General features: G+C 41.7%; 4 protein-coding genes across 5 annotated transcripts; 2 read left to right on the top strand and 2 right to left on the bottom strand.

The window, feature by feature from the left end:
* Positions 1-27419: 27419 nt before the first annotated feature.
* On the bottom strand, positions 27420-30590 carry LOC128974833 (protein NYNRIN-like). Its single transcript, XM_054391567.1, has one exon. It carries the CDS (start codon positions 30588-30590, stop codon positions 27420-27422), a length of 3171 nt encoding a protein of 1056 aa, XP_054247542.1.
* A 6802-nt stretch (positions 30591-37392) lies between these two features.
* On the top strand, positions 37393-83535 carry CC2D2A (coiled-coil and C2 domain containing 2A). Its single transcript, XM_054391566.1, has 37 exons — positions 37393-37405; positions 37749-38285; positions 40394-40482; positions 40986-41087; positions 41621-41629; positions 42728-42817; positions 44239-44412; positions 44586-44739; positions 46125-46261; positions 47028-47159; positions 49153-49362; positions 49704-49810; positions 53116-53256; positions 53681-53837; positions 54345-54574; positions 55467-55644; positions 56804-56960; positions 61221-61368; positions 62048-62186; positions 62959-63162; positions 65984-66076; positions 66860-66951; positions 68646-68813; positions 70221-70326; positions 71669-71778; positions 71896-71992; positions 73184-73282; positions 73947-74123; positions 75937-75957; positions 76990-77193; positions 77646-77735; positions 78487-78600; positions 78871-79005; positions 80351-80473; positions 81057-81115; positions 81619-81796; positions 82760-83535. The coding sequence occupies exons 1-37, from the start codon at positions 37393-37395 to the stop codon at positions 82946-82948; spliced, it is 5163 nt and encodes a 1720-aa protein (XP_054247541.1). The 3' UTR covers positions 82949-83535.
* Positions 83536-84466: 931 nt separating this feature from the next.
* FBXL5 (F-box and leucine rich repeat protein 5) lies at positions 84467-117882 on the bottom strand. Of its 2 annotated transcripts, none has more exons than XM_054391392.1 (11): positions 117763-117882; positions 105609-105824; positions 103746-103841; positions 102783-102966; positions 100345-100527; positions 97739-97864; positions 96294-96442; positions 96013-96095; positions 93619-94341; positions 90936-91084; positions 84467-84892 (listed from the first exon to the last, which is right to left on the bottom strand). In XM_054391392.1, exons 1-11 carry the CDS (start codon positions 117844-117846, stop codon positions 84816-84818), a joined length of 2070 nt encoding a protein of 689 aa, XP_054247367.1. In that variant the 5' UTR covers positions 117847-117882; the 3' UTR covers positions 84467-84815. The 2 variants fall into 2 exon arrangements, with proteins under 2 accessions (XP_054247367.1, XP_054247365.1); XM_054391390.1 differs by having other exon boundaries at positions 105609-105773; positions 117763-117860.
* A 4254-nt stretch (positions 117883-122136) lies between these two features.
* On the top strand, positions 122137-136752 carry BST1 (bone marrow stromal cell antigen 1). The gene is made up of 9 exons (XM_054391668.1): positions 122137-122306; positions 128158-128287; positions 129306-129441; positions 129994-130076; positions 130706-130782; positions 131930-132022; positions 133009-133095; positions 133631-133690; positions 136638-136752. Exons 1-9 carry the CDS (start codon positions 122137-122139, stop codon positions 136750-136752), a joined length of 951 nt encoding a protein of 316 aa, XP_054247643.1.
* Positions 136753-144179: the final 7427 nt, after the last annotated feature.

Raw genomic sequence — 144179 nt, 5'->3', positions numbered from 1 at the left:
TGTTAGCCCCCAATGCTTTTATTTGTCTCTGTGCGGCTTGTAAAGCAGCTTTTTTCCACATGCTTATACATGGCTGTAACTGGTGACAGGAAAGAGCTAGCCCAGAATTGCAACCTCTATTTAGTCTCTCTCCTCAAAAGAGCTAAAACCCCAAATCCATAAGAGTTAAAACCCCAAACCCGTAACACCTAACCCCTAACCCTAACCCCTAACCCCAACGCTAACCCCTAACCCATAACACCTAAACCCTAACCCTAACCCCAACCCTAACCCTAACCCTTATCCCTTACCCTAACCCTAACCCTAACCCTAACCCGAACCAGAACCCTAACCCTAACCCTAACCCTAAACCCTAACACTAACCCTAACCCTAACCCTAAACCCGAACCCTAAACTGGAACCCTAACCCTAAACCCTAACCCGAACCGTAACGCTAACCCTAACCCTAACCCGATCCCGAACCCTAACCCTAACCCTAACCCGAACCCGAACCCTAACCCTAACCCTAACCCGAACCCTAACCCTAACACTAACCCTAACCCGAACCCTAACCCTAACCCGAACCCGAACCCGAACCCTAACCCTAACCCTAAGCCGAAACCTAACCCGAACCCTAACCCTAACCCCAACCCTAACCCTAACCCTAACCCTAACCCTAACCCGAACCCGAACCCTAACCCTAACCCCAACCCGAACCCGAACCCGAACCCTAACCCTAACCCAAACCCTAACCCTAACCCGAACCCTAACCCTAACCCTAACCCTAAGCCGAACCCTAACCCGAACCCTAACCCTAACCCTAACCCTAACCCTAACCCTAACCCTAACCCTAACCCTAACCCTAACCCGAACCCTAACCCTAACCCTAACCCTAAACCTAACCCTAACCCTAACCCGAACCCTAACCCTAACCCAAACCCTAACCCTAACCCAAACCCAAACCCAACAACTACACCAACTAACCCTATCCCTAAAAAAATCCAACTAAAAATTTCCCAGAATACCCTGCAGACACCCCCAGATGCCTCTATAGGCCTCCCAATTCCCCTTGATACCCCCAGACCCACCTTACATGCCAACAGTCCCCTTGAAGAGGGGCAGCAACACTGACCAGTTATAGGGCTTCTCTCACCCCTGTGTGTTGGGAGCGGCTCAGCTGGCCTCTATTCAGAGGTTTTACCATTCGGAATATTAAAAAAATTAAAATAGTGGATTTTCCTTTGTGTGTGTTGTGGGCTTTTTTATTTACAGATACACATTTTATATTTCTGTTTCAAAATCCCATGTGGCTCCACTTAGGATTTGCTTTTATATTCTAGAAGCTTTTCTACATAGTAGAGGAAATATGGTGGGGGTCAACCCAAAGCCTTTTTTCATACAAATTAATACCATCCTGTCATATCCAGATAAACCAGACAGCTTTGTCTCTGCTGGAACACTTCATGCTCATACTTAAAGTTTTCCAGGGGTTTTAATCCCCTCCAAGAATGTTCCAGGCATTTCAAACTTTCAGGGCTGTAAACAGCCTTTTGGGGAGGCTGCCCCCATCCCTCACTCACCTGCTCCTCTGCTGCATCCTCACCCACCCCCACATGGCATCACAGAATGAAAGACATAGACAGCACTAGGAGCACTGGGAGGGACAGGAAGAACACAGGGGCCGTACTGCGAGCACTGGGAGGGCCTGAGTGTCACTAGGTATTACTGGGAGCACTTGAGTGGGATTTTGCAATTACTGAGATCACTGTGATTCTGGGAGGGCACTGGGAGCACTGGGAGGGACTGGGAGGACACTAGAGCCATACTGGGAGCACTGGGACAGGGGGTCACTGGGTATTACTGAGAGCACTGGGAGGACACTAGGGTCTTAGTCAGAGCAATATTTGAGATACTGAGAGCACTGGGAGGACACTGGGACCATATTGGGAACACTAGGAGGGACTGTGAGGGCACGTAGTATTACTAGGAAAGACTGGTGGGTATTAAGGTCACACTGTGAGCACTGGGAGGCATTGGATGTTACTGGGAGCACTGATGGGTCTGGAAGGGCACTGGAAAGAGGATTTGGGCTTTAATGGGAGCACCGGGAGAACTGGGAGGTCAATGGGTGTTACTGAGAGCCCTGGAAAGGGATTTTGGAATTACTTGTAGCACTGGGAGAGACTGGTAGGCATTGGGGTCACACTGTGAGCACTGGGAGGCATTGGGTGTTACTGGGAGCACTGGAAGAAATTGAGAGGATATTGGGTATTACTGGGAGGACTGGTGGGTCTGGGAAGGCACTGGAAAGGGGGTCTAGGCTTTAATGGGAGCACTAGGACCAACTGGGAGGCCACTGGGTGTTACTGGGAGCCCTGAAAAAGGATTTTAGAATTACTGGGAGCCCTAGAAGAGACAGGGGGGTGGGGAGGGGGATATTTTGGTGACACTGTGAGCACTAGGAGGACACTGGGTACACACTGGGTATTACTGGGAGCAGTGGGAGACACTGGGCAGCACTTGGTGTTACTGGGAGCACCGGGAAGAGAGTTTGTTAGAGTCTACACTTGACAGAAACTTCAGCTACTAGGGAAAAGCTTTAGCTGAACAATTTCCTTTTCAGCCTTTCCTTTCTGACTGACAGAGGTCAAACCCTACCTGGAGCCCACACAAGCCGAGCCCACACAAGGGAGGCTGCAGGGCAGAGCTGCACTATCAGTGGCATCCACATTGAGGGAGGGCACTGAGAGCACTAGGAAGGGAATTTGTAGTTACTGGGAGCACTGGGAGGGACAGGAAGAACAGAGGGGCCATACTGGGAGCACTAGGAGGGCTTGGAGTCACTGGGTATTACTGGGAGCACTTGAATGGGGTTTTGCAGGTCCTGGGAGCACTGTGCTTCTTAGGAGGGCAGTGGGAACACTGTGAGGAACTGGGAGGATGCTAGGGCCATACTGGGAGCACTGGGAGAGGAGGTCACTGGGTATTACTGTCAGCACTGAAACCTTTTGGGGCAGTGAGACTGTGAAGACAGTGGGGCCACACTGGGAGAGGCTAGGATGACACAGGAATCCTGGAAGAACTGGGAAAAGAATCTGGATGTTCCTTAGAGCACTGGCAAGGACTGGGAGGACACTGGGACCATATTGGGAGCACTAGGAGGGCCTGGGAGGACACAGAGTGGTACTAGGAGTGCTTGGGGGAGATTTTGGAGTTACTGGGAGCGTTGGTGGGTCTGGAAGGGCACCGAGAAAGGGATCTGGGTTTCACTGGGAGCACCAGCTGGATTGGGGAGGTCACTTGGTGTTACTGGGAGCCTTGGAAAGGGATTTTGCTATTACTGGGAACACTGGGAGAGACTGGGGGGCACTGGGGTCACACTGTGAGCGCTGGGGGGCTTAGGAGAAAACTCAGTGGTACTGGGAGCAGAGCCCTCCAGACCCCTCTAGACCGCTGCTCACCAACACCAAAACCCACCCCACCCCTCACTGCTGCCGCTTGCCCGCTGGCCACCGCCTGCCTCTGCTTGCCCCCACCTGCCGCTACCGCTTCTCGCCACCCCAACCTCTGCCCCTCCCCTACCCCCTACCATGGATCCAGATGGCCCCGGCTCCGGGTGATTGAAGCCCAACAAACAGGAACCAGGACTTCCATCCCCTGTATAGATAACCTTTGACTTTCTGTGAAATATTGCCATCCCCTGTCATCTTTAGATAGATAACCTTTGTACAGTGTGGCAGTTTAGGCTGGGTGCCCCCTGCCACTGCTGCATGAGATACACCTCTGGTGTCCTGGGTGCCCGCCCAATAGGGGTGAACACAGGAAACGGCTTATTTCTACCCATAAATCCTGTGCCCTATAAAGCCATCTGCAGAGTCCTTCTCTTCCTCTTTCTTCCCTCTCTGCTCCCATGGGAGATGTCCTCTCTTATCGGGTAATGCCGGGGGAGTATCCTCAAGGCCTCTTAGGCCTGTCTAGGCCTAATGCCAGGAGAAGAATGGAGGGGCGGTCAGTCTCAGACCTGGCCAGCCTGAGACTTGCCTAGCAGTGGGAGGGGGAAGAAAGAGCCCTGGGGGTTTGGGTAGACCCTCAGGTGGGAGGAAGGGAGGATTGGGAAGCTTTTGGGAATTCTGTGAGGGGTTCTGTATGCTTTAGGATGTTCTTTTCCACTATGCTTTTTAGTTTGTAGTTCTCTGTAGCTTCACCAATTGCTTTTTCCATTTAAAATTTCCATCACTCTCCAATCCGTTTGTGTGAGTGTCATTCTTTTGTCCCTTTCGGGGCAAGAGAGGATCTGTCTGGCCTCAAACCAGCACATATAGACAGCAGGAAACAGGGTTGCCTGTGTAAACCTCAACATCCCTCTGTTATTTTCACATTGATATATTTCCGAATAAGATAAGAAGCATGGACTATATAAGTTTGTACTGAAATCACTTTCGATACACAGGTCTTTTGGAGAGATCCTACCTGTGTCCAGCGCTGTAATAAAGGCATAATACAAGAAACTTACTGAGTTTCATGGCCTTCTCTAGATCATTTTGGCGACCGCGGCAGGACACCTCTGTTTGGCTGCGGGACCTGTTGAGGAACAGGACCTCTCAGGGCGCCCCCGAGAGATTCTCGAGTAGAGCTCCTCTACTCACCAGATCACCGCAGGAACAGACAAGACTGCTGACGGAGAGAAGGTATGCTTTTATTAAAAGAGGAGGGGTTGTATCCGTAAGTCGCAGAGGGACGCCCTGCGCGGGAGAGGAGCATTTATTGCCACCCCTAGGGAAAAGAGCTCTTAGGTTGGACCAGGGGGTCCAAAGGGACTTAAAATATTGTTTATATTTTAAGTATACAGGTTGGAACCAGGGGGGTTCCTAAAGGGACTTAAAATATTGTTTATATTTTAAGTATACAGGTTGGAACCAGGGGGTTCCTAAAGGGACTTAAAATATTGTTTATATTTTAAGTGTACCAGTTGGAACCAGGGGGGTTCCTAAAGGACTTAAAGTATTATAAACACTGTTTATAATTTGAGTGTGTGGTTGAGTGTGTGTGACTGAGACGTAGAAAATCTACGAAGCGAGAGGGAGTCCCAATCTGCGGTTCCGTTTCTCCGCGAGGAGGACGGCCAGAGAGGGACAAAGCGAATGAGCGAATAGGAGTGTGGCCAATAATTGTATGTTTGGGACCGGTCATTTTGTCATAATTGTATTTGTTGTGTGTTGCAAAAAGCCAGTACTGTGCTGTATTGTGTAGAATGTGGGGGAGACAAAGTAGTGAGATCCCACACAGGATCTAAGGGCCATAAATAAAATCACGAGGGACATTCATCCGGTAGGAGCAAACCCATACACTCTCTTAACTCGATTGAGGACAGAGTTAGAATGGTTTACCGTCCTGGACTTAAAAGATGCTTTTTTCTGCCTACCTCTGGCCCCTGAAAGTCAGTCACTGTTTGCTTTTGAATGGGAGAATCCAGAAACTAACCGAAAATGCCAGCTGACCTGGACAGTGTTGCCCCAGGGATTTAAAAACAGCCCCACTATTTTTGGAAATCAACTGGCAAAAGAATTGGAGAAGTGGGATCAGCCAGAAGGAGACGGAGTCCTACTACAGTATGTAGATGACATCTTGATAGCAACTTGAACCACAGAAGAATGTGAAAAGTGGACTGTGAGTATGTTAAATTTTCTGGGACTTAATGGGTATCGAGTCTCCCCACAAAAGGCCCAAATAGTCCAGCAGCAAGTAACTTACTTGGGATACGAACTGACTGTGGGACGAGTACTGGGCCCTGAAAGGAAGGAAGCCATATGCTCCATTCCACTTCCCAACACCCGAGAAGAACTCCGAACCTTCTTGGGAATGACAGGCTGGTGTAGGTTGTGGATTCATAATTACGGCCTGTTTGTCAAACCTCTTTATGAATTATTGAGGAAGGCTGACAGGGCTCTGCAATGGAACGGAGAAGCTAAACAAGCCTTCCACACTTTAAAAAGGGAACTGATGAGGGCACCAGCACTAGGCCTACCTGATGTCACTAAGCCCTTTTTGTTATATTCCCATGAAAGTCAGGGAATAGCACTTGGGGTCCTCGCACAAACTTTAGGACCCCATCGAAGAGCAGTGCCATACCTCTCCAAACAACTGGATGAAGTAAGCAAAGGATGGCCAGGATGCCTGAGGGCTGTGGCTGCAGTCGCAGTCAACATTCAGGAATACCGCAAATTCACAATGGGACAGAAAATCACAGTCCTGGTATCACATGCTGTCTCTGCTGTGCTGGAAGCTAAAGGGGGACACTGGTTGTCTCCACAACGATTCCTTAAATACCAGGCTATATTAGTGGAGCAGGATGATGTGGAGATCAAAGTCACTAATGTTGTCAATCCAGCCTCTTTCCTCCAGGGAAGTAATGGAGAATCAGTAATCCATGATTGTTTGGAAACAATCGAGGCCACTTATTCCAGCAGACCTGACCTGAAGGAAGAACCCCTGGAGATGGCAGATCATAACTGGTATACTGATGGAAGCAGTTTTGTGATCCAGGGAGAAAGAAAGGCTGGGTATGCTGTAACTACAGAAGAAGAAGTGATTGAGGCAGAAGCACTACCAGGTAACACTTCTGCCCAAAAGGCGGAAATAATTGCTCTAACTAGAGCCTTAGAGCTCTCCCAAGGAAAAAGAGCAAACATATGGACAGACTCCAAGTATGCCTTTGGAGTAGTGCATGGCCATGGAGCCATCTGGAAAGAGAGAGGACTATTGTCAACCCAAGGAAAAGGCATTAAGCATGCAGAAGAAATACTGAGGTTATCGGAAGCAGTACAGAAGCCAAGCAAAGTAGCTATAATGCACTGCAGAGCACACCAAAAGGGAAACACTGGTCAAGAAAAGAGGTAACCGGATGGCAGGCAAAACAGCTAAAACAGTGGCCAGGGAGGGAAAAGAGGTGGCAGAATTTGTTTTGGTCCCGGATGGTAAACTGACAATTGAGCAAAAGGAACCAGAGCCTGTGTATAACACAGAAGATCAGAAATTAATTAAGGACCTTTTAGGCACTAGGGTAGAGAAAGGATGGGCTAGGACACCGGATGGGAAATTAGTCATACCTACTAACCTCCTTTGGGCATTTGTTCAGATGGAACATGGAAAAACTCACTGGGGAGCTGAAGCTCTGTATCGAAAGTTGGTTCAGGAGTGCACAGCACGAAAACTGTACACCACTGTGTGTGAGTGTGAGCTGAAATTCCCCCCCCACCGACAATAACCAGGCTAGCCCAGTCTGGAAGCAAATGAAAAGCTGTATTTACAAGCAGAGTCTAAAATCTACGATGAAATGCAATGAATATGTACAAATATACAACATTCACAACATTTACAAATATATACAATCAACAGAAAAGCACAACCGATCTCCCTTTGCTTCCCCCCAAAGGGGACCCTTCCCAAAGGGGCCTCCCTCTCCCAGGAGCTTCCCCCCCAGACCCCCCTTGGACAGAAAGCAGAGTTAGTTAGAGCAAAAAGTTGTTAACTTAGCTGCCAAGGTCAGTGTGTATTATCTTCAGCCAGAAGAGAAGAAGAAGAAAACAGCAGCCAGACAGCCCAGCAATTGCCCCGACTGCAGAACGCAGAATGTGCAGAGTGCCCCACTTTGTTTTGGGTAATAGTTCTTAAACATTTCTATCTATCCAATGGAAGTGTTTAGAACAATCAGTATTTTGCTTTCTTACATCCAATAGTGACTTATTTACACTCTTTCACTTTCTCTGTTTAGAACTTTGCAAGGAAAAATTAAAAAGACAGTTTCAAACCATCACAAACTGTAGAGCAGGTAACTCGACAATGTGAAGTATGTCTTAGGGCCAACCCCAAGGTGGTGAAAGAAGTCAAGCTGGGACAGATTAGTAGAGGAAATTATCCAGGACAACAGTGGCAAATTGATTTCACTGAACTTCCAAGAAAGGGGGGATATAGATATCTTTTGGTACTTACTGACACCTTCTCTGGTTGGCCAGAAGCATTTCCCTGTCGCACAAACAAAGCTCGGGAGGTTACCAAAATAATGTTACAAGAAATAATACCCCGGTTTGGGGTGCCTGCTACTATTTCCTCAGATAGAGGATCACATTTTGTGGCCAAGGTAGTACAACAAATAAGTAAAATCTTAGGAATTGATTGGCAACTCCACACTCCTTACAATCCACGCTCAAGTGGACAGGTGGAGAAAATGAACCATTTAATTAAGAATCAGATAATAAAAATTGGACAGGAGGCAAAACTCCCTTGGCCGCAAGCATTACCAATTGCCCTGCTGCGAATTCGAACTAAGCAAAGGACTAAGGAGAGGTTAAGTCCATTTGAAATTCTATTTGGAAGACCCTATGTGGTGGGAACAATGAATCCTTCTGAACCAGGGCAGTTCAGAGAAGAAATGTTGAATAGGTATGTTCAACAGATTTATAAGAATTTAAACATGATTAACAAACAAGTGATTGGAACCAATGTGAGGGGACTAGACAAACCAGTTCATGATGTAGAACCTGGAGATTATGTCTATGTTAGATCTCTTTCAGAAAATCCCCTGGAACCCAAGTGGACAGGACCATATCAAGTGTTGCTGATATCCTTCACAGCTATCAAAATCAGAGAGCAAGCTGCTTGGATACATCACACGCGAGTAAAGAAGGCAAAAGGCAGCCCTTGGAAAGCAGAAGAGCTGGGAGATTTGAAGTTGAGAATAACTCGTCAATAATGTTTACTTATCTGCTGTTACTTAAAATAGTAATAGTGGTAGCGTGGGATAATAATTTGTATGTACAAGTAATGAGAAATATAACTTTAGGGTTTAAGCTAGAGTCATGTTGGTTATGTACTACTCTCCCAACTGATCAATTAGAAGTGCCACTTTATGGAATACCTCATAAGAATTGGACATTTGAAGTTAAAGTAGGGAAAGATTTTTCAGATCTTACATGCCAATACGGAATGGGGAACGGAGAAAAGGGACCTAAATATGAACTTTTACCTTGGGATGAGAAACAAGAAATTAAAGCATATGCAAGATGTACTGACAGAAATATTACCAGATTCCCATTTGGGAATAGGCATTTTTTAAAAATCTTTGAGTTACCAAGTTGCATAAATACTACTAAAATAGGAAAATTTAGAGAACTCAAGAGGAGGCTAAAACAGTATTATGATTTTAAAAAGCAATCATATTTGAATCAGTGTAAGATGGCTCCAGGTTGGTGGTGGCTGTGTGGAGATGGATATGCACGAAAGAGCTTGCCAGAGAACTGGGAAGGACATTGTGTAGGGGGACAATTGATCCCACAGTATACAATACATAATGAAATAACTACAGGGATTGTAAGAAGTCCCTGGAGAAGGGTAAAAAGAGTACTGAACCCACTAATAGAGAGACCGACGGGATTCCATAGTTTTGTCAGATGGCTGATTCCTATGATAGGAGTGAGTGAATTAGAAAAGGCTATAGTGAATATCTCAGCCAGTATGGAGATTGCCCTTGCAGCAACTGAGGATGCCATTCGTGCAGAGCAGAAGGAAATAGAGAGTCTGCATAAAATTACAGGACAGTTTAAATACGCTCTGGATATTTTATTTGCCAAAGAAGGAGGACTATGCACAATAGTGAATGATAGTTGTTGCACATATGTAAATGAGGAAAAGAAGATAGAAATGGACTTGCATAAAATATGGGAACAAAGTAAGGTATTCCATGAAGTGAGCAGGGATGATATATCATACGGATTTTCAAACCTCTGGGAGAAGTTAACCTCGTGGATGCCCAACATTTTCTGGCTTAAACAATTATTAGTAGGAATTGTAATGATTATCATATTAATAGTATTAATAGTAGTCTTGATTAAGGTAATTATGTGTATTGGAAAGAGTGATGTGAAATCATATGAGAGGTATAAAAATGATAAACTTAGGCATGAGTTGGAAACTGGAAATTATTTTAAGAAAATATAGTATAGGAATATACTATTGGATGGTAGAAAGGGGGGAAATGATTGAAGAAAAGAAGGAAAAGCCCAACAAACAGGAACCAGGACTTCCATCCCCTGTATAGATAACCTTTGACATTCTGTGAAATATGGCCATCCCCTGTCATCTTTAGATAGATAACCTTTGTATAGACAGGAGGAAACAGGGTTGCCTGTGTAAACCTCAACATCCCTCTGTTATTTTCACATTGATATATTTCCGAATAAGATAAGAAACATGGACTATATAAGTTTGTACTGAAATCTCTTTTGATACACAGGTCTTTTGGAGAGATCCTACCTGTGTCCAGCGCTGTAATAAAGGCATAATACAAGACACTTACTGAGTTTCCTGTCCTCTAAATCACGGGAGCCTGCCGACAGCTCCAGGAACCCACCCAGAAGCAGGACCAGGGTGCAGTCCTGTAGCTACCACACAAGAACCCCAGAGAGCAGCAGAGGCTGGCACTGATGTGATGCACAGCATGGAGGGCAGAGGTCACCGGGATCCTGGTGGTCAGGACAGGCTGGCACGCGCCATGCTGCTGAAGGCAGAGCCGTCCAGATGAGGGTAGAGGTGACGTGATGGGGGCGCAGCAGACCTGGTGAGAGCTGGCGCCATCATGGTGAGGGCCGACGCCATCTTAGGGGCCCCAAACTCATTTTACATGTCCCCTGACCCCCTTTGTCACCCTTTAAACCCCTTTAGATGCCCCCAGCTCGCCTTCAGATGCTGGAGGAGACGTGGCTGGGGGATCCTGAGGCTGCAGGGACTCCGAAAACCAGAGTGAGACCTCCCCAAATCCAGGAGCACCCCAAAACCTGGAACCCCACAGAGACCCCTAACCCTGACACCCCACCACCTCCTCCTCCAGGACCCTGCAGACACCCTCCCCGCAAGCCTCCCAGGGTTCCTCCAGAGGCTCCCAGACACTTCTAGATATCCCCAAACCCTTCAGATGCCTCCAAATTCCCCTTTGATAGCCTCAGACCCACTTGATATAACAGCAGACCCCCTTAACAGACCCCCAGCACTCAGCAGTTCCGGGGCTTCTGCCCCTGTGCCCGGGTAGCAGCTCAGCTGGGCTCCCTTCAGAACTTTTCCCATTCAAATAAAAAAACCTGCACCACAAACACACACACGCCGCGCTGGGGAGGGCGGCAGCGCCACGCTGGGGAGGGTGGCCACCGCAGAAACGCTTCTGAATCTTGATTTTTACCCACTAAAAGGGAGACGTTCCCAAGCGAACACAGATCTTATTTGCAGAGTGCCCCTCGTAAATGCAGTTCTGCATGTCACCAGCACCATTTGCTCTGCATTACACATGATCTAATGCGATGTCTTTCTTAACAAGCCAAAGCTGGTACAAAGTCTGAGTGGCACAAAGCAGCCCCATTCAGTTCAAGCAGTGCTGCAGTTTCACCTTGGTTAAAGAGCTGCCACCTCCATTCATGGCTTAGCTTGACACGTGGTACCTGTATTCAGTCCTAGAATTTACGATACTGAACACAAGTTTCTCTTCTGGGAAATCATGGGAACTGGAGACTAAACATTCCATGGACAGCATTTCAGTGCAATCCACTGACACAGCACAGAGAAAGGACCCCAGAGCTTCAACCCAGTCAGTGACTTTTTATTTTTAAACAAACCCATCACTGCCATCCTGTCTGCACAAAAAGATGTTTTGATCCACAAACCAAAGCCCAGTAGAATGATTTTTGTTAGTTCTTAGTGCTCCTCTGTATTAGTCAAGAGTTCCAGTGGTCCTTCTGACCCTCAGGGTCTGGAGAACAGCAGCTGAGAGCCTGGGGTTGTTTATCTGGAGGAGCCTGAGGGGAGACCCCATTGCTCTCTCCAGCTCCCTGCAAGGAGGCTGGAGCCAGGGGCAGGTTGGTCTCTTCGCCCTTGTAACAAGGGAGAGGAGGAAAGTGGCTCAAGCTGCACGAGGGGAGGCTCAGGTTGAACATCAGAAAAATCTTCTTCCCTGAAAGGGTTCTCAAAGCCTGGCACAGACTGCCAAGGGAGGTGGTTGAATCCCCATCCCTGGAGGTGGTTCCAAGAGGCAGAGAGGTGGTGCTGAGGGAAACAGTTCAGCACCAGACCAGACAAGTTAAAAAATGGTTGGACAGGGTGGTCTTACAGCTCATGTCCAACAAAAAGAGTTCGATGACTGTAGGGCCTGAGAGCTAAGTGCCCCTGGCTTAGCATTTACCAGTTTTTCATGGTAAAATGAAGACTTGACAGAGGATTTTAAAATTTTGCTGAATAAAAGCCCCAGACATTGGCCTGGCTACCCTGAAGTATATAAATGAGCTCAGTAAATGGCAAAAGGTTGTTGGCTTTTCCTACCTGCTGCTACCAAGGCTCACCTCAGAATCTGTACCTTGCTGTTATCATGAGGTCATCCATGTTTTCAGTCAACTTTACTGATAAATTCACTGTACAGTACACAGTTCTAGCCATAAATTCTCCTCGAGCCATTCCCATTACAAAAATAAGAGCTCTGCAGTGAAAAACAGACACTACACACACAGTGAAGCTTCTGTAAAACCCTAAAGTAATCAGGTCAGGGGAATGAAGGGGAGACATATCTAATGTGAAGAATAAAAGCAGATAAAGTAAGTCTTTTTTTACAGAAATAAACACTAATCAAGCATTACTTTGTAATAAAGCAACCTTAAACACCTGCCACAGACTAACAACCCTTCTCTGCTGTACAGCTTGAGGCTGGATTTGAAAGGCAAAGTCAGCCATGAAACTGCAGTCAGCATTAAATTGCTGTAAATGCCTCTGAGATCAGTCTATGGCTGAACAGACACTTCTGAAGAGAGTAACTTCATCACCTGAACCCCACAGTTCTCCTAAGTTTGCAACAACAAAACGAAGAACACAGTGGTGCCCTTGAGGGGTCACCAGTTTGCAAGCTCCAGTAGAAATGCGAAACTCAAATTATAGAAGCACTGGCAAAGTTTTACAGAAGTATTGTGTGTGTGATGAGCTAAAATGTTCCCTAAAGAATTCCCCGCCTGTGTGTTTAGGAGGGTTACAAATGGTAAAGAACGTCCTCAAAAGATTCTTAAGCTTAGAAACAAGCCAGGATGCTCTAGCAAGACAAGTAGCTGTTTCTCCATTACCAAAACACAATGTCAAGCTTTGGAGAGTTTGATTTGTTCGAGTCTGTTCTCTCACCTGCATTGCTTGTCGCATGGACTAACTGAAAACTAGTATTTACTGTCTCTGCTAAATGCTCCTTTCCCACCACTTGTACTTTTTTTTCCCCTCTTAGAAGTGTTATGGCATCACCTAGGAGTAACAGAACAAAAATTCTTCTCTCCCTCAAAAGAGGTTGACAAGGAACACAAATTCACCCTTATACATGTCGTGAGTTCACCCCGACTCCAGGAAAGCTGTGCTGAGTCACAGCAAGTTGTGTTTTAAACTGACACAGTAGGAGCTGCATGGTGATTCTTTATTTTTGCATTAGAGCAAATGACAATCAACTTAGATCAAATAATGGCTTATTTCAGAATGGGAGTTCAGCTCATTTTGCCAGGCCAGTTAAACAGACAAAACACTCATCTGTTTGCAGAATGTTCTACAGTTTGCTCACTCTGAGCGAGCTGTACATGCGAAAAACATGTGAATGAGCTGGACAAGAGATTATACACATCAGTTCTAGGTACCTGCTCCCTTGACAAAGGGTGCCAAGAGAACAGGCTGCCACGAAGTCAGAGATCCAGACCCTGAACTACAGGTGGGTCACCTTGCCGCAACGCAACTAAGAGGCTTTGCTGCATCCTTCAAATAAAAGGAGGGGCAAGCCGAGCTCCCACCCCACTCAAGGAGTCCAAGGAGACTGCTCTGTTACTGCCCAGAGCCTCCAGAGTCTCTTTCCCAGGGTGCCTTTCCCGTGTCCTATTCTCCAGCCCGACACTGCTCCTCTTCTCGCTGTCTCTTGCCTCGCAGTTCCACAGCAGGCCTCCTCTTCCTTCTGTGCCAGATGCTGCCAAGGAAGGCGGACACAGTTAGGCCTCAGTAGTGCCAATTCCTCCCCACCCGAGGGAAAGAGGGATCCCTACAGCCTCGCAGGGAGCTCCCCAAGGGCACCACCTGGCCAGTTGCCCACCCGCAGACACCCCCAGCTTGGCAAAGTCTTCCAACTTCAGCGTGACTCACCCATGCGGCACACTTCCGGTGGGGACTGGAGACGGGCACACTGGGCAAATGGAGCTGGGCATGCAAAGCAGTGGTCAGAGAGGCTGCACAACCCTGCTTACAGGGGGCTGGAGCCCCAGCTGGCATTGCAAAACGCCCGAGATGCCAAGGGCACTGACCGGGCCCTGACTTACAGGGCAGCCCTGGTCCCAAAGGCCCACGGAGGCTCCTTCTCTCCACTTCAGGGGCATCTTGACTCACACCCCGCTAATGGGGTGGGCACCCCACACAGGCTGCCGGCTGAGCGCAAAGGCACTCAGACCCCGATCCCGCTTACAGGCGGGTCGACACCCAGGGAGTTGAGAGCTTGGCCCGGCCCCACAGCTACAGGAAGAAGACTCAGCAGCCAGGCATGGAGCTTCACGGCCAAAGGCCGGGGGTGTTGTGTCCCCAGCCCCGAAGACGGGGTGGGGGGAAAGTAAAAAACACTAAGCTAAGCCCCACACACTCCCTGGCCCCATGCCTCTGAAAGGCTGGGGCCAGACCTACCCCCCCGATTACAGGGGGCGTCCCTCCTTGAACCTCCCACCAGACACTGGCCACACACAGCCCTGCCTACAGGGCGGTGGCACTCGGCCCGGCACTCCCAAAAAACCCCATGGAGAGCCACAGGCTCTGGCCTGCGCCCGACTTACGGGCCGGCCCTCCTGGCTGCAGCACACCACCATCTCTTCAGGAGCCCAGGGACTGACCTCAAGCCTCTAAGGGCCAGGGAAGGTTTGTTCCTGTTAGCTGCCTAAAGCAGTCTCCCCAGCCCTGCTTACAGGGATCTTGGGCTGCTGCTGGGGACAGAGAGGGACAGAAAGGGACAGAGGGCTCCACAACTCTTCACACAGGCCCTGAGTACAGGGCTGTTAAACTGACAGGGTGCCAAGAGAACAGGCTGCCATGAAGGCAGAGACCCAGGCCCTGAACTACAGGTGGGTCACCTTGCCACAACACAACTAAGTGGCTTTGCTGTGTCCTTCAAATAAAAGGAGGGGCAAGCCGAGCTCCCACCCCACTCGAGGCCCCCAAGGAGACTGACATGTTTACTGCCCAGAGCTCCTCTTTCCCTCCTAGGAATCCTAAGCTAAGCTGCAGCATTTTCAAAGGGACCTAAAGGACAAGCAGACTCAGGCACACAGAGACAAGAGGGGCCACACACACAGCCCTTCCCAGGAGAGGGAGCAAGCTCTGGGCAGCCACTGGTGGGGCAGCCATCCTTACCCCGGAGCAGGAGAGCAGACTGTCAGACTTGGCCCCGCCAGGGATGGATGGAGGCAGAGGGGCCTTCACAGGTGGCCAAGGGGCAAATGTTGTGACACACCCCGAGTACAGGGGTTCACGCTGGCCAGGCCGCCAGCAGCCAAAAAACTGCCGGGGATGTTTAAAGGGCCCTCCCCTGCTTACAGGGGGGGCTGGTGTGATGGTTTGAAACTGTCTTTTTAATTTTTCCTTGCAAAGTTCAGAACAAAGTGAAAGAAGGTAAATAAGTCACTATTGGGTGTAAGAAAGCAAAATAACGATTGTTCTAAACACTTCCATTGGATAGATAGAAATGTTTAAGAACTATTACCCAAAACAAAGTAGGCACTCTGCACATTCTGCGTTCGGCAGTGGGGGCAGTTGCTGGGCTGTCTGGCTGCTGTTTCTTCTTCTCTTCTGGCTGAAGATAACACACTGACCTTGGCAGCTAAGTTAACAACTTTCTGCTTAACTAACTCTGCTTCTCTGTCCAGGGGGGTCTGGGGGGAAGCTCCTGGGAGAGAGGAGGCCCCTTTGGGAGGGTCCCCTTGGGGGGAAGCAAAGGGAGATCGGTTGTGCTTTTTCTGTTGATTGTATATATTTGTGAATGTTGTGAATTTTGTATATTTGTACATATTCATTGCATTTCATTGTAGATTTTAGACTCTGCTTGTAAATACAGCTTTTCATTTGCTTCCAGACTGAGCTAGCCTGGTTATTGTTGGTGGGGGGGGAATTTCAGCTCACACCGACACACTTTTTATTTTTGGCGCCCAACGTGGGGCTCGATTGCTTGTGATTTATTTCTGCTCAGATTAGGAAGCAAAATGAAGCTGTTTTGGATTCTGAGTCATTCTATTTCATCTATTATCAGTGTGATTGTCTACAGATGGGCCGTTTCTTGCATGATAGACAAGATTGTGAGATATGTGGCATATAAGTCATTTCTTTGGGTTAAGAACAAGTTACTGAATGTTGGTGAATTCTGTTGTGGTCTTATTGGGCTAAGAAGCTATGGTAACTCAACTATGGATCTGCTAGCAGACACATATGAGTTTGTTACTCCTCTTACAACTACAGAGGGTCTTTGGAACCAGTGGTACCCTAGATATCTTGTGCTAGCCTTAATCTTAATTTTGTTGCTTCTTGGAATAATCATATGGCTACTGATAGCACTGTGTCAAGAAAGACATAAGGCTACTTGCTCTTCCAACTCTGCTGTGAATGTGAAAACCAAGCCAGTAAATTTGGTGGCCACTGTAACCAGAAAGCGTAAAGGAGCTGCAGGAGGAGATGCAGATGCTGCAGGAGATGGTGCAGATGGAGATGAGGGTCCTTCTACTCAGGGTCCCTCTGTTAAGAAAGATCCTTCTGATGAGGAAGAGAGGGTTAGCCTTAAAACTCTGGTAGACCTCTTGAGACCCCACATGGATGATGGAGATGTAGGTCAGGATGTAGACCCTGGTAGATTAGCAACTGCTGGCAGTGCCTCTGAACTCAAGGAAATTCAACGGAGGATTACAACAGGATTATGGGGACAGCGACCTCAGGATGATGATGATGATGATGATGGAGGATGACATACAGTCAGCTAATGCACCCAGACAGGAAATTAGACATGTGAGGAAGGATTACATCAGAGGAGATAATGAGCCAGTCCTGTCTTGGCTAGCCAGGTGTTTTGATATGGGAGCCCCAGCATTGGTGGTAGGCGACAAGTCGGCCTCTCAGTTGGGGATGCTCTCAAAGGATACAGGCATAGACAGGCACCTAGGCAAGTGCATTGGTAAAGTTTCTCTGTGGGCACGCCTCCTACTGGCAGTCTCGCTGAGGTACCCCAGCAGAGATGATTTACCATGGAACCCTAAGCCTTGGACCACAATAGCTGAGGGAATCAAGCGTCTGAGAGAGTTTGCTGTGAGAGAAGTAATGTATGGAGATCATAAGACTCTGAATCCTGATGAAATTCCTGTTGGAACAGGCCTTGCCAAAAAGCTCATTAAGCTTGCTCCTCCTAATTATGCTACTATTCTGGCAAGCAGGATTGTGGCAAGAAATTATGGTGGAGTGCCTCCCACTGTTGGCCATTTCACTGACCAAATGAGGCAATTGGAGGATAGTCTTGCACGTACTTCTTTGGTTTCAGCCATTGAAACTTTGTCTGGAAAGATGGAGAATTGCATGAAAGAGCTGAAGGAGGAACTTAAAACCTCCATATCCAACTTGATGAAGGGGGATGATTCTGATTCCTCTTCCTCCAGATGGATACAAGTTTCAGCTGTTAGGAACAGACGTGCTCCAAGAAGGCCATTCCAAATAGGTCAAACCAAAACAGACAGCAGAGGCAATCACGTGGCAGTATCTGGATAACTCTGCGTGATCAGTTTGGTGAGAACATGAACAGATGGGATGGTCAACCAACTTCTGATCTTTTCAAGAGGTTACAGGAGCTGCAGAGGGGCAGATCCCGAGGTAGCAATACCAGGAGGGTAGCTGTCGCTTCCTCAGTTTCCCAGAACAACTCTGATAGCTCCAACAGTGATCCTAATTCTGGTGCTGGACATTGTGCCAGCTGTACATGTGGAGGTAATCCCCACCATTAGGGGTGCCCTGCCTTCCGCCAGGGGGAGGTAAGGGATAATGGAGATAACAGAATCTATTGGGATGTGTACATCCAGTGGCCTGGCACTTCAAAATTTCAGAAGTACAGGGCCTTGGTTGACACAGGAGCTCAGTGCACCATAATACCATCAAATTATCAAGGGGGAGAATCTATAACTATTCAGGGAGTCACTGGTGGATCTCAAGAGTTGTTTAAGATAGAGGTTGACATAAGTTTAACTGGGAAGCAGTGGAAGAAACATACTATTGTAACAGGTCCTAATGCACCTTGTATTTTGGGAATTGACTTTCTGAGAGAAGGGCGTTTTAAAGACCCTAAGGGTTACAAATGGGCTTTTGGAATAGCAACTGTAGAAATTGATGGAGGAAAATTGAAGTTGTCCATTAGACCTGAGCTTTCAGATGAATCTGCAGTTGTGGGACAACATGAGATAGAGGATGTAAAGCTGCCGGTTGCTTCTCAAACTGTGCATCACAGACAATACAGAACCAACCGTGACTCTTTGGTGCCCATGCAAAACTTGATTCGTCAGTTGGAGAGTCAGAAGGTCATCAGCAAAACTCATTCACCTTTCAACAGTCCAATCTGGCCTGTGAGAAAGCAGAATGGAGAGTGGCGTCTGACAGTTGATTTCCGTGCCTTGAATGAAGTAACTCCACCCATGAGTGCAGCTGTACCAGACATGATGGAACTCCAATATGAGCTGGAATCCAAGCAGGCCAAATGGTATGCTACCATAGACATTGCTAATGCTTTCTTCTCTATTCCCATAGCAGAGGAATGCAGGCCTCAGTTTGCTTTCACCTGGAGAGGCATTCAGTACACATTCAATCGTTTGCCCCAGGGGTGGATTCACAGTTCAACCATCTGCCATGCAGTGATCCATGATGCTTTGGAGAAAGGTGGAGCTCCAGAACACATTCAGTTCATCGATGACATCATCGTCTGGGGTGAGACTGCTGAAGAAGTCTTCGAGAAAGGTAACAAAATCATTGACATTCTCTTGCAAGCCGGTTTCGCTATCAAGCGAGACAAGGTGAAAGGACCTGCCAGAGAAATCCAGTTTCTGGGAGTGCAGTGGCAAGATGGTCGCCGTCACATCCCAATGGATGTGATAAACAGAGTCTCCACCATGGCAAATCCCATCAACAAGAAAGAAACTCTGCGTTTCTTAGGCATAGTGGGATTTTGGAGACTGCACATTCCTGGATACAGTCAGATTGTGAAACCTCTCTATGATGTGACTCGAAAGAGAAACAGTTTCCAATGGGGTCCTGAGCAACAAGCAGCCTTTGACCAGATAAAGCAAGAGGTAGTCCAAGCAATGGGTCTGGGACCTGTCCGAGCTGGTCCAGACATTAAGAACATTCTGTACACAGCCGCGAGTGACAATGGTCCAACCTGGTGCTTATGACAAAGAGCTCCAGGGGAGACACGAGGACGTCCTCTTGGTTTCTGGAGTCGTAGCTACAGAGGCTCAGAGGCAAACTACACTCCAACAGAGAAAGAGATTTTAGCTGCTTATGAAGGAGTGAAAGCTGCTTCTGAAGTGATCGGAACTGAGTCACAACTTCTTCTAGCTCCTAGATTGCCAGTTCTGAATTGGATGTTCAAAGGCAAAGGTTCTTCACCACATCATGCAACAGATGCTACCTGGTCTAAGTGGATGGCTCTGATAACACAGAGAGCTCGAATGGGAAATCTCGAAAGGCCTGGTTTGGTGGAGGTGATCACAAACTGGCCAGAAGGCACAAGCTGTGCTAAACCTCCAGAGGAGAGAGTAACTCGTGCTGAGGAAGCTCCTCCTTACAGTGATCTGTCTGATGATGAAAAGAGATATGCTTTGTTCACAGACGGTTCCTGTCGTCTTGTTGGGAACAAGCGGGGATGGAAATCTGCAGTGTGGAGTCCAACGCGCAGAGTTGCAGAAGCGAGAGATGGAGAAGGAGAATCCAGTCAATTCGCAGAGGTAAAAGCTGTCCAGCTAGCTCTTAACATAGCTGAACGTGAGAGATGGCCAAAGCTTTATCTCTACACCAACTCGTGGATGGTAGCCAATGCCTTGTGGGGTTGGCTGAAAGACTGGAAGAAGAATGGCTGGCAGAGGAAAGGAAAGCCAATCTGGGCTGCAGATCTGTGGCAAGACATTGCTGCTCGCATCGAGAGAATCCCAGTGAAAGTGAGACACATGGATGCTCACATTCCTAAGAGCAAAGCTACTGAAGAACAACAACACAACCATCAGGCAGATCTAGCTGCAAGAGTTTCCCAGGTGGACACAAACTCTGATCCTGATCCTGATCTTGACTGGAAACACCGAGGTGAGCTGTTCTTAGCTCGGTGGGCCCATGACTCGTCAGGACATCAAGGCAGAGATGCAACCTACCGATGGGCTCGTGACAGATCCATTGACATTTCCATGGATGCTATCACACAAGTCATCCATGACTGTGACATTTGTGCTGCTATTAAGCAGGCAAAGCGGATCAAGCCCTTGTGGTATGGTGACCGATGGTCCAAGTACAAGTATGGTGAAGCCTGGCAGATTGACTACATCACTCTACCTCGTTCTCGATCTGGTAAGCAGTATGTGCTGACTATGGTAGAGGCGAGCACTGGATGGCTGGAAACTTATCCAGTTCCTCATGCAACTGCACGTAACACCATTCTTGGTCTGGAGAGACAAATCCTGTGGAGACACGGAACTCCAGAGAGGATTGAGTCAGACAACGGAACTCATTTCAAGAACAATCTTGTAAAAAACTGGGCCAAAGAGCACGGCATTGAGTGGATATTCCACATTCCCTACTATGCACCAGCTGCAGGGAAGATCGAACGCTACAACGGTTTGCTGAAAACCACTCTCAAAGCCATGGGGGGTGGATCTTTGAAAAACTGGGAGAAACATTTAGCACAAGCAACCTGGTTGGTGAATAGTAGAGGTTCAGTGAATCGAGCTGGACCTGCCCAATCAGATTTGTTGCGAAAGGAGGAAGGTGATAGAGTTCCTGTTATCAGAGAAAAGAATCTGTTAGGCAAAACTGTTTGGGTATTTTCTCCTTCAGGAGAGGCCAAACCTGTCCGAGGGGTGGTTTCTGCTGAAGGTCCTGGTCACACCTATTGGGTGATGCAAGAAAATGGTGAAATTCAGTGTATTCCACAAAGAAATCTAACTTTGGCTGAGAGAGGTTAAATTCAGAGTATTGCGCAGATACAGCATTGTGCCCAAGAGGAGAGTCCATGAGATCTACGGTGCACGAACCCTGAGAGCCCTGAGTCACCTGAGAGTCCCTGCTCCTTTCTTCGCTCCATCTGTGAGGAAACAAGCTGTTTGCTGTTTTTTCCTGTGATTTGACTCTTTTGAATCATCTACATCTGAGATAGCCGGAATGGACTATGATCTTTATTCACCTAGTGTTGTAGATATTATTTTAGGTTAGATAAATGATAGTAGCAGCCAATGGAATTGTTTAGAAGGGGTGGACTGTGATGGTTTGAAACTGTCTTTTTAATTTTTCCTTGCAAAGTTCAGAACAGAGAAAGTGAAAGAATGTAAATAAGTCACTATTGGGTGTAAGAAAGCAAAATAACGATTGTTCTAAACACTTCCATTGGATAGATAGAAATGTTTAAGAACTATTACCCAAAACAAAGTAGGCACTCTGCACATTCTGCGTTCGGCAGTGGGGGCAGTTGCTGGGCTGTCTGGCTGCTGTTTCTTCTTCTCTTCTGGCTGAAGATAACACGTACTGACCTTGGCAGCTAAGTTAACAACTTTCTGCTCTAACTAAACTCTGCTTCTCTGTCCAGGGGGGTTTGGGGGGAAGCTCCTGGGAGAGAGAGAGGCCCCTTTGGGAAGGGTCCCCTTGGGGGGAAGCAAAGGGAGATCGGTTGTGCTTTTTCTATTGATTGTATATATCTGTGAATGTTGTGAATGTTGTATATTTGTACATATTCATTGCATTTCATCGTAGATTTTAGACTCTGCTTGTAAATACAGCCTTCATTTGCTTCCAGACTGAGCTAGCCTGGTTATTGTTGGGGGGGGGGGGAATTTCAGCTCACACCAACACAGCTGGGGTCCAGGCTGCTCCGTTCTCCCACCACGGGTGTGGAGACACCACCTGGAACCCTCTTTACAGGATCTGCAGTCTCCAGGCAGCCACAGGAGCAACGTGGCAAAAGGCCAACCACGCCAAAAGCAAAGACCAAGCCCTGCTTACAGGGAGGTCACCCAGCATAAAGCCAGTCAGGGCACCCTAACAGTGCTGGCAAACACCTTGTGTTACCACAGCCAAATTGAGAGGGAGGTCTCTTTGCCCAGGGCGCCTTTCCCATGTCCTGTTCTCCAGCCCGATGCTGTTCCTCTTCTCGCCATCTCTTGCCTCGCAGTTTCACAGCAGGCCTCCTCTTCCTTCTGTGCCAGCTGCTGCCAAGGAAGGCAGACACAGTTAGGCCTCAGTAGCGCCAATTCCTCCCCGCCCTAGGGAAAGAGGGAGAATTCCCCCTAAATCATTAATTTATCTTTTCTGTTCAAAATAGAATTTCTCTCCTTGTATTATCTCAGCTTTTAAACATTTTCATCCTCTGCTCTACAGATTTTCTTTGCAATTCCAGGCATAATGTTCCCTCTGCTGACCCCAAGCCACCTTATTTTTTCCCATCCAAAACATAACCTTTTTCCCCTCCATCTTTCCTGAGCTCTTCCTTCCCATTTCATCGCTCTCCATCCTAAATAAGCTCTGATTTTCTCTCTAAAATCTTCATTTTGGTCCTCTACACATTACCTTTGCCTTTCACTTCAGCATCTTGTCTCATAGGTATTTACCTTAGGTCTTTCCTCCCATGTGTCTCTTTTATGTACTCTTGTTTACCTCAGGTTTTCCAACTGAAATTTTCACCTTCTCCCCTATAGATTACCTCAGTTTTCCCTTCTGTATCAGCTTTCCCCTGCCTCAGCTTTTCCCTCAAAAATCTTTTGGTTTATCCCTTGTAAAAACAAAATCTTCCCTCCAAAATATCACCTTTGTGTCCTCTTATTTATGTCAGGTTTTCCTGCAGTTTTGTTTCTTCCCCAGAGATCTGCTCAGCTTTTTCCTCCAAAATGTCACTTCTCTGTTCCTATATCTCTGTTTTCCCTCCAAAACATTTGTTCTATATTAAAAAAACAAACAAACAAACAAACACAACCAAAAAAAAAAGTTTTAAGCTATACAGGACAGTACCTCAGATTTTAATAAAACAGAAATTTCCCCCCAGTTGATTCACCTCCCCCCGGATCAAGCTCCCCTTGTACCCTCACAAATCCCGCCAAAACCCCCGAGGTGTCTGCCCAGTCTTCTTGCAGCCCCAGGTCTGTCCTAGGACAACCCTCCAAGACCACCAAATTCAGCGGGGCTACAGGCTGCGCTTCAGCCCTCCCCCCCCGGCACAGCCGGGATCTCTGTCCTTTCCCATTCCCGCTCCCACAGCTCTTGAGGAGCGTGGGGCGGAGGCAGAGGCGCGTGCCGCCCCTTCTGGCGGGAAGAGCGGAGCGGCGGCGCCGGGACCCTCAGGGCGCTCACAGCACCCCCCGCACTGTGACGCTCAGATGCCTCCGCCACCCCTGAGGTTATTAAAAACAATATAGATGTGCATACGTTCTAAGGTATATGTGAAAGTACCTAAGGTATTTATTTTAAAAACTCCCCTTTAAGTTGCTTCAGCTCTGCCCCCATCCAAGCTCACTCTGCTTCCCCTCACGCACCTCAGCCGTTTTCCCTCACGAATCCGCCAGAAGCCCCGAGGTGCCCGCCCAGCTCTCTAACAGCCCCAGCTCTGCCCCCGCACGACTTCAAGAGCCACCCTCGCAGCCCACCCCGTTCAGCGGGGCTTCAGCCCACCCTCCCCGCCACAGCCAGGCATCTCCGGCCGTTCCAGTTCCCGCACGGACACCGCCTGAGGAGCCTGCGGCAAGGAAGGGAGCGGCGCGCGACGGCCTCTGTGGCGCGGCAGGGCGGGAAGGCAGCCGCGCCGGGACCCTCAGGGCGCTCACAGCCCCCGTCCCCACTGCAACGCCTGGTGTGGCGCTCAGAGACATCCCCCCACTCCCCACTACCATTGATGTTCTTCTATTAAAAAACAACACAAATATGTGCACCTTCAAAGCCATGGATGAGAGCACCTCGAGATATTTACTGAAAAAATTCCCCTTTTCAGTTGCTTCAGCTCTCCCCCGATCAAGGTCCCACTCACGCACCTCGGCGTTCCCCTCACGAATCCGCCGAAACCCCCGCGGTGCCTGCCCAGCTCTCTAGCAGCCCCAACTCTGTCCCCGCACGACTTCGAGAACCACTCTCGCAGCCCACCCAATTTACCGGCGCCTCAGCCTCGGATTCAGCCTTCCCGCCAGAGCCGACCAGCATCTGTCCCTTTGAATTTCCTCAGGGACGCCCTGGGGGCGGGGCGGGGCGGAGAGGTAAGCGGCGCGTGCCGCCCCTTGAGGGGGAGGTGAGACGGCCCCGCCCAGCACCTCCGCCCCTCACACACTCCTCCGCCTCCCCGGTGTAACGCTCAGACCCTTCAGCCACCCCTAATGTTCATTCTATTGATTATGTCTATAGCAATGTATGTTTTAAGCTATATAGGAGAGTACCTCAGATTTTAATTACAAAAAAGAAAAACAACCCCCAAACCTCTACGCTTGTTCTGGTTTCCCCGATCAAGCTCTCCCTGTTCCTTCTCACACACCTGGGCTCTTTCCTCTCACGGATCTGCCAAACCCTTTCTGAGGCGCCGCCAGATCTCTAACCGCCAGAGCTCCGCCACAGATGCCCTTCAAGAGCGACTTTCGAAGCCCACCGAGTTCAGCGGCGCCTCAGGCTGGGGTTAGTCCCCGCCAGAGCCGGGCGCCTCTGGCCGTTCCAATTCCCGCGCCGACGCCCTGTGAGGAGACCGGGGCGAGCGCTGGCCCCTCGAGGCGCGGAGGAGGTGAGGGGGCTTCACCCAGCACCTCACTCACAGACTCCTCCTCCGCGCCTGGTGTGACCCTCACAGACCCTTCAACCACCCCTACTGCTCACTCTGATAAATATATCTACATCTATATAGGTTCCAAGCTATATAGGAGAGTACCTCCGATTCTGATGTAAACAAAACAAGAAAAAAAAAAGTCCCTCTAAGCCGCTTCAGGTCTGCCCGGATCAAGTTCCCCTGTTTCCACTCCTAGCACTGGGCTCTTCTCCCTCACGTATCTGCTACAACCCCTCTGAGGTGCCTGCCAGATACCTAACCGCCAGAGCTCTGCCCCAGGATCACCACCAGATGATCCGCGGCCTCAGGCTGGGGTTAGCTCTCCGGGCAGAGCCGGGCACCTCTGGCGGTTCCAGTTCTCACACCCGCACCTCCCGAGGCCAGACGTTTCACATCTACATCTCTCCTTAATCAAGAGTGAGACAAGCTCCTGTCTGTACTCCTGAATATCTGATTGATATTCAGGAATCACTCCTCTGAATCGTACACATGCCAAGAAGAGTCTGTGCCTCTCCTCTGCTTACAGAAGTAAGATTTAAGTCAGATAATTCAGCAAAGTTAGGTACTTCACGTTAGGAGTGACTATCTTTATTGTATTCCAGTCTGAAAGAACCATGCTCGACTCTGCAAAGATATATTGATTTAGAGAAGGACATGAAACTCAGTAAGTTTCTTGTATTATGCTTTTATTACAGCGCTGGACACAGGTAGGATCTCTCCAAAAGACCTGTGTGTTGAAAGAGATTTCAGTACAAACTTATATAGTCCATGTTTCTTATCTTATTCGGAAATATATCAATGTGAAAATAACAGAGGGATGTTGAGGTTTACACAGGCAACCCTGTTTCCTCCTGTCTATACAAAGGTTATCTATCTAAAGATGACAGGGGATGGCCATATTTCACAGAATGTCAAAGGTTATCTATACAGGGGGTTTCCTCCTGTCTATACAAAGGTTATCTATCTAAAGATGACAGGGGATGGCCATATTTCACAGAATGTCAAAGGTTATCTATACAGGGGATGGAAGTCCTGGTTCCTGTTTGTTGGGCTTTTCCTTCTTTTCTTCAATCATTTCCCCCCTTTCTACCATCCAATAGTATATTCCTATACTATATTTTCTTAAAATAATTTCCAGTTTCCAACTCATGCCTAAGTTTATCATTTTTATACCTCTCATATGATTTCACATCACTCTTTCCAATACACATAATTACCTTAATCAAGACTACTATTAATACTATTAATATGATAATCATTACAATTCCTACTAATAATTGTTTAAGCCAAAAAATGTTGGGCATCCACGAGGTTAACTTCTCCCAGAGGTTTGAAAATCCGTATGATATATCATCCCTGCTCACTTCATGGAATACCTTACTTTGTTCCCATATTTTATGCAAGTCCATTTCTATCTTCTTTTCCTCATTTACATATGTGCAACAACTATCATTCACTATTGTGCATAGTCCTCCTTCTTTGGCAAATAAAATATCCAGAGCGTATTTAAACTGTCCTGTAATTTTATGCAGACTCTCTATTTCCTTCTGCTCTGCACGAATGGCATCCTCAGTTGCTGCAAGGGCAATCTCCATACTGGCTGAGATATTCACTATAGCCTTTTCTAATTCACTCACTCCTATCATAGGAATCAGCCATCTGACAAAACTATGGAATCCCGTCGGTCTCTCTATTAGTGGGTTCAGTACTCTTTTTACCCTTCTCCAGGGACTTCTTACAATCCCTGTAGTTATTTCATTATGTATTGTATACTGTGGGATCAATTGTCCCCCTACACAATGTCCTTCCCAGTTCTCTGGCAAGCTCTTTCGTGCATATCCATCTCCACACAGCCACCACCAACCTGGAGCCATCTTACACTGATTCAAATATGATTGCTTTTTAAAATCATAATACTGTTTTAGCCTCCTCTTGAGTTCTCTAAATTTTCCTATTTTAGTAGTATTTATGCAACTTGGTAACTCAAAGATTTTTAAAAAATGCCTATTCCCAAATGGGAATCTGGTAATATTTCTGTCAGTACATCTTGCATATGCTTTAATTTCTTGTTTCTCATCCCAAGGTAAAAGTTCATATTTAGGTCCCTTTTCTCCGTTCCCCATTCCGTATTGGCATGTAAGATCTGAAAAATCTTTCCCTACTTTAACTTCAAATGTCCAATTCTTATGAGGTATTCCATAAAGTGGCACTTCTAATTGATCAGTTGGGAGAGTAGTACATAACCAACATGACTCTAGCTTAAACCCTAAAGTTATATTTCTCATTACTTGTACATACAAATTATTATCCCACGCTACCACTATTACTATTTTAAGTAACAGCAGATAAGTAAACATTATTGACGAGTTATTCTCAACTTCAAATCTCCCAGCTCTTCTGCTTTCCAAGGGCTGCCTTTTGCCTTCTTTACTCGCGTGTGATGTATCCAAGCAGCTTGCTCTCTGATTTTGATAGCTGTGAAGGATATCAGCAACACTTGATATGGTCCTGTCCACTTGGGTTCCAGGGGATTTTCTGAAAGAGATCTAACATAGACATAATCTCCAGGTTCTACATCATGAACTGGTTTGTCTAGTCCCCTCACATTGGTTCCAATCACTTGTTTGTTAATCATGTTTAAATTCTTATAAATCTGTTGAACATACCTATTCAACATTTCTTCTCTGAACTGCCCTGGTTCAGAAGGATTCATTGTTCCCACCACATAGGGTCTTCCAAATAGAATTTCAAATGGACTTAACCTCTCCTTAGTCCTTTGCTTAGTTCGAATTCGCAGCAGGGCAATTGGTAATGCTTGCGGCCAAGGGAGTTTTGCCTCCTGTCCAATTTTTATTATCTGATTCTTAATTAAATGGTTCATTTTCTCCACCTGTCCACTTGAGCGTGGATTGTAAGGAGTGTGGAGTTGCCAATCAATTCCTAAGATTTTACTTATTTGTTGTACTACCTTGGCCACAAAATGTGATCCTCTATCTGAGGAAATAGTAGCAGGCACCCCAAACCGGGGTATTATTTCTTGTAACATTATTTTGGTAACCTCCCGAGCTTTGTTTGTGCGACAGGGAAATGCTTCTGGCCAACCAGAGAAGGTGTCAGTAAGTACCAAAAGATATCTATATCCCCCCTTTCTTGGAAGTTCAGTGAAATCAATTTGCCACTGTTGTCCTGGATAATTTCCTCTACTAATCTGTCCAAGCTTGACTTCTTTCGCCACCTTGGGGTTGGCCCTAAGACATACTTCACATTGTCGAGTTACCTGCTCTACAGTTGTGTACAATTTTCGTGCTATGCACTCCTGAACCAATTTTCGATACAGAGCTTCAGCTCCCCAGTGAGTTTTTCCATGTTCCATCTGAACAAATGCCCAAAGGAGGTTACTAGGTATGACTAATTTCCCATCCGGTGTCCTAGCCCATCCTTTCTCTATCCTAGTCCCTAAAAGATCCTTAATTAATTTCTGATCTTCTGTGTTATACACAGGCTCTGGTTCCTTTTGCTCAATTGTCAGTTTACCATCTGGGACCAAAACAAATTCTGCCACCTCTTTCCCCTCCCTGGCTACTGTTTTAGCCGTTTTGTCTGCCAACCGGTTACCTCTTTCTTGACCACTGTTTCCCTTTTGGTGTGCTCTGCAGTGCATTATAGCCACTTTGCTTGGTTTCTGTACTGCTTCCAATAACCTCAATATTTCTTCTGCATGCTTAATGCCTTTTCCTTGGGTTGACAATAGTCCTCTCTCCTTCCAGATGGCTCCATGGGCATGCACTACTCCAAAGGCATACTTGGAGTCTGTCCATATGTTTGCCCTTTTTCCTTGAGAGAGCTCCAAGGCTCTAGTCAGAGCAATTATTTCCGCCTTTTGGGCAGAAGTGTTACCTGGTAGTGCTTCTGCCTCAATCACCTCTTCTTCTGTAGTTATAGCATACCCAGCCTTTCTTTCTCCCTGGATCACAAAACTGCTTCCATCAGTATACCAGTTATGATCTGCCATCTCCAGGGGTTCTTCCTTCAGGTCAAGTCTGCTGGAGTAAGTGGCCTCGATTGTTTCCAAACAGTCATGGATTACTGATTCTCCATTACTTCCCTGGAGGAAAGAGGCTGGATTGACAACATTAGTGACTTTGATCTCCACATCATCCTGCTCCACTAATATAGCCTGGTATTTAAGGAATCGTTGTGGAGACAACCAGTGTCCCCCTTTGGCTTCCAGCACAGCAGAGACTGTATGTGATACCAGGACTGTGATCTTCTGTCCCATTGTGAACTTGCGGGACTCCTGAATGTTGACTGCAACTGCAGCCACAGCCCTCAGGCATCCTGGCCATCCTTTGCTTACCTCATCCAGTTGTTTAGAGAGGTATGCCACTGCTCTTCGATAGGGTCCTAAAGTTTGTGCGAGGACCCCAAGTGCTATTCCCTGACTTTCATGGGAATATAACAAAAAGGGTTTAGTGACATCAGGTAGGCCTAGTGCTGGTGCCCTCATCAGTTCCCTTTTTAAAGTGTGGAAGGCTTGTTTAGCTTCTCCGTTCCATTGCAGAGCCCTGTCAGCCTTCCTCAATAATTCATAAAGAGGTTTGACAAACAGGCCGTAATTATAAATCCACAGCCTACACCAGCCTGTCATTCCCAAGAAGGTTCGGAGTTCTTTTACTGTGTTGGGAAGTGGAATGGAGCATATGGCTTCCTTCCTTTCAGGGCCCAGTACTCGTTGTCCCGCAGTCAGTTCATATCCCAAGTAAGTTATTTGCTGCTGTACTATTTGGGCCTTTTGTGGGGAGACTCGATACCCATTAAGTCCCAGAAAATTTAACATACTCACAGTCCACTTTTCACATTCTTCTGTGGTTCGAGTTGCTATCAAGATATCATCTACATACTGTAGTAGGACTCCATCTCCTTCTGGCTGATCCCACTTCTCCAATTCTTTTGCCAGTTGATTTCCAAAAAGAGTGGGGCTGTTTTTAAATCCTTGGGGCAACACTGTCCAGGTCAGTTGGCATTTTCTGTTAGTTTCTGGATTCTCCCATTCAAAAGCAAACAGTGACTGACTTTCAGGGGCCAGAGGTAGGCAGAAAAAAGCATCTTTTAAGTCCAGGACGGTAAACCATTCTAACTCTGTCCTTAATCGAGTTAAGAGAGTGTATGGGTTTGCTACTACCGGATGAATGTCCCTCGTAATTTTATTTATGGCCCTTAGATCCTGCACTAGCCGATACCCTCCTGTGGGTTTCTTCACGGGCAAAATTGGGGTGTTGTATGATGATTCACATTCTGTTAACAGCCCATATTTTATAAATTTTTCTATAATGGGCAAAATTCCTTCCCTATCTTTTCTCCTTAAAGGATATTGCTTTATCCTGATTGGTTGGGCTCCAGGTTTAAGATCTATTGTTATCGGTAAAGCATTTTTGGCCCTTCCAGGATGCTCAGTGTCCCAAACTCCAGGATATACCTGATCTTTTATACTTTCTATTATTTTGTTTTCATCTCGTTGAGGGCTCATTAGTGCAAGACTTAAAACCTCAATTAACTGTTCCTCCCTTACCCTAAATTCTACCTTCCCCTTATTAAATTTAATTTCAGCTCCCAATGCTTCTAACAAGTCCCTTCCTAGTAATGACTTTGGGGCATTTGGCATATATAAAAACTTATGTAAGCCCCAGATTTTACCATATTTATATTTAAGAGGTTTAAAAAAATATGCCTTCTCAGTTTGACCTGTAGCCCCTACCACAGAAACATAGCTCTCATCCAAAGGTAGCAAAGCTTCATTTAAGACTGAAAAGGTTGCTCCTGTATCAACCAGAAACTCCAATTTCTTTTCCTTTTCCCCTAGCCTTATTACAACCAGAGGGTCTGCCAGGGTAATTCCCTCCGGTCCCCCCTAATCAACCTCTTCCAGCTGTGCCTGTACCCTATTTTTCTTTTTCCTTTCTGGACATTCTCTTTTCCAATGTCCCTTCTTCCTACAGATTGCACATTGATCCTTTTCCAACCGTGCCCTGGTAGGCCCTTTAGTTTCCCTATTTTCCTGCAACGCTGCCACCAACATCCTTTTTTCTTTTCTTCTATTCTCTTCTTCCCTGTTAGAGAATACCCTCCATGCTACATCCAAAAGTGCCTCCAAATCCCTTCCCTGTGGAGCTGGCAATTTTTGCAACTTCTTTCTGATATCACCAGCAGATTGCCCAATAAATAATGATACCAGTTGTTGTGTACCTACTTCTGACCCAGGGTCAAGAGAGGTTTTTTTCCTCATGACCTCCCTCAGCTTATCTAGGAATTCTGAGGGTGATTCACCAGGCCCTTGTCTGACTGAGTATAATACAGACCAGTTAATTGTTTTCGGGATGGCTTTTTCCATTCCCCTGGCTATAAATTCCCTGTACTCTTCCAGTCTAGTTCTTTGCAGGGCATCATTTGTATTCCATCCCGGATTTTGGAGTGGAAATACATCCCCTATATTCGCTCCCCCTCCCCGAGTTTGTATTCTTTCTGTTGCTATTTCTAATCCGTGTCTTTCAATTAATTGTTTTTCTGTTTCAGTCATTTGTTCCAGTAATAACTGGATATCATCCCAGTCTGGGTTATGCTGCCTGATCATAAATCGAAAATGAGTAGCTGTCCCAGTAGGGTCATTACGATAATTTTTAGCCTTTTTCCTCCAGCTATCCAAATCCTGGCTTGTAAAAGGTACCTTAATCCAGACTGGGTCACCCTCTGGCCCTACTGCTTGTCGCAGAGGGGCCTGAATGGGTAGCTGGGAAGCCAGGGCAGTTACTTGTTGTCTTCGGGTCCTTCTTGCCACTGGGCTTCCCAGAGCCTGGGTTGTGGAGCTAACTCCAGTGTCACTATCAGAATCACTGCTGTTACCAGGACCCTCTGTGTTATCTCCTGGACCTGCTGTCACTACCCCTTGCAGTTTTCCTGGGGGGTGATAAAACTCAGGCAGGTCTTTCGGGTCCTCAAGTTTAAGGCATCTCTGCCCTATGCTACATGCAGAACAACACCTTTTCAAATGTGCCTGCCTCTTGTTCTTAGCCTTATTTTCCTTCTCAAGGGCCAAAACTAGTGGATCTGAGGGAGCTCTTATACCACAGTCCCTTTGAAGATCAGGATGTTCTCGGAGATAGAAAAACATGTCAGCATATATTGACTCTTCCCATTTTTGTTTTCCTCTTAAAAACAACATCAATTGCAATAAAGTGTTATACTCTAGGCTCCCATTTACAGGCCATTTTTCTCCATCACCTAACTTATATAATGGCCACCACCGGGTACAAAATTTAATTAGGGTCTGTTGTTTTGTCGACCCTCCTGGAGTGCCTCCAATTTCATCCCAGTGGGCAAGTATACAACCAAGTGGGGTATGTTTTGGGATCTCACTGCTTTGTCTGCCCCCCATTCTACACAATACAGCACAGTACTGGCTTTTTACAACACACAACAAATACAATTATGACAAAATGACCGGTCCCAAACATACAATTATTGGCCACACTTCCATTCGCTCATTCGCTTTGTCCCTCTCTGGCCGTCCTCCTCGCGGAGAAACGGAACCGCAGATTGGGACTCCCTCTCGCTTCGTAGATTTTCTACGTCTCAGTCACACACACTCAACCACACACTCAAATTATAAACAGTGTTTATAATACTTTAAGTCCTTTAGGAACCCCCCTGGTTCCAACTGGTACACTTAAAATATAAACAATATTTTAAGTCCCTTTAGGAACCTCCCTGGTTCCAACCTGTATACTTAAAATATAAACAATATTTTAAGTCCCTTTAGGAACCCCCCTGGTTCCAACCTGTATACTTAAAATATAAACAATATTTTAAGTCCCTTTGGACCCCCCTGGTCCAACCTAAGAGCTCTTTTCCCTAGGGGTGGCAATAAATGCTCCTCTCCCGCGCAGGGCGTCCCTCTGCGACTTACGGATACGACCCCTCCTCTTTTAATAAAAGCATACCTTCTCTCCGTCAGCAGTCTTGTCTGTTCCTGCGGTGATCTGGTGAGTAGAGGAGCTCTACTCGAGAATCTCTCGGGGGCGCCCTGAGAGGTCCTGTTCCTCAACAGGTCCCGCAGCCAAACAGAGGTGTCCTGCCGCGGTCGCCAAAATGATTTAGAGAAGGACATGAAACTCAGTAAGTTTCTTGTATTATGCTTTTATTACAGCGCTGGACACAGGTAGGATCTCTCCAAAAGACCTGTGTGTTGAAAGAGATTTCAGTACAAACTTATATAGTCCATGTTTCTTATCTTATTCGGAAATATATCAATGTGAAAATAACAGAGGGATGTTGAGGTTTACACAGGCAACCCTGTTTCCTCCTGTCTATACAAAGGTTATCTATCTAAAGATGACAGGGGATGGCCATATTTCACAGAATGTCAAAGGTTATCTATACAGGGGGTTTCCTCCTGTCTATACAAAGGTTATCTATCTAAAGATGACAGGGGATGGCCATATTTCACAGAATGTCAAAGGTTATCTATACAGGGGATGGAAGTCCTGGTTCCTGTTTGTTGGGCTTTTCCTTCTTTTCTTCAATCAATAGTAAGGATTCAAGTCACTGCAGTACCTGGAATTTGTTGCTCTCTGCAGGAGTTCAAATCACTTCATCGTCCTCATACTTTATTCATGACTTTCCCTTTTACTGTAAAAGGAGTTGTTTACAAAAAAAGAAGTCTTCCGGAACTGTTTTAGTGCCTAAGGAGGCTCTTTAAAAAGCAAAGCTGAGGCTTTGTTGCTTGGCTCTTGTCTGTGCTCCAATAGCTGCGGTGTTAAGAAAACCCGAATAGGAAACAAACATTTTCATTTGAATCTGTTCCAATATCACTGCATTCTGCACATTTTCATGAATGAGACAGATTTAAGAATCCAAAATCCTCAGAAATATTTTTCTAGGTACTTTTGGTGTATTTTTTTAAAGAGGAGTGAGAAGAACACTCTGTTTGTTGCCCGTTTGAAGTGCTTTGGAAATGCCTCTTAACTATTGGAGAGCTTTACCGTGCTTGCATCCAGTTGGTTACTGCATTTTGAAGTGCCTGTTTGTGGTAGTTTGAGCTCTGAGTTTAGGAGCTCAAATGAAAATAGATATAAATTCCTCCCCCTGCCCCTCTCCCTTTTTTCTCGGCAGGGTGGAGAGAGAGGAGAAAGGAAAAAAAAAAAAAAACCGGTAGGGAAAAGGGAAAGAAAAAGTTCGTGAAAGAAATATTCTGAAGTCGGTTTGGAAGTAGGAGGAGTAATTTTTTTTCTTTTTTCACAAAAGGGAAAGGAAAAGAGAAGTAATTTTTTACATATATATATATATATATATATATCAGTAACAGGGGGGGTTTCACAGAGGTGAGGGATGAGGGTAAGTGGGGAAAAAATATATAAAACCAAGCCTAGATGGCCTTGTGTTCCCCTGGATGTCGGTGGATTCAGTTGAGAAAGGGCCCCAGCCACGTGGTCCGGTGCAGGAGACAGCAACAGCAGCACGAAACCCTCTCAAGCAGACGAAGCAGGAAAAAGGGCAGAGCAGCAGGATATCCGCCCTTTTTATAGGCTTGCTGGACAGGAAGGGGAAGTGGAATAGACCACCTCTGAGTCAGGGGACCACCTTCTCCCAGCAGGGGAGGGGCCAAGCCCTCCCCAGATTAAATTTCTTTTGTCCACCTGGGGCTGGGTTCTTCTCAGCCCCATCCAGGATGGGTGTGCCCCAGCACACTGCTATAGTACTTAACTTTAAGAAATGCTAGGAAGTTCTTAAAGAAAGCAGACAGTAAAGCCCTTCTGTGATGCTGCCAACATTCCACATTCACATGTGCCTTTAGGAAAGGCTGTTTACATTTGATGCATTAAGCTTGATATGAAAACTAAGTTTATCTGCTAAGCAATAAATATGCTGCTGCTTCTTGCAGTGCTGATTTTTTTATGCCATGAAGAAGGTATTTGATGAACCTTACCTGCAGCAAGGGAGTGTTGCCCTTTTTAGGTACACCACCTTAGCCCTAGTGTGAGAGATTCAGTGAGGGAATTTCACTGGAAAAAGCTTCCCAGAGAGGTTGTGGAGTCTCCTTCTCTGGAGATTTTCAGGATCCATCTGTATGCATTTGTGACCTGCCCTAGGTGATTCTGCTTTGGCAGGGAGATTGGACTCAATCATCTTCAGAGGTCCCTTCTGACTCCTACCATTCTGTGATACTATGGTTCTATGAATTGGTGCTGAAGTGAATGCACTTAGGTTGGGACATGGTCACGTTTCATAAGAAAACCATTTGGTTTTGTTGAGTTCAGCTCTCTTGCTTGAGGAGATTTAGCCAGGTACAGAAAAAGACCCATTTTACTCCCATGACTTGTTTCATGGGAATTTTGAAATTCAGAATAAATGATGCTCTTCCAAATTCCTTCACCTGTTAGCTGAGTACTTTGGCAGTAGGGTTTTGCACTGGTGCAGCTACATTGATACAAGCTTTGTGCCTACTACAACCACAGGTGAGGTCACCTTCCTATTGATCACATGTAAAGCAGGAGAGGAACCTGCAGTAGTGGCAGCAATGAATTGATTTGTACAGATATAAATTAAAAAAAAAATCCTAAATGCTTGTAAGCAAATACAGAAGCTTGCTAGTGCAAACAACGCTGAAGTGATTTGCTGGGTTCCAGGTTTGGTAAAACTGAAACTCCAACTAAGCCCAATGCTGGAGGACAAAAGGATTGATCATGTCTCAGTGATCTGAGACTTGCAGCTGTAGGTCGATTGTTTATTACAAAGAAAAAAAAATCTAACAGTGTTCATACAGCACATACCAGCCCAGAGTGTTCAACAGTATATGGAATAATAAAGTATCTCTGTATTTTTTAAATAATTCCATTCTGAAAAAATATCAAGTTGTTAAAGTACTAAGGCTGTATGCTAAATGGAATGTAATTTGAGTGTTCAGGGTGCAAAGGCTACATGGAATGTATCTCATGATTGATTACGCACATATTATCTGTTGTAATCCCTGTGCTGCTTGTGCCAGCCAGCAGTCAGCCATCGACCAGATGAAGTACAGTGAAGAATCCCAAATGATCATCATGGAGGTTAACATTCAGTCAAGATAAAAATGGTGTTCAATCATTTTTCACTGAAAGCAACAGGAATCTTTTACATATGTAACTGAGAAGTCAAGAGTGTGTTGTAAGCTCTTGTAACATTCTAGTTAATGCAAGCTTGCATAAATCAATCCTGTGCAAACACATTGCAACCATAGATACCATATGCTGTGAAAGCAGCATCCTTAACGTATGTGGTTTTTATTGTATTTCACATGGATCCAACACTTACGTCAAACTACCAGTTCAATGTTTAGCCTGGAGCAGGATGCAAAACCAGAAAGTTATCCTGATATCAGTAGAAATCACAGAATCAATCAGGTTAGAAGAGACCTCCAAGATCATCCAGTCCAACCTATCACCCAGCCCTATCCAATCAACCAGACCATGGCACTAAGTGCCTCATGCAGTCTTCTCTTGAACATCTCCAGGGACAGTGACTCCACCACCTCCCTGGGCAGCACATTCCAATGGGCAATCTCCCCTCTCTGTGAAGAACTTCCTCCTAACATCCAGCCTATACCTCCCCTGTGTCCTCTTGTTCTGCTGCTGGTTGCCTGGGAGAAGAGACCAACCCCTACCTGCCTACAACCTCCCTTCAGGTAGTTGTAGACAGCAATGAGGTCACCCCTGAACCTCCTCTTCTTCAGGCTAAACAACCCCAGCTCCCTCAGCCTCTCCTCATAGGGCTTGTGTTCCAGGCCCCTCACCAGCTTCATCGCCCTTCTCTGGACATGCTCCAGTACCTCAACATCTCTCTTGAATTGAGGGGCCCAGAAGTGGACACAGTACTCAAAGTGTGGTCTGACCAGTGCTGAGTACAGGGGAAAAATAACCTCCCTTGTCCTGCTGGCTACACTATTCCTGATACAGGCCAGGATGCCATTGGCTCTCCTGTGCACCTGGGCACACTGCTGGCTCATGTTCAGCCTACTATCAACTCCCATGTCCCTCTCTGCCTGGCTGCTCTCCAGCCACTCCGTCCCCAGACTGTAGCACTGCATGGGGTTGTTGTGGCCAAAGTAAGGAACCCTGCACTTAGTCTTGTTCAATCTCATCCCATTGGCCTCTGCCCACCCATTGAGCCTGTCAAGGTCCCTCTGTAGGGCCCAATGCACTGAAGTGATCCTGCTTAAACTATGCCTGATGCCATGTCAAAAGGTGAAAAAAAAACCAAACCCCAATGTCTTTGGGGTATGCAGACATAAAACTGTAAAGATGAGGCAAGATGGTATAGAGTTGTCAGTAGGCTTTGATCTTGCTAACAAACAGCAGTGTGCTAACTGCACTCAAGCGTTAGGCCTGTAGCCTGCCAGTGGCTTCAACGGAACATAAAATGAAAAACTGCTACCATCGGGTGCTCTGAGAGACAGACCCGAGATACCTCCGTGGGCCTGGGGACACGGCCAGTCCCTATCCCACAGCGCCACTTTCTCTCTTGTGAAAGGAGGAGTGCATGGAGGAAGACCCTGCCCAGATGGAAAGCATAAGGAAACCCTGAACAGCTTGCAGGCAGAGCAGAAAAAAAAAAACGGTGAGCGTCCTCAGCTTCCCGCCCCGTTTCCCAGCCTAAGGCCGGGCGCTGGCACACCCCGCGCGGGCTGCCGGGGGCGGCCGCGCGCATCCCGCATGCGCCACGGCGCCGCCTCGCTCCACTGCGCCCGCGCGCCCCTCCTGCCCGCAGCATCCGGATCTCAGCGGCGGCTGCAGGCCCCGCGCCCGCCTCCTGCCCCGTCCCGGTTCCCCTCGCTCAGGCGCTGTCCCTCGCCCTTTCTGCCCTGCTGCAGCTGCCGCAGCCTCTGGGTTTCGCCGGGCCGCGGGCGGAGGACAGGAGCCCGCTGCAGCATGGCCACGACCCCGCCCGGTGAGCGACTCTCGTAGGGCCGCGGCGGAGTGGGGCCGAGGGCGGGGCCTGAGGCGGTGGCGGGGCTCTGGGACCTACCCACCGGCAGCCGCCGTCGCCGTCCCCGACCTAGTGGCAGCGTTGTGCTGGCTGCGGCTGTCGCCCTTGGGTTCCGTGCAACTGCTTGGAGGTTGCGCCTTCAGCACAGAGGCTGCTGCGCGACCGACGTGTGAGAGGCGGAGCGGAGTGCGGGCTAAGGACCGCTGCCGTTGAGGAGCTTCCCTGAGTTCGCCTTGGGTTATTAGAACAGGGCTGGGGAGCGGGTGGGGGTGGGGGAGTGTCTGGCATGTGCCAAGCTGTTATTTGTACAGTCAGAGATCTGCACGCCGAAGACGTGCTCCTGTGCCATTTAAATGAGTAGATTGTAGAGGGTACTTGCATAAAATACACGGCATTTTGCACAGGTGCAGGCTGGACATGCGGTATTCACATACTCAGATGTGAGCCTCATGCGTAGTGCTTCAAGGGCTATTTGTGCTTATGATGGGGTATGGAGCTATTGATGTACTCTTGTGGCTAAGAAGGCCAGTGAATCCTGGGCTGGATTAGAAGGGCTGTGGTTTATAAATCGAGGGAGGTTCTCCTCCCTCTCTACTCTGCCCTGGTGGGGCCACATCTGGAATATTGTGTCCAGTTCTGGGTCTCAGGGAGCTGCTTGAAAGAGTCCAGCACAGAGCCGCAAAGATGATGGAGTGGGACATCTCCCTTATGAGGAAAGGCTGAGGGAGTTTGGTCTCTTTAGCTTGAAGGAGACCGACACACTAGCTTTTCTCACGTGTCTCATGCTAGTGATCTTCACTTCGTGCCTTGTTATTTCTTGTGAAAGTTTCTTAATACAAGGAATCCTTCATTCTACAAATACAGGCAGTACACTTTGTAGTTTGAAATTTGATGCTTCTGAGTAGAATCAGTATTAGTGGTGATTATCTTAAGGTAATTTTCTTTTCTAAATGACAATGGACTAAGGTCATCTTAGAAATTAGATTGCACTATGACTTTGGTGTGGTATGTAGCCTTTAAACGCTTAAGTTGTATATTCAACATACATTTTCTGCCTCCAGTAAAGCTCTTGGAATAATACTGAATCAGCCATAACATGATATATGTTGTGTGACCTTACCGTTCCCAGGCCCTTACCCTTTGCTTTTTTATCACCTTTTCATGAATCTAATGCCTTATATAAACCTGGAGTTACCCTTTACTTAGGCTGTGGCAAACAATGTTCTTTTGTAAGGGCAAAGGCCAAAGCAGTGCTTGCCTCAAAGAACTGGCAAGTGGTATAAATCTGTAAGTGGAGGTAACCAGAAAAACTTATTTACCTAGAATGTTGTGTGTTCACAGATGAAAAATTAAAGGGGAAAAATAACCAAACCAAAACCCCATGTACTACAGAGCACTGGTGTGAAAAGAGATAAGAGATACAGTGTTCTCCCGCTAGGCGTTTTACAGTTGTTCCTGTGAAAGGGCCAGTGTTTTCTTTGTGGAACAGTGGGGCTCCTGGAAATAAAAGCTAGTTACAGAAGTGCAGGTGGAACAAAGATCTGAGGATTCTATGTATAAGAAGGGATGTAAAGCATTTATCTTTAAAAAGTTAAAGTGGTATATGGCAGTCAAAGTTTCAGTAAGCTCTGGTGAGTCTGAGAAAGTCTGTGCAGATAATTATGTAGCTAGAATATTTTGTTAATGAAGAAATTAATTGGGTCTTTCAAAAATAAAAAGTGATGACTTTCTAAGATATTAGGTATATAAAACTATGTTTTCAGCTAGAGAAAATTCTAGAGACTTCTGTAAAGAAAATAACCTTGACTCTGCAATCCAAGAGAGAGAGATAAGTATCTTCTCACAACCATAACTGTGTTTAATACATAAAGCTGCTGTAAGTGTTTCCATTCGCTTACACATACAATCTCACATTGTACATTTAAAATGCTTTTGGTTTGTTTGTGATGGGAGATTGGGTTGTAGGTATTCACTGCTTTTGATGCTGTGGTGAAATATAGCATGAAATGTCTTTCTTAATTGAACTAGAGCTGTATATAGAAACACAGCTGGAGAAAATAATATTTTGTCACTACAAAAAGCAGGCTGAAAAAGGAAGCAAGTCTGTAAATTCTTTGTTGTAGTCATAACTGTAGCAGGGGTTAGACCATTGAAGGTTAGAACTAGACAGCTCTGAATAGCAGTTTATAAAATGCCAGGTAATATTTTGTGATTTTAACAGAAGAAAAAAGTGTATATGCTTTACTTAAGGTGGCTCATATTTTTTTTCCAGAAAATGCTTTGTTTAAACATGTTACACTGTTTTCTCTTTTTCAGAATTGCTCCCTGTTCCTTCTACATCAAGGTCAGGCTTTGCAGAATTCTCAGTTAAAGAGAGAATGAGAGAGAAACTAAAAGCAGCAAGGGTGAGAATCCTTCAGAAGTCCTGTTTGGTTGACTTCAGAATTACAAGTACCACCCAGTTCATTTTGCTTCCTTAGTGCTGTGTGACTCTGAATTGAGATATTTGTTTTTTTATTTCTAATGCCAAAATAATACTCATTTCACCAGTATATTTTCCAGTGTCCTTCTGTTGCTGTGTTTTTTTCTAAGCCTTATATTGTTTGTAATAATATGAAGTTGTCATTATTTTATAATTCAAAGGATACAATCATCACATGAACCTTCTGTGTTTTTGTCAAAAATTCTTAGACTGTTTTAGAAACATTGGATTTCCTTGTAAGTTTACTGGGCATTTTAATAAGAGGTCTTAACATCTAGGTCTGTAAAATCACTTAAGCTGATTATATAAAGACTCTGTTCTTCACACAAAGATGCGTAAGTCGTTGAGTTCCTGGGAATTATTGTAGCTTTGATCTTACTATATTTCTGTTCCAGATAAGCTTTTTTTTTGTATTTATTTACTTAGTCAAAAGCAGAAACTACTTCATTGCAAGAAGACCCTAGCCCACAACCAGTGAGTTTGAAAAGCATCAGAGAAAGGAAAACAAAAATAAGGCTGGATAAAGAGGTAAGACGATACATTGGGTCTTGCTGTTCTGATAACGAGAAGGTGAATGTGAAACATGAAAGAAATCAAGGACTACATATTTTCTGGAAGATTAATTTCATTTATATTAATTTGATCAAAATTATACTATTGTTTGAAGCAGTAACTAGGAAAGAACCTTTCTGATTATTGCTTTTAATGTACATATTTAAAAGTAATTGTTTGCCTTCATTATAGCATAGCTGTCATGTGAAACCTGTCATGTGAAACTTCTGTCATTTGCATGTTCATGACTTCTCTTGCTTAAGATGCCTTGGAAAAATTTAAAAGTTCCTGCAACAGGAAGCGCCACTGTGTTAGAGCTGTGTATAAATTTGCACAGTGTAATTGCTAAAGGCTGGATATTAACTTTGAATCATTGTACTATATAGCATTTCATTGCTGCTGTTTTGAATCAGGGTGTTGTTTGTTGTTTTTTCTTTTCAATATCAGCATGTTCTTTGTTAGAAAACGAATTTTGTATTAAAAAGATAGCAAAGGCTGTGCCTATTCAGAGAGGGGAAGTTTTTTGGCAGTGTCTTCTATTAAAATTAATTGTCATAGCTTTTAGTTAAGTAGTATTGTTTTTAATGTGTTTGCATTAGGAAAATGTGGGATTTATATTCTTATTCAAGCTGGTTAGTGATTCTCTATAAAGTGTATCTGAAACCTTCCACATACTGGCTTTGTTTCTTGTACTTATTTGCACACATATGAAGTATTGGTTTGTTTTTAAACAAGTGGCTCAGAGATTGTCAGGGTCTGAGATTGTCTTTTTGCTGTTATTTTGAAGTTGAGGTTGAATAGTTGTAAACTTGAGAAATCATCTTCCTGTAATAATTCAGGCCACAAGGAGGAGAAACAGACAATGTTAGATGGGCCTGGTGAAAATCCCTTAGAAGCACTTAAGTGAACTTGCTGAAGTAACTTCAGAATCAGTGATGCTTATAATGGTCGGGGTGGGTGGGGGGTGTGGGTGTGCAGATAAGGCTTTAGAAAATGGGAAATGGATAACCATGCTGCCTCCTTTCTTGAAAAGGCAGAAGCGTATCATCCATGGAGTTTTAGAAGAGCCTAGCCATAAATTTTTGAGAGAGAACAAACCAACTAAGTTTTTATTAAGCACCTAATTAATGGACACCACCTGTTTTGAGTAATACCTGGTAGGTTTCTCCTGATTGCAGCAGGGACTCTGTGAGAATCTGGCCTTAGCTCCATGATTCCCTTCCCTAGTCAGTAGCACCTTGCTACTTGTGCTGGCTTGTGCTTTCTGCAGCCTGTCCTTCGTAGACCTGGGAAGATCCCACCTTGCTTCCCCATTTCTCCCCCTCGTGGAGATCAGCATGTGGTGGCTTGTGTTTGGGAGTGCAGAAACAGGGAGTTCATCAGCAGTGAAGGAAGAAAGGTAACATTTATGCAGTGACCTGTTTCTTGATAATCTGCACAAGAGTTAAGTAATAATCAGACGTACCTTTTAAAAACACATATAAAATCAGTGTAATTGTTACCACAGTGATTGTTTCTTTTTTGTTATTTTTTTCTGCTGTGCAATGCAGTATCTAATCTCTGTATTTTTAAAAATAATTAAATTAATACAATAACCTATTTTTATGCAATCTGAGGAACTTAAGGAGGTGCAAAAGGATGAATCCCCCTTACCATTAAAAACAAATTTTCATGATTCTGTAAAAAACCTTAAGCAAGAGTCAACAGTAAGTACCAATTCATTTATTTCAATAACTGGTATTAATTTAATTTAAATTTTATATGCCTTAGGATTATGTTTGAACAGGCAGAATTCAGTTTTAAGCAGTGGAGGGAGGGGGTTTTATTTAATTTTAAAAATCACAAACGATGTATGGCAGCAGTTGAAGCGTAAAAAGGAAACCATCAAATATTAGAATGGCTTTGGATCATTTGATTGTGAAAAAATCAAGTTAGTGCATCTGGACACAATAACTGAAGCTTGGAGAAAAGTTGTTCTGTTTAATTTTTTTTTTTTTTTTTTTACCGAGTGCTACCAATTGGCAGTTAAAGCAGTTTACAGATGAATGTATTGATCTTTTATTAGCCACAAAATGCTACTGTTAATCCTTTTACTAGAGGGACTTCTACTAAGGGGGCTTGGGTCCTTCAGGGACAAAATGCCATTAGAAATTTATCTTCATATCATTCTGTATATCTTTGTTGTGGCCAGGAATTAAACTTCGACATTTCCCATTGTGATGGTTTGAAACTGTCTTTTTAATTTTTCCTTGCAAAGTTCAGAACAGAGAAAGTGAAAGAATGTAAATAAGTCACTATTGGGTGTAAGAAAGCAAAATAACAATTGTTCTAAACACTTCCATTGGATAGATAGAAATGTTTAAGAACTATTACCCAAAACAAAGTAGGCATTCTGCACATTCTGCGTTCGGCAGTGGGGGCAGTTGCTGGGCTGTCTGGCTGCTGTTTCTTCTTCTCTTCTGGCTGAAGATAACACGTACTGACCTTGGCAGCTAAGTTAACAACTTTCTGCTCTAACTAAACTCTGCTTCTCTGTCCAGGGGGGTCTGGGGGGGGAAGCTCCTGGGAGAGGGAGGCCCCTTTGGGAGGGTCCCCTTGGGGGGAAGCAAAGGGAAATCGGTTGTGCTTTTCTGTTGATTGTATATATTTGTAAATGTTGTGAATGTTGTATATTTGTACATATTCATTGCATTTCATCGTAGATTTTAGACTCTGCTTGTAAATACAGCTTTTCATTTGCTTCCAGACTGAGCTAGCCTGGTTATTGTTGGTGGGGGGGGAATTTCAGCTCACACCGACACACCCATTCACAAATAGTCTATATTTCAAACAATAGACTGGTTAAAATTACACCGGGTAACTTTTTTGAACAAAACACTGCAAAAAATATTTAATTAAATAAATGTATAGCAATAGAGAGAGTTTCATGCATCATATAAAAGTTTAAGTCACCTTCATCATTTGGGTGAGTTCTCTTTGAGACAAGATAATTATTATACTGTGACAAGTGTTTTATATATGCTGTTATTGCTGTTAATAATAATATAATAAAAGATATTATTAATCTTCACTTACTCTAAATTTCTTTCAAATGTCACATTAAGGCGTCTTTGTCTTATTTTCTTAGTTTCAGCATGATTTTCCTTCTGCTGAAGAATCATATAATTTCTTCACCTTCAATTTTGATCCTGAACCAGAGAGCATGAAGGCTGGAGCCAGGAAAAGGAATGGATTCAACGAAGAAGAGGAGGCGGAAGAAGAATATGTAGAAACCCATGAGGATGAACAAGAGGGTGAAATGGTGTGAGCTGTAGAATAAATGTTCATATTTTTGTTCTGATTTCTTGATTTAATTTTAGTCATCTAATTCAAAATGACATTTGTTTTCTTGAAAACTCTGAAAGTACACTTTCTACAAGTCTAGCATTTTAAGAACCAGATGAGCTAACACAGACATTTGCGCTTAAACTCTAGGATGAAGACGCACGTCTAGTTAAAGACGATGATTTATTCATTATAGGCCAGACAGACGAAGATTTTCTAGTAATGAAACCTGCTGATTGTCAAAGGTACTTAGACCAACTGAAAGGGGAAAAAGAGTTTCTCTTCATTCCCAGCATGCTGGCAGGTATGAAGATTGAGCTGATCCATTTTGTTCCTGGGTTTTGCATAGCATGGCACTCTTTGATCTGCTGAAAAGTCTTGTCTCTGGCAGTAGAGAGATTTACCTGTGGTTTCCTGACACTGATTGTCCAGTCAAGTTTGAAAAAGTCCAACAAAATGGACTAACTAGGATCATGCATGCCTCAGCAGGTCACCAGCTGGTATGCTGGCAAGTGAACTCAGGGTGCATTAGTTGCTCTGGGATAATTACCTTAGTGCTGTCTAGAGTGAATGAAAGATGATTGGCCCTTCTTTCACTGGGGTTTAGCTACTATGTCATTTAACATATGCAACAGGTTACTGGGTACACACATTAAGAGTAGCTTATGTGCTGTACAGTGTGACTTACACTGTTTCTTTGCTTGGCCACATCTGCTGTTTTTTTCCATGTGGCAAGTTTGTCACTTGTCAAGAGTCACGTAAGTAGCATAAAGCCACCATTTTCTTGCTTTGCAATTCAAGGGGCCCTTTTCCCAAAATCTGATTTTGTGAATTAGAAATAGTCAACACTGATCATGTCTCGGACCTTTTTGCCTTATTCCCATAGAACTGTAAAGTTTGAAAAAAAAAATGCTTTAGCAGATTACTTGCTATTTAATATTAGAAGTGGAAGAAACCAAAACAAGTCTCTGGATGGTTTCTGCTTGAATGGTATCAGCACAGCTTGCAATGCAATGTTAAAATACTTGCCTCTGGTTTTTTGTCTTCTAATGTAGTTCTGATTGCTTCCAGTATGGTCCACTGTGTTATGATTTAGTACACAACTTTCATTGTAACCCTCAATATATCCTCTTCCTGTTTTGAGATTGCTTCTTGAAAACTCAGCCTGTACACACGAGTGAAATAATCCTGCAGGCTTTACAGGGTTCCACATGCCATTACTGGACTAACATGACCTTTTATGCATGTATTTTGTACAAGAGTAGCTTAAGCAAAGTAGTAATATTTGGATTAATCTGTGTTAAAGTTTAACTTTATATGGCAAAGGCTGAGAAATGTTTGTCTCGTCAGTTGTTGCTACTAGCAGTTTTCAAACTTAAGCAAACAACCATTAAAACTAAACTGCACTAAGTTATTTGAATTATTTTTTGATGAGGAAACATTTAATTAACTGTTCTGAAGACTTGTGATGCATTTATGAAATATTTAAACTGTAGATTTGTCCTGATTAAGAAAAGGATCTATTTTGATTATCTGTTTATTTCTTTTTTTTGCGTTAGGAAAATATTTCTGACAGCATGCTTTAATGTGCAACACCTTCATTTTAAGAGCACAGGCTCTTAGAGAATTAATAAACCAGCACTACAGTTAAAAGATATTTAACATATTTTCTGTTTAATTTCTCATCAGTACCCACTTCTGAGAAGATGCCTGGGAACATGCAGCCTAGGTACCTTGAGGATGAGGGTCTTTACACAGGAGAAAGGCCCTTTGTAACACAGTCTAATCAAAATACTTTAGAAAACAGAATACTCAGACAGGAACAAGTAAGTCACCTCTAATTGTCTTTTAAAAACTTTATTTATCAGTATTCTGTTACAGTTAGGTAGGTGGTAGTCATGGTAACATGAGGCTTTCATCTTTAAAACATCAGCAAATGTGGATTTTTTTTTTTTTAGGAGTGTGTTTTACTGTATCCCAATAGTCAGAGCACCAGACTGGGTCATAGAAATCTGATGTCTTTGCCTGACTTTGCTCATAGCCTCCTGGGGAGCAAATCACTTCACTTGTCTGTGACAATGTTTAGTTGCCATTACAATAGGGGTGATTATAGTTTACTTTTTAAATAAAATGCTGTGAGGGTAGAAGTATGTATAAGGGCTTAGACAAGAGCTGGGCACTGTTGTTTACTAGAAGATCATAATGTAAAGGAACAATATGGAATGGCTATTTTCTGTGTCCACTGAAGATAATGCGAAGTAATAGGCTTTGTGGAAGTTTACTGATCAGACTGTAAGTGTAATTCAATACTGGTGTAGATTATCTCATCTTATTCTGTTATTTTTCTGTAACTGAATGTTGAGGAGAAAAAAATCAGTCTAAAGTTTATACAAGCTCTTGTCTTTTGATTTCAAAACTTATATCTTCAAATATACTACAGATCATTTTGATGTCGTAGAAAAATTCTGATTAATTCAGTTGCAAGCAATTCATAGTCATTTTTTTCTTCTGTAATTCCTTTTCATAAGAATTAAACTTTGCAGTTATTTCTGTAAAGTAAGAAACAATATAAAATTCTGTTTTTATTTCTAGGGAAAAGAGTGGTTTGGTGAAGATGGCAAAGTGTTAGCATTGCCAAATCCTATTAAACAGTCTTCTACTAGGCCTCCAATATTGTCATTGGAAGAAGCAATTGCACCAGAATTTGAAACAGTGTATAGAAAGGTAAGCACATTTCACGTGTGATTCCTGAGTCCAAATATCCCAGTTCTTCTGTACCAGAAACCCTGGTGAGCTGAAGAGTTTTATGCTAAGAACCATGAGTACTAACTTCTTTTTGGGATTCCACAACTGGTCTTTAAGTGTGCTCTACTTTTTCAAGTAGGCTCCACCTGTATTTTTTTGTAAAGTAATGCATAAAAAAGTAATGCATAAAAAAGGATGAAGGGCTTAGCTGATGGTACTGGTTAAAATAGTAAAATGACAGTCAGTGACAAACTATTTCAAGTCTGTAAGTCACTAAGGTCTCTGAGGGCCCCTTAGATATTCTCATGCCAAAGCATTGTAGTTCCTGTATTAGTGTATCTGTAAAGCTCCTCTTGGTAGAAGCTGGTAGACAGACAAGGTTATCAGAATAGAGGTACTCTCTGCAGCTTAACAGAAAAATAATTGAAGGCCATGTGTATGATGGTTACTTTGGAGAGATTTTATCACTGTAAAGTAAGTCTTAACGTGATTTACTGATGTAGAAAGCAACTGAGTTTTAATTATGTTGCATCGGTTCAGATCTTTTTTTGGTTTTCTGTCAACCACAGCATACCCACACTGGTAAACAGTGGTTGCAGTATGTAGTCAGTGCAAGTCAAAATAAATGAAAATTAAAGCCATTTGGCGTGCTTTAAGCAAGCTTTAATTGTTCTGCTTGTTAGCACTTTATTACCCACTTGGAAAAACCGTGGCTTTTTAGATTTCAAAGTAGATTGTTCTTTTGGGACACACAGCATTTCTGTCTGCTGCTAGTGATACAGATTTGTATGTTGCCTTTTAATCGACGCTGGTTTCAAACACGGAATTCTCAGGATGCACCTAGTACCACGGATTTCTGCAGAGTCGTTCTGCATGCAGGAAAAGAGGTTACAGCTTGGATCATAGTAAGGACAGGCCAAGAGACCTTATGTTTCAAGAACACCATAGATTCACAGAATGAGTGACCTTAAAGGTCATCTAGGTCCAACCATGTTTACATGAATAGTGACCTAAATCACTCTTGAAAGTAAGACATTAAGCTTAGAGGGCCCTTTATGGGCAGAGAACAGTTTAAGCATAAGGAATTAAAGCTGCTGGGTTTATGTCAGACTGTGTCATATTAAACATTTTGATGAGTAACAATGTAGAAGGATCAGGTGGATTTAAGTGTGTTTCATGGCCATTCATACTAGTCCTGTAAAAGAGCAACGCAACAGCTGAATTCCCTTATCCAACTCCCTTTTCCCAGTTCTTAGGAAGGGACTGCAACAAGCACTACATAACTAACAACTTCTGTTCCGGTACCAGAATATCTCTGGTGCCTTCTGAAGACTTCTAAGAGGGGAGCGGGAGTAGTCAGGCACGAAGCACTGGTAATTCTCTTCTGATTTCAGTAACCTGACGATAAGCTATGATTGCCTTTTGGTTGCAACAGGTTGAAGCAGACTCTTTAAGCTTTGTTGCTGAAGGCCTGCATTGAGCTTTGTGGATGTGAATTTCTCTGGCATTAGAATGAGGATGCAAACACCGTATTTCCTCTTCTGCACGATCCAAATGGTCTACAGAAAAAGCTGCTCTCTGAGAGCTGATCTGTTTATCTTACATCTCAGTTCTAAAAGGAAATGTGATACTAAACCAACAAGCAAAACCAGAACTAACAGTATCTTCTTTATCCATTTCAGTGACGTTTATATTCGTCACTCAGCAAGACCTGCAGTGCAAGCAGATGACCTCTTAATTCAGCCTCATGTGAGCTATCAAAATTCTGTTGTGCACAGTACCCATGGTGGTTTTATGCCACCCACTTGTCAATAAAGCAAAGAGGTTACCAGAGAAGCCTTTACAGTTCAAGGCTCAGTAGTTAGATGTAGGTAGTGCTAAATGGGTAATTTTTGGTCACAGAGTCTCTTTACAAGATTGTGTTTTTTCAGGGCTTGAAAAATCCATTTTATTATTTTTTTTTTTCTTTCAGGCATTAAAAATGACAGCTGCCCATCAGTATCTTGTTGGACCTGGAGATTGTCAGGGGCCATTTCAATTGGATATTGATATTTCCGGACTAATATTCACCCATCATCCCTGTTTTAGCCGCGAGCATGTGTTAGCAGCTAAACTGGCTCAGTTATATGATCAGTATTTAGCAAGGCGACAGAAGAATCTTACCAAACTTCTCACAGACAAGGTATTTCTGTGCTGCTTATAGCTTACTGAGAGAGTGCTGTGACATTTTAAGGTAAAAGCTGAATTTGTTTCTTCAGAGTAGAGTGATGACATTCTGATTGTGTGTAGTGAATGGCATTTTGTCAGAAGGTGAATATCCAAGTATTTCACCTGGGTGCCAATTAGAATTTCATCTTGAAGAATCAGGACCTCATACACATGGTAAAACCCTGTAAATACAGAATCATGACAATTGAGAGTTTTCTGTATGTAATTATCTCTTTCATACCAAGGTGCATGTCAAGGCACTGTATGCCTTGTCAATGTCAAACCATCTGTTAATTGTTTCTTTGTTCATTTAAGCTTCATGCTTTGAGGAATGCTGTGCAGTGTAGTGTAGATGATGGTGGTGCTGGTGTTCCTAGGCCTGTGGCACAGCAGAGCATACCTGAATACAAAATTGAGATCAGGTAGGTATGGATTCATTGTATCATTTTATAACAAAAATGCGTTCCTTTTTTTTTTTTCTTCCCATGCTGATACAGAATATGATTCATGTCAGACTTTAAAATTCCACTGTAAGCAGCTCTAGAAGAATTTTAAAGGCTTGAGAGTTCTTACTAAACAAGTTCAGTTAAAAAAAACCAAACAAACCAACAAAACCAAAAACATTAAGAAGAAAGTATAGCTTAGGCTGAAATTTTAATTCAAAAGAGTTCTACTTTGATTATCTTTTATTAATTAACTTAGTAAATATTTACTGCTGTTTTGCACAATTAAAATTCAGTTGAGGTTTCAGTAGACTCAGCTGGATGCATGCAAGCTCTCACAACAATGCAAGTGATGTGATTCTTTTTTTTTTTTTAACAGACTATCCCCCTGTTTTTTTCCAACTTCTTCTTCATTATACAAGTGTTCTTGATTCATTTCCCGTTCTTAGGTATTTTGACCATGTTTTTGCCAATGGGTTAATATTTTTGTTTTACAAGATTACAGTTCTTGTTCTTGGATAGTAAGTGGGTAGTAAAAATTATATTACAGTTTTGGCTTGGTAGTCAAAGTATTTTTGGCAAATGGACACTCGTGATCTGTAAGTGTAAGCAGGATGATAAAAGCTAAGTTATTTTGGACATCTGTGCTGAACAGTTGAACTAGTAAATACTTATAAAATCAGAAACTCTTTCACAATCTTAAACTAGGCAGTAATGTATTTAAATATATAGAAGCTTAGACTGTAATGGGTCACATGGTAATACAGTACTGAAAAAAATTGCTGTTTTTTTTAATAAAAATTTTACTTTCATCTTTGAAATCTACATCTGCTCATGCTACTACATTCACTCACTACTCTTAGTTTGGAAATTGCTTCTTCAGATTTTGATCCTTCAATCACACTGTCTTGTGCAGGACATAGAGGTAATGTACTGTTTTATACTAAACGACAAAGTCTTCCTTCTGTCAAAAAAAGGAGTAGCTTTTATTAGTATTTTGTTAACACATCTGCTGGAGGACTTGGAGCAGGCTGTGTGTTCCATTCAGTGCCAGTTACCACACAGTACTTTGGAGCTCTCGCCATGGAAAGCGTGAGGATAGTAATGAAGAGTTTCAAAGATTTCTTGGCTTTTGGCATCAACCCAGAGGCTTGCTTGATGGCTAATTCTAATTAGATAGAATATTCCTTCTGGGTATCTTAAGTGTTTTCCTATGTCTTCAGTGCTTTGGTTCAGCGTCACAATATTATGAATGAGGAGGAACTTGCCAGAAATCAGTGAGATCTGTGCTGTGTTAGTAATGTAGATGAGCTTGGCTGGGATTATTCTGGGGCTTTACATATCTGTAATTCCTTGTGGCTACAGCTCTGTGGGTTGGAAGCTGTATATGAGGCTTAGATGTGCTCAGGAATTTTTACTGTCATCGTGTTTAATACTAACTTGGACCACATATAAAACATCTGACCTGCTTTGTCTGTCTTTTAATACTGTATTTCCCTGATGGTCAGTGTAGTGCACTCATGAGAAATTACAGATGTGAAGAGTGTAGCATGAAAATAAGCTAATTGTTTCTTCCACCCTCCAATAACATAACTGATGTGTACTCTTTACTGGCTGAAGATCAGAGCTGTAGTTTTCCATCCATTTGAGCAAGAAACGTCATTCAAATACAGAGAACTTTCGTGAATTGCTAATTTCCGCCCTACTGTTCTCATTTGCTGAGGAGGAAGTTGTGGTGGGCTGAAATTCCCCTCCCACATTAACAACTCCAGACTAGCTCTGTTAAGAAGCAAATGAAGCTGTATTTAGAGGGAAAACTACAGTCTATGATGAAATGCAATGAGTGTGTACAAATATACACTATTCACAACATTTACAAACATGTACAATTATCAGAAAAACACAACAAACCCCTGGCCCCAGAGGGGCCCTGCCTCTTTCCCCAGACTCCCCTGGCAGAAGGAAGAAAGCCGAGAAGCAGAGAGATTGTTAAACTTAGCTCTTCAACGTCAGTATGCAGGTGTGTGTTACCTTCGAAAAGCAAAAGGCCAGAAGAGAAACTCAGACTACCCAGTAGAGAAACACCAGACAAACAGAGAGACTGCCTGTATTTTGTTTTGAGTACTGACTCTTAAACATTTCTATCTCCCCAATGGAAGCGTTTAGAATAATCATTATTTTTCTTTTTTACACCCAGTGGTGATTTAATTACATTCTTTTACCTCTCTGCCTAAACTCTTTGAAAAGAAATTAAAGGCATAGCCTTAAAACCATCACAGAAGTCAACATGTGCTGTGGGTTGTATCTTTCAGGCTCTTCTGGCTGAAGTATTTTAGCAGAGGTGATTTTCTGAGAGGCCCTGGTTCCAAACCGAGTGTCTTAGATTAGTGCAATTACTGACCTCTATGTTCCTATGTCTTTAAGCTTCATATTCTAGCTTCATCTGGTGGATGAAGAAAAGGTCGTTAAGCTGCATGGCTAAGTAATCAAGCTGCTAGCTGAAGAAGTGGAGAAGTTACTCAGATTGTTTTCATTACCTGAATATTCCAAGTATTCATGTGTCAGTTTCCATCTCCCATTTATTTATTTGGTTTAAATCACATTGTTTTTACTAGGCATGTTTAGCTACTCAGATAGAACTGGAAACAGTCTGTTTGTGCTGCATTGACACTTACTTTGAAAGTGTATGTTGGTTATTAAAACTGCTAATGAATAGCTCTTTTGCAAACAGATTAGAGGGTGGAAATGGGAAATACAATTCTGAGGGGAGGAAACCCAAAAGCTTGTTAATTTTCTTTGTGTTAAGAATCTTGTAGGGCTATCAGAGGACTTAGGTTACTTCATACATTGCTTTGTCTCTGAAGGTCCCTTTTAACAGAGCTAGAAGTTAAGTTTAAAACATACTTTGTAGTATGCAATTGTAATAAGCCTTATTTCAGAGCAGCAACGTAGGCTTCCTGGGCTATTGTTTGCATGAATTGACTTTAAAATATTTTTAATGATGTAGAGCTGTAACAAGTATTTCAGAAAACTTGGAGATCTCTAGAGAAGGAACTGTAATTGAAGTCAGATTGTCCAGAATGCAGGGGACTAAGAGCAGAGAAAGAAATCAAATCCTGACATCTTCAAGTCTGGGTTTTATGCTCCTTGGATTTAAACCACTGCAGCCATCAATGAAATTGAAACCCACACCACTTTGTCTGTTGGTATGGCAAGTTTTCACTGTTATTCAACTGAGTTATACAATTCTGATTGCTTTTGTGCATATGTGTATATATTTCTAGGCAAACCAGAAGACTTCGTGATGCTGAAGAAGAAAAAGACAGAATGTTGCTCAAGACCATTATAAAAGTTTGGAAACAGATTAAATCTCTCCGTAACTTTCAGAAGTTTGCTAACACCCCTTTGAAACTTTATTTGAGGAAGTATGTTTTGATAACACTTTTTATACATCATTTGCCAGCAGTGGGGTTTCAGTAAGATTAGTCAGTTTGGCAACTTAAAATTCTGATATGAAGGATGCAACAATGAGAATTTGAGTAGTGCCTGGCACTGTTTGAGTCTGCTACTGTTCTCTTTGAGTTTGGGGAGGAAGGAAAGTTGAAATCATTACTGTAACAGAAAAGAATTTCTACAGGCTAATGAATAAAGAAAATGTAATTATATTCATTGCAGGTAGCCTAAGAGTTGAGAGCAGATAGTAACTATCTGTACTAGTATTTTAAAATAGAACATACTTTTGATATAATTAAATTAATTCATGGAGAAGTAGACATATGTTATATATTACAAACTTAATTGTAGGCCTTACCTTATTTATGCAAAATGTTGATTACTGTTGTTTTGAAGGGAAGAGGTTGATCAGAGATTAGATGAAAAAGCATATGAAGCAGAAATTCAGGCTGAGATAAGCGAATTACTAGAAGAATATATGGAAGAATATGAAAAGAAAATGGAGGAGTATAAAACTGAGCTACAAGAGTGGAAATCCTGGAAGAAGATGCAGGTTAGTTCAAATCTTTGTTTCACAAAAATATAAAATTATTACTAAGCATGTTCAAATTTTTACCTAATTTGGAAAGAAATTAGAATAGTTATGCATAATTTTGTGAGTCTGTGGTACATGTACATCCCTTTATCAGTGTGGCATCTTGAAGAACCATGCCTACTGGTTGAGTAACCTTCCTTCAGTCCTAATAGAATACAGATGGTAATTTAGGCTATATGGGAGGTCAGCTGCTAGCTAGAGTGTTGAAGGAACAGGTTTATTTTGTCAGTTGGTTGGAAAAATTAAATAAATGTTTTGTTTGAAGTGTATGAATAGAATGCATTGCTGAGTTGTGAATCTGAAATAGCACTAAGGAATGAAAGAAATCTGATTTTTGTTTGTGGTGATTTTACAGTTACACAGTAATTTCTCTCATGTGTTTAGCATGTGGATCAAGAGAACAACAGAAAATAAGCTCTTCTGACTGAAGCAAGATCATGAGAATATTATTATTTTTATATGCAGAAGTCCAAGAAGAAAAAGAAAAAAGACATTCCTGACGAAGAATCATTAGAAGATGGTGATCTTGGTGAGGAACGTCTAAAACCCATCCCACCTAAAATGGCCAGTAGCCTTGAAATAGAGCAGCAGGTTAGAGAAAAAGCTGACAACTGCAGGAGGAAGCCTGGAGAGCCTGCTCTAATTCCTGAACTGGTCCTGTCAGGAAACGTAACTGCAACGGATCTGTGTCCTCGGTGAGATAAATGATGCCTGCAAATTACTTTGTTCATGGTTTTCTGCTGTTGTTTATCAATAGATTGTTTGTACAACTTCAGAAGCATGTATTCACCATTCTGATAAGCCTAGTGGTAAAACCTCTGCTTCTGAAGCTTGTATAACCTAGATAATTTTCAAAGCACATGTAACCTTGTGTAAAGTGGGCTTAGAGAAATCATATCTACACAACTCCCTTTCAGCATTCTGGTGTTCCTTCAGCATCTGCACAGAACAGTGATCCATGTAGAAAGAAGTTGTTTTCAGTGTAGAGTTCGTGGTGGTGCCACACTCACTAGCTAGTCCATTACACCAGGGTTCTGCTATAGTCAACAAAGGGAAAACAAATTGTGTAGTAAACCAGAGATTTCACTGTGGATAATATAAATTAATTTACTTATTTGTGTAGCTTTCCACATTTACACACACAGTTTAACATGAAGCTAGCAGATTTTAGTCATTTAAAAACTCCTTGGTTTCGCACATTTTTTTTTTATAGCTTTATCAAAGAGTATTGCTTGGCTGTTGTGCTCCCAATGACTGAAAACTTATCTTAAAAATATTAACTCAATTTGGTATCATGTGTTGTGCTTTGGAGGGAAAGGGAGAAGAAAGGAAAAAAATTCCCTAAAAAACTCCTTTTATGTGGAATTTGATTTAGTGGATATAAAATTTGACTTGCTGATTTTTGCATTATTTTATGTACCTGGGAACACAGGATGACATTTGTAGGCATTTTTAGAAAAATACCATCTTTATTTAGGTGACTTCTGTTTCCTCTTGATGAATTAAATTCTTAATAGAAATAATCAAGAAATAAAAAAGTTACTAAAAACTATGACTATATGACAACTTGTTTTGACCTATTTACAGGGGAGAAGCTTTGCGCCGAGAAGATGTGAAGAAACGCTCAGCGTTTGTCAAAGTCCTTTTCAACTCCAAAGAAGTATCAAGGACTGTTACCCGACAGATAAGTTCAGATTTCAGAGTTCGCTTTGGACAGATTTTCAATTTACAAATATTCAATTGGCCAGAGAGTTTGGAACTACAGGTAGATAAAGATTTGTCATAGTAACTTTAGAAAGATGATATGGAATGTAATCACTCCTATGACACTTCCGTTTTGCTCTATGCTGATGTTGTAAAGGCAGGGAAAAAAGAAAGACCTGCCCCTTCCCTGCTTCTCCAGTCACAAAATTTTAAGTTTGCTGCTAGATTTTTGATGCTTGTGCTTTATATATATAGATAAGTGTGGATTATATGTGTATGTGTTACATGACTGTGGGCTGCATAAAGGAAATAATTGAGACACTGCTAAATATGTTAGTGGAGCAGCCTCTTAATTTTAGAAAAACTAATGTATGTTGCAGATAAACTTGCCAAAATGGTCTTAAAACATTATTGTTCATGCAGTGAAATCATAATAAAGTTTACTGAAGCAAGGTAAGAAAAAATTCATTGCTAGTAACATCCATAACTGCTCTTAACATGATCAACAATGCAGTTAAGTCAAAGCACCACCACCTCCATTCAATGTGTGAATTAATGGGTGAGTGACATGAATAATCTTCAGAGCCAACACTATATTTTTAGGAAAAAGAGGGTCAAGATTTTACTACTTCTGTTAGATGACTTTTGCTGTTAGGTAACTTATCACTGGTAGCTCAAGGGAGGGTGTATATTTCTTGCCTTCTCTGTTTATGTAATGCAGAAATTGACAGGGAAAAGGAATACCATCTTGAATTAAAACAGCTGAATGCAGAAATCGCTTACATCACTGAGCCTGTAGCTGGCCAGGAAAGAGGGAAGCAGCCTGCAGTGCTTGCAGAACATAGTCTGTGTGCCTTATCCTGTCTTCTGTGGTGAGAAATAATGAAACAATCATTCTGGCATCTCCACCTGGTATCAGTGACAGTCAAAAGCAGTTGCATATTGTACAGTGATGCTCTTTGCAGCCTAAATTACATTAGGTATGTTAGGTGAGGAGGTTACACATTTTTGAAGAATTCAGAGCAAGTTAGATGCTGATAGCTGAAATGTCTGCTAATTGGTATTTTAGAAAGTAAATTAATACAATTGCCTTAATTAATGATTTTGTGCTTAAGTCGTGGTAAACCCTTTTGTCCAACTATCCTACAATATGTTTTCAACTTCTCTTGAATTTGTGTGTAATTTTTTTACTGTGCCTATAACCATGTATTTTTTCCTAGATATATGAAACAACAGGTATGAGCAGTACTACCTTGTTGGCTGAAGTGTTCCTACCTGTTCCTGAGACTACAGTTCTGACAGGCAGTGCTCCTGTAGAAGAAATAGAGTTCAGCAGCAATCAGCGTGTGATGTTAGACCATGAAGGAGTTGGGAGTGGTAGGGACTCTTTCATTCTCAGTTCTATGCTTCTCATTTTGCTGAAATGATGTAGCTTGCAAGCTGGTCTAAGTTGCAGAGTAAATTATAGTAAGAGCATTTAGAGTTTAGAATCATAGAATCAGTTAGGGTTGGAAGGGACCACAAGGATCATCTAGTTCCAACCCCCCTACCATGGGCTGGGACACCTCACACTAGATCAGGCTGGCCAGGGCCTCATCCAGCCTGGCCTTAAACACCTCCAGGGATGGGACCTCAACCACCTCCCTGGACAACCCATTCCAGGGTCTCACCCTGGAAGAACTTCTTATGGTGAAGAACTACTTCCTCACATCCAGCCTGAATCTCCCAACTTCCAGCTTCACTCCATTCCCCCTAGTCCTATCACTACCTGATATCCTAAAAAGTCCCTCCCCAGCTTTCTTGTAGGCCCCCTTCAGATACTGGAAGGCTACAATAAGGTCACCTCGGAGCCTTCTCTTCTCCAGACTGAACAGCCCCAACTCTTCGTCTGTCCTCATAGGAGAGGTGCTCCAGCCCTCTGATCATCCTGGTGGCCCTCCTCTGGACACGTTCCAGCATGTCCATATCCCTCTTGTAATAGGGGTTCCAGAAATGGACGCAGTACTCCAGGTGGGGTCTCACCAGAGCTGAGTAGAGGGGGAGAATCACCTCCCTTGACCACACTTCTCTTGATGCAGCCCAGGATCTGGTTGGCTTTCTGGGCTGCAAGTGCACACTGACAGCTCATGTTGAGCTTCTCATCCACCAGCACCTCCAAGTCCCTCTCCTCAGGGCTGCTTTCTAGCCAGTCACTGCCCAGCCTGTATTTGTGCTTGGGATTGCCTTGACCCAGATGCAGGGCCTTGCACTTGGTCTTGTTGAACCTCATGAGGTTGGCTTGTGCCCACCTCTCCAGCCTGTCCAGGTCCCTCTGGATGGATCCCTTCCCTCCAGCCTGTCTGCTGCACCACACAGCTTGGTGTCATCAGCGAACTTGCTGAGGGTGCACTCAATGCCTCTGTCCATGTCACTGACAAAGATGTTGAACAAGCCTGGTCCCAGGACTGAGCCCTGAGGGATTCTGCTTGTCACTGGCCTCCACTGGGACATGGAACCATTGACAGCCACTCTTTGGGTGCGGCCATCAAGCCAGTTCTTTATCCATCTCATGGTCCACCCATCAAACCCATGTTTCACCAGCTTGGAGACCAGGATGTGGTGTGGGACAGTGTGGAAGGCTTTGCTCAGGTCCAGGTCAATGCCATCAGTTGCTCTCCCCTCATCTATTAATGTTGTCACCTGTTCATAGAAGGCCACCAGGTTTGTGAGGCAGGATTTGCCCTTGGTAAACCCATGCTGACTGTACCCAATCACCTCTTCACTATTCTTCTGTCTCAGTAGTGCCATTTCACCTGTTTCCTTTCTGAGGGGACCCACACCTTCCCTAGGCTTCTTTTTACCATTAATATACCTGTAGAAATTCTTAGTGTTCTCTTTGAGCTCCCTGGCTAGATTCAATTCAAACTGTGCTTTGGCTTTCCTAACCAGGTCTCTTGCTGCTTGGGCAGCTTCCTTATATACCCCCCATTCCAGCTGTCCTTTTCTCCACTCCTTGTAGAGTTTCCTTTTAAGTGATAGCATGTCCAGCAGCTCCTTGCTCATCCAGGCATTCTTCCCTGCTTTTCTCTTTGTTGGTATACATTGCTCCTGGACACAGAGGAGGTGGTCCTTGAATACTGACCAGCTGTCCTGGGCCCCTCTTCCCTCTAGGGCTTTGTCTCATGGCACTTTGGCCAGCAGATCCCTGAAGCCATCAAAGTCTGCACGCCTAAAGTCGAGGGTCGTAAGCTTAGAATACGACCTTCTGGTTGCCCTGAGGATCTTAAATTCAACTGCTTCATGGTCACTGCAGCCAAGGCTGTCTCTGAGCCTCATATTGGTTACCAGCTCTTCCCTGTTGGTGAGAACAAGGTCCAGCATAGCACCTTTTCTTGGTGGTTCCTCTACCATTTGGAGGAGGAAGTTGTCATCTATGCAATCCAGGAACATCCTGGATTGTTGGTGCCTTGCTGTGTTGTCCCTCCAGCAGATGTCAGGGTGGTTGAAATCACCCATGAGGACCAGGGCTTGTGACCTGGAAGCCACTTCTATTTGCCTGTGGAGGGCCTCATCTGCTTGGCTCTGCTGGTCAGGTGGCCTGTAGCAGACCCCTACAGTACATCTCCTTCCCCTGTCTTGCCTTTAATCTTAATCCATACACTCTCAACCAGCTCTTCATCCTTCCTCAGGTGGAGCTCCACTGATTCCAGCTGGTCACTGACATAGAGGGCAACACCTCCTCCTCTCCTTCCCTGCCTGTCCTTCCTAAAGAGTTTGTACCCATCTATCCCTACATTCCAGTCATGGGTATCATCCCACCAAGTTTCAGTAATAGCCACTATGTCATGGCATCCCAGCAGTACAGTGGCCCTTAATTCATCCTCTTTGTTGCCCAAGCTACATGCATTTGCATAGAGGCACTTCAGCTGGGCTGGCCCTGTCCTCTTGTGCCAATTCCCCACAACACAACTTGAGCTCCTGATCCCTTTAGCAGTTGCCCTAAGGTTCTGAAGTCTCTCTTAATTGATTGTGAGCCTCTCATTGTTACATCGTCACTACCCACCTGAAAGACTAGAAGTGGGTAGTAGTCTGAAGGGCTCACAAAGTTGGGAACTTTACCTACAATGTCCCTTACCTGGGCACCAGGGAGGCAGTAGACCTCTCTATGAAAAGGGTCTGCTCTGCATATTGGGCCCTCTGCTCCCTTCAGTAGGGAGTCTCCTATAACGATGACCCTACGAGGTTTCTTTTCAGGATTAGTTTTGATGGCTGGCCTGAGGCAACCTGTCATCGGTGCAGCTTCTGACCTTTTTGAGTCCTCATCCTTACCAATGACCTGTTCCTCCTGCAGAGCCTCATACCTATTCTGTAAGTGCACTGTAGGCAGTGTGCTGCTTAAAGTAGCACACTTGCTCTGTTTGCATTTGTTCCGTCTGGCAGGGACCTGTTCCCATTGGCCCTGCTCATGTGGGTTACTGCATGGAGTCTGAGAGGCTTGCTGATAGGAGGGTACCAAACTCCCTGCTCCACTAAGAGTTACCCCCTGTTATGATTTTGTAGAGGTTAGGTTATGGAAATAGTCAATTTCCCTTTCGCAAGTCTCTTATAGTTCTTAGTCTTTCCACCTCCTCTTTTAGTTTGGCCACCATGTTCATCAGATCCCTGATCTGCTCACACTGCTTCTGTAGCTGAGTCTTATTACTGAAGTTTGCTGTGGAATTTTTGTCTCTTACCAGTTTTAAGCTATAGGTAATAAAACTGTGTGTGTTTATTAGTATTAGTGGAGCTCTAATAGCTATAGAAGGTGTTCAAGGCTTTTTAGTGTTTAATCAGGCCTCTAACACAGCAGAGCAAACAGGTGGCATTAATTAGTATAGCTCCAGCGATTTTAATGTTTTAAACCATTAAAGAACAGGCTGTATAAGAGCGTATGCAGAGTAATTTTTTGTCTTCCTATTTGCTTTGTGGACATCGTGCAAAACATTTTATTCCTGGGACTTCAGAAAGATAAACAAGGGAGATCTAAGAAAAGAAGAAATAAGAATAGAAGCAGCATATGGAGCTTTCAAGTTGATATAATAAGTTTGAACAGCATTATGAGATGACTGGCTTGCATAAGTTTGCCATATATAAATACAGATTAATCTATAGCAGAAGATAGGTAAACTGTGGAGGAGAGAAATTTGGTAAAAAAAAAAAATCATTGCAACCAAGGTGTATGTAAATGCCAATGACCATGGTGAGTGAATATACAATGTAAGGACTGACTCTTCAGTCATGCATAATTCTTTTTATTTTGAATTTGTTTCATTAATAACAATATGCTGAGTCTAAAGACTGTTAGAAATATTAAATGGTGTGCATCTGTGAAGGCAAAAAAAAGAAAAGCACCTTTGGCATAGCTTTCAAGGCATAGACTTTCCTTCCAACCCAAATGGAAACCCTTTCTACACATATCATGGAAGCTTTCACTCCTTTGTAGGGCAGAGCACTTCCCTACAGCATGCAGCAGGATCAAGTAGTTTCACATTACTCTATTTCTATAAAGGCACAGGTTGTCTGACTACTTATTTTTCAGGAATTATTTTTGTTAGATGTTTGGATGTTGTGCTTAAATGCATAAATGCCCCACTTTGGGATTTTTTTCCCTTTTGATAGGTGTGCCCTTTTCTTTTGAAGCTGATGGTACCAACAAAATGTCTTTAATGACCTCTGGGAAAGTATCCAATAGTGTCTCTTGGGCAGTTGGAGAAAAAGGAATCCCCTTAATTCCTTCAGTATCTCAGCAAAACACAGGCATTCCAAGGTAACTGGATAAGAATTTCCAGTGATTCATGGGAAACTGTTTAAATTAGTATTTTTTAAAAATGCTTTGGTAATCAAGAATTTTCCTAGTCATTTTCTTTGAGTTTATTAAATTTTACTTTGAAATCTATCTCTTATTGTATTGTTTATAAAATATTGAAGTTATACTCAAGCTGATTAGCTTATTTTTTATGATTTTCTAAGAGAAGATGTATATATTGACAAGGAACTTTCCTGTAATCGTTTTGCTAACAACAGAAGCTTCAGCTCTTTCTTATCCAAGTGCATTTGGGGAGGCTGTTGGGATACATACTTGAAACGCCTTTTCTGTAATGTCTGCCCAGGTAGGCAAGAAGGCCAATGGCATCCTGGCCTGTATCAGGAATAGTGTGGCCAGCAGGAGCAGGGAAGTCATTCTGCCCCTGTACTCAGCACTGGTTAGGCCACATCTTGAATACTGTGTCCAGTTCTGGGCCCCTCAATTCAAGAAAGATGTGGAGTTGCCCAAATGTGTCCAGAGAAGGGCAAACAAAAATTCATCATTCTCTCACTTGCCATAGCTACAACTAAAAATTTTGTATTCAGGTTGTGGCAAGCTTTTTGGGTTTTGCCAAAATTGTTTTTAATTATTGCTAAACCACGTGGTTTAGGTATAAGTACTGTCAATTCTGTCTTTTTAGTGCTTTAAAAAATATTGATGCTGTTGCATCCATTGGCACATCAGGCTTAACTGACATGAAGAAACTAGCGAAGTGGGCAGCAGAAGCAAAACTTGATCCAAATGACCCAAACAATGCAGCTCTGATGCAGCTGATCATGGTAAGTGGCTTTTTCAGACCTGCAGGGCTAGTAGAGCCATGAAACACCAAATCACCAGTACCTTCTCAGGCAACCTGCATACATGCCAGGGAGGTAGTACCTTTTGAATTTGTGATGGATGTACTTGTGTGAGCGAAAGAAGCAGTGTGTCTACTGAAAGTAGGATTTATTAATCCATTTAGTAGTGAGTTAATGATTTATTAATGAGTATGACTTATTAATGTGCTCAGTAGTATTCTAGGTGTAAAGGAAAAATAGGTATAAGGGAATATGCTCATCAATTTATAAAAAAAAAAACACACAGATTTTGAGTTTGTTTTTTCCTTAAAGTCCAGAGGTATTCCCAGTGTACTCATATGGTGTTAAATAGGAGGTTGCTCATTAATGACAGTTGCACAAAGATCTGTTGTGTTGTAGAAGTTTGGACTTGTCTAAACATCAGACTGAGGAGTTATTTGCATAGCTGAAATTAATTAAATTAATTGTCTTTACAGGATAGCTTGTTAGATTACTCTGCTATGTGACAGTTTTCCTAGTCTTCAAAGTTCTGTCTTGTGAGGAAATAGAATTTTATTCTCTTCTTAAATGTCTAATGTCATATGCTTTGCTCAGCAAAAACCTACTTCAAAATACTTGGATCAAACTGAAAGCGGAGCACTGTCTCGGTTGCTTTTGCTTAACATGAACATCCCTGCATATAAGACTTAAGGTAATTTTATAGACTTTTACTACTTGACATGAGAAAGTTAGTGTTTTTTTAAAACTAATTTAGGTTGCTACAAGTGGAGAGGCACACGTTCCTGATTTCTTCAGATTGGAACAGTTGCAGCAAGAATTCAATTTTGTTTCTGATGAGGAATTTAATAGATCAAAGAGATTCCGACTCTTGCAGCTCAGAAGTGAGGAGGTGACAGAGTTCCGAAACTATAAGCAAGTCCCTTTACATGAACGAGAAATCAGTGACAAAGTCTTCCAGGTAGAACAAAATATTTCTTTTCTAGTTTTAATGCTGATACTATTTAACTTCCAATTAAGTCAGTTGATCCCTTAAAGGATATACAGCTATGCTTTAGATTAGAGCTTTATTCCATGAGTCTTTTCTAGTGTGATTTTAATCTAATTAAGATTGCTTCGTTCCAAGGCAATAGTTCCACAGCTATACTGTGGAAGGAGAAAAAGGTACAGCAACTGGTCTGCGCACAGATGTCGTAAGCTTGTTGGGTTTGTTTTTATTAAAAGGTAAGAGACTTTTAAAAATGATTTCACATATAGATAGGTAATGCAAAAATAATTCAGGCTTAAGCTTATTAACTTTTGAGCCATTTCTGAAGAGACTGGAAGCAATGACTCTAAGGAGAATGAAAACCTTTTTATGTTTGCACTACAGTCTATGTTGCAGTTATTTCTAGCTTAGTACATTGTTCCAATTAGCTTACCCTGTCTTTGCCTGTCCATTAATTACCTTCCTGAAATGCAATGTGTGCATTTCTTAATTTGGGTCATACTTCAATTATTTTTAATCTCAGCTCCATTATTGGTGTTAAGTTGTGTGATTTGTGTAGCTAAGGTGTATTTTAGAGTGTTCACTGCCTCAGCAGGATCAGAATCATCTCAGATTCTGGGAACTGCTGCTTTATCCCTACATCTTCACTAATTTATTTTTTAAAAAATCTTTCTTTGATTTATTTTGCGTTAAATCTGGTGGTTTGTTTTTTTTTTTAAAAGAAATGTGTTAATTCAATAATTTCTGGCTCTTTGCAATAAATACTCCTGCTTTTAAAATTTTAGATTAGTTTTGTATCATATTTAAAGGAGTGCCTCATCTTTGAAATACATTTCTGATCCAGTTGGTTTTACAGACTAACTTTGTTCATGCCATGAAAGACAGTTCATGGCTTCATGACTTGAAAGACAGTTTAAAAATTGTTTTATGGTTTTTTTTGTATTAAGGATAAATTGGATAAACCCATGATCACCCATTCCAAGTTCATTTTATATGACATGAGCATCAAAACTAAGTTTCAAGTGGTATTATTCCTAGTTGGTTTACTAACTATTTGGCAAAGTCTGAAATTTCATAGAATCATGGAACTATTGTTTGGAAAATACTGTCTGGAGGTCATCTAATCCTGCCTTCCACTGAAGTGGTGGGGCTGCTGCCAGCACTAGATGAGATCAGCTGTGTGTTTGTCGAGGCAGGTCTTGAAAAGATCTAAATGGGAGATTCCACAGCCTTTATGCATATCCTGCTCTACTCTTCTAGTGGTTTAAAAAAAAAAAATCATGTCCAACCTGAGCCTTCTAAGCTGTCTTACGGCTCTTTTTCCTGTATTGTCTGGTACTAAAAAGATGAATTTGGCACTCTGCTATGTAATTGTCCCTCAAGTAGTTGGGGGCAGATATTAGATTGCTTATTAATGTCTTCCTTGCCAAGCTAATTGCACTTGTTTAGTGCAAGAAAGACACTGAGATATTGGAGCAAGTCCAGCACAGAGCTACCAGAATATCTACAGGGCTGGAGCACAAGATGATGTACAAGAAGAGGCTGAAAGGAATTAAGTTTGTGTTGGCCTAGGAGGGCAAAGCTAAGGAGTATCTTAAACTTCCTTCAGGTACCTAGTGAAATGATGCAGAGCAAAGAGAGCAAGACTAATCCTAATTAGAGGCAAGATGATGATCGAGACAAGTTACTTCAAGAGAAATTCCTGTTGGATGTAATGAAAATGTTTTTCACAAAGAATATATTGAAGTTCTAGAACACACTGTCCAGCAAGTTTGTAGAATTGCCAGCTCCTGAGATACTGAAAATTCAATTGGCAAAGGCCCTGAATATCCTGCTCAGAGTGGTTCCTGCTTTCAGGGTTTAGATCAGATGACCACCAGAAGTCTCTTCCATCCTACATTATTCTAAGATTGCAATCTCTTGTAAATCATGCACTCCAGGCCTCTGACTGTCTTTTAGTTCTTTAGTGGGCCTCATCCAGTTTCTCCTGTGCTTGTGAATAAAAGTTGCATCTGTCAGTACAGCTTCCATTATAGTGTACCAGAACAGTAACCACTGCCCTGAGAAATATTCCATCAATCACTTCTCCCTAAGAACCAAATGGTTCTTGTAAATCTTTTCTTGTGGTGGTAACCAGCAATCATCTCAGCCTTTCTGTTAGGTTGCAGACTCTTTTCTCAAGCCTTAGACAAAGCAAAATCTTCACACTCTGGATGCTTAAAGAGCTTTTACTTTCTCACAATGTACAAACAAAGATTTTTTTTTTTCTTCTGCTACTAAATCTATATTTCTTGAATACAACTTAAAAACAGCTCAGTAATTGTTTCTCAAAAACCTCTCCCACAGAGTTTCTTCTGATGTGAGACAGTATGAAAACTAGTTGCATGTATTAAAACAGTTCAGATTTCAGGTCATCTTCCATCAGCACTGCATCACTTTGGTTTATAAAGGATTCTCCCAATTGCAGCTGCAGCGAGGGAAACCATTTCCAGTTCAAATAGAATTTCAGTTTACAGCAGGTCAAAGTTCAGCTTTAAGAGAAGAAAGAAGTCTTCAAGTTATTCATAGTATTATAAACCACATGAATCTTCTAACTTAATGGAATTCTTGTCTTTTATTTGTGGAAGTTTAGCAATGCTTTTGCTGTATACATTAACATCAAAACCAGCTTTATAAACCTCTGATATCTGTTTTGGCTTACTGTGATCCATATATTAATATGAATGAAATAATTACCTTTTTTCATGTGTATATAATATAGCAATGAATATTTATTGAATCACAAACTCTTTAGGACTATGAGAAGAGACTGAAAGAGGGAGATGTGATTGACAGCAAAAATTACCTGGATGCACACAGAGCAGTTGTTGCCAACTATCTGCAGAAGGTAAGCTGTAATAAATATGGATCCAAAGTATTTTTCTAAGCCATACGTTGCTTCTATACTTAGATGCTTTAGTTCCATGAATACTAAAAATTCTCATCTCTAAATGTGAGCCACAGACATTTTCCACATTCCAGGTTAGGCCTGAGAATGGTCTTACATGAACAAGTGGAGGTTTGTGTATGACTCATTTAAAGCTATTGAAAAAGGTGCAATTCTGGATTCTTCTAGCACTTCTGTAAATTCATTTTTCTTCAGTGTCCCAGAGATCTGTCCTGTTGTGTCCAGGTACTCACTAATTTCCTTCTCCTCATTTTCCTTCTTGTAAGCTGTGATGCTAAGAAAATTATCTCCAAGAAAGCAGCCCTACCCACTGTTAACAGTCATTTGATGCAATACATAGTGTCTTGTCCTGCAGCCTAAGGCAGAGGGTGTATCTTCCCATACCTAATACCATGCAGATTTCTTTACAGTCTTCTCCAGAACTCCATTTAGGTGTGGAAAAGAGATGTCTGTTAGTGTCATTCATTGTTGTGATTGTTTCTGATGATGAGCTAGAAACTGTATGTTTCTAGAGAATCACTGTGTTTGTAAAATGAGCTCATACTGTGTTCCAACAGAAGTAGCTGGTGGAAATGAAATTTTCCTTGGACTGTGGCTCTTCTAAAATTGGTAAAAAATAAGAGAATGTGGATCTGGACGTTTTTTTGTGTGTAATAGACAATTGGGGTGCAATGGGTCTGGATTAGAAATGTATTTTTGTCTCCTTTCCCTCCCCATTCACAGGTTCGAGAATCAGTAATAAACCGTTTCCTTGTAGCAAAACACTGTTTCCTTCACTCTGACCTTGTCAATGAAGAGGAGATTCCCAGCCTGGGGTAAGGAACTATCTTTATTTGTTCTAAGTCAAAATAATTTGTGTAAACCCATCCATGGTCTATTTTTGCAAAGTGTATTGATGTGCCTAACTGATGGAGTTTTGTGCTCTGTATGATATGTAAACTTCCAGTCGCTACATGCCCCTCTGCCAGTGCAGGTGGTGTGCTGATCCATGAAGTGCTTAAAAACTTCTGTAAGGAAAGGGCTGGCTTTGGCTGAGGTAATATGACAGCATGTAAGTAAGATGTAGCAGGATATAATGCAGCAGTCTGTGATCTGATGAGCTGAACATAGCCCTGGCTGGTGCCAGATTGAATGATTTCCAAATATCAGACAAGCATCAGAGATAACAACGCTACTACTGGTTGTATTCACTTAGAGTCAGTGCATGTGCCCTGCAAATAATGTGCAGAAAATTATTTAGCAGTCATTTTCTTTATTTAACTTCTGTATTTCTGTTTGGTGTTGCTGAATGTCATCATATGCTATTTGCTTTCAGAAATGTTACTGGATTTGGAAATGCTTCTTGTTCCATTTCTTTTCTTGTCTTCTTTTTTTGATTATTATGATTTATACACTTTGAATTTATGTTCCAAATTCCATACTTGATGATTTTGATATTTTCAAGTTATCCTAGCATAGGTAACTCTTAGTTAGTGTTGCTGACTTAAAATGTAAGTAAACAGTTGTGAAAGACAAGTGCTTTTATGTAGAAGTTTCTTGTGATGCCCTTAAAGTACAGAGAAAGCTTTTTCAATCAGCAGTATAAATCTAAACAGTTCCATCTGCTGGAGGCACAAGGACTTGCTCTCTTACAAGAGTTGGTCCAATTTTTCAGTTCATGTTTTCGCATCACAGAATGGAAAAATCCAAACAAGACCATAATCAGCTTTTACAGTTGCTTAAAATTAAAATCATAGAATTGTTAATGCTGCATTGATGTTTTGTTATCATGAATACTAGTTCATATTGAATTCTATTTGCTAATTTTATGTGGCTAGTGAATGTAAAATGATTTGTTTAAAGCATCTACTTGGTGGGATAATTCAGTAACTGAGAGTTTTATGTTATTCTAACAGTAATTACTGTGGAATTTTCTGTATAAGGAAATAATGCCATTGCTTATCATATTTTTAAGTAATTTCTGGAATTTTAGCAGTTAATAACAATGATGTATAAAAACATCTGCTTTTTATTCTCACTTTTTTTTTTCCCCTTTGGTTCTGCTTTGCCTTGGGTTGTAAGTTCTGAGGGTCCAGGGTATGTTGTGGCATATTCATTCTGCTTCCTATTGTTTGTTTTACATAGCTGTGTAATTAGATTTTTTTTTTTTCCTTATTCCATACAGTGGTTGTTGACAACTTTGTCAATTGCTAGATACCTGGCTTGTAGCTCCATAGTTTAGATCTGCCTCAAAGCTGCGTAATTGTCTTATTTGTATCTTGCCTTGTTTTGGGGGCGAAAAAAAAACAAACCACACGTTTTTGTCATTTAACTTAAAATTTATGAATTTATAAGACAGACTTGGATGGATTGTGTCATACTAAAAACATTTTGACATTTCATGGGTTTGTATGGCACTAACAGGATATATTTCCTTTCTGTTAGTGCATAATTTGTATGTGTTTCATGGAAACACTAGAGTGCTGGATTCTATGCAAAAATGACTAAATATCTGTTTTATGATTGTTAGTATTATGGGACTCAGCCTCTTTAAACTGACAGAGCCAAAACGTCCGTTAAAGCCAAGAAGAAAAGAAAGGAAGAAGGTCACAGCACAGAACTTATCAGATGGAGACATAAAACTGTTGGTGAACATCATTAGAGCTTATGATATTCCAGTGAGAAAACCAGTGATGAGGTATGTTTAAATGCCTGATTCCAGTACAGATCAGTTTTTCTGGTTGCAGCTATTTTGCTGACAGCTGAAGCAACTAATGATTAAAAATTCAGCCATGTGTATCCTCATGATAAAAACATACATCCATGGATCTCTGTATTAATGATGATAAAGAACTGCTCTTCTGCAAGTTTGTAGAATAATGTGATCATTTGTCAGTAACAGCTAAATTCAAAGACTATATTCAGTCTGCTTAAGGAAGAAACTGTAAGATAACTTAGAGCTTTGATAACATTGTAACTCTGTTAATACTCGATTATTTATACCTTAAGCCTGTTAGTTACACTCAGGGCAATTTTAATTTCTAATATCGTAAATACCAAAAATAAGCATTAAAAAAATCCAGTTCGTCGTCGTAGGGTATTATATTTGTCTCCTGAGTGTAGCATGTTAGTCTTCTTCATGAACTGCTGAAGTTAATGGACTGAACCTAATTTTGCTCTAATTACTTCCGGGCACATAAAGGCAATGCCTGTACTGCGTGATGCTGTGTCATGCAGAGGTTGCTTGAGCTCTGAACACTGGTTCTGTTCCAGAAGCCATGTATTACTGCAGTGTTGTTCTCTCTCCCAAAATTAATACACCTTGCATTTAACTCAGAGGTGTTTCCAAGCTGACCAACTGCTGTGCATACAGGAGTTAGCACGTAAAGATAATAAACTTTTACTGTAATAAAGGTTCTGTTGGGTTTCTGTAAATAAGTTCATACTAAGGAAAGCAATTCATATTAGAAACATGTTGACAGGAACAAAAAGGTGAAGATTTCAATTCATTATCAGTATTACAAAAATAACTAGAAAGCCTCCCAGTCTTCCTGCACTACATGATATGTATTTTGAGCTGCTTGCCCCATGAATGCTTTCTTTTGTAATGTATGCTGTGGTGCTTTTAGCCAGAAAAAAAAGTTTACTTCAAGTTGACACACTGTAAAAATGAACATACTAATTTTTATTTTACTTCACTCAGAGATTGCCAATTATGTCATACTCATATGGGTTTAATTTTGTTACAGAGGCTTTGCCTGGATACCATGAAGTCTACACTGTTTATGAATTCTGTGGGGATTCATCTGCTTAAATTGAAAAACCTGTAGTTCAAGGAGACTATATGGGGGAGGAAAAAAAATCAGAAGCTAACAAGCATTTCAGAAAGGAGAAGACACAAAGCACACTTTTGCAGTGAGGCTTACGAGAGCTATGCACTCACTACCCCTTTCTGGGATTCGTTTCATGTCATTTGATCAAATAAATATCTTTCCAGTGTTAAAGTCATAACGTAAAAATATCAGAAGTATTTCCAGAATTCAGGGATTTGTATTTTGTAATGTGTTCTCTGTCTTTTATTGTTGTTGTCTGTTTCTTCTTGTAGCAAACTTCATCAGCCTTCCAAATTCTCGAGGTCTTTTAATGAGATGTTTGCAGCCTCTCCAGCAGCTCACATCCCAACTGATAGCCCAGACTGGGCATTCAACCAGGTAATATTACAGAGCTAGCATTTGCTTACATGAGCTTGTGGGCGTTCTTTTCCAGAAACAGTAACATTCACAATCAGGAAGATATGTTATCTCCTTGGCCTCTAAAAAGACAGTAAAGCTGCAAAAGTTCAGAGAAGGGCAATAAGGATGTCAGAAATGCAGAATGACTACTGCATAGTGGAAAATGGTAGGGCTTTTCATCCAGAATGTTAGTACTTAGGAGTAGAAGAGGAGGGATGTGGTAAAAAGACACAAAATCCTGAGTAATGTAGAGAAGATGGACTGGGAATGGACTCCTTACTGTCTCTCTCAGTACAGGGGTGAGGGATCATCAAATGAAGCTGATAGGAATAAAGTTTAAGACAGACAGAAGCTTGTGGCTCTTCATGGAATTGTAGGCACCCAGAGAAGTTGCTTACATGTACTGTGGACTAAATAGGTTTTGTTGCATTGAAGTGAGTATCAGACAAGTAGAAGGAAGAGTGATCCATTGGGAGTTACTTAATAGAAAAATCATTACAGGCTTTGGAAGTCCTTCATCTGAAAACTGTTGAAACCTGGAAGGGTAATAGGAGAAAACTTCACATGTACCTGCTCTGTTGTTATTCTTCTACATGTGCTTGCTGATGGCCATTTTCACAGCCTGAATTTTGGTCCCAGTGCACACTTAGCCTAAAACAGGACAGCCATTCCTACAGCAAACAAATAGCATTTGTTTGCTATTAAGAATTAAATTCAGCATCATTCTGAATGAGGATGGAAGCCCTTTAGGGTTTTTTCTTATGATTTGCCCTCAAAATAATAGCTTTTTGAAATGTAGAAAAGTTTCTGTCATATGTATTTGAATGTTAATGAAATGTTCCATTAAGGCTTTTTAAATCACATTAGGGGTTTGTTGTGTATAGTAGGAGTTGCTTATCTGTAATAGAAGGCTGTTTCAGGGACAGCCAGGATTGTAGCAGTAAGCTTCTTGGATTACAAGTGCGTTTTTCTCCATTGCTGTCTGCTTCACGTGCTCTGCTGCAGTTCCCTTCTTTGATTAGACAACCAGTAGCTTTCCCACTCTCAGGAGAAAATTTGTATGTAAATATGTCAAGTATTCTGAATACACATCTTTTAGAAATGCCAACATGTCAAGTTGTTTGTTTGGGTTTTTTTAAAGCTTCATACATCTTAGAAGCCCAGGAAGTGGAATATTTAAGGTGTATTAAAGTTTTATCTAGGCTGAACCAGCCTGGTCTCCACAAATTATGCAGTTATTTTTCTAAATACATTAAAATGTATAATTTAATATACTCTAATGATGGAGGCCTGTATTCTTTGTTTTAATCTGTATCTATAGGTCTTGGTCCGTCCTTTTGTAGAAGTTTCTTTCCAGCGAACAGTCTGCCGGACCACAACAGCAGAGGGTCCAAACCCCAACTGGAACGAGGAACTCGAGCTTCCGTTTAGGTATGGCAGAAGGAAACCAAATTATTTCTGCATTACAATACTTCTAATTTGAGCATGCAAATTCATTCAATTTTTCCTGTTCTGTTCAAAGCATTTTGGTTTATTTAACCTTTTCAGAGCTCCTAACAATGACTACAGCACCCACAGTTTGCAGTCGGTAAAAGATGAAGTCTTCATTAATGTTTTTGATGAAGTGTTTCATGATGCTGTAGAGGTGAGTTCATAATTGAAGGACAGTGACACTTCAGAATATTGTGAGCTTTTTGAAGTTGACAGAAGATGACTTTTCAGTGTAATACCTTTTACCATCCTGTGCCTCTTTGTCTCTATTCTGCATTTCCTTATGATTCTGTATCTAGTCTACTGCAAAAGGGAGCAATCTCTAGTGTCAGCCTTTGTCTGTACTGTGTTGTTTGTCAGAGTTGAACATGTGTATGAAATATGCAGCATACATGTGTATGCAGCATACATGTGTATGATATGCAGTTAACTTGGAGATACTAAAACTGAGAGGCAGCGTATGAATTGTAATCTGAACTCTGTTCTTCTTAAACTTACTTTTTACTAAGTTCCAGATGATTTATTGCAGCTCCTGTATATTTTAGTAACAATCTTTTTATGCTCTAACACCCCATCTTTTCACTGTATTATATTAATTTTTTGAGGTAAAAATTGAAAGCACTAGTAACAAGAAATTCTTGAAAGCTCTTAGTGTTGCCATAACTCCTTCCCTTGCTGAAACCAGTGAAAGCTTTCCGAAATTCAGTGTGCACAAAAATAGCAGCACTCAAGATTCTTGAAAATACAACCCAAAAATAAATTCTACACATTTCACTGAGAGCAGAATTCAAAAGTGAACTGATATTTGGTGAAACAGAAGGAAAGAAGATAATCTGGAAACTCAGATGTCACTCCAACCTTTAGAGATTATCTTATTTTTATAGAACTGCTAGGCTGATGTTTCTAGATCTGGAAATCCCTGGTAGGCAATACACATGAAAACACTGCTTCCATTCCACAGGGTTTATGGGAAAAAAAGCCTTCAAAAAACTTTTTAAAATACTAGTAAAACACTCTATTAGAAGCCCAGACCTTAATTTATGTTGTCTGAGGAGACTCTTGTGGGCTCCTTGTCAGATTTTCGAGCTCTTCATCACAAGTTATATAGGACTTGAACTCTGAAGTGCAAGCATGTTGTATCATGGACCATGATGTTGTAGTTGTTCAGCATGTGGCATGCTTGAAAGGCATGCAGAATGACCATTGCCATGCTAGTAGTTGAACTGATACTTTCAGTAAATTGTTAAAATAATCCAAAATTTTTATTAATGCTGTGATTAAATTGTTGAATTAAAGGAAATAAGGTTGGCTTACAAAGGTGTTATGTTGGGCAACTTTTTAATAGGATGATCATGAAAGAGGAAGTAAAATCCGCACCCATGTTGAGAGACACTGGCTGGGATGTGTTAAGATTCCATTTACTACCATATACTTTCAGTCAAGGGTGAGTGTCAATAATTGGGAGTAAATCTCTTAAAATACGAAATTGGAGAATGGAAAGGAGTTGGTAATAAAATGTCTGTGGTGGCAGAGGGAGGTACAGAGTGCTGGTAAGTATCGGAGCACTCTTTGTGGGGAAGCTGGCTGCATGGGCTCATGCACTGAAGAAGCATCAGCAGCTTCTGCCTGGAAGGTGTCCATCTGGGGATGCTAGTGCATTATTCTTACAGCACTCAAACATAGGCGAAGGCCTGCTGGTGTGATGGTTCAGAAGCATGGTGCTACAACCTGTATTTCATCATTTTCCAGGTAAATAGTGCCATGTGGAGATCGCTCTTTGAAGGAAGAACAGTGAAAGCCTGTCACTCTCTTCCATTCTGTACAAAGTAGTGTGTATGATTTTCATTATATTAAACATCAGTCTCCCTAATATGCAAGAGAGGCTGAAGTCCTATTGTCATTAATACATTTAACAATGAGATCTCTCATTGTTTTCCCCACAGCTAATCAGTATATTTGTCATAGTCTCTCATTTTATAGTTTTGTAATTCAGAGTAGCAAAGAAATCAAACGTATAAAATATTTGAATATGAGCAGCAAATATATTTGAGAAGGAAGTTTTTGGAGTTTTGCTACTAACAAGACATGTTTCTCCATATGTGTTGTAGATTGATGGTACATTTAAGGTGAATATTCCTCCTGTCCTCCTTGGCTACAGCAAAGAGAAGAACCTGGGAATCGAGAGAGGTTATGACCCTATGCACAGTCTGAGTGAGGGCTCCTACATAACCCTGTTCATTACCATTGAACCACAGCTCATTCCTGGAGAGGCAGTCAAAGAGAAGGTAACTTATCAGTAACTCCTATGTTTTTTGTTTCCAGTGGTACAGTTCTTGAGATGCAGATAAGTACTTAGTGCACCAAAGGATGTGAGTTACAAGTACAGAAGGATAATATAAAGTCTGTCTGTTCTACCTCACATTTTTCAGCTCAGTTCAATGTAGTTGGGTGCACCATTAAGTCAGATCGATGCTTCCAGCATGAGAAATAACTCTTCCCAGGTATCTAGCTCTGTTATTAACAGAAAGTAGATTTACATTGATTATCTGTGAGCATATAATTTCCCATTTACACATGTAAACAATGAAGTGTTCATGTGAGCGTTTGTGAACAGTGGATATCAAGGAGGTGACATAGGTGCAAGAGGTGCAAATGTAGTATTTTCTGGCTTCTGTGTTTGTACTGCTCAAACACACCATTTATTATTTATGGCTTCATGCATGCCTCCAGATCTTGAAGATAATTCTTTTTAAAGCTGTTACATTGGGGGGGTTTTAGATTTTTTTTTGCTAAACCAGAAGTGCCTTGCACTAACAGCCCCAATATGTACCTAAAATCCATACACCTCTTGCTATTTTATGTAACATTCTGTGATGATTTTGAGATCCATTCAGCGAGGCGTCTGTTTTTCATGCACAAACAGCAGCAGTTCATTCATTTCCAATTCAGTGGTACGCTGATCATTTATTACAAACAGGAGCTGAAGAGAAAGGCTTGTTGTTATGTAATTGCTTTTTCAGAGTAAATATAAAATTTCTATGATACATTCTAACCCCCTCTTTCCTGTTAAATTGCAGTCTTGGAAACTATCCAGTCCTATGTTTTGTTGCTCTCCTGCCATACTGTGGGAGCTGTTATAATTTAGTACTGCTGAAAATAAAGAATATGAATAAAGTGCATTCATGGATGCCTTCTAAAGTTAGTTAGCTTGAATGATAAAATTATTACTAGGACTCAAAACTATAAATATAAACTTAATAACCTGGAAGCACCTTTAATTAGATGAAACTTTATTCAAGAGTTTCATGTTTTAATCTTCGCATACAGCAGTTAGTTGCTGGGAAAAGATGTACTGAATTTGTAAGGAAACAGCTCTGCTTGTAGAAATATGTCCCCAGTACTGTTTCTAAGGAAAAACCATAGAAATTCAAATAAGGGGCAAGATTATTGTAAAATATTATGCATTATATGTTGCAAATCTTGACATCTTTACTGAGCCAACCTTTGTTCATAGTTTCTTGCATAGATGCAATTTGATGCTTATTACTAAAAGGTTATGTATTATATTAATGCTTAGTAAAATGGTGCAGTTTGGTAGCTATATTTAGAACTGATCTGAATGCTTTGGAAGGAAAATACAGCTTAGCAGCAGAGAATTTCTTTATCTTGGATACTAAGCCAAACCAAATTATTTCTTTAGCAAACATTGTTCAGGATTTTCAAATAATCCTTTTTTCCCCCAAAGCAATCTAAATATAAACCAGTTAGATATCACTTCATGTTAGAGGAAACTAGGTAAACTGTTCTGTTTTAGGTAGTATGTGTCTAATAGAAAGGTTGAATTCTGTGCTGCAACCTCCCAGGTGTAACACATACATTTGCTATAGAAAGTGTCTGCCATAAAATGACAAAAATAAATACTTTTGCTGTCCTTCATTCCCGTTCCTTGCCATTTCTGCCTAGCCAGTCATTTGAAATACTTGTGTACTAGTTTTAGGATGCCAAGCTTAATTTTAGTTTAATTTTATGATACCTTTTTTTGTATCTTTACCTGTTTTTTCCTCTCTTTCCTTCTGTCCTTCCTGAATCTCTATATAGATGAATGAAATGCTTAAGAAGGTACAATATTAAATTAGAAAAGTATATAATTTATATAAATTATATGCATTTATATAAATTAAATCAGTTGAGAGATTCCTGTTGTCCCCTATTCAAGATGTAGCTTGGGTTTGTGCCATTCAGCAATCTTTCTACACTTTGCATTACTTGACTCTGACATAGTTGCTATCTGTTTGTCAGTAACATTTGCAGTGAATATTTACATTTCAATTTATAAAGTGCCAGGGGCTGTTAATGACCACTGTGTACCTTCTCTGCTGACTTGGAGATGTGGCTACAGGGCAGTGCCCAGCTGTTCCACCTCTGGTGCATTTGAGAAGAAGGGTAACAAATGACAAAAAGTGGTTTAATATGAACAGAAATGCTATGAAGTGTGAGCTTTAATTCTCATATAGAAATACATAAGGGATTCTAAGTAGATGAAAAATGTATTTTGACCGATGCTAATACCTTTAAAATATGGCCTTTTAAGTGACACATAAGCAGATAATTGTTACTGATTTTATATATATATGTGTGATATATACGTGCTTTGAAGTCTTAGTTCTGCTTCTGGAAAATCACATCTAAACAAGTCTGGATTATATAAAGATTCATCTAAAATTTTCTTGGACCGTCCCTGAAAATATTTTGGTATTTTGCATGGTTGTTGCAGTATTATTTATATAAGAAGCACTGGGATTTTGTGCATAACCTCAGCTGTGGTTTTAATGGAGCGTTATGTGAAAAGCCTGTAGGATTAGCACCTAACCATAATTGTTTACTTTTAATATGTGGTGTTTCATCCTTGCAGTTTTTCTTGGCTATAGCTTTCACATTTTGTAGTGCTTTCCTAAAGCCAGCTCACAGGTACAGGTCATTAAGAGCATTTGTAAGTAAATGCAGATTGCTGATTTTCCATTGCCTTGACCTTGCAGACATGTCTGCAAGCTACAGCATAAACCACAGGCAAAACGCACTCCTTTTATGTAAAGAGTTAAACCCAAACTCTAAATAAAACCATTTTTGTATAACTTGTATTATCTTTTGAAGTTTGATACCCAAGAAGATGAGAAATTGCTCCAGGCAGCAGAAAAGTATGAAGCTGAGTGCACATCGAAGTTTCCAAGCCGCCAGTGCTTAACGACTGTGATTGACCTCGATGGGAAAACAGTTTTTATTACCAGATATATCAGACCTTTGAATCCACCACAGGACCTTCTTGATGCTGCCCCAGATAGTTCTCAAACTGCAGCAGTAAGTACTTGGAAAAGTCAGGGAAGGTTCTCAGGTATAGATTTTGGAACACGTGTGTTGACACATGCATGTAGACACACCACCATTTTATAGGTGTTCTTCTCATAAAGGAACATCCAGAGCTACAAAATAAAGTAGTAGTGACTTTATGCTACTCAGTGTGTCTATCCATGATGATGCTGGAAAAGGATATTTGTCTTCTCTGGAACAAAATAGGGACAGAGTGTTGTCCTTAAAACGACAAAGAATTCTGCCAAACCTCAATGGAAATAAATCATATCAGTCTTTGATCTAAATTCTAAAATGAGCTAGCTGCTGCTGTGAGGAGCTCAGACTTTTGTCATTGTTGTCTGTGGAAACAGCACTGTTTCACATCTGGTCTCATACTGCTGTTGCTGGCTATCCCTGTTGTGAGTTGAAGGCGTGACTTGTGATGTTTTTTTTTCTTGCAGGAGGTGGTGGCTCGTTACGTTGCTCTCATTCCTTTTCTGCCAGATACTGTGTCATTTTCTGGAATTTGTGATTTATGGAGTACATCAGATGTAAGCAATGCAAATTCTTTATCTTCTAGAATGTGATATAACATCCCAGCAGCCCTTGCTTTCAGGGGGAGATCGTACCAGATGAGTTCTTGAGGTCCCTTCAGACATGAATTATTCTGTGATTCTATTGTTGTGAGGACTTTTTCTGTGTAAGGAAAAGGAATGAGGGCCAAGTAAGCAGAAAAGTTGCTTATCCTGATAGGAGCCAAAATATTTATCTTCCATAGATTGTAATTGATTGACCCTAAGAATGCTCAGGGCTTTAAGCTTTTCCTGTTGTGGTGGTGGTGGTGTTTTTCCCAGTTATAAACCAACACAGAATGTACAAGTTAAAGGGCGCTGACTGCTGGAGACTTTAGACTAAGCTAGAGAAAAGATGTTGCACTTAATGTCAGCAATAAGGGGACACTCAGCCTTCTCTTTCACATACACATACAAATAAGTCCCTCATGTGTAGCATAACAGCAGACACTAAGTTAATCATAGATAATATTTTCAGCATCTCAGAACTTTTCTGTACATTTCAGAACTCCAAAGGCAAAGACTCTGGTTCTTGTGGTAAAATCTCACACCTGCATCACCAGCATTCAATTTTCATCCTGCATTTTGAAGCAGTGCACAATAACCAATAAAGATCAGCTGCAAAGATCTGAGGGGACTCTTGCTTCGGAAGTGTTAAGAAATAAATTGATATGCAATTGTTAAATGCATTGAAAGGCCTTAATTTTTATTTCTCTATTACCTCAATTAGCAATTTCTCTATCTTCTGGCGGGAGATGAGGCAGAACATGCTGTGCTCTTGTGTAATTATTTTCTTGGTATGGGAAAAAAAGCCTGGCTTGTCATTGGAAATGCTATTCCTGAGGTAAGAAGTCTGAATATTAACTTTTATTCTATGAAGTCTTTGGTTCCCACCCAGGGCTGTGTCTGCCCAACATTTCTCTGCCACATAAACCATGTTATTATGTGTTTGTTGGTTGAATTGTAATGAACCTGTAAATTCTTCTAGTCAGTTCCACCCCCCACGCTCCCCCATATACTATTCATCTCAAAAGTAAAACATTCCAAACAATACAAAGCATGTCTTTGTAGCCAGTTTTAATACATCTTCCTTATACTATTTTTTCCTTCCTAGGGACCAACTGCATATGTATTAACTGTGGAGCAGAGTCAGTATGTGATTTGGAACCCCAGTACTGGCAGTTTCTATGGCCAGTATGATACTTTTTGCCCTTTACAAAATGTGTACTGTCTGATCAGCTGTGATAATGTAAGTGCACCCAGTCCTGTCACGTTTCTATACGCATGAGAGTTGATAACTTGATGTTTTTCTTGACCTTATGCTTCATTTGTTCATCGGTGTAACTATATTTGAATGAAAACTGGAAGTTGAGCTTGTAAGTTTGTGCCTTAATTTTTTTGGAAACATTACAAGGAAGCAGTGAGTCAGGCCTCCATTGTGCACCAAAGTATGGCAAGCATTTGCTTTTATTTCCTCTGTTATACCCAGAGAAGTCACGTGAGGTGTCACATAGTTTAAGTTTTGGGTTCTGATCTCCTGGGACATCAGTGCTGGCAGCCTAATCAGCTAACCTTGAACTGCATTACTTCAGCATCTTTCAAAGCAACTAATGGCAGTGTACATGTGACTAAGCAGGTGTGCTGTCAGCAGAGCAACACCACTTCATCTCTAACCAGGGAAGAAACAGCTATGTTGTGTCACAGAGGCTGCTCACGGAATCATCACCTATAAAAAGTTACATGTTAATTAGTACATTGATATATTAATTGTTGGTATGTGTTGCAGCCTTAGTAGTAGTTTTTTACAGGTTCTTTTGAACAAGAAGCTTAGAGTGCTTTTAGGTCTCAGACTCGGCTCAAACACAGACCAAACTGAACATCAAGAAAGGAGTGGAAGACATGGGATCCCTCTCAATGACAAAATATACACAGGAGCTGTCTGCAATGTCTTATTTACATTCTGCATCATAAGCTTGAAACAGCAATGGTGCTGGGGTGCAGCAGAGAACCAGGCACCATAGCCACAGCTGCACTGTGCTGGGCCATTGGAAGAATCCCATCAGCAGGCTTGCACAGCAAACCAGAGGGGTGGGAATGCAGCTGAGGACAGAGGAAGAAACTCTGTAGTATACTGTGACCCAGGACCATGAGTTGCTGATGTGATGGTAGAGATGCAGCAGGAAGATATGCCAGCTGCAGACAGTCATTCTGTTGATACATGGGTTGCAGCCCTTAGCAGGACAAGACATGACAGACCAGCACCATCCCTTTTGATGTGAGCATGCAAAAGCTGCACGTCAGTGTGACCATAACATACTGCTTTGCTTGTATGAGCTCATACTGGTAACTGCTGTATGGGGTCAGGATTATATAGGACTGCCTTGCCATTGTAGGTGGAATGTGCTCTGTAATTTAGACAGGACTTTGGGAAAAGCTTCTTCACTCTGAGTAGTGAGGCATTGGAACAGGCTGCCCAGGGAGGTGGTGGAGTCACCATCCCTGTAGGTGTCTGAGAAACTTCTAGATGTGGTGCTTCAGGATGTAGTTTAGTGATCATGGTAGCTAAAAGTTAAACTGAACTTGCTTTCTTGCAGATTTGGTTTAATATGCAAGAATATGATTCCCCAGCAAGGATAACTTTTGATACCAGCAAACCCAAACTTTGGAAGTCTTTCTTTTCAAGAAGCTTGCCATATCCTGGTCTCTCCAGCATTCAGGTATTAATGGGCCTAGCTTAATTTGAGGTTGTGGGAAATCATAGACGTGGTATAAAGAAGCAGATACTAAGTTCTTTGGGCTTCTGGGGTTCGGTGTACTTACGGAGTAGCACTGGGTTTTTAAAGGATTTGTGCAGGCACGCCTTAAAAACATTAAATAGATGTTTGTATGGAATGCTGGTTGTTTTTTCCCAGTAAACTTCAACTGCTTCTACCTTTGAGAACCTGTAGAGAAGTCCCTGTTTGTTCACTAAGGCTGTGGCTACAGCCAGAAATCATGCCAGGACATTTTCTTTAGCACACCAAGCCACTGTTGCTATGTTTGTGTTAAGGATCAGTCCCATTTACTTCACTGTGGTCCTGAGATCTTACAGGGATAGTCACAGGACAATACCTGTGCATTCATTCTGTATAAAACCAAGTACTTTGTCTATTCCTGCCTTTTTTTTTTTTTTTTAAATCATGTCTCCACTAAGTAACAGTGAACTCCTCTAAGTACCACCCAGGCAGTAGCTGCTGAAGTTACACTGTTGAACAGCTAGAAGAGACTGCTCCTGTTAATGTTTGTTTCATTTACTGCTAGCCTGAAGAATTAGTTTATCAGCGCTCAGACAAGGCTGCAGCGGTGGAACTTCAGGGCAGGTAACTCTATCTCAACCCAAATGCTGTCAGTGATGATCACTGGAGGGGATTTATAGCTGTGACCTGCAAACCTGCCTAGAAATTGGGAATGGCCTGAATAATAAAAAAAACCCACACCATCACCAAAAAAAAATCACAAATCAGAAGCTGTAGTTCACAGAGCTTTGTAAAATTCTTTTGTTTAACAGCTTGCCAGAATAAATTGATCACTGCTGTACAGTTACTAACAAAGTCCTGTGGAGGGAGGAGAGGTGAGGGTGTAAAGTAAAAAGGTTAAGTCCTTGGCCTCCCATTCTGTTACAGAATATGCAGCTATTCTGGCCTGGCCTTTCTGTGCTTTTATGATCTCTTCCAACCCCTAACATTCTGTTATCAGGTAGCAGTACCTGTAACAGAGGTCTGTTGTCTTCCCCATAATCTGTACTAAGTGTGTCAAGGGCAATCAGTTCAGAGGACCGGTAAATAAATACTGGAATGGTAACTATCAGTTCATTTTATTGCAGGATTGAAAAAATATTAAAAGATAAGATTATAGAATGGAGACCAAGGCACCTAACTCGTTGGAACAGATACTGTACTTCGACCCTGCGTAACTTTTTGCCACTCCTGGAACAAAAACAAGGCAAAGATGTTGAAGAAGACCATCAGGCAGAGCTGCAAAAGCAGCTAGGAGATTACAAGGTAGAGTTGCATGACTTATGCATAAAAATAGGGATCTAAATCTTGAGGATTCAGTATCACTGCTCACTTGTACAGAAGTGTGTCCTGTGCTATTTATTTGCTTAGTTTAGGTGTAAAAGCATAGGTTAGTTGCAGAGTGAAGGAGTGATGATCTGTTTCCTTTGTAGATGCTGAAAAGAAAAACTTTGTTGCATGTAAAGATAAATTGGCTGCACTTTCTTGTATTTATGTATTGGAGGCAGTGACTGTTGTGGTACAGCAGTAATACAAGTGTAGTCTCCTGGCACTGGATTTTTAACTCTGTTGCATTAACCCTTAAGGCTGGTCAGTAATAACCTGACACTAGTGCTGAGTAGTGCTACAGAGCCTAATGACAGGTACAAGAAGATGATTCAGTTTTCTACTCTTCACCCTTTAAAGACAGGATATTTACTTCAGTATTCTCTGCAGCCACTGGTATAGCCATGCAGGCTTCTTTCAGGCTCTTCTGAAAGTTAGGTGGTTCTGCTCTTCACGCAAGACAGGGCGTGACAGTACTGCACACAGCAAACTGTTTCAGTTCCTGTTGGACCTGAAAGATATGATGGGCAGGAGAAGTCTGCCATCTCAAATCCCCCAGCCAGTGCAGATAGAATACAATGGACTAAAACCAGTGAAGAGACAGCAAAGTTACGCTGTATGTGTTCACTGCTGTAACTTGATTCTAGTGGATTTCTAAACAGCTCCAGTCTGGGTTAAATTCAACATGAAGAGGAAAAATGTCAGAAGCTTGCCTGGAGTACATGGAAGAGGGGTATACTATCAAAATACAAAGCAGGCTTTTTTATTGCATCTCCTCAGGACAGCAACAGGAAAGATAAATTGCCACACCCCGTAAAATGGAATTTTAAAGCCATGCATTTATTCAGGTGCTTTTACCTTTTCTTCTTAGCTTATGTGTCTTTCCCTCTTTCCTTCCCCCAGATCTCTGGATTTCCTATTCATATGCCATTTTCTGAAGTCAGACCTTTAGTAGAAGCTGTGCACAGCACAGGGGTTCACACCATTGATGTTGCCAGTGCTGAATTTGCCCTGGCTGTGTACGTTCACGCTTACCCACAGAGCGTTCTCTCAGTCTGGATTTATGTTGCCTCACTTGTGCGAAACAGGTAACACCTGCATGTACAGCCCGGGACAGACCAGGCAGGATGGCTCAGGGAATTTACTTAGGCAGGGAGAAGTGTAAAAGATTTCTCACACTACTTGGGATAGCTCAAATCAGCATTGTAAAAGTTGAATGAGGACCTGGTGTTTAGTAGCTGCAAACACGAGCGGTATTCACCCTAAAACCACTGAGAGACCACTTGTAACTGCTCAGGAAGAGACTGACAGTTTAACTTAAATTCCAGTACTAATACCTGATTTTTACACAGTATTTTATAGCTCCCAGTGGGACATCATACTCTTAAAAGCATTACACATGTCCGCATGTAGTGACATTGCAGCATAAAATGGTGGACTTCAGCCACCTTATTTTCAGGTGACACTTGGTTTCTGGAATTGTGCCTTGAAGACCATGGCAAAAACAAATAGTTTAAGAGTCTTCAGTACCTGAATTAATTTCAAGCACCAAAGAACCATCAGTGAAGGCCATACTTCAGTTTTTAAGAGGCTGCTTCATATTTAATGTTTTTGTATAATTAGAGGTGCAAGACAACATTTTCTTTAGAGGTCAGAAGCAGTTTAATAAATATTTTTAGCAAAACTGAAGTGGAAGCTCATTCGTTTTACACAAGAAGTTGATTAAATTACTTTGGAGTACAAAATCCTTATCTGCAAGATAGCCTAGTAAAAAATTATCCAGACTTGCTTATTAGTCAAGAAGTAGTGCTGCTAACTCCTACACCTGAGTGCAATCTATATCCTCTTCTGCAGTTAACCTTTCTAATCAAATTCAAGTGAAAATGATAGTGGGATGAGCTTTGTTATGTTCTGATGGCCATGCTTCCTCAGTTAAGAGACCAATCTTATTAGACACAAAAGCTTTGGCTTAGAGGCTGGGGTTGCTGTCACAGGTTCCCCTCTATAAACCTTCAGAGAAAAAGAGTAGCTGCGTTGTCAACACACAATGCTTTGCTGAACAACACTGATGCCATCTCCCACATTTATTCTAACTTCCCCTCAGAAAGGGGTGAAGAAGAAACGTGGTATAAAACAAACAAACAGTAATATCTGCAGTCCTCAGCTGTGTCTCTACCACTGTGCACAGAAAATGGCACCTTGCAGCATGGAGGAAAAGGACCTCCATCAGCACCTTCCCAGCCACCACAAGGTTCACAGCTCTGCCCCTCACAACGTCCACCCACACAAACTCTGCAGCCTACCAACATGATACATCTCCATATTACATCTCAGATGTTCAAAGGCTACAGCCACGTTTAGTGGTGGGAATGTTTTATTTATGTCATTCAAGCCCAAATACAAAACTAAATGCAAAAGGAAGGTAGGAATTTCCCTAATTTTGCAATAAAAAGAATGACTTCAGGATGAGAGGGAAGGGGGGGCAGGAAACCAAGGCTCCTAAAGATGTACAATTGTTACGCAAATGCAAACAATACATTTCAAATTCTCTGCAGAGCTTTATATTCTACTTATGGTTTCAAAATAATAAAAAAAAAAAAACAACCAACATTCACTTAACATAAAATAATCCAGTGAAGTATATTTAAGTGCCAAACTTAGAAGTGACATTAAAAAAAACAAACCACAAACAAACAAAAAAAAATCTAAACGTTTTCCCATCTTCCCCAAATTAAGTAAAAGAAAACCCAACACCCTTTAAACCAAAGGAGGTTGTGAGATTGTTACAACACTGTACAGGACACTCAGAATTAAGAGCTGGAGGTTGTGGGCAAGGTCAGGCTAGTATAACAAATCTCACTCCACGGACTGTTAACACAAGATGCAGACTGTAAGTAAAGTGCATGAGAGGAAGCCTGCTCAGCTAAATGAAGTAGACTGAAAGGGCAGGAGTCAGCGCTCACTCGCCAGAGCGGCAGCAGGCCCGAAAACCACACTGCAAGTTCTGGCATCCACTGGCAGTTTCAGCATGAGGACCTGCACAAAAACAGAACAGATGTGAAAAGAAGAGAAGGCCATTTATTTAGGTGCAGAGGTCTTATAGCCTGGGCATTCAGAAAATGCCTCCCTTTCTCCAATATACTAAGCTCCATTCAGCATGTAAAGTCTGAAACAGTGCCAGTACTATCACAGTATAAAAATCTCACTTGAAACAGCTACTTTGCAGAAGATTTTTGCTCTGCTAGCTTAGTCCCATAAAGATCACACATTCAAACAGGACACAGATGCATGATGAGCAACACTAGGAAGAGGAAGTTTCAGCATGCTCTCACAGCTAGCTCTCAGAATTGAGTATTTTCACAGTGCATATTTAACTCCCATTTTTTACATTCGGGTGATGGCCTCATGGCATTACCAAAGAGACTGTAATCTCCAAAATTTTCTACTGGAATGGAAACAGAGTTTTTTTTAGTCTGAAAGGGTTTTTTTTCCTCCACGGACACTTCATGGTTGGCTGCAACTTACACACTCTGACTGGAAAGTCAAAAATTAAGAGAAAAATCATTGAGGCTAACAACTGACCATTCAAAAAGAAAGTTGCAAGCACAGACAGCACAAACCAGTGCTGTCATTCTACCCTCCTCCACTTGCCTTTACTTTTGTTATCACTTTAATTTGAAATGCTATAGTAATCATGAGATAAAAAACTATTACATTTATTACAGGATTTTATATCCTGCAACCTGGTTTAGAGACACATTTACATTCAGGTTGGCTCAACTCTGACACCCAACATAAACTGGAAGCGGGTTGCGGGTTGCTGGGTTTACTAAAACCAGTTGGTAAAGCCCTAACCAGGACCACCCAAATTTGCCCCACTCTTTGTATTTAAGACAAACCAAAGAATATTTAAGGTGTTTTTAATACATTTAGAAAAGACCATCAAAATCATGTAATTAACTCAGGCACATTATGTCTGGCTTGTCTTTTTTCCCCTTGAACAATAATTTAAAAATCATAAATTCAATTAATTTCCAAGAATCTGGTGTCTGGAAGTCAGCTTTCTGCTTCATGCCACACACTGATGAGCAACATTCTACAATGTAATTAAGTTAACATGCATGAGACTGAATAAAACAAACCTGAGGCTCTAATGAAGGACAATGGTTACGGTATGCAAAGCAGTGAACTTCTCGTTTGTCAGTTGGCTCATTTTCCTTTTCTTTTTATTCACCTGAACTAAATTTTGGTCCTCCGAGTCACTTATGAGCTTGTTTGAAAGTTTCTTCCTAAGTCCTTTAAAAAGGAGACTCGGTGATTCTGAACAGCTGGTTCAGCAAAGCATGTTCTGTGCAGCAGCATTTTCCAGGTTGAAGCTGACCTTCCTCATCAGTGCCACAGCTAAGCAGTGCAGCAGGGAAATTTTCAAGCAACTGTCATGTGTCTAGTAAAATGCTTGTTGACAAAGGGAACAGAACCACAGCATCCCAAGGCACAGCACACCACTCAGTATTTCATTACTGCTCTCCATCCTTTTCTTCCTCATTTTAAAGAATGTTATTCCTCATGATGATAAATGGAACATAAAAATCTGCCCCTCTAGGTCTGACCAATGGTCCACCTGACACTGCCTTCTCATCACTGCCAACAGCAAGTGTTGCCTGAAGAGATGACATAAGCCTACTGTGCATTCCTTTGATGGCTTCCCAGCATCCCTGAGTGCTGTAGCAGGGCCCCTGAAGTCCATTCCCTGTAGTATTTGTTTATGGCTCAGTTGTGCACACATTTGTTTAACCTCTTTTTAAACCTGCTGATACTAACTGCTTCCACAATTCCCCACTGGACCAAGTTGCAGAGGTTCACTTACATTTTGCTACCTGCTTTAAATGAATCGCCTACCCACTTCATCTACAGTCACTGAGCTCCATCACTGCAGAATTTGGAGAGCTACTGCTGCACATTCACCTCATCTACTCTTTCCTGATTCTGTAAGCAGCCATCTCCCTTTGAATCTTCTCATTCCCAAACTGAAACACTCCAGTCTTTTGAGTGTCTCTTTGCAAAACACCTGCTCAGTTCCCTAACTCTCTCAGCAGACCTCTTCTGTATCTTCAGTAACTCTATTACAAACACTCCTCAGTAGGGGGACACCAAATCCACATGCAGTCCTCCAAAAGTGAATGTCCCAAGGCTTCCAGGGCCATGCAGCAAGGCCCTCTGTCTTGTCCTCAACACCCTGAAGCATAATGGTGGCTTTTTTTGGCTGCTGCTGCAAACAGGAAAGATCTCAGAATTAGCATGTCCCCCACCCCCTGCATCTGCCCACTCTGATCTCGGTTTCATGCAGTCACAGTTTGATTACCCCCAGTCACGTAGACACAGAACCACACAGCTATACTGAAGCTCATACATACAAGTCCTGGAAATCTTCAGCATAAGCATCATTGCTTCAAGCAGCTCAGCACTCAAGACCTTGGAGGTTACTGTGTGTACTTCTTACCCCACAACAGCAATGGACATGCTGCATGAGACTGATGACAGCAGAGAAGGGGGAAGAGGGCAAGGGGGGGTGAAACAGGGAGAGAGATGTCACATCCCAATTTAAAATTCACACCAGTCTTACAGCAACTTAAACTCTCACAAACTTACAAACTTGTAAGTAAACTTTTCAGATAATGACGTGAATAGGTTGACTTGCTAATTTACTGAGCACTGAGTTACAAATGGTATTAACCACATCACAGCAAAAATTCACCCTCCTTCCTGTGCTGTATTTCTTGTCCTGTATCTAACCCTCATATGATTATCAACCTTCCTGATAAAGAACTTTGATGAAACTAAATATTCAGGGTTCAAACCACATCTCAAATCTGCCACCCTATCTTCTTTCTTGCCAATTCCCCAAATTTGGAGGGTATTTTATGCTCTTATTACAACGAGGTAGTAAGTGTCCTTAATGGTTGTTTCAACAGTAAGGCTATTTGGTTAGGACTCATTTCATTTGTTTTGACAGACCAGCTCATGTCCTCTATCACAGGTCCTTTTCCTGCTCTGTAGATGACCTGGCCCTCCTTAGCTTATTCTTTTTACATGTGATACAAGCAACAAAGTTCAAATGCCTTTGCTTTTGATAGCCACAGAGACTGGCTTTGTTTCCCAAGATTTTATTTACTCCAACTGCCTTTTGGCTACAACTCTCTGGCATTTATCTCTCATTTTTCCAGCCTTTGCTACTGACCTCATTCAGACTGGACTTTGTTTTCAAACGATGTCTGTTTAAATCTTGTTTCTTTTGGACTCTATATATGAGGTCTGCACTTCATCTCACCTCATTGATGTACCAGGTTAAGCAATCTGGTGACTGTGCACAGTTCTGTTGATGTGGTTGAGGGAGTGAGGTGGTCACTTCAGACCTTACCGAGGAGCTGAATCACTCCCAGACAGGTGCTCTCCTCTTTCTGCTGACCATGAAAACTTCACTGCTAGCAGTGAGGTGCCTAAATTAAAGGTGGTTTGGACTGAGTTCACTTGGGAAAGCAAAGTTAATCAGATTCTCATCTAACCTGCCAGTCTATGTTACTGCTTCAGTTACCTCTAAACTGGATTACAGTAATGCTCTTTACATGCACATCTGATGCTTCAGGGGACCCAGAACAGAGGTCTCTTTACTCACAATGAACAGCTCTCAGTGTCTTCAAATAAAGTGCAGATGAACATGTGATGCAGTGTGAGAAAGGAGCATTAACTGTGTGATTCATGTGGTCTGACGCAAGATGGATCCCTGACTCATCTAGAAGTGTGGGGGGAGACTGAGGTACACTGGTTCTTGACTCGGTTTACTAAGTGGCCATACAAAGACTAATGCTGGCCACAGGAAGGCAGTAAGGAAGAGTAAGGGAGGGAAGGGAAGACAGTTTTTTTTCACAGCTGCCACCACCAGTGAGAGGCTCCATCATCAACAGCACATACTGTGTTTGATGGTAGCGTAGCAAAAGTAATACACAAGGGAATGGCCTAAAAAGTGATCAAATTAAGCATTAGGTTAAAAAAAAAATTAAATTCAAATCTTAGTTGACTAAGTTCTGCTCTCTGTCAGCCCTTGGTAAAGCTACACTTAAGAGCCCAACGAGAGCACCTTGGTTATCTGTAGGTCTTAAGAGATCAAACTCTTAGAAGTCCCTCCCATGTGAGTTTGCACACAGGAGTCCATAAATCTGACCAGTACTTGGAAAGCCTTCACTCACTTCTGTCAGACAGATTAAACTATGACCAATGAACTTTTAATGCCAGAAGAAGAGTGGATCATCAGAATCACCAGAACTATTTCATTAACGCTTTCTCTCCTTAATTACAGCACCTGAGGAATACATAATTAAAAAACTCTAGAAACTGAATCATCCTTCAGAGCTGCAAAAAGCTTCTGCTGCAGAAATTAGGGAGCTCCATTTTTCTTATCCTGAAGCTAACAGCACTCCAGGTTTTAAAACTGAGAATACAGTAAGGAGACTGACCACAGCTGGACACTTCTAAGTGGCAAGAGATAACTCAGACATTAAATTCTTACTCAGTTTGGTGTGAGCTACAACCAGGTATATTTTAGACATTAAACAAACCCAGCAAGTTTAGGGATGTCACTGACAGACTTGTTTTCAGATGGACCTGAGGGCTAACTCCAAATCTCCAGCATTAAGCCAAACATAGCTAGGGATCCTAAACATGAGTATACAAACCAAGAACTGAAGTCATACCAACAGAAAATAAATTTGGAGGTCTGCTCACAAAAACTGCATCATATTACTGCTGTGCAACAGCACTCTCTGATTCAGGCCCAACTAAGTCTGTCTAGCCATAGCTGCTCTACCTTTGGTTGCAGTGAGCAGCTGTGGTTAGTCCAGCACTCACACTGAACAGCTGAAAACTGCAAACACACCTTCCAAAATACAGAGAAGCTGTGTGTAAGGAGGCTCCCTTAGGCTCAGTATTTATAGAAAAAAAAATAATTCTGAAAATAGGCTGTAGGTGACAATAAACCTCTTATCAATCAATGGACAACAAAGTGGTATCTTTACTATCCAAAGATGGGTAATTATGGAAGCAAACTATTATTTAATATTTTCACTTCTAATATTAGGATTCGATCCAAGTGCATCATCTTCTATCAGTTACAATGGATTGAATACCTACTGTCAATACAGATTTACTTGTAATACCAAAGCTCTGGCATCCTGTACCCTTGCTGTGCCTGCATCTCAACAGAGATTCAAATTATTGAGCTGAACACCATGAACTACCAGGGAATATAATTTTGTTTCACACACAATTAGCTCTTATAATCCTGTGAACTCTATTATTATCCTCCTTTTCCCCTCTCTTCTGTTGCACTTACCTGTTTTAAATTCACACATGGAATACAAATCTCACCATGGTTCCCATCTCCCATGCTATGAATACTTACTGGACCTAGCAGACTGAATTCCAGTGCGGTAAACACTGCAAAAATTTGCACCATAAACATATTTTATGCATTTATCCAGATCCTTCCTCTTAGATCCATCTCTAAGTTACTGACTCAAGTAAAACCAGAAAAACTAAAGTACAAGATGGGAGGATCACAAATATCCTATACTGCAAAATAGGAGGAGGTTTGCAAGCAGAACACAAGTCATTCCTTTCCTAACACCACTCACTTTGGTACCAACCTAATGGAGCCCCTGTCTGAAGTTACGATCATGAAGAAAACATACCGCTACATGGTTTACAGGGAAGATACGAAGAGAGCCAGTGTCTGCTAGCTGTACGGAGTCTTACTTTCTAGCCCTACTACTTATGCTAAAGCAAAGTATAAGACAGGTAGGAGTAAAAATGCTTTTCAAGGTTATACGGAATCAGGGTCGAGGAAAAAAAACCTAAAGAATAAATGAGGAAAAGCTGACTTAATTGATATTTCATGATTAATCTGTTGAAACTCAGTGCTATATAGGCAAGAAACACAGTGGTTCTCTGTTGTTTTAGAAGTGTCCCTAAACCAAACAAGCATTGCTCCCAAGGAAAGCATCACATCTTTGTTAAAAGACATTACCATTGATGTTGTCACAGTAGTAAAAGTGTTCATCTTTCAGAGAAGGACATGCAGAAACTAACTCCTGCAGGCCTGCACCAGTTACAGTGAGACAACCCGAGAGGTTCAGGTGTTCCAAATGTGGCAGTCCTCCTCCCAGAGTCAATGCCCTGTTAACAGACAGAAGAGAGGAGTTGAGTCCTGCACAGTGCCAGACTGCCTGGTACTCCAGGAGGTCACCAATGCACAGACTTCATTGCATCTCATCACAAAAACCAAACATCCACATAATCTAATAAATAAACTACATTGCTTTAAATATGGGCGGTTTCAGACCCTGTAAAGGGGACCACCCCCAAAGCTGCACAACAGACTCGAAAACTGATTTCTACAAAAACTAACAACTCTTGCTGACAGACAGAAGCTAAATCACTTTGCTTATGAATGACTCCAGAGATAATTAAGTATTTCAAAGGACTACTAAGATGTTCTCCTCCAAAACACCCCTGATTTTGGCAACTCTGCCAAGGTAGTATTTATTCCTCAACCCAACCTGAACGCAACACCTTCCCAGGTTCGGTGCTTTGCATTTCCAAAAGTTTGGCTGTCTCACATTGTTTAGGCTAAAACTATTCTGAAATCCAAATCTGCATTTCCCTAGGACTGGCAGTAGAGCCTCTCTCTGCCAACACAACATCTTATTGTCCAAGTGCAATTCTCCATTTTTGCTCTGCTGATTCAACAGCCTGATGACTGTGCCCCTCCTGAGCAATCACTCCATGTCAGTCTGCTTGCTTTGCAAGCTCGCAGGGCAGCCAGCACAAGGTCAATCACAAAGAAGCTCACCCACCTCAAAAAAGCATCAAGCTTGAAGCACCAAGCTGCAAATTCAAGCCAGGACATAAAAGTGAAAATGCCTTCAGAGCATCACTGTACTCCTGGTAGAAACGTTGACCACAGAACCAGCTATCAGTTCACAGCTTTTCTATGAAGTGAACTGACAAGCGTTTGTGTTAGGAGCTTTCACTCTGCCTCCTCAGGGACTCACACTATCCTGATGAGCGCAAGAAGCATTTGCTGCAGCATGGTCTCAGTTTCTAAATACTGTCTTGAACCTAAAAAGCACCTATGAGAAACTGGCACCACAACTAGACCCTGCCCATGACTCAATAACTGAATCTCCCTTTTGGTCCTAGACTCCAGAATCATGAAAAACCAGACCAGTAGCATGCACATTACACACGGCATGACCTAATCAGCACTTAATGAAACTCAGCAGTACCCATCCACTCCAGCACTGGAATAGCAACAAGCTCAAACACAAAGCACAGCTGAGTGACACAGTAAGTGGCAGAAGAACAGCTGGTACTTCTGCAGATAGGTGAGGGTGAAGTCTCTAGAGACAAATAAGTGCCAGCACTGCCTTATAGTATTTCTCAGTTGACTACAGCACACAGTACAGGTAGGCATGAAATGTGCCCTCTCCAGGAAGCTTTAATTAGCTCTAAGTGCTGCAGCACACCTGAGCAGCTGGCTTCAAGTACTTCAGCCTCATCCCATGTCCATTGTGAAGCAGTAACTACATTTTTCCAACACAATATGAAACATCAATGGCAAATACCATACAGGGAATGTTGTAACTCTTGAAGCCATCTCACTATTCAACTATTTTTTCTCCTCCTTTAATTGTTACATGAATTCATATTTAACACAATGTTCTGCACACATAACAATTATCACAGGTTGGAAAAGACACTAAAGACCAAATCCAACCACAAACCTAACACTGCCAAGTCCACCACTAAACCATGACACTAAGCACCACACCTACAGAGCTTTTAAATACCCCTATGGACAGTGACTCAACCACTTCCCGGAACAGCCTGTTCCAGTGCCCCTGTTCAGTGAAGACATTTTTCCCAATATCCAATCTAAATCTCCCCTGGTGCAACTTGAGGCCATTTTATCTTGTCCTATAGCTTGTTACCCAGGAGAAGAAACTAAGAAACTGATCTCCACTTCACTACACCTTCCTTTCAGGTAGCTGTAGAGGGCAATGAGGTCTCTCCTCAGACTCTTTCCAGACTAAAAAACCCCAGTTCCCTCAGCTGCTCCTCATAAGGCTTGTGGTCTAGACCTCTGACCAGGTTTGTTGCCCTTCTTTGGGCACAGATCAGCACCTCAACATCTTTCTTGTAGCAAAGGGCTCAAAAGTGCACACAGTATTCCAGGCTCACGTTCAGATGGCTGTCACCCAACACCCCCAGGTCCTTTTCTACTGGACAGCTTCCCAGCCACTCCTTCCCAACCCTGTAGTGTTGCCGGGTGGTGTTGTGACTGAAGCACAGGACACAGCAGTTGGACTTGTTGAACCTCACACAGGTGGCCTCAGCCCACTGATCCAGCCTGTCCATAAATTATGTCACTGCGCAGACAGGTTAAATGAGATGTTACTCCAGTTTTACAGTTTCAAGAACACTGGCAAGGATAATGATAAAAATCAGTGAATCAACACAGCTTCCTAACAACAAAGTTTAAGCCTGGTATTATACACATTTTAAGATGCAAAGACCCTTAAGAATTCCCAGAGTTTCTTCAGTGGAAGTGTTTCTAATAGAACTAGGCAGATGCACCTCAGAATGACCTGACAAACAAATTTAGAAAAACCATGCGGCAGCAAAGTAGCTGGAAAATGTCTCCTCACCTGAGAGCATGGTCTGTGATCTGGTAACACCCAGACAGACTGAGAAACTGAAGAACTCGTGCGGCCTCTTCATCTGTGTTTTTCCTCCCAGAGTATGTCAAGTCTTTTTTCTCTGACTGCTTAGTCCTTGGTGGTTTCTGACACAGTACAGAGGACTCTGGAAGTGCTTGAATAGTTCTTAGTGCTGTCCCAGCACAACAAAATGAGTGACCGCAGTAAATCAAGTCAGTAGAAGCACAGTGCCGCTGCCACCCTCTAGTCCTTAATCCATAAATGTCTCTACTGTAGCATGATGCAGAACAACTAACATGGGATGTTGGTTCCATAAGACAAAATCCTTCAACGTTTCTGTGTCTCCACTCTGCAGCATCTTCAATGTCTGCTAAATCATCAGCATCTAGCATCCACACATAAGCAGAATTGAAGTTTTCTGAGCTGACAGGTTTAGTCCAATGCTGCTCTCCATCTCCCCCCTCAATGAGGCTTTCATTGCTGATTTCATGCAAACAACTATACTTTTTGTTGAACTGCAGAGCGATCTCTCTGTTTTTCCACAAAGTCTTGGCATTCCTGTTTCTGCAGCTTTTCAGAAGCCCTCTGGTGTGGTGAGTCGATACGATCCCCAGTGCTCTGGAAATCCTCTCTACAGCCACATCGGTGATTTTTTCACACCCAGACAGATCAAGGTGGCGTAGATTTTGACAATAACCAACTGAAGACCAACTGAAATCAAAGAAAAAAGTGCTTTGGTTGGTTGACTCTCTAATTTTTGTTCAGAAGCAGGTGTTAAGGCTAAACATACAGACAAACATATCACAAGTAAACCACAGTAAGTCACAGAATGTTTAAACGAAAGACCCCAGACAGGTTAAATTTTATACTCTAAGTGCTGGTTAGGTTGGAGATTAGGAATAATTTCTTTCCTAGAATGGTCAGGCATTGGAACAGGCTGCCCAGGGAGGTGATGAAGTCACCATCAAGAGGGCATGTGGACATGGCACTCTGGGACCTGGTTTAGTGGCTATGATGGTATTGGGCTGGTGGTTGGACTTACGATCTTAGAACTGTTTCAGTTGGAAGAGACCCCTATGATGCTATATATGCCTAGAAAAATCATGCCTGAAGATACGTAAAATGACTCATGAATCAGCAACAACCTGTATTTTTTCCATATACTGAGACTTAAAAGTCCAAATTTTTAATAGATCAGACTGTAAACACCTAGTCCATGTGACATTAATTTCAAAAAGCAGCTTCTGTTGTGGATAATACAACTGCATTATCCATAAAGAGCCATCTAAGTTTAACTAGACATCAATTAACTTCTCAAATGGTTGGAAAAATAAACGTTTACTTAACTAGTAGATTTCACCCCCACCCAAAACCACCACTACACCTGAGATGTAAGAGTCACTTCAAAGGACTTTAATAGTTATAATTTCTAGTATCTGAATTTCTCAAGCTTGCAATATCAGTGTATTTAGATCAAGTATCCTTCTGTCATTGCACATTTCTTTCAGAGAGAATTGCTTGGTTCCTGAAACACATTCTGTGTAAAGTATTAATTACTCCATAAAGTAATTAGGATTAGTAACGAAATTGGACTTTATCATATTAATAAAACCTCACCCTTTCAAGCTTGGATTCCTATTTCAGGTAAAAAAGCCAATCTACAGCAAATGGTTACATTATTAGCTATAAAAGTATATAGGTGATCTAAGTGACCTTGACTTAATCATAGTTAACTACCATTTACTTTCCATACGTGATTGCTTACATTTACAGCAAACCAAGCTCGTTTTCTGAGTTACAAACTGGGGTAATTGGGGTACAACTGGGAATAGTGTGTGGGAAAGGTGTGGCAAACTATCTAGAGATTGACAAAAGCTCACAAAGATTGATTTCTGAAAGACATCTAACAACAATCTCACATCAATGACAGGCTTCAATGAAACTCAGATATCCAGTCTAAGCCTTAGAGCTTTGCCTACCATTTGATCAGGGTCTCAAACAGCAGCATTCCAAACCCTACCATCCCTACTGGACCAAGGGAACTACCAGATCTGAGTGACTCCACAAAATCTATGGACAATTTCAAGTTGTTAACACCAGAACAGGACACAACTGTTGCTGTGGATAGCTACATACTGGTGGGCAATATACACTCAGTAATCAAGACACAGCATTTTTATATAGCCATTACAAAATCACCTGCTTCACTTGCTATTGATTTGTGACTCTTGATTTAGCTCTTAGTTGTTTGTGAATCCTGAATGTGATTTCTCCGTTTCTCCTTTCTTAGCAATGGACTAAAACATGTTTGAATCGTTTTCCCCACCTCTGAAAGACAGATTTATTTTATTTTATTTTTAAAGGAAACAACAATTATCTAACCTTTCAAACGCAGAGTCTGAAATATCAGTTTGAGTGAGATCCAAGTGTTCCAAGTTGGGGCAAAGCTCCAAGATCTGTCTAACCTGGAGAAGGAAAGGAAAATAATCAGTAAAGACAGAAGCCAGTAAGGCTGTACACAGTGTCAAGAGACAACATACGAATTAACATTCTCTTGAACTGCAACTTGTTTTCACTAGCCAAGTGTTTGAATTCAAACACATCAGTTATTAATTAGAGGCTGCACAGCCACAACTATGAAATAGCAGTTTCAAATTCCATACCATTTTGCTAGATACTGCAGAACTGTAGGCCAATACTAATGTCTTCACTGAGGAGCCTACATGTGGGAGGACATTATGAATTAAGCCATGAAGTAAACGTTTTTCCATTTGTGCTACAGTAACGGCAAGTGAATCTTCAGCTGTTTCTTCTGCAATAGAAAACCAAACAAAGATTTAAAACATGCTTTGAATCATTTACAATTGGTATTTGCCATCTCATAGAAGTTAATAGGAAGCTAAGGAGAGGTTAACAAGGAACACTGGACAGAACACTGGAACAGGCTGCCCAGGGGGGTTATGGAGTCTCCCTCTCTGGAGATATTCAAGACCCATCTGGATGTGTTCCTGTATGACCTGCTCTAGGTGCTCCTGCTCTGGCAGGGGGGTTGGACTGGATGATCTTTCGAGGTCCCTTCCAACCCCTAACATCCTGTGATTCTGTGAAGGCATGTAATTCGGAGAGTACCCTGCATCAAACTTCCGGTGATTTACAGCTTGGCATACTACTTGAGTCTCACCTTTAAAAACTTTGTCTTTCTGAAAGCCCTGAAAAGTTTAACTGTTTTTACTTGCCGTTGGAGTAAGAGTCTTAACAGAAAACTATCATTAAAGGATAATTCACAACAGATTATGTACTGGTCAGGGCTTGTCTAGGGCAGCTGTTTCCACAGACTTGCTTTTTATGTTGAAATACCATCTCACAGGGCATTTCATATCCTGTGATACTTCAGACAAATTTAAAATTAATCCTAGAATGCAAGATGGTTCATCCAGACATCCTGAAGAGATAAAGCCTAGCTTTTACCTCCTTCCTAACTCTAGATGCATCCCCATAATGCTTCTACTTGGACTCACATTTGCTCATTGAAACTAGCTGCCTGCTTCTCCCCCCATATTTCCCCCTCTTTTTCCAAACCAGCTAGGAGTCAGGATGAGATGAAGGTGAGGAAAAAGAATACACTTCTCAGGAACTTGAACAAAAACTTTCCAACTTCTTTTTTACTATCTGTTTATTTGTCTTAGGTAAGCATTCAATCTACAGTATCATAGAATCATCAGAGTGCTTAAGTTGGATGGGACCTCGGAGATTACCTACTCCAACCCCTCTGCCATGGACAGGGGTGCTTCTAGTTTTGGTTGCCCAAGGCCTTATCCAATCTGGCCTTAAACACCTCCAGGAAGGGAACATCCATAACCTCCTTCAGCAACCTATTCCAGAGTCTCCCCACCCTCGTACTGAAGAATTTCTTCCTAAGATCCAGTCTAAACCTACTCTCCCTCAGCTTAATGTACTGGTATCAACTATGAGAAAATCTGTATTTTAAATGGATTTTACAGAAAATACTCTATTTTACATGGTTATTTGTTTTATAGCTATGTTATCTTCAGAGGAAACCCAACCAACCAAAAAACACAACCAAATCCCCGAATCAGAATGTACCTACCAGATTCATCTATGTCAGCATCCTCATCCCACTCTTGGAAAGCACGACTTTCATCTTTTCTATTTTTCACCCATTCCTCATCAGGTTCAGTCTCAAGATCTGCTGCAGGACCACTGTACCAATCACCTACACATGCCCCAGCCCCCAAAGAGAAAGAAGGGGAAAAAAAAGTTAAGACAAACTCTTCATCACTGCAGAGAAGAGCAGTAACTCCTCAGTATACTGTGACCTGACAAAGAGATGAATTTTGCATTCATCTCAAATCAGGTTGGACTGAACCTTGACACAATTCTTGTTTGAGCTCTATTTTAAAAATATTCCTGGAGCAGTTTCAGTACCTTTACCAAACTCACAGGCTATTAGGCTATTCTGAGACCTGTCTGTTGTCCTTATTTTCTTGACAGGGACCAAGATGATTGCCACACTAACAAGCAGTTATGCGTATTTGGACTGTGTAGCTGCTGAAGTTCTTTCTTGCAGATAAATTAACCATCAACTTTTAGTATAATACTTGGTTTAAAACATTCCTGTTTTCCTCTGGAATCTCACAAGGATGCATTTTATCAGCCTATTTTTAGCCACTGCACATGACAACTCCAGCCAAGATGCAGAAGTATCCTATTTACAATAGCTATACAACATTCACTTGTAACACATAAAACTCAAATCAATATAAGTTGGTTTTTTTTTTTAGCACATCTAGATAAAAATTAATACCAGAATAGATATTTGAGCTGGTAGGGTACCCCCTCTCCCCAAGGGTTACTGCACAGGCATTGATTCACTTCCAGTTTGGGTCTATTGTAGCATTGGGCTCAGTGTAAGCAGGCCAAAAGAGCTTGGCCTTCTTCACTTGACTCCCACCCCTCAGGTATTTATAGACATTGATCAGATCCCCTCTCAGCCTTCTCTTCTCAAGACTAACCAGCCCCATAGCTCTCTTCATAGGAGAGATGCTCAAGTCCCCTAACCATGCTTATGGCTCTCCACTGGATTCTCTCCAGCAGGTCCCTGTCTCTCTTGAACTGGGGAGCCAGTTCTACAAACTCACTACTATCCTCAAAGCAAGAACAATCCCTGTTGAGTAATATCTAAAGGAGCAAGGTTACTTATATGAGCTACACAGTGACAGTGAAATCCTGATTGTCAACTAATTGTGAAGCAAAATCTCTCAGTAACACTTCCCATCTTTAAAATGCATAAAAAGCCTCAGAAACCCTCCCTGAATTAGAAGAAGAAAGAAATTAACTAAGCCTATAGTTTTATTTCCCTTTCCCCGCTATGGAAGTAAATCCCATCTGAGAAGCTTCCACCCAGTTTAGAGTGCTGCTATGAGCACAACTGTACAGACAGCACATCATGAGATCAGCTGCTTGTGCCAAAACCAGGTTTAAGAATAAGTCATTTTAAGCAGTTTCCAATCATGTTGGTTCCCCCCCGCCCCAGCACTGAATCAAGACAAGTATGTTTTAGCTGAAATAATCTTAACTCTGACACCTCTCAACTCAAGTCTTTAGCAGTGAAAGGACCAAACTATTATTTTCAGTAAGATTTATCCAACCAAAAAAATTAATTCAGACCCAAGTCATTTAACTCCTATCTCTGTCTTGTACAGACTTTTCTAACCCATAAAGGCCTGTCCAGGAAGAAGCTTTTCCACATCTCAAAATTTAAGTTATATATTTTTAAGAGAGAAAACAAACAATCTTAAAGGCACATAGAACACATACACATAGCTTATTAAACAGCACAGTCTCCTTTTTAGTCAACTACACTGACACAGCAGCAATGGTGAAGATTTCAATGCTATACTCCAGTGACTGTATAATACATTGATGGGGACAAGTACAAAAACAAATATTAAAAGCTATGAATACAATCTGATGACTTGTAACTGGTCTCATTGGAATACAGAATACTTTGTCTATTTGAACAGTTACTTTCACAAAGGTTATACTTATCAATAGGTAGCAATTTTAATTAACAGGATCCTTTGAGGAACACAAACTACAAAAATGCACTTAGTCCTTTCTGCAGTAGGAGTTAAGATAATTTATCTAAAGAGTCAATACTAAAATAACATTCATACAGTTCTCTTTGAAGTCTGAATATAAAAAGAGATTGTGAAGAAATGTTAGTACTCCATTTGTTTTGAACTTCCATTCTGCAGCTATGTATTTTATTTCTATCTGGTAACCTAATGAAATGCTTTTACAGCTAGTGATAAAGTTGTAAAAGCAGCATTTAAAATCTAAGGGATTTTGAATTGTAACTCATAATTAAGTTCTATGTTCTATTAGTGAATATGCTTGTTAGTGTTCACACAAACCTCAGTACAACTAATCAATATTCTGTACACAAGAGCTACTCATGAGTTACAACCAAGGCAGTTTTCAGTTTAATTCTGTAAGACAAAAGCATTTTTGGAAGATTTCTAATCTTTAACTAAGTTTCAGGGCACTGTCTCTGCCAGAAGAGTACAGCTTTCCAGCATGCTTGACTGTCAGGCTCGTGGTACAAACCAGTCTACCCTAAAACATTCTCCTTTAGAGTCAGAAATTCTGATCATTGAAATGCTTTCGAAGGAAGAATTAACTTTAACTTACCTCTAGCCCAGCGAACAGGGTAAAGATGTTTCCAAAGAGATCCAGTTTTAGTCAGCTGCGACCATTCAGTGCTTACTTGACTACACTGACATAACTCTTGGGGGTTAAGGTAACTGAAAATGGTCAGCATTACTTCAGGAGGAAGATTAGTAATATTTGTAGTGTGCCCTGTTACTTCAGTTTCTGAAACACAGAAAGTGTGTGTTAAGTGAAGCACGACCTCACAGCTTTAAACAACAGTGGCAGAACCCACACCTTGACTAGGGTAATGCAAAAACTGCATCTGAAAAGATTTAGTCAATTTCTTGGCAAGAGTTGAGGATGAAAACATATTGCTTTGGCTTTAATGAGCTTAATAATACCTTAAAAACAAACAAAAAAAGAACAGCTCAGTTTTCTGTTTGGCGGTTTCTCAGCAGGCTGAGTTTTACCAACTGAACCCAGAAGGGTCAAAAAAAGCCCTGGACAAAAGTAAACTGCTGCTCCTCGACCACAGCATGATGAAAGCAAAATGCTTTAAAAAAATGCCTTATGTCCTAGATGACATATATTCCTGCTTTGCCACCTTCCCAGGACACACTACAAGCTCGGGACACCTCCCCAGCTGGCACCACACCCACTGAAAACACTCAACCTCTTGACTGGGACACAGCAAGTCTATGTTTAACTCTTTGCAGCTGTCTCATGTTTTATTTGTAGCTTTAGCTGCTAACATGGACAATTAATTTTAACTTCTGAATGGTGACAGGCTGCAAATCAGTATCAAATACTACGTTAGAGACTAAGATTTGACCACCCAATTAATACTTCAATGTACCAATGAACCATCTCAAATAGCTCTCCCTTACTGCCATAGTACAGACAGCTGCAAACTAGATAAAATAACAAATTCAGTGCTTTGGGTTTTGCTGTTTGAAGAGAATTTTTAATGCTTTGTCTAAGGACAAATTACCTGAGAAAAAAAAATCTCTCCGAAAGAGCTTTCAAGGGCCCTTAAAATTACGTTTCACAGATTAGTAGGGATAACTTGTCATAACTTCTGAAGTTATGAAAAGACTTTACAGCAAGACAAGCATCAGGTTTCCTTTTGCAAAGAGGCTTCCAAAGTGAGCATAATGTGAACTGTACCTCGTTCACTATTGCTACTTCAAAAAATAATTAAATACATTTTCCCTTGATGAGTCGATGTTAATGTTTATTTGTACACCTGGCAAGTTGCTGCAGGTACACTATAGAGAATTTCACACTAAAATGCAGCTAAAACAGCACAGAACTGCAAGCTGTGGCATTTTCTTCTGTTCTTAAAAACTGGCTGCCAGACACACACTTCCTTCTCCCTAAAGTCTAGCACAACCACTTCAGAATTACTTCTGTCCCAAAACTGCTATTCCAGCTAGACTTAACAGCAAGCAATGTCACAAGGCTACTTCTGTCACATCTGTTCAGACTCAATAGTATTTCACACCATGGACCATGATCTTTTCTGAAGGCTTCACCTGGAGGGCAGAAAATGACCAATTCAGTAGTTAAGAGAAGTCAAGATTCATTAAAACACATCTTTTACAGAGTAGTTTCTTAAGTTTTTCTAATTAGAGCACCACATCTCATCCACACCACAAAGTCAGTTCATGGGGGCTTGCTACACGTACCAGTCTCACACCCCAGTGTTACACTTTTGGTACACTAATTTCCCTTCTTTGGGGCATCAACTCTTCTTTATTAGTTACAAGTGGAAACTGTAACCACAGACAACTCCGGTTGCATCAACAGTCACAGTCAGGCTGATGTCTGCACAAGCTTGAAGTGCACTTCAGTAGTTACCAATTTACTCAAGAAAGGTACAGATGAACACAAATTCAATATACAGATGAACGCAAGTTCAATATCCACCCCAAGAACACACATTTCATCCAACCTACTCAAATGCTGCACAGATTCATTCCCTCACATCACTCCACACACACAGCTTCTTCCTTGCTGATTCCCAAAAGGCCCAGAGAAGTTATGTAGGAGAGCTGGGGAAAGTGAGTTACTTTGATATATTGTCCGTTGGCTAACTATTCTCTGTTATTAAACCATTAACAGAAAAGCTTGCAAAGCAGTCTTGAAAAAAATAATTAAATGCAAAATTTGCAAATAGAAAAACAATTTCAATGTATCTACAAAATGAGAATTATCGTTTCTGACTGTTTGTTATATCAAATATTACCACAGGATGAAAGGGAGAGGAAGAAGGTTGCAAACTGGTAAATGAGGAAGTACTCTCTACACTACAACCTGCCAAGAAGCCTCTAAAGTTCCTGCACTTTCAGAACTGGTCTGAAGCAATTCCTATTTTATAAAAACTATTTTATCTGCCAGTACATAACTTCAGGTATGTCACTGGTGTGGCTTTTTAAATGAATACTGCAGTCTAAAAATTACTTTCAGTGCTTCACCTTGATCTGTCTTCTCATCCACAGAATACTTAAAGACCTTCTGAAGCTCTTCTGCTTGATTCCACTTACTAAGACCTCTGAATTCTCCAGCTTCCTTCTGCGAGCAGTGCTGTGCAATTACTTTCTTCTTAATATCTTTCAATTCTTCATAAGTAAAGTATTCCATCAACATTGGCTGGAAAACCTACAGTGAATGAAAAAATTAAAAAACAACAATTTTCATCAGCACCAGAATTAATAATACTACCCAGGCCATACACTGTCCTACATTAAGTGAACCTAAGGCACAGATCATGGAATTTCTGAGTTCTAGCCCTCTGCTTGCTAATGGATCACTGCATAGTCTTGGACAAGCTGTTGAACTGTTTTCCCCAGAAGAAAAGGGAAGTGACTAAAGTTGTTTAAAATATGTAACTTAGTGAGGTACTCACACAGAAGGCAAAGTGGCAAGGAAGAAAAACATGGAAGAGGGATTTCTCTTAGACAGAGTTCGAAGATTTACTCTCTCCAGAAGATGCTTCTCAGGTTTTGGATACCCATAAATCACCAGACTGGCAGTACTAGTCTGTCTTTCAAATATAGGTCAGAGGCTGTTTGGGAGTGTCAGTTTGAGTCACGAAGCATTGGTTTACAAGACCTCTCTCACTTTTAAGTTTTGCTATACATCTCCTTAAATAACTTCCTTCTGCAAACAAATGCAGGCCTCAGTGATTTTTTTTGTTATCAATTTTTTTAGGGACCACAATTTCATTGTAAATTTTCAGTATATTCACTGTTTTAGAATGCATCCCTCTGCAGTCAGAGAAGAGCAGAACAATGACACCACAGTCCTGAATGCAAATCAGCATACCAATAAAAACAGAGAATTGTAAAATAAAAACTGAACCTCCAATCCCTTTGTCTCTGTTCAGTCATTCCAAATCCCAAGGGAGATCAGCACAGTTGAGGAACATTTTTACCTACCTCCTCTTCTTCCTTCATATGAGGAAGGAAATCCCTGGTAAAGGCTTCCAACCTCTCCTTCAGCTGTTTCGCATAGTTTAGCTGTTCATATTCATTCTGAGAAGAAAGCAAAGGTTTAACTATTATCCAATCTTGTCCATTCATCCAAGGGTTGAACTGTTAAATAAATCAGTGCTTCAAAATAAAGCCCATTATGTCTTCTCCATGCATGTAGCATGTTTGCTCCAATTCATGGTAAGAATGCATTCACTTACAAAGTTTGATGACAAGCTGACAGTCTGAACTGGCCTATTACTAGGCAGAACAAAGTATTCCCTTCTTGCCTGCTTCCAATTTATTTTACTACCAGATAGGAATTAACCTGGTCTAATCACATTTTTACTTTGGAACAAAGACTGAAGTCTGCCAATCCACAGTCTCACTCAAAGTTCAAAGTAGTAACAGATTAATATAAGCATTTGCATGTTTTGCCAACAAATTATTCTACAGCAATTTCACTTCACCTTTTTACCTACATACATCTTACATTAGTTACTCTACAATTCTAGCTTCCAAATTATAGGCAGAATTTGTAGTCACACACATTCTATACATACTTACTTTGGAAATGGAAAGAACTCTCAAAGATGTAACTGCCTTTTAAATGTTAAAGGTAATCCAACCTCATCTATCAGCTCGTTCACTACGCCTGTAATAAGAATCTGGTTCCGAGTCTGCCCAGTAAATTGCAACATACTGAGGGTTCCTCATAGCTCCCACAGTAAACACTGCCTACGACATCAAGAAATTCTATTACAGAAAAAAAGCTTAAAACATCAGTTTAACTTAGCTAACCACACCCTAAAAAGAGTTAACCACTTAAAGTACCTAAACAAAGTTAAAGAAATCTGGTTTTCCACATTTAACAGAATCCCACTAGCACTCTGTCAGAGAAGGATTAACATAAGGCCAACTGTGAACTGTCCACTTTCCTTCATTTTTAATTTTACTAATGGAGATGACTGAAGTCAAATTTTAAGGTTCCAATGCACAGAGGAGGAAAAAAAAAAATCACGGAAGATTTCCAGGTCAAAACTGGCCTTAAATAGCCAAATAGAATCAATCAACTGCATATTTATTATTTCTCTTACTGAAAACATGGACTATGTAGTAAAAAAAAATGTGATGTCCAATTATTACTGAATTATTACTATTGTTCAAGTGCAGGAAGAAGCAGAGTCAGGCACCCCAGAGGAAAGACACATAGCAAAATTTAAGCAGGATTCTACTGGAGAAGAAATGAAGAACTGAATGACAACAAGTTGTGAAAAAGCCAGCTGGAGAAGTAACATTTAGTGTTTCTTCAGTACCAGAACATTAACAGCATTACTGAGCAATAGATTACTGGAAGGAGTACATGACTCACTAATAGAACAGAACAATGTCTTTTTTTTAGTTCAGTAATCATCTCTGTTTGTGACAATAATACTATGCTATATGCCACAAAAAAACTACTCAGGGTCACCTAACAAATTAAAAACCTTATTTCTGTAGTCAAAATCTGTTTTGCCAAATTAGCAGAGCTGTCATCATATTTGTAACTTCCACACTGTCTCTTCAAAACACTTTCAATTATGCAGTGATGAGCTCTTGTCACAAAATACACCTCTGAAAAAAACAAAATTTACTAGAAATTTAGTAACTGTAATAAAAGAATTTGTATTCTGGACTGGGAAGTTTTCACAACTGCTATCACAAACCCACAAATATTTCTTCTTCCTCTTTAGTTTATTTGTAGAGACTCTTATTAGTTTGCCTCAATTTTTATCAGGTAATCACAATATGTTTTCCCTAGGACACAAGTCCTTCTTATGGTCTACTTACCTTCACATTCTTCAATCCCTTCTCAAAGAGGCTGAGCATCTCTGACAGTTTATTGTCCGAGTGCACATTGTACACCATCCGGCTACGCTGCTGCAGTAAACCAATGATACACTCATTTTCAATCTGCTCATGCATTTTAAATTCCTTGAAGGTGGCATAAAGAGACTGTAGAAGAGCCCGAAAATCATTGTTGTTGGAGAAGTTGGTCTTGGAAAGCTAGAAGGGAAAAAAAAGAACAAGGTCTTTTTTTTTTTAATAAAATTTTTAAAAAATTAAAAATCAGTGAAAATCACCTCAGGGTCAAGTTAAATCCTTAGAGCAAGTACTGGGGTTCTGTGATTCATTGCTTTACAACTTATGTTGTAAATAATGGAAAGTTGAAAAGTTTCAGTTTTATAAAGAAAACTGGCAAACAATTGATTTTTGTAATTCCAGCAATCACTTCAAAGACATGAAAAATTAAGAGTAATGAATGCTTTCAATTCCAAACTTCAAGTGCACCACATAAAAATCAGAGCTTCAAGTGCACAGACAGAAATACACAAACTAGTCTACTCAACTTGAAGCTGCTTTCCTGTAACTTACGCAATTGATGCATTAAAATTTCATTTCATACACCTTCATCCAGAAGTGGGCAGAATTAATATTGGTGTTTGATTCCTCATTTTAAGAAACATTTATGCCATATACTTACTAATATGACTTTTGAATTTATTCACAGAATTCAACATTATTTTAGCCTTCAGCACTAACCTGCCATTTGTTATTTGTTAACAGGAACTGACATAAATTCTATTAAAAAAATTAAGAAAAGCCCTTAAACTTGATCTAAAAACTCCAGTATATGTTTCCTCTTATAGATCATTAAAACAGTAAGCCATTCACGCTCCAATTCTGTTAACTCCTCAAAAATAAGTTAACAGAACAACTTTACAACAATGTTGTGCTTTCTGAACGAGGTTTGTGTAAATTAGCAGATTTAATTGTACAATCCTCTGACTTCCAGTGGCCCATCACAGGCTCCGGAGAAAAAAAAAAAAAAAAAAAAGATGAAATTATAAGTTTTAGCAGTATTATAGGGAACTAATGGTAATTACAGAAGTTTAACAAAGCATAGTACATGCAATATTTCATATGGTAAAGTGTGCTGCATTTAATCAGACACATTCTGAAGGCAACTCATTCCACATGAATGAATAGAGCTTAAGAAAACAGGAAAGTAGCATGATAACCTCTTCAAGGGAGATCATTCTTGAGACAACCATGTAGTTATAGGATTAGCCTTAAGAACGCAGTAAAATCAAAGTTTTATTTAAGCAACATAACCCAATCTTGTGAAACCCTGACATAAATGTAGAAAGACTTCCTGGTAGAAATTGATGCAATCTCCTCAGCTGGGCAGGTAACTGAAAGGTCAAGCCACTTCCCAGATCTGTATTTCAGCCCTTAATAAGAAGCCATTATAACAGACCCCAGGGCCTGCCTCTAGGGATGCACCATCCACAAGGAATGCAACCCATGTATACCATGCCACCAAGTGCCTGCAAACTATACCATCTCTGAGAGGTTTCCAATGGACCGAGAGCAAACAATAAAGACAAAACAAAACTCTAGTGCCATTTTCACATGTGTACAAACAGTCACCATTAACAACAGTACATTCTGAAATTGCATTTTCCTTTGGTGAGTGTAAAAAACAGAGGAAAAACAGTATTTTTCCTATTACATTTTATTCTGTGTGCAGCTTCAGGAATCACAGCCTACAGCACAATACAAGAGCAAGAACTCTGAAAATAAAAATATTTTCATTCTGAAAAGAAGCCACTGGAATATGCAGAAATGGTTTAGTTTACAAAGATTCTTGAATCTAAGGTGTTTATTAGAAATGGGAATCTGAGATATGTTCATACATAATACACACATCAAAAATAACCATAAATTGAGATATACCTAAAACTTCTATCATTCAAAAAAACAAAACACCACAAATGTACTTATTCACTCTGACATTGCATTGTCACTTCCTGGCAACTACTAGCAAAGCAACCGAAACAGGCTGGACATCTGCCAAGTGCTTATACAATGCCAAGTCAGCCCTGCATACTGCACCTTACATGCAGTACATGTAAGCAAAATGTCTACCTATCATCATCCATTACATAGGAATAAAGAATCCATTTGAGCATGCAAGGTAAGAATTCCCATTATATATGCCCTGTCATAGAAGCCACTACAACATGAAATATTCACCCCTGCTACTCAGCCTTCCAGAAGATAATCGAAGAGATTAGGAACTATGGAGAGGATATTGAAGTTTAATGACAGTACTTGAATCAGCAATTGGTATATTAAAAAGGTCACCTAAAGCTGAGGAAACCTGGCTTTGCAGACGACAGGTAGCCTAGCAACAAAGTCACTCAGTCAGATCTGTAATTTCATTACTAGGACTGATGAAGTCTTACGACAGGGGACCAAGATTATTAACAGATAGCAGCTGCTCCACTTCAAGGTCCACTTTTCACCAGCTCTACAGAAGGAAACCTAGTGCAAGGGTTTAGTAGCACAAAAAGAAAACAACCATCCCCCATAATCATATGGGGAATCCTAAGAGAACAGCAAGAGGGAGGAAATGAATTGCATTAAAGATATTTGTTGACTGATCAAAAATAAAGCACCATGCCCGTGTGATCCCTGTGCAGTTTACAATACAACTGTCACAGCACTTAGAGATACTTGGGAGCTTTCTGAACTTTAAGACACTACACTTAACTCTAAATTATAGCACAACTGTTTCTTGTGTTTGGAATTCAAACTCTAGTGGAGGAGCAGCACCACAAGAGAAACAGTGCTGGTGTCTCCTGAAACTGAAAAATTATACATAATCCACACAGCCTGAGCAACAGGCTAAACAACAGTTAATGCCACTGCAAAGTCTGTCTGAAACACTTCAGAGACATTTGGCTGGTGCAGGCATACTAGAGAAGCAGTCAGGAGGTGTTAAAGTCAGCATTAACTTTATTAAACTCTTATCATAACAAAAAAACCCCACCCAAACAAAAACCCAAGCGACATGTAAACAAGGGAAGGTACGTCAATAATCCAAGGGCCACTGTGGTGCCAGCAGTGAACTAAAGCACAAGGTCAAGGTCACAGAAGGTACGTCTATTTCAAGTAAAAAGGAGATAGTCATTCCAACCCTAAACTTTTGTTCTAAAGTTCTTCACACTTAAATGGCCAATTTAGGGAGTCTGTAGCAGACAATACTTGAAATCAAGACTGAAATAATGATTTTTTTGTCATAGTTGAAAGAAATATGTAAACTAGTAGTAGGATTATTAAGAAGTTCACTGCTATTAATCCAAGTCCAATTGTTTCCATCACTCCTTTGCACGAAAGAATAGTACTTTTGAATTAAGAAACCACTTGATGGATATCTTCAAAACTTCAAATTCTGCAATTAGAGAATAGCTACGACTGAGAAAAACTCATCTTAGTACCTCAGACAATTATATACAAATTTTAGGCAAGTGCCCAGCTCCACTGTACTTCAGAGCCATTAACATGATCAAGATGAACATAGAGAGATGTAGAAAACAAAACATCCTTCCTTACTGTGAGCTATTATTTTATTCTTTGTGCTTTAAGAGCAATATGGCAATACCAGCAGGATTAACAGCAATTGCTATTTATAACTGCTTCACGTTCATGATGCCCAAGTGAAGAGTAAATCTCCAGTTAGCTCTTGCATCTCCTTTGTGGCTTTTGTGCTTCCATAAGAAAAACAAAAGTGTTTATATATACACACACATTTCTGAAACTTTCTGTCAGTTGAAGACAGATATTTCTATCCAAAATGATGTGAATAAGTAAGAAAGATCAAGACTGACTTCATATCAATTAAATCACTGAACAAAATACAGTATTATTTGTTTTCTGGAAGTGTTTTACATCCATGTCAATATGGGAAAATGTCTTTCTATAGGAAGAGAATTAATTTTCCAGAAAGTCTAGTTTACAGTGAGTAAATTGAAGCAGCTATTTCATAATATCTATGCCAAAAAATGTATGTAGTGAGTAGAAAAGTTTGCTTCTTCCTTAAAAACATGCTATTAACAAGGGGAAAGTAGTAAACAGGAATAAAGAAAAAGAAGTACTTTTATCAGACCAGCACAACAGTAAGTAAAGTCTGTGCTGCGTGCTAACTTTCTTAGTTAGGAGTATCTCTCTACTGCCAACAACAGACAACAACAGAGGTATGAGAAATTGGAACAGGAAAGGAAACATTTCTTTGCTCAAAGATTACAAAATATAAAATGAAATAATTCAGGTTAAACAAGTTTAAAAGCAGCTACAAATTCACAAACTGCTTTATTTCAGTTTCCCCATCAGCAACTGTAACTTCTGAACCACCACCACCAACACTAAAAATTTCCTCTAGATTTCGACCCCTAGTTTACATATTTAAAATTCATTTTAAGGAAGAGTAAAATACTTTTCATTAAGGGGCTGGCAGACCACTGATTAAAACAAAATAAAACCCCACCACACACCACTACGAACAACAACAACAAAAAAATCAAACCACCAAAACCCACAATCATCTTTAGAACAGAATAGCACCAGGGAGAGAGAAAAACAAAACACAAAACAGAACCAACAGCATGATGAACCCATCCGGAGTACTGATGCCGTGAGAAGAGAGCTCATTTTCTCACCTCGTCAGTGCACTAGCTGCACAGCCAGCCTGCACCCACTTACATGCAATGTCTTACTAAGGAATCCATAACAATCATTTGTTTATACTGTCCACAACTGAACTACAGTGCCACGATAGCTTAGCAGAAAGGATGACTGCACTGTCAAACCAATGTCTCTATGCAGAGGTATGCAAGGTGAGAGAATTAGGTAAGGTACTTCACACACTCCAGTTAGTCCAATGATTGAAACCTTGCATCAGAGCAGTAACACCGGCTTTCTATCCTGGGTGCTTTTCTTGGCTCCAGGTCAACCCAAAATAAGAGTAATCAGTAAGGCAGGCAGGACAGGATCTGGCAGAGCTCAACCAGAAATTCAAAACTTTCAAATACCCATTTGTCTGTCTCTATAAAATCCTGTCCTCTATGTAACCTCAGTTATTTTGCATCTTAACTAAGATCTTGAAATAGTCTTTCAAAATGTGAAAACAAAACAAAACCATCAACAACAAAAAAAAAAAAAACCCCAAACAAAACACCTCACCCAACAGCCAAAAGTCAAAGAATAATCTTTCAGTTAATATAGTGTTTAAGGCAGACAACATTATTTTATTTTTCAAAAAGCACAGGCAACAGAGCTGGTAATATCTTGTGCTCTCAGTTTTGAAAGGCTAAGGTTAAACTGATAAATGTCAAGAATAAGAGCACAGCAGAGGTAGAAACAAACTGCTTCATTTTTGGTTTTATTGGTATCTTTCATATCATTCCCTTGCACCAAACACCTGCAGATCAGTTTTCAAACGAGGAAGGCCTTTTCACAAGGATATAAATAACCATGTGGGACTGACTGAAGCAAGATTTGCAGTGATGCAATTGCTACAAGTATCAGACCCTGCTAGGGACAAGAGCAGGAACCACAGCTCAGAAAGCACCAGCTAAAATCAGCTAAGCCTCCTCCACCATACGGTTTCCACAAGTAGAAGTCTGCCAGGGACAAAGAGACACACAGGCTATCACCAGGTCTGCAGAGATGAACCAAAAAACGAATCAAAGAAAAATTTAGTAATTACAAAAAAGGACAAGCGCCTCAAATGAAAGCACAACGAACATTTGCAATGGTGCTGTTACATAGGGGCCTGTCACAGCATTTCTCATGCACATTTCAGATGCCATAGCAAACTTCCTTCCTGTCTTATATACTCAAAGAAATAGGTTCCTAAGAGCTGGCATTTGTCCCTCTGTGAGGATACATTCAAAGTCCCAAGAATAAAATAACAGCACTCAAAGCTCCTCTCTTCTCTCCCACTGCAGTAACTCACAGACTATAAACATGGCAAAAAAGCCTTTGCTCCCCTGCACCAGCCTCACTGCAATTTCCCAACACAATCGAAGGTGGGCACTGGAAAAAAATTGTCACTCTGTCTTAATTGATCTTGGGCACTACCTGCAAAAACAAATACAAAGGCAAGTGTCTCAAGAAGTACAGCTTGCACTCTAGAGAGCTGCATAAAATCTGTATGAACACCAATACAAACTAATTACAGCATACAGCTTTCTAGAAGACCTCAGATTCTCTTGTTTGGTTGGTTTGGTGGGGGCAGGGGGGGCAGTGTGCTGTTGGCTTTTCTGTTTGTTTGGGTTTCTGTTATGTTTTGGGATTGGTGTTTTTGGGGGGTTTTGTGTGTGTATGCACCATAGCGTAGGAGAAAAAAAAAAAACCTGTTACTGCTTAAAGGAGAGAAGGGCAAAAGGTGGGTTATTGCTGCTCTCCAGAATAGCTGGAGGAAAAGACAAAAGAACAGAGCAATATGCAAAGGGGTGAACAGAAAACTTTTTTTCTTACAATTCAAGAGAAAAAAAAATGGTGCAAAGAAACTACATGGGGAAAAAAAAAATGTACTACTGTGGTGTAAGTAAATATCCAAAAGAGAAAGACAAAAGGGTGAAGCACATGATATGTAAGAAGAAAACAGGTGTTCTGCTAAACAAAAAATACAGAAACAGAAGCTTTGAGGTGGCAAGAGGAGGTAAAAGTGTCCTGAAAATATGATGCAAAATTGCTATGCAGGTCTGAGGAGCCCCACTTCAACTCCAAACATGTTTCATCACTGTTGTCCCCTATTTCAGACCTCCTCTGACACATTACTTAACACACATTTGCTTTAAAAATATATATATTTAAAGCACATTGTCACTTTCAGATTCATTTTCAAAATAATCTTCTGCATGAAAAATTAATTCCAAGCTGCGATTTCCCAGTAAGTATATGGAAAGACAGCTGGTAGAGTCTATGATGACATAGAGGCATGAATAAAAAATTGCTCATCTACTTCTGGATGCTAATGAGGAGGATTAATTTCCTTCCATCAAGAATGAAAGAATTTCTTTCCATCTTCTGCCTGCATAGTCCATAGTTTGTGGATTTATTAACACTAAGCATCCTAAGCAGCTGCTTATTCATTCTAAACACAGGTGAACATAAGTGCTCAATGATACAGAACATTAACTGCTAATAACCAAATACCATGGATTTCCAAATCAACTCACACACACATTTGAAGCAGCAGTAGAAAATGAACAGCAGAGTACTGAAATGGTGAAAAATTATTTCAAAACTACAACTAAAACTTCGGCAATGTTTGTTGATTAGAATTATATTCACAGAACAATCATTTTCTGTTCTCAAGGACATTGAGCAAGAAATACTTGACTTTGAAAGAGGAAGTCAGAACACTGATAATTTGTATAGTTTTTCAGATTTCAGAACACCTTGCTGCCACAAAAATTGTAATCATGATGTGGTTATGTCATTCCCTGCCCAATGCTTTACAGCATCAATTCAGCTTGATTCAGGAGTATTTTTCACTCCTAAAATGGTTCATCTACAATATCCTTATTGTAAGAACATCACAAATTTAACACATGAAATCAATTCATTCTCTTCAACAGAGGGCAAAGCCTTCAGGGATGAGAAACAACTGAAGCGTAATAGAAGGCTACTGAAACAGAAAGAAGGGTTAAAGAGAAATCAAGTTATCAAAAGAAACAATTATTAGGAAACAAAGAGATGAACTTCTAAGCTACATGGAAGTTTTGAAAAGAATCCTAATAAAATAATCAAGAACTTATCACTGCAGATAAGTAGAACAGAACAGCATTTAGACTTCAAACAAGGAGGACAGAAAACACAGAAGTCTATATATACCTAGATAAGAAAAGGAATACTTTGTCAGCTGTGTAACAGGTAAGGCAGAGATGACAGCAGTAAAATTAAATGTCGCCTTTGTGCAAGTCTTCATGAGGAAACTAGGAAAATATTTATGGCAACTTTTAACAAGGTGTCAGAAGTGTAGGTTAGAAAAATACTAGTTAAATATTTATACAAGTTCAATGCATTCAAGTCAGCAGAACATGACAAAATTGATCCAAATTTCCTGGAAGAACTAGCCAAAGTAATTATTAAACCATGAGAAATAACCTTTCCTCAAAAGATCTCTGCAGTGAGATCACAGAAGACTGAAGTCCTGCAAACAGAAGAAAGACCTTCTCCATCAAACACTGAAAAGGTTTCACAATGAAGTTGAGCTATTAAAGCAGATGTTTACTTCTGCAATGGGTAGTCCTGTTCCCCTGCTTCCATGCAGTTTGTCTGTCCTCTTTGTGAGCCAGTTTTACTGAATCCTCTTTCGTTTCAGTGCCCTACATGAACTAGCTGCTCATCAAGAGGCCAGACAAGCACAGAGGACATCATCAACAATTAACCCTTCCAATAGCAGTTAGTTATTAGATCCACTCAGTCACAGTAGGAAGCCTTACACTAGTTTTTGAGAGGCAGATGTGAAAAGTCACCAGTAGCCTTTAATTGCTTTACAGCATTTAGAGAACAACTGTTCTTCCTATTCCTTTTTCCAATGCAGACAACATTTTCAGGGTAGTTGTATAACAGAAATGTCTGAAAACATGTTCCTTGGCTGCAGTATGTCCACAAGACAATGGGACATTTGGAATCCCATTCATTAATAGCACATGTCTTGTGTCTGGAGAAGGCCCAGACAAAATTTAATGGCAGAATAGTGCCTGCTACTTGAGTAGCCCTGGTCTTGAAGTAACAAGTCAGCCTGCACAGACTTGTTTAGAAAAAAAAATCTGATTTCTTTTTGCTAAGATACCTACTTAAGAGGAAGACAATACATGTTACAGATCATGATTTCACTAAGGTTTTTGACACTGTTCTGCCTTACAGCAAACTGGCAAGAGTCTACAGAAAAACCTCTGGATAGCTTAAGCACTTGCAAATAGTGCTCCCCAGCCACAGCTACCAATGTTTCCTGCAAACCACAGTGGCATTTTCAGTACACGATCAGCTGAAATTCATTCTGCCTCATGACAGATCTGATACTTTCAGCCACAGATGAGAAAGCAGCAAGGCTGGTAACACAAGATTGGTGCATTGTCCAGTGCAGGAATCAAGATCATAATGCGACAGCAGAAACAGTCTGGACTGGACACTGACATGCTGACTAGGACAACTGCATGTGTCTCCACAGAGGATAGAAGCCTAACGACCAATATGAAAGGAAATTTGGAGATAGTGCTCAGAGACGCACAGGACTACAGAAAAATCACAAAGCAAGTATGCTGCTGTTAAAAAAAAAATTGCAGAACAACACACCTAAGACACATCTGCTCAACACCAGCAGTGTCCCATTCTGCACACAAGATTTCAGGGAAACAGACATCATTAGACTGAGGTTTCACAATCGCTTAAGCCAATCTAGTGGCTGGCTGTCAGGGTCCCACCCCTGCCTCATGCTGGCTTCAGTACTCACCTGACCAGTGCTTGCTGGGACACTTAATCAGTGAAAAACCTACCCAGCTCCGGGAAAAAAAAATGTTTTCTGTCAGCTATGAGCCCTTGTGAGTCACTTAAAGTGCTGATGAGAGCACGAAAGGCATAGCAGTGCCAGTCAGCTGAAACTGTTACAGAGCAGCACAACAAGTAGAGCCAGGTACAGAAAGCACAGCCCATGTGCAGAGGTAGACGGAATCAGTTTACTTAGGCTAGAGAACTGAGATGGAGGACACACCTGCAATTTGAAAAAAGGCACAAGATCTTTCTGAAAATATAGAAAGGTTCACTAGAGAGAGGAAAACAGAATCTGGTCTATTTGTAGCAAAGGTGATGTCAGGCATTAGAAAAAGCATTTTAACTGTAAAGACTGTTTGCTGTGGCACTCCACTACCAACAAGGGGGTACAGCCTCTGAGGCCTTAAAGAATACATTTATCAGCAGAGTAGGCAATCGATCTGATAACTAGCAAGGAAACTCGCAAAGTTGTTATTCAAGTCTCAGGCTCTGTGCACAATGCAGATAAAAATGCTATGTAAGAATGTAGCAAACATGGTGAGATGTCTGCTAGCAACAGTTTAAAGAGTAGGGTAACTCAGCTAATGCATCAAGCACCCCAAACGTCCATTTCACCATTCTGTCTCACATCAAGCCCTGGAAGAACAAAATAAATTGTGTGTCTCTGTCCTAAAAGATTATGTAGGTACTCACATACTTTTTTACCCATCAGTAACATTACAGTTGCTCTCCTGAAAAGCTACACAGGGATCCATTTATTCACTGGTGGAATTTACTGAATTCAGACAGCAACTATATGCAATTCACAAAATTAAAGACCCCTGAAAGACAAACTAAATTTATAAAGAGCGTGGCTTTCGAGATTATAATTGCCATGCAGGCAGAACTACAGTCTGATCTAATTACAACATCTCAATCAGACAAGAAGAAAAGTCAAACACAGTTCAGTTTTTTCTGATGCAAAGCTAGCAGCACTCTAGTGCAAAGGTCATAGGCCAGGCACAGCCTCCGAGTTCTGAAACAGGGTTAAAGGATACAAGATTGAATACTTGCAAGCGCCATTCATTCATGCCTGCACTTCTTCAAAAGAAAAAGGAAGTAAGCAAACTCCTGTATAAAAAATACTTAGAAAATGACACTACGATCATTGCAAACAGGGTAGTTGTAATTAAATTTTCCCATACTCAGGAAAACAAAAGCATTCCAGCTCAGGCAGTTTTACTTTTATCAAGTCACAGTAAACTGGGTCAAAACTTTGTGGGAGGTTCAATAGCAGTAACAGAAATGCCTCTCTAGAAACAAAATCCAACATACTACAATATTTGGAAATTCAATCTTGTTTAGCTACTGTCAACGATATGCTAATACTGCTGCTGGGGGCCAAGGGGAGATGAGTCCCAGCTATTTTCTTCCCCTCACTTAAAACCTGTTCTAACACTACAAGTTTTCATGTCACCACAGATTAAACTGCAAATACAGAGATAAAAGGCAAAGTGAAACTACACAAGGTCTCCCCTCCTCCTCCCCTCAGCCTGGTCAGCTAGCTAACTCACATTTTCTTTACCCTATTAACAAGCTGTGCAGGTTCCCACGAATGGATCTGGTGAACCCCAGGAGCAGTACTCGGCAGCATGTGGAAAAGGGGAGGAGGAAAGCGATGACTGCCCATCCTGCTGGCAACAGTAAACTATTATACTCTGTCATGTCACTTCACTCTCCTTTTTAATGTCTGTGAGCCAATCTGGTTCTCCAAACAGCCGTTTATGCCCAGAGATCGGAGGCACTACTGCTTTCAGTACGAGTGCTGGCTTTGAAGTATTTGCCTGAAATGCTTCCATTCCACTCACAGCTGCAGCAAAGTTTGCCTTTCAGGTGATACATCGGCCTGGATTGCTAACCACCCTGATGCAAGAATTAAAAACTACTTTTTTCTATGAATAAAATATATGTATTTAAACGAAAAGCCCTACCTAGCTTATCTTTAAGCCACTCACCAATTAAAGGCTGCGCTAAAAACGCAGACACAGCCGGTTGCAAGACTGCTAGCGAGCTGCCTTGCCTGGCACCGGTTAATTAACGAGAAGCAACGGAGCTGACCGCCTGCGTCCCCGCCGCGCCCCTCGGTACCACGGCCCCTCCGGGGAGCAGCTGCTCCGCCACGGGGAGCCACAGCGGGGCTGATCGCCCACTGCTCAGCCTCGGGTTAGCAGGTCCGGCACCCCGCTTTCCACGGCCCGACGGGAGGGAAAGAGGCAAGCCGTGGTCCCCGCGGGGAAGCGCCGCTCCTCCGAGCTGAGAAGAGCTGGAATCCCGCTGGGGGCCGCAACACAGCCCGGCAGAGCCGCTAAAGCAGGAGCAACGAGATGAGCCCCGCCCCAGCCCTGAAAGCGCCGAGAAGCGCGTAGGAAGCAGCGGGGAAGGCGGCACCGGCTCCGCTATCCGCGGCGGGGAGGGCCGGGGCGCCCAGGAGACCCGAAGCGGCAGCGGTGCGGAGGAAGCTGCCGCCGAGGCGCAGGGCGCTGACAGCTGCGCGCTCCCGAAATCCTCCCTCCCGCCTCAGGGGAGTGGGGCAGAGATCAGCGCCATCCGCTACCTTGTCGCAGTAGAGCCCCACGAGCTGCTTCATCCGCCAGTGCGGAGCCGAGAAAACATCCACCTCCTCGGGGAAAGGAGCCATGTTCGCCCCATAGAGCCCCGGCGCTAGCGGCAGAGCTAACAGCCGTCCTGCGCATGCGCGTGACTGCGTTAGCCGCGCGCGTGCGCGACTCCTGTGGGGCGCCGGCCTGTGGTGGTCCCAGGCCCCGGTGGCTATTGGCAGTTTATGGTGGTGGCTTCCGCGGTTGTGCGTGGCGAGCAGGGCTGAGAGGCCAGGCTTGCAGAATGCGGGGGAAGAGGAGGGTGAGCAGAGGTGCGGGAAGGGCTCCCACCGCTGCAGGCGGGCTCCCGGGCTGCGCTTACGGCACGGCCCATAGTGGCGAGACTCCAGGGCCGCTAGGTAATCTGGCGCGCCGGGGCTCAGCAGTGTTTATGCCTTGAATTAAAACGGAAGGAATTAAAAATTGACTTGTGCGTTTACATGAAATAAAGAAAACTCACTTTGCGTCTGAGGAGATGACAAACACCTGCAGGCAATCAAGCAGAATCACGGAATGGTAGGGGCGGGAAGGGATCCTGGAGATCATCTAGTCCAACCCTTCTGAAAGAGCAGGATTAGTTAGAGTAAAAAATCATTCAGGAACGTGGCCAGGCGAGTTTAAAATTACTTCAGAGATGGGGGACTGCACAACTTCTCGGCATTCTGGTCCAGTGTCCTTACCACTCTCAAAGTGAACAATAAACAGGTTGTCTGCAGACAAACCAGTGTTTGAAACAGAAGATGTCTGATGTAGTCCAAACTGACTGCTACAGGGGATCCATGCCCAACTTTTTGCAGCGTTTGTGTCAAATCAGCAGAGTTACGTGCTCAGTTTGACATCCAAGACAAAAGGAGGAGGAAGAGTAGCCTTTGATACTAATCTGCCCATGCAACATTTAAAAAAAAAGGTAGGAACACAGCAGAACTGAGATTGCACTTGAGTTTGACAAAAAGTGTAACTCTGGGCCAACATAACAATGTGTAGTAAAACTGTCATGGCAGTGTGTAGCAAGCATCTCAAAAAAAGTACTGTTGAACACAAAAAATGCATAAGACCTTTGACTGAAAACTACTGTACAAAATTGATGCTTGCAGGTACTAAATAGACAAACCTAGCTAGTTTATAGATGTAAGCAATTTGTTGTAAGCAGGTTGAAGTATTTTGAGCAAAGGCATAAATTTTTAGTCAAATATTTGTCAGTGTACTAATGTTTGGAAATAATATAGAAAATTACTGCTGGGAAAAGTAGTAGATAGTGAATTGAGAAGGAGAAACCATGTGATGATGGTTAGCTAGACCATGCTGTGCACAATAATCTTTTTCTCTCATCTGAGGAAATGAGGCTTAAGCAATTGCAGCACTGGGCATTTCCTTCTCGCCCTTTCCACCTCCAAGGACTTCTGAACATGCTGACCTACTTAATCATATTTGCAAATATGTACAAAGCTTGGAAGGTTAAATCTGTCCAACTGTGTGGGGAGGGGAAAAAAAAAGGCAGTTACACATGAGAGAAGAAAAAGAAAGAAAAGCACAAGTGTTGCACAGCTGGCCAGCCAGCACATGGTTGTATTGTCTGCTTGGCTAGTCAGCACAGCTCTGGCTTTGGGCAGCGGGTGAGAGCTTTCAGTTGCTTCTGTAGGTAGAGCTATGCACCAAAGACACAAACTCTCAAGAAACAATGTTTGGTGAATTTTGTTCCTTAGAGAAGCTTGTTAATATGAGCAGTTCCAAAATCATACAGAACAAGTTATTCTGCCAGCAATTTGTGCCTGAGTAATAACAGGATTAATTTTCCCACCTGTTACACCTTCCTTCTGCTGAAGTTACCACTCCCATCCAGTAGAAATAACAAGAGAGAACACGTCTGTTCCTCATCTTCCAGAGCTTCAGAGTATAAACATATGCTGAAATCCATGGTCATTCGAGTTAATATTTAATTTGTGAACTAGAGTATCTCTGAAGCAGATATGCTGCCAGTTTTGCCAATTCTGCTTAATGGGCAATAACCTCTTCTAGGAGAGAGGGTCAGAGAGCGAGGGGCAGTGATCTGCAGTCAGCATGAATTGCTAGAGCTTGAGAAGCAAGATGGGCAGCTGGTTTGTGACAGTGAACATACAAGACTACGAAAGAAAGTGCCTGATAGTGGAATTACAATATGGACTTTCTTGTGGACAAGCTTAAGGGGAGACTTGGTCATTTTCTACAAGAAGAGAGAAAGTTTCTGGAGACAGATTCTTCATTAATGTAACAGGAAAAACATCATGAGATCCAGTAACTGGAAGTTAAAGGTAGACAAGTTCAGGCCAGAGCTAAAAGTTGACTCTCAAGGCTATGCAACCATTGGAACAAATTCCCTGGAGGTGTGTTACTTTAGCAATCATGTGAAGTATTTAAATTAAACTAAGAACCTAGATTAAAAACGGCTGTGCTGAGTCAGATCAGAGGCCCTTCTGGCCCCATGATGGGTTTCTAGAAGTGAACAGTGAGGAAAGGCAGCTCAATAGGGGAATGTGATGGGCATCCCATTCCCTCAGGGATGTTATGACAGGTGATCTCTTTTTTGGAGAACATCACCAAGCAGCACCTGCTTTTTCCCAAAGCTAATAAGTCCTTGGAGAAAAGCCATTCCAAAACTCAGTACCCATCTTTATGCCTTTTTATCTTTATGTCTTTTTATCTTAAGCAGAAGTTTTAGTCTCGATGCAAAAATTGGTGACAATTTCTGCCCCATTCCATACAGAAGATTGTGTCACTGATGCCTCAGGTTTCTGTTAGTCCTGAAATTACAGAGCAAACTTTGATAATAAAAATAAAATTCATTGACTTCTATGGATTATTGCACTCTTTAATCCTGAACCCAGAGGAGTGACTTGAAACCATCTGATTAACATACTGGTACCCTAACAGCATTGCCATGCTTCAGAGATATTCGGAAGAGGAATAGGGTAAAAAAGCATCAGAGAAAGAACCAAAGTACAGCATTTTTTGTGCCTTTACCATATCAAGCGCAACATTGCACATCCACTTCTGTGTAAATCTGGCTTTCCCAAAGGCCCTGCTGGAGGTAACAAACCAACTGGTTGCCTTTCTATCACATTTACAGGAGAAATCCATCATCAGCAATTCACTCAGTGATTTGCCTTCAGCAAAATAAAATCCATCAGCTGAGTACTCATGACACTCTAAGTACATAAATAATAAAGATGTTTATATTCATTGAGGCATGGAGACTGTTTAATAGAAAGAAAAGAACCATCATGTACCTCAGAAATGTGAGTCCATATACAAATTACTCTAAGGTTGAAAAGGTAATTTTTTTAAAGGGAAAAAAGTAGTGTGGTTGTACTTGCAGCAGCATATACCACAGAACATTTCCACTGAAGGCTGGATTAATTAATGCCATTTGATGATCTAGCATAGTACTTAGAGAAAAGAAGCTGCAGGGAGAATAAACAGAAGTTGAAGAGATTTCTTCAGTGTACAGGAAGTATGTCTTAATCCTTTTGGTTCTTGTTATGATTGATTCCTGCCTGCAAGGCAGTTTTGTTCACAAAAGAGACTTAAAACACATCATTGCACCAAAATGTTGCTGTCAGCATCCAGGGGAGAGGTGGTAAAAGAACTGACTAATATTACCCCTCTGTGTGACGCAAGATCACCTGAGACCCTGGGTAGTTATGCAATCATTTCTTTGCCTGAATATTTCTGGTTTTGGTATGGAATTGTAGGTTTGGCTTGTTTGTTTGTTTGATTGATTTTGTTTTGTTTCGGGTTTGTGGTTTTTTTTTTTTTTTTTTGGTGGTGGTGTTTTATTTTGGGTTTTTTGTTGGTTTGGTTTGGTTTGTTTGTCGGTTTTGGTTTTGGTTTGTTTTGTTTTAAAACTAAAAGAAGTACCCAATGTTTAAAATGTTGCTTGCAAGCACTTGAGATGTTTTAGGCAGGTGTAGCATAGCAATGAATACTAAGCAGACCTAAGGCCCTGTAAATCCTGAAGTGGTAAGGGTTTTTCTCCTTTTAGTACAATATATTGTAATTCTTCCCAGTTTTCACAAGGTGGCAATACAGTGACCCTAAAAGTCTCGTTTTTCAGAAGTGGAGAAGAGTGAGCCTCGAGGAAGTGATGTATCTTTGTGCTGCAACCGATCCAGGAAACCCTCAGCTTGCACTGCCCAGCAAAGTTAAGATTTCCGTTTAACTTCGTCTTTTGTGTACAGAGCTCTAGCCAGTGGTGAAAATATTAAACGTTCAGCCTCCACATTTCCATTTCAGTTGTATCCCTTCACTCTCCTTTTTTGGCTATGTTTTTTAAGAACGTGGATTGTCAAGAATTCATGATGAAGAGCCTTTTTTCGTCTCTCTTACTTGTCTCTGTTCTGTTTATGAACAGCTTCTCAGAAGTGCAGGGAAAGAAATGGCAAGGTGAAGGTACAACACTAAATTTGGAAAGCATTGTCATTGGAAGATGCTATGACTACATCAGAATTGTGAATCCTGCTGTTGGGTAAGTTTTGCTTGTTTCTGGATTTGTTCTGTGGGGAGAACACCAGAGAGAAATGGTGGGGATGGCATTTGTGAAGTACCCAATCTGAATGTGCTCCTGGGAAGACCAGCTTTACTTTTGCATGCTTTGTATGTCATGTAAGAAGGAGAACACTACACTTAGAGCTATCCTGTGCTACTGAAATAGACTGCTTAGCTCATCCACCTGAAAAATCAAGTAGTAATCAACTGCTGAAATATTATCTATGAGCTTTTATTGTCTGTGTTAATTACATAGAAGTGGAGACAAGTCATACACTTTGCTATAATGACCACATTTTCTGTCTTGCTTACGTTGTTTAGGCTTTAGTAAAAAGGAAAAAAAAAAGAAACAGAACTGAAAAGGGCAGTTTCCTGGAGCTCACTCCTTTATTGTGCCACTGAATTTTTTCCTGATAGCTTGAAGAGGTATTTGCAGAGAGGGCCTGGCTGGGTTCCTGCAGCACTGAATCGTGATCTTAAACAAAGTTAGATTATGTTCCATAATATCAGCAAATATCACCACCTCCCCCCCACCTTCCGTTTTCAGTTCCTGCTGGAAACGAGGAAGATACGGCACTGAAAACAGGTTCATAGCTTTTAACAGAATCACAAAATTGTCAGGGCTGGAAGGGACCTCAAAGATCAGCCAGTTCTAACCCTCCCTGCCATGGGCAGGGACACCTCGCACTAGCTCAGATTGCTCAGAGCCACATCCAGCCTGGCTGCAAAAAACCTCCAGGGATGAGGCTTCCACCACCTCCCTGAGCAACCTGTTCTGGTGTCTCACCACTCTCATGGTGAGGAACCTTTTCATAACATCCAATCTGAATCTCCCCACTTCTAGTTTTGCTCCATTCCCCCCAGTCCTATCACTACCCAACACCCTAAAAAGTCCCTCCCCAGCTTTCTTGTAGCTCCCTTCAGATTCTGGAAAGCCACAGTAAAGTCTCCTCGGAGCCTTCTCTTCTCCAGATTGAACAACCTCAACTCTCTCACAGCCTGTCTCCATAGGAGAGGTGCTCCAAAGGCAAAACAATGTATTTCTTCCTAACAACATTCTTAAGTGTTTTGATTCAAGGTTCCCCACAAAAGAAAAAAATCATCCTAATGCCAGCACCATGGTACTAAAATTTCAGCTAAACAATTGAAGTTTGGCAAATTTATAAATACATCACAGTGGAAAGCGTTGGTAAACTATAACTACAGATTTCTACACACCTACAATATAATATATGATTTAAACTACAGAAGCTTAAGTCAGTTAACAATTGTGTAGGTATAAAGATTCTGGTCTTGTAGTAGGCTTTAGAAATGTAGAGTTCCTGTTGGAGTTAACAGATGTCACTTAATTTATATCTGCAGCAGGGCATGACTAATAATGCAGAACACTGAAATGCGCAACATGAAGGATTGTTACTGTGGAAATGTTAACTTTATAGCTATCGATAATTGAACTGAGCTTTTAGAAATGTAACTACAATATTCTAGAAAGTGTTTCTAGATGTCTCATGTTTGTGACAGTTTTCATAGAATCATAGAATCATAGAATCATAGAATCAAGAAGGCTGGAAGAGACCTCATCGAGTCCAACCTGTCACCCTAAACCTCATGACTATCTAAACCATGGCACCAAGTGCCACGTCCAATCCCCTCTTGAACACCTCCAGGGATGGTGATTCCACCACCTCCCTGGGCAGCACATTCCAATGGCCAACCACTCTCTCTGTGAAGAACTTGCTCCTCACCTCCAGCCTAAACCTCCCCTGGCACAGCTTGAGACTGTGTCCTCTTGTTCTGGTGCTGGTTGCGTGGGAGAAGAGACCAAACCCCTCCTGGCTACAACCTCCCTTCAGGTAGTTGTAGAGAGCAATAAGGTCACCCCTGAGCCTCCTCTTCTCCAGGCTAAACAGTCCCAGCTCCCTCAGCCTCTCCTCATAGGGCTTGTGCTCAAGGCCTCTCACCAGCCTCGTTGCCCTTCTCTGCACATGCTCCAGCAATTCAACATCTTTCCTAAACTGAGGGGCCCAGAACTGGACACAGTACTTAAGGTGTGGCCTAACCAGTGCTGTGTACAGGGGTACAATGACCTCCCTGCTCCTGCTGGCCACACTATGCCTGATGCAGGCCAGGATGCCATTGGCTCTCTTGGCCACCTGGGCACACTGCTGGCTCATGTTCAGGCACCTGTCAACCAGTACCCCCAGATCCCTTTCTGCCTGGCTGCTCTTCAGCCACTCTGACCCCAGCCTGTAGCTCTGCATGGGGTTGTTGTGGCCAAAGTGGAGCACCCGGCACTTGGATTTGTTGAATGCCATCATGTTGGACTCTGCCCATCTGTCCAGCCTGTCAAGGTCCCTCTGCAGAGCCCTTCTACCTTCTAACAGATCAACACCTGCTCCCAGCTTGGTGTCATCTGCAAATTTACTGATGATGGACTCAATCCCCTCATCCAGATCATCAATAAAGATATTGAACAGGATGGGGCCCAGCACTGATCCCTGGGGGACACCACTAGTGACAGGCTGCCAGCTGGATGTGGCATCATTCACCACCACTCTCTGGGCTCGGCCCTCCAGCCAGTTCCTAACCCAGTGCAGAGTGCTGCTGTCCAAGCCGTGGGCTGACAGCTTGGCCAGGAGTTTACTGTGGGGGACGGTGTCAAAGGCCTTGCTGAAGTCCAGGTAGACTACATCCACAGCCTTTCCTACGTCCACCAGGCTGGTCACCTGATCATAGAAGAAGATCAGGTTGGTGAGGCAGGACCTGCCCTTCCTAAATCCATGTTGGCTGGGCCTGATTCCTTGGCCATCCTTCAGGTGCGCAGTGATTGCCCCCAAGACAATCTGCTCCATGATTTTCCCTGGCACTGAGGTCAGGCTGACAGGCCTGTAGTTCCCAGGTTCTTCTGTGCGTCCCTTCTTGTGGATGGGAGTCACACTGGCCAGTTTCCAGTCTTCTGGGACCTCTCCAGTGAGCCACGACTGGTGGAAAATGATGGAGAGAGGCTTGGACAGCTCATCTGCCAGCTCTTTCAGCACCCTAGGATGAATCCCATCAGGTCCCATGGACTTGTGAATATCCAAGTGACTCAACAAGTCTCGAACTAATTCCACATGGATTTCAGGAGTACAACACTGCTCCTTGACCCCATCAACCAGTTCAGGAGGCCAGTTATCCTGAAGTCCTCCTGCCTTACTGTTGAAAATGGAGGCAAAGAAGGTATTTAGAATCTCAGCCTTCTCCTCATCCTTAGTTACAATGTTACCCTCCACATCCAATAAAGAGTGGAGGCTCCTCTTGCCCCTCTTTTTAGCATTAATATATTTATAAAAATGCTTTTTGTTGTCCTTCACGGAAGCGGCCAGTTTAATTTCTAACTGTGCTTTTGCCTCTCTAATTTTTCTTCTACATGATCTAGCAACATCCTTAAACATATTTTTTTTGAGGTCTAATTACTTCCTGTGGCATTTTCACAATATAATTTTAAACTTGAGAAGTCTGAACATATTTATCAAAGTATTCTTGCTCAGAACAGCATGGCACCAGGCTGGGCATTGGGACTGCTTGCCTGAATTAAGGCCCAAAATGGCATTGTAAGCATAAAAGCTGCACAATTAATTTAATACTATGTGCGTTTTTTTTTCTCTTTCCCTTAGGTCTATAAGCAAATCATGTAATCTAAACAAAATGGAAGTTTCATATTGCTCAGGTGCAAACCAGATATTCTAATTGTTTATAACCCTTTATGTTCACTATCTGTTTCTTAATTGCTCACAGGCTAGCATAGCCACCTGGATTGATTTTGCTCCTGAATTTATGTGCAAATAGAATAAATTTTAAAATTACTTTGCTTAGAGAAAAGAAGCTTGCAAAGCATGTCTTTACACTACAACATAATTAAAACAGAAAGATGTTTATAGAAACAAGGAAAACCTTTCCCTTACATTAAGACAGAACATGCAAAATGTCAGTTAAAAGAGGCATTTTACAAAATGTAGAAGTGAGAATGAATGCAAATAATACTTAAGATTTTCTAATAGGAGTATGCTGTATAACACAAATGTTCCTGTAATGCATTTTCTCTATCTTTCTTTATTTGTCATATATAATGGAAGTTTTAAAAATATTTTTTTTAATTACTGAAATAAATCTATTATGACTTATTAGTGTCTACTAAGATTGGAAGGACTTGTCCTGAACTACAGTCCTTCCCCACCCTGTAGCTTCAAAAAGTATTTTTGCCAGAGCAGAATAATCCTTTTGATTTACAAGCTGTCCAAACCTGGATGAGAAGACATGAAGAAAAAAAATGCATTATGTGAGTTAACCAGAAAATTACTGCTGGATTCAACTGTCAAGAAAGATAAGAGTTCAGCTGATCGTAATTTACAAGTACTAGCATGAATAAGTGAGTGTTTACAGCAGAGAGCTCTTTAGCTGAATGAGACATAAGACTAAAAAGTTGGAAGAAGCTAAAACTGAACAGCTTGAAATCAGAAATCAGGTGGAAATCCTTTTTATCAAGTAAGGCTGTGTAAACACTGGAGCTACTGATCAAGGGTTGTATTGCATCACTGAAGATTTTCAGGTCAAGATCCTGTGTTTGCATACGATGTACTAAGGATTTTTATGTAGTTTCTAGAAGCATGACCAGAGCTTACCGTAAGAGCATTTGTGGTCTGTTTCCTGCATGGGAACTGCATAGCGTGTCACAAGACATCCTTTCAAATACCTGCAACATTTAGCATAAAGCAGCTCTTTCAAGGATGTCACAGGAGAAGGAACCCCCTGTCTATGGATGGAATTAAATGGAAAAGAGCAAAACACTCTTAACAGCAAAACTTGGTTTAGTTATCAGGACTACTGTTGCTCAAGCTATGGCTTTGCAATTGCTGCTGTTGAGGTTAGGAATGCTGTAGGCATATAAAATACATTGTTCTGTAACTGTCACAGCATTACAGTCACACCACAGAAGGTACTGTGGCAAAGTGGTGAAAGTAGCAATTCTCTTTTTAATTACTCCATGCAGGCTCAGAGATGTGACAGATGAAATCCTGCAAATCCTGAGCAGATAAGACACTTCAGTCCCTAGATGGCCTGGCCTGGCCTTCCACAGGAGCTTATGGTCCCCAAGGCAGAGGTGGCAGAAAGGAACTGTCGAAGCACACATCTTAGGCTCCTATTTCAGGCCTCCCTTCACAATCAGTTTAGATGTTGAATCCTAACATTATTCTTGTAGCTACTGCACAGTGACAGTACATGTCCCACATAGTTGCTGTACTCACTCCAGCAAGGTAAACCTGTGTAATTCCTAGGGTCTATATACACAGAAGGCATCTCTTTGTCAAAACCATTATTCTACCAGAAAAACTTTTAGGTAACTCCTCCTGAACTTGAATCTGACATTTTAAGAGTAATTTTACATTCCAGGAGCTTTAGATATTTAGCTACACTTTAATTGCAATAGCTTTTTGTATCTGGAAAATGTCAAAGGAAGTTTTCTTTAGTATTTCTACAATGCTGGATAGCAGGCTTTCTGTGTATACTGTACTTATAAGATTTGTGATGGCTTGCTATATACTTCTAATTCCACACTGTAAATCTTAATATTTTCATTGCTGCTTCTTCCCTGATCTATTGCTGTGAGGAGCCAGGAAAAGCCAAGATGTATATGTTCTTCCTGAGTAGCAAGTTTTCTACCACCCTGACTTCAGTTTTCTATCTTACCCTTTTAGTGGTTGTCATTTGGGAATTTGAAGAAGTTTGGAACAGATGACTTTCTTGCTCTGCTTTGATAAAAACAATTCTGCTATTTGTTTTGATGATTACAGTGAGAAGAATTGTTCAAAGATATGGGAAGCATTTAAAAATGCATTTATTGACAAGGATCCTTGCAGTATTCTACCTAAGGACTATGAATTATTTATCAATCTGTCATTCCACGCAATTCCACCTAACAAGGTAATTAATGATTATTAATGTTATGTTAACAGTCCTGTGACATCCAGCAGATTTTCCATGAACCAGTGCAAAATTGACCAAGAGTCATTCAGTGGCTGACTCGTGATTCATTGTGTTTGACTTGTCTGTAGTTAACAAACTAGGCTCAGGGTTGATGGCATTTTTAACTGTTTGGCCCAATTTATTTTATGCAGGAACTTCTCAGCAACTTCTCTATTTTCATCTACAGAAATCCGTTGTTTTTTCTGCTGTGCTGGGATCTCTGTCATAGCCCTTGAACTTTACACTTCTACTTTCCCTCAAGTTGCTGGCAAGGAGTGTGCCTGCTATTGTCTTTTGATTCCACTCCTCACAGCCAAGTCTCAGGAAAATGATGTTAAACATTGACATGTTGAACAAACATAACCAGAAATGAGATAGGATGCTGCTACGTGCTGGAAAACAGTAAAGATTCGATGTGCTGGCAATTGCAGAGCGCTGTGAATGTGCAAGAAACACAGCTCTTTGTGTCTTCATATCCCATCAGAATGTGTGCTTGAGCCTCACATGAAAGGCTGAGCTTTAAAGCAGTTATTCCTCTGGCACAGTTATTCCTTGGCTCTAAATGACACAAGCTAAACAAATACTCCTGTCAACCTGGCTTAATACATTAAAGAGTTTTGCAAACAGGGAAATAATAACTAGGCATATCACTTTTTCACACCATCAGTTAACACAGCAGCATGAGAGAATTCTGGTAAGAATCATGTGGCTTATAAATATCTGCTAGCCCCAACTGTATTTAATACAGGACTATGTCCCATCATGGTATGGATGCCCTTCAAGCCTCTACCAATCAGAATTTACACCACTGTTAAAGAAAACAACTTTGTCCCTCCAGAGATAGCTGATATTTCTGATTACCTTGATTTTGAAAGAAATACCAAGATATGTTTTAAACTGTTTTCAACACTGCATAATCTCTTGTGTCCACACCCAAGTGATGGTTCACTTCTTCTCCCTTTGCTTTTTTATATAGTCTCTCTTCTGGGAAAATAATCACCTGCTGGTCAATAGCTTTGCTGACAGAGGCCGTCGCTACATGTCTCTGGCCAATACTCTCTTTGGCTACTTGGCAGATTTTCTGAACTGGTGTGGGCAGGCAAACAGCACTGGTAAGATGATGAGTGCTAGATTAAACATCTGTATGTAAAGCCATAATGGAGACCAACTGTTGTGTTCTGGAGGAGCTGATGTTCCACATACCCCACACCCCACAAAAAATCAGCAATAGCTTCCCTGTCTCATTCACTTTCCTGTTTTGTGTGAATGTTAGCACTGCAGTCGGGGGAGCACACAGTGAAATCTAGACAGTGCTGCACAGGAGATAAGCCTTCTTCTCAGTCATAGAATCATTTAGGCTGGAAAAGACTTTTAAGAACCTTTAAGTCCGTTGAACATGGAGCTCCCTGCATCCCAGAGAGCCATTTCAGCCCAGTTATTGAATTCACAGGATCACAGAATGTTAGGGGTTGGAAGGGACCATCACTGTTTGTGTAGGCAGCAAAGGATGGAAAAAGATAGAAAAATGATGTCAGCTTTCAGTGTTTTGTCACACCATCATGTGTGTTCAGTAAGTAATGTACAAATATATATATTTGCTTTCTAATGTCATGTTTTACGGTCATTCCCATCTCTAATAACCCACATCCCATGCCTTCCTACAGGACTGGACTATGAATCCTGCCCTACTACAGAGGAATGTGAAAACAACCCAGTGGAATCTTTCTGGAGAATAGCCTCAACCACTGTAAATAATGTATTACTGTTGGCATGGTACCTAGTGTGTGTTGGCATAGTGAGTGTGTCCTGGGTGGTTCAGGAAAACACCACCAGACCAAAACAGACTGAAATCTATAACTGTGCTAGATTATTTCCTCTGATACAAATACACTACTTTAGACTGAGTACAGTGTTTTACCAGGAGTTAACCACTCTTGATAATGTGATAAACACTTGATAATGTGACCAAATTCTATGCTAGCTTTCTTAATATATATTAAGCATATACTTAGCACGATAAGCACTTTAGTTGCTTTAGTCTACTGAATACAGACCTTAAGTGACATTTGACACCCTTGATGTAAGCCCTTTTATTCACAGATCAAACCCAACACTGAGTGCCAAAATGCTTTCTTCCTATGTTGAAGAAACTATTTCTAAGCCTGAGAAATTAGCCTGAGAAAATGCATTGAATTAATGCATTAGCTATTTATTTCTTGTCCTCTTACTGCAGTAATTGCTGGGGGGCTAGCTTGGCATCATTTTCACATTTCTGATATTACTCTTTATTCTGTTGTTGTTTGCAATACAATATCAAGTCATATGAAAAAATCTGTAAGATAAGTTCTGGAAAAAAACCACTGTCCTCTATTGCAGTATGCACAGCACAGTTCTGGAGTGATTCATGTCTTGTTGAATGGTTCTGCTGCTGGAGGAGCTTATCCAGAACCAGGGTAAGAAAACTGACTTATGTGTGTATACAAGGTCTGATGCTTGCAAGCAAAAGGGTCCAGCTAGCTGGAGTCTTCTGCTAAACAAAGCATGGAAGTGTAGCTGAAAGAGCCTGTTTCATCCAACTGCTGATTTGTGGGGACAGCTGTTAATTGTCCTCAGCTATAGGAATTAACATGAAATGGATGGAAACAATCCTTTTGACTTCTGCATTTTACAAACTGCTGTGGCAATTAAAAAATTGCAAATGATTACATCTTATTGGAACAGTTAGAAATCTGTGGCTTTGTCTGCGTCTCATCAAAAACTGGTTTACAGATATTTGGATTTGACATCTTTAGATTAGGTATTAGGAAGAAATTCTTTACTGTGAGAACAGTGAGACACTGAAATGGTTGCCCAGAGAAGCTGTGGATGCCTCTTCCCTGGAGGTGGTGAGGCTTTGAGCAACCTGATGAGTGGGAGGTCTCCCTGCCTATGGATGATCTTTAAGGTCTCTTCTAACCCAAGCTATTCCATGATTTAGTTGCCGTTTTATCATCTTGGTTTAACTGTTATATACCTATAAAAGTCAATTTACACAAAGGAATAAATTGGAAGATTCTCTAGGCTAGGGATGGACATGTCTAGAAGGTTCTGCTTTATGGTCTTACATATCCCAGACAAATGCTTCCTGTTTCTCTTGCTGTGATTTTGTACCTAAAAATGTGTTTGCACTTTGGCTGTTTTTTTTTTTCCTGTTTGTTTGTTTAAAACAAAATTGTAATGTGTCTAAAAGCAATAACTACAAGAGTGACCTTTTTTCACTATCAAATGCTTTGTGCTTTGTTTTTGTATTTTTTAAAGTTCACTTCATTCTGGTTTATCTCTTATGTTGTAAGTTTTTTTTCAGCTGATCTCCAGTAAGATGAAGAACATGAAGACAAGGCTTCTCATTAAATACCTTTGACCTTTGAGGACCTTCAGAAAGTGAATCAGATGGTTTTTTGTACTGTGTGTTGAGTCTGATTGTAATCAGAAGATACAAATATAAAATTGAGCAATCCCATATCCTACAGCAGGATCAGAGCCTTTACTAATGCAAAAGGAAAACAGGTTCTTTATTTTGTTGCGTTCTTTATAGTTCTAAAAATCTGTTTCTTGGATCAGTTTTTTTGCAGATTATGAAATACCTAATCTCCAGAAAGACAAAATCTCAGAAATTGTCATCTGGGTTGTGGATGATATTGAAGGACCAGATAGGTAAGTTATAGCTTCAAAAAATTAATTTCTCCCTTTTGGACTTGTCTTTAAAATTCTGTCTTGGCTCTCAGTTTGATTATATTTGCATAGCAATTAAACTAAAAATATTTCAGATGCTTTCACTAACACACAAAGCACATCCTGCCATTCTGAGAGAGTATAGCAACACCAGAATTAGATGAGATATAAATAAATTCTAATTTTAGGTCTGAAGTCCATTCTTGGTTAGATGTGTGGGTAGATCTCAGACCTTAAGTGAGGATATAACACATACAGTTTTACTGCAAAAACAGTTGGTTTCCATTGCAGATTAAATGCTGACGTGAAATATGCCTTGCCATATGCACTCCTTTCTTTTCCACCTATCTTAACTGTTTGAAAATTAGTAGAAGCAGAGAAATACCACTGGGGGCTTGTTGTTTCTCAATATTTTAAGCTTTAAAAAGCTCTTCATTGTCAATTTAAAACAACAAAACAATAAATAAAAAAAAAGGAAAAGGCCAAACAAATAAACAAAACAAAGAAGATTAGTCCAAACAGAACAGCCTGTTGGTAAATAGCCAGAGCTCAAGTGACAGTTTTCAAGAGAAACATAATGGAGCGGTAAGTTTAAAAAATTACATTATTAGGACAGAAATTAGGCCTGTATTGGGACTAATTAAATTCAGAGTTAAATAGTCTGTTCATTATAGCTTTCGTGGGGGTCCCTACAAACGTACATAGATGCATCTAGGGTAAAGGAACAGAGGAAGTCACTTTTACCCTAATCATCTGTAGGGCCTCTTCATTTTAATACAACATGGTGGCACTTCACCTGTCTTCAAACTGCCTGGGCGGAAGAGAGAGATGAGCTCAGACAGCACCATATCCATAGCAATATAGACATGGCAAAGTAATGGAGATTTACTTTGCTAATTCCATCAAGTTCAGTGAAAAGAAGTTAGATAATAAAAGACTTGAAATAATATTAAAATTCTTTCTCACAGAGAGTCCTGTGGAACTTTTACTGTAGAGATATTAGAAAACAGGCTGAAAAAACTTGGTTATGACGTCACCTGTACTGACAATTACAAGTAAGTGAAAATCCTTCGTTAATACGGTGCCTTTGCAGAAGCACCTTATCTGCTTCACCTTATTCCTTACCTTCCACTACTTAAGTGCCATGAATGTTGTCTTCAGTAAGAGACTGATATGTTGGACGAGTGTCGTCACATTTTCCGGACTTGGCATTCTTCAGCCATGAATTGAGCAAAACACTACACTGTGTTGTATAATTGTGTCATTAAGTGGAACACTGTACTTACCCAATCTCAGACACAGAGGATGGCCTCATATATTTCAATTCACTGTAAACTCCTTAGTTGGATTGAAAAGCAACCTAAACAACAATTAATAACACTGTTGAATGTCTGTAGAATTACTAGTTAGTCACAGTAGTATTCACAGCTCTGGTTAATCACAGTAGACTGTAAGATAAATATAATTGAAGGGAAGCTTTAGAAGTGATAATACCATTGAGCTTGTTTTGTTGGTTTGTTTTGGTTTCTTTTCATTCGTTTTCCTCAGTTTTCTCCCAAAAAGACGCCAAATAAAATGATATCTTCACAGGTCTGTAATGTTTTTACTCTGCCCGGATCATCCTGATGATTCTAAGTGTGCCCTTTCATCGTAAGTAAAAGAAGTCCAATCCATCCTCAGTGTCATTACAGACAAGCAAATAATGCAGAAGTCGACAGTCAAACAGATTGCACCTCTGTCATCTATGACACGTCACCCTCACACAATATACAGCCTTGAACTTACTACTTGCTGTGCAGCTTCTATCTACAAATTGTGCACAACTGTCTGAGAGCACCAAACAGAGGTGTTAATCAGCTCTCATCAATTATGCAATCACAGTGTGAAATTGCTTTCATTAATATTCTTCAATAATGAAATTGTAGGGCAAATGGCAACAAGTCTAAAGAATGTATCTCCAGCTACTGGAACTTTCAGTTCCAAATTTTGAGGAAGTTTTTTTTTAATCTTCCATTTTGTGTGCAAAGCCAATTTCTCCATTTTAATGTATTTACCTTGGGCCAGTAGATTATCTGCAGAGAATGCATGTTACACCCAAGATACAACTTTCTTAATTAGCAAGCATCACTCCCAACCTAGGTTTTAATAGTTTCCCTTCCTATTCATATTTTTCTTTATAATACAAAGAGGATTAATTTAATTTCTGATGTACTTCAGTGACTATGCAGTAAAGATGACTTGGTTTTAATTGTGTGTAGCTAAGTTTCTTAATCTATATGCTGTTGCATGTGTAGGTACACATACAGTACTTGCACATCTGATTATGAAAACTTCCTCACAGTTTGGAAAGTTACAGGATACATAGATGCATAAAAGTGTTTGATGCATAAACCATACATTTGAACACACTGTCTCCTACTGTCCTTTCTGCCCTAATTCAAGCACTTGGAAATCTTTTGTATGTTAATACCTATGCAATACTAAAATACAATTCTGCCATGAAGTGCCTGATTTGCTGTCCATGCTTATGACCACAGAGAGGTGCAGCTCCAGCTTGCCTGTCCCTGCTTGTATGGCAGTAGTACTTCATGCAGTACAGAGAGAGGTCTCTATCACTTTCTGTAGCATGTGTTCAGTTTTTAATACACCCTGACAGAAAGTGAGTATTCTCTGTTCCTGCTGGTCAGGGAAAACTTACACTCATTTTGCCATGTGACAACATTTATTCTTACATCCAAATTGCACCCCAGCACCAGCCTAGAAATGTGTGATGGAAAAAGTGGCATTTTAGGTATCACTGATAGTCCTGTTAAGGCATTTGTTACTAGATGCCACCTGCATGGTGGATTAAAATAGGGTTTCCTTGTTCTACCACTAAATGGTAAGACTTTTCTTCATATACCAAAAGAAAATGCAAATGTCCCATGTGAAATGGCAGCTGTGAACATGGTCATGATACCAAACAAACTGGAGGAAAAAGCCATTTACAAGCCATTAAAAAATTGAATATTGTGATGGTTCTTAATGGATTTTTCTCTTCTCTCAGGTTTTAAACCATTCCCCTCAAAGTTTTGTGATGTGGGTACATCCCTTAGCTGAGGAAACCTGGATGAGAAGGCTTTTGGAAACCATTAATGTCTTTTTCCTTTCACCTAAGGGACAATCATACCAGTTCTCTGCTATTATCACGTAGCACTTGCAGTATGTAAGCAGGAGAACAGGCACCCCTTCCATCCAGGATGGTACTTAAATTAACAAAGTCACTACTATATTCTAAGCAGCAGTTTCATACTCTCATGGGGTAACTGCTCAGCAACTCAACTGTTACAGTCCTCCTTAAGGAAAGTTTCCTTGCTTTATTCCTTCCTGAGCCTTCTATACCCTCCTGTATGTATGGCAATATAATAGGTTTGATTCACTTCATATCTATGCTATCCCTAATCAAGTCATCGCCTCCCAATCTGAATGCTAACTATGATTGCCTCTCACTGAAATTTAAGTAGCTAAAATACTTCAAGCCAATGAATACTTTCACTCTTCCCCAAATCACTCACTTATCTGCAATAAATAACATCTCCATTCAAATTAGCTGCCCTCTCAGAAAGAGCCTTAAGCAAGTGTATATAAACTATTCAATGATTATCTTCTAGATCTGTTTTCTCTGTGGGTGGATCCCCGCTCTCCAATGGTCCATTAACTGACATGGGAGGAGTTTGGTTAGTAGTGGTATCACTGTTAAGAGCATGAATCTGTTAGGAAAACGTTTCCTTTGCAGTCTATGTGCTCAGTGGTACACTCAGTGTAAGCAGAGGCTAGGCATGTAGGCTCTGTTGCCTGCCCTTTCACAATGGCTCTTTGCAGTTATGAGAGCAATAGCTGCCCTCTCAGCCTCCAGGGGAGAATGTCCCAAAGCCCCAAAACAGCAGAGTTGTGCAAGTGTCACTGCAGCTGCTGTTACCAAAGGAGAGGGCTGTGTCTGGATGGCAGAGGGATGGCCTAGAAGGGGCTTCATGGGCAGCGACAGCGCCCTTTAACTCCTCCCCAGACTTGAAGTGTGTTCCTGCTGAGGCGGAATTTAGCCTGTGGCTTGTTGGCACCCTGATGTTTGAAGAAAACGTGTAGGTAACCCAATACCCACTAGATGGCATGGATGACTTGCAAACATAAGCAAAAGGGAAGCCAGGTGGTGTCTATCAGTAGTGGTATTTGTTATTTACATTATGCAATATCGGCAGTCTTAGAAATGGATCTGGATACTGTGGTATTAAGTGCTGCAAAAATACAGACTGCTAGGACCACTGCTGTCTGGAAGAGCTCTATACACTCTCAAGCATCAGGACAGAGGCAGTAAATGAATGTGGAGAGAAAGGGAGGCTCAGATACTAAGGCAGAAAGGAGCATTTCCCAGGGTTTCTCACCAATATCTTGTTAATAAAATCAAAACTGCCAAAGGGAATCTGGTGATGAGCTCTTACAAAGAAGCTTCTAGCTTAGCAGTTGGACTGTAAACTTCATTCTTGGCAACAGCCCCTGATATTTAAAAGAATCCCAACTCAGCTGTGTGCTGCAAACATCCTGTTTGTTTTCTTTTCTTCAGATCTGCACCAGCAGCACAAAGAGGACCTATCTCTTCAGACAGAGGAGGCAGCTGGGACGGTCTCATGTTTGTTTCTTTTGCAGGCTTTTTGTTCAGACTTGATTTAGTGTACTAAGTTAATCAACTAAACCCATAGCCTGTTTGCATTAACTGGCTATAAATTTGGCTTCAACTAATTTATAACCTCAATTTCACTCTACTCCTGGGACTGGCAAACCTACATATCAAAGCCCTTCATACTTCTATCTAGATACCAACTACTTTTAGTATCAAAAATTATGCTACTGCTGCTAGGAAGCCTCACCCTTCATTTCCTTTTCTTGAATAGAAGAAATCCATTGCTACTTCCTCTTATCCTTGTTATCCAGAATTATACTGAGAATAACACCTCCTGTTCACATATTTCAGAAAGAAAAGTGAAACTATCCCTGTCTTACATTTCCCACACATTTACTTGTTTCTAAAAACAATCCTAGCATTTGGCCTTGGAAACTCTCTGATTATCATGTTTTGGGAGGAGGAAAATACTAATTCGGATGGGACAGAGCTTAGATTGCTCACTTGGTGCAAGATACAATAGATGAGACAGTGGAAATTCATTCTCATAAGTGGTCCAGTAGCTGGGCCAAACTTGCCTGAAACTACCATACAGCAAGATTCAGGCTTGCACACCTGCATACAGCATTTTACCATATAATACCAATTGCTTCTATCAGCCACACAGCTGTTCCTCAGATGGCTGTTTCCTGGCCTGAGCTTTCCAGCCTCTGGATGCAGTGCCATCAGTGCTGGCCATTGTACAGGATACCAAACACACTGTAGGCAGTGCTAAATAGTTCTGGTTTGGAAAAAAAAAATAGAAAGTAGGATAAATAGATTTAAAATATTTTGAGGTTGCTTACTGCCTAGCCCTCTATCAAGAACAACACACTAAGAAACCTCTTGCAGTGTTATCTAATGTTCTTGTCTTTTTTCCTGTTACTTAACTGAATAGCAAAGACAGCAAATTTATTTTTCCCCAGTATCTTTTGAATAAGATGTCTCAAACTTAGTGCAAGAGCTTAGGAAGACCTGTAAAGATTTTTTGCTAAACAACTAATATAGCTGGGGAACACAAAAGAAGGCGGCCAGGATTTAATTACATAGGCTTCCTGAGATCTTAAAGGCTTATTCTGGCTTATTCTGGCTCTAATATAATGGTTTTAATGTGTGTGAAAAAGAGTGTGACTGTCATCACAGAAGCAGAGGCACAGAAGTGTCAGCAAAGTGAGAAACAATAAGGTCATTTGTTACTTCCAGAGGGAGGGAGGGACATGAACAAAAAGTTGTGAGCAAGAGAATCCCTTTTATCTCTCCCTTTTCCATTTCTACATCTAAAAAGTGTGTGAACAGTGCTCCTTACACCCATATTTTACATTTGCATGGTGACAATCAGCTCCATAGCCTCTGCTCTCTCTTGAATGCTCAGTAAATGCTCCAATTAGCAATGTCTCCTGTAATAGCTATGCCAAAGGTGGAGAAGTCATCATGTCCAAAAGGCATCTGTCCTTCTCCACAAACTCATGCAAGCCTGGCAATGTTCAGCAGGGTGCTTCAACTATAGATTCAAAATGTGTGAATCATTTATACTTGTACTAGCAGTACTGCACAACCAGCTCTCTGGAGACCTGAATTCAAAGGGGAAGGTGTTTCATAGGAAAACATGTATATCAGTTAATTTTGAATCCAGTTGGATGCCACAATCCTGTGTAGATATGTGAGTATCAAACTACTTCTGGAAAATGAAAGCATCATGTACAGGAGCATTACAAGGTGCTCTGCATTTCTGCAGACAGGCCTATGGAAGCTACTGATACTAAGGTAGTATCATCCTGTCTTTGCCCATTTTGTGGACTGCGTAAGAGCTTAGTTATTTCACACTTCATTCCTATACAGAAATAAATATAACCTCCTATTCTGCTAATCTGCTTTTTTTTTTTTTTTTTTCTCCCTGCTTCATGTGTTCCAGTCATTGTTTCTGACAAAATCTGAGCTTTTTTCAGCATGTATCTGCATGCACACATGTACTGCTCATACCAGCTTCGTCTGCTTTAAATGCAAACCCTGGAGTGCTGTGGAATAAGAAGTTATGAGAATAAATCAAGGACAACTTCATCACCTCTCTGCCCTTTTTAACCACTGGTGTTTATTTTTATCATATTGGCCTTAGTGTGCTCTTCAGCTGACATGACTGTGCTTCTAATCAGCAATCTTAAGTGTAGTGAAACTTGAACTGAAACCTCAAGGAGCTGCATAATACTTATTCAAAGAAAGCTAACTCTTTTGATCATTTTATTTTCAACAGGATTAGCTAGAAATAATTTTCATGTATTCTGCTTCAACAATAGAGTGTGTAAAGTGGAAGAAAGGTGCTTTAAGCACAGCCACTAAGTTTGGTTTTAAGTAGCTCAGTGTAGGAAGGTGCAGTGCCTTAATTTAGCCAAATGTTAGAGTGGCTCAAGCACTTCACAAGTGTTTTTCAGGTTTTTCCTAATTCCAGCTTCTGCCCAGTCTAAATTTACTTGCCATTTTATTTAAGAGGTACCTTCTCTCTTTCCTCTGTAGCAAAGGTGAAGCTCATCTCAGTTCAGAGGAGTGACTTGGTATTTTCAGCAGAATACATGACTGGAAAATTATTATGTTGGAAGTTTTCTAGAAGGAAAACAAAGGAGGAAATGATACTACACATTTCCTTTCAGTAGCAGGCAGTGAAGTAAAGTAACTAGTCTTTTACTAGTGACCATTTGACTAGAATACCTCTGTCCTGTGTAAGCACTAAGTGTGGTAAATTCCCAAAATGCAGACAGAGGGGATCCTCCAGAGCTGTGCTTGAGTAACTTGAGTTACTGAAGTACAGTTACACCATTAGTTACAATAATTAACAAAGAAAGAGTCTTTTTTAATCCAGTAACTGTATTTGCATGGCTGTGATTATCAGGTCCTAATGAGTGCTTGGGTAAATAATTAACACAGATGTGAAGTATTGTAGGCAGAAACCAGAACTGTAGGTCAAGAATATGGCAAATGCTGGCCCACCAAACTGTAGGAAGACTTTTTTTTCCCTACTTGCAACCGGAAAAGTCAAGAGGCAGTGTTAAGAAAATGCGTGCTATACCAGGTGTGGAGAAGCTCCTAGGTGTCACTGTGCCATATTGAAGGGCAGCAAGTGAAGAAACCAATTAGCAGAAATAATTATTGCTATGTCAAACCCCATCTGTAGGACACACTGGCCTATGTCATGCTTCATTCTCACTTTTCATAGAATCATAGAATCAACAAGGTTGGAAAAGACCTCAGAGATCATCAAGTCCAACCTATCACCCAGCACTTCATTACTAACTAAAACATGGCTTCAAGTCCCACATCCAATCCTTTTTTGAACACCTCCAGGGACGGTGACTCCACCACCTCCCTGGGCAGCACATTCCAATGGTAGATCACTCTTTCTGTGAAGAACTTTCTCCTCACCTCCAGCCTAAACTTCCTCTGGTGCAGCTTGAGACTGTGTCCTCTTGTTCTGGTATTGGTTGCCTGGGAGAAGAGACCAACCCCCACCTGGCTACAACCTCCTTTCAGGTAGTTGTAGAGAGCAATAACTCCTGAGCCTCCTCTTCTCCAGGCTAAACAACCCCAGCTCCCTCAGCCTCTCCTCATAGGGCTTGTGCTCGAGACCTCTCCCCAGCCTCGTTGGCCCTCTCTGGACACGTTCAAGTGTCTCAATATCTTTCTTAAATTGAGGAGCCCAGAACTGGACACAGTACTCAAGGTGTGGCCTGACCAGAGCTGAGCACAGGGGCAGAGTGACTTCCCTGCTCCTGCTGGCCACACTATTTCTGATACAGGCCAGGATGCCACTGCCCTTCTTGGCCACCTGGGCACACTGCTGGCTCATGTTCAGCCTGCTGTCAACCAATATCCCCAGGTCCCTTTCTGCCTGGCTGCTCTCCAGCCACTCTGACCCCAGCCTGTAGCACTGCATGGGGTTGTTTTAATGAAAGGTACCAGAAAATCCAGAGTTGGTATTTCCACAAAGCAGAATGAATGCTCTGAGCTTTTACTCTGAACTTTCTGTCACTGCTGCCTATTTGCATAGTTGGCAACCAGGAAAGGCCTTGTTGTTGAAGTTTCTTTGAGCCATCACATGCATCTTTTCCAACTGACCTATTTATGCTATATAGTTCTTTTAGGGTAACTTTTGCTATTTATACACTCCTGTACTTGCAGAGCATACTTCTTCATCAACTTTGTTTCCTTGGCTGACTCAGTGGAGTGGCAGCTCACTGGGTATTTTCCTTCAGAATGTGTGAGCAGCACAATAGTTAGTATGGACCAGAAAAGAAGCACTTGGTTACATGAATATTGCTGAGGTTGTTGCATTTGCTTTCCCTCTGCACTAAAACCTTGGAAAAGTTTTGCGCTAAAAAAGGTATATCAGCCTTGTCAGCAGTCATGGCAAGATCCTTCACTGCTAGGTTACAGCCTTGGTGTAGCTCTCAGTTACTTGCTAACTCTCCTATTGCAGCTGTTCCTTTTTGTATAAATTAAACGTGTCTCAAGTTAAAAAATAGTTTCCTCATAGTCTGATTCACATTGAATGAATGAATGCATGAATGAATGAATGAAACATGAGTCTCCCACTCTGCAATCAGTTCTTTAAACACTACACCCCTGAACATGCTTTTTGTCCAGGACATATAGTTTTCTGATATGTCTAAATAGAAAGGCATAACAAAAAATGGTGAAGCAGCCTGTGTCCTCCAACTGTGCTGAAGACACTCCACAGCTTGTTCCCCCACTCCACTTCCTTCCCCACCTTGGCACGTTGCCCTGTTCCATGAGAAAAATCAATGCACAAACCCCAGCTAGAACTTTGGTTTTGTTACAGACTCACCATTTTGGCTGAGGAATTAATTGGGAACTGCAAATGGCAAAAAACAGCACTGGCAAGAGCAGGAAAATCTTCAGGAAGCAGCAAAGCTTAGAAAGCACCTGTACAAGCACCAGGCTCTCCAGGTAAGGGGAAGGAGCAGACAGCCTAACACTCCAGAGAGCCAGCAAGAGAAACAAGCACAGAAATGGGAGGAAGAAGCTTGATCCAAAGAGAGAGAATGTTTAGACCACTTGGGGTTCTTGTTTACAATAAACAAAGAAAAAAAACAGCCATTAGTGTCTGTTACTCTGCCTCACACTGAACAACACAGTCAGAGCTCTGTCATGGCTCCAGCTGGCTACAAGCAAGCTTGCACAGCAACAAGAGGAGAGCAAGGGCTAATGAGACAGACGAGGGGAGAGGAACCAGGCTCTGCACCTCTATGTGGAGAATGACGGAGGAATAGCTGTTCCCAAACACGCCTTCCCTGAACATGAGCTTAAATGCATCGTGATAATGATTCATAAGACAGTCAAAACCGCAGCGGAGTTTGAAAAGTCTGAGCTGAATGACCAACGTCACGACTTCTGAGAAAGCTCAGGGTATGTCTCTATTCTTGTTGGTGTGTCTCACTTGATCCTCCTGAAATAATCTGACTGTCCATAAATAATGTCCTAGAAACAAGCTGTTTAAAACCTAGCTGTTCAGTGCCATTTCATCAGAGCACAACACTCATGGAAAAAGCAGGCCACAAACGTAGGGATCTTAAGCTCTGTTGAGGGCCCTGAAAAGCTCTCATCCCTTATGCTGTCTCCCAGGCTGCTGTGAAACAATGTACAAGATTTGAGCTAGTTCTTCCCCACAAGGGTAGTGAGACGCTGGAACAGGTTGCCCAGGGAGGGGGTGGAAGCTTTGTTACTGGAAGTTTTTATGGCCAGGCTGGATGTGGTTCTGAGCAACCTGATCTGGTGTGAGGTGTCCCTGCCCAAGGCAGGAGGGTTGGAACTGGATAATCCTTGAGGTCTCTTCCAGCCCTGACAATTCTCAAGCAATAAAGTGAGCAAGACAGCACCACCATGCCGAAGACAACAAATGGCTAACAGCAATCAGCTAAGAATAAAAGATTTGGTGTTGGGAAGGGAATGCTGGCCCTCAGACCATCTCCAGACAGCTCATGTGGTAAACAGAAGCTTAAAGCAGTCCATGTCCCCAACAGTGTATCTATGGCTTCGCAGAAGACACAAACATGGCATTTTTCATGTCCTTTAGATGGCTGCCAGAAGACACACAGGCTTCAAGCACCACTGTCTGTCTCTTTGTCTGCCTATTGGTCTCGAATAGGTGCAGTGGGAGCTGCCACCAGGAAAACACAGCAATGTACAGGTTAAATAACTGTCCTGCATCTTGCAAGTGCTCATGCACTTGGCCCAGAGCACAGCAATGTACAGGTTAAATAACTGTCCTGCATCCTGCAAGTGCTCATGCACTTGGCCCAGAGCACAGCTCTCCAGGGAAGCTCATGTTGTGGCAGGCAGAGGAGCTGAACACAAGGAGAGCTGCACGGGATGCCCAGACCCCATGTTACAAACGCATTTTCTGCTGTTGGATGGCACACAGCTCTTCACAGCTGTCACTTGTATTGGCTGGCTTCCTTACCCCAGCCCAGTGATCCTTTTGCTTTCAGTGTTCATCCCAAACCCCCTCTAAATGTTATGAGAGCATTTACCCTCTGAAATTGGGAAGCAATGAGAAGACGAGTCACTGCTATTCCAACAAAATCCAAGAAAGATATGATTTTTTAAATTATTATAGCGGCTTCTGCTGTTTTCAGTTTAAATCCTCTCATTCATGAGTTGTGCTGGGGAGTGACAGCCAGTAATTACAGATGTCCACAAGACTGGGAGTGATTAGTGGCACAGTGAATTCTGTGTGATGGTTGTAATCTAGACACTATGTTAAAATGAGGCTTCATAATGCCTGAGCTGTGTAGTGTGTGGAGCAGTTCATTCTTTATCATGGGGACAAGTTCCCTGCTCGTGTAGCTGGGCTCACTCCCATGAAAAACAGACATTGTTTCCGTTTTTACCAGTGCTGGCCACAGAGCACAAGTGGGCAAGAAACAGTGGCCAGGGAGGAATGAAGGAACACAGACAAACCACGCAATCATAAAATATTTCTAACAAACTTCTTACTCACTGAGGAACTAACATTTACAGAGTTCCCTAGAAGGACAACTCATATTTTCTTACCTGTGTTTGCAGGTCACTGATGTTTTGGATGGGTTCAGCCTCACCTGCTCCACACCACCAGCAATTTCTTCCATGAAGGATTTTTGGCATCCTGAGACGTGCTTGGGTTCCAGAACTACCTACATTTGATGACTAATAAAAAAGAAAATAAAAAATGGAACTTTTGAGTGATCAGACCATGGGAATGGCTGGGGGGTGGTTTGTTATCCCTTGCTGCATCAGAAATACCATCTGCAGAACTCACAGGTTGCACTGAGAGCTGGCTGCATTTCTCTTACAAGATTCCTAGCAGTACATTTGGGGGCTAATAAATTATACCTAATACAGGTCCCTTCTTACAGAAGACTGCAGTACATTGTATCAAAGCAGAGGCTGGCAGATCAG

Source organism: Indicator indicator, chromosome 23, assembly GCF_027791375.1.
Source record: "Indicator indicator isolate 239-I01 chromosome 23, UM_Iind_1.1, whole genome shotgun sequence".
Taxonomy (NCBI): Eukaryota; Metazoa; Chordata; class Aves; order Piciformes; family Indicatoridae; genus Indicator; species Indicator indicator.
Note: the sequence above shows the minus strand (reverse complement) of the source record. Positions and strands in the feature narration are given on the sequence as shown.

Coding starts and splice junctions, on each gene's coding strand:
- BST1 (XM_054391668.1), top strand. CDS start 122,137: ATGATGAAGAGCCTTTTTTCGTCTCTCTTACTTGTCTCTGTTCTGTTT. Junction 128,288..129,305: donor ACGCAATTCCACCTAACAAG/GTAATTAATGAT, acceptor TTTTTTATATAG/TCTCTCTTCTGGGAAAATAA. Junction 130,077..130,705: donor GGAGAATAGCCTCAACCACT/GTAAATAATGTA, acceptor CCTCTATTGCAG/TATGCACAGCACAGTTCTGG.
- CC2D2A (XM_054391566.1), top strand. Junction 42,818..44,238: donor ACCTTAAGCAAGAGTCAACA/GTAAGTACCAAT, acceptor TTATTTTCTTAG/TTTCAGCATGATTTTCCTTC. Junction 81,797..82,759: donor AGCAGCTAGGAGATTACAAG/GTAGAGTTGCAT, acceptor TCCTTCCCCCAG/ATCTCTGGATTTCCTATTCA.
- FBXL5 (XM_054391392.1), bottom strand. CDS start 117,846: ATGGCTCCTTTCCCCGAGGAGGTGGATGTTTTCTCGGCTCCGCACTGG. Junction 97,865..100,344: donor CCCTGTTCGCTGGGCTAGAG/GTAAGTTAAAGT, acceptor GGGCATGTGTAG/GTGATTGGTACAGTGGTCCT. Junction 84,893..90,935: donor CTACTGTGACAACATCAATG/GTAATGTCTTTT, acceptor GTTTTTGTGCAG/GTCCTCATGCTGAAACTGCC.
- LOC128974833 (XM_054391567.1), bottom strand. CDS start 30,590: ATGAGCCCTCAACGAGATGAAAACAAAATAATAGAAAGTATAAAAGAT.